Source organism: Amphibalanus amphitrite, unplaced genomic scaffold (assembly GCF_019059575.1).
Source record: "Amphibalanus amphitrite isolate SeventyFive unplaced genomic scaffold, NRLGWU_Aamphi_draft 000199F_arrow, whole genome shotgun sequence".
NCBI classification, from domain to species: domain Eukaryota; kingdom Metazoa; phylum Arthropoda; class Thecostraca; order Balanomorpha; family Balanidae; genus Amphibalanus; species Amphibalanus amphitrite.
In genome coordinates, this window is record NW_024881694.1 from 204,132 (window position 1) to 347,592 (window position 143,461).

Here is a 143,461-nt window from a genome sequence, read left to right on the forward strand (position 1 = left end):
TCACCACGTCACATTGGATCGGCCTGTACCACACTTCTACTAATTCTACTCATACCACTACTCCTACCACTACCCCTACCACTACCCCTACCACTACCCCTACCCCTACCCCTACCAATACCCCTACCACTACTCCTACCACTACCCCTACCACTACCTCTACCACTACCCCTACCACTACCGGCACTACCCCTACCACTACCCCTACTACTACCCCTACCACTACCCCTACGACTACCCCTACTACTACCCCTAACACTACCCCTACCACTACCCTTAATACTACCACTACCCCTAACGCTACTCCTACCAATACTACTACCACTTCACTACCACCACTACCACTGGGTCATGTGAGGTCACAGATTATCATTTAAACTGATGAACTAAAAAAAGAGTTCCTTACCGTGCTCCTGCTCGTGTAATTCCATTATTCTTAATCATATTTGGTGGAAATAGCGCCTTGTGACGAATGTGGCGCGTTGCGACAAACGTGGCGCATTTGTACCTGTTATTTTGCCATGCATCCTTCCACCGCATTGCACCTTTATCGGACCATATTTGACAAAGTTGTGCGATTTGCGGCAAAAATAGCGCATGTGGACAAATGTGGCTCACTACGGCAAACGCGGTGCATTTGTGTAAGCGCATTGAAAACTGTCTTTCTTTTCCGAAAATCAACACCTTCATTCGCCTCTGTTTAGCAAAATAAATAACTTGGCCAATCTGCAAATGAGAGGCACCCGCCGCCGATCGTCATGCATTTTATTGTCAAAGGCGAATGAACCCGGCTGCCGATGCCTTGAAGCAAGCTTGAGAGCCGAGCAAAATTTGGAGAAAATGCACCTTTTTCCAGCGCGTGCCACGTGCGAACCATCCACCCCCGGGGACTCGAACCTCGACACTGCACGTGCCCGTGACGTCATCAACACCGTGCGAAAATTTCAGCCCCATCGAACGCACCGTTTGACCTGTGCACGGCGTCAAAGCACACCTCTGCACGGTGCAAACCAAGGCCCTAAAACATAAGGTTGGACGAAGTTTCCTACCAACAAGGTACTATAATTTGTCGTGATATTTCGTCCTTGCAGTTGTTTCTTTACAAATATAGAGCAAACAAGCATGTTTTCTAATAGTATGAAAATTTGAAAGGAAATAATAAGTCACTTTACATTTGATTCACAAAAAGCCATTTCGAAATCAAATTCAGTGTAGTTTTGACCAAACTCTAGTCGACTTATCCAGTATCTACTTAATTTTCCAGATGCGTGGTTCAGACAAACACGTTGCTATGGGCGGTTGCTAAGGACGCTATTCCGTATTTGCAGATAGTTTTGTTGTTATGAAATAGGGTAAAACAAGTTCTTTGGATATTTTCCTGTATTTCGAGGCTCATCTAATTTACCTATCTAGCTTTGGCATAATATTTTTACTTTATCATATCATGGTTCCAGACACAGGTGGTTAATTTCAGCGCGTAAAGAAATAAGAATAAAGACTTATTATGTTATACAGAATGCAAGTCGCCAGTCCCTGGTGGTAAAGTGAATGATACACAGAGATATCTGTTTTATCCCGGTAGAAGCATCCTTGTGATCTAAGTGTGATCGATCATAAATTGTCTGAGAATCAGAAGTTTAGCTATAAGTCAAGAACCACGAAACAACCAGCTTATAGCTGGTGGAAGAGCCGCCACTCAGAAGCTTTCAGAAAACCGTGAACGGTTGAGACAGCCGACAGGTTGAGAACTCAAGAGACCTGAGGCGCCAGAGAACCAGAGAATGCTTGGGAACTTTAAGGAACCGCTGGCTACCAGATCTTGACTAGAAACCAGAAGCCATGAAATGACCATTTCACGATCTAAGATGCAGATTCTGGTGCCTGAAAATCGTGTGAACACACTTGACATTCCAACAGCAGCTCATTTCGGTACCGTTATAAGTCCAGGGCTGCGCAGTCGATGGATTTTCGGTGACTCTGACTCCGACTCCGACTCCGGCTGCCAAAAACCAACTTCGACTCCGACTGCGGGCATACATTACCTATCGACTCCAGCCGACTCTATTTCCGACTTCGACTCCGCAACCCTGCCAGGTCTGCGGAGTCGATTGATTTTCGGTGACTCCGACTGACTCCGGCTCTGGTTTCCAAAATCGACTCCGACTCCGACCCCGGTCAGAACTGTGGTTATAAATAACATGTCTGTGAATAAAAGCAGTTTCGGGTGCAGCCACCCCCTTTTGCTTTTCACACTCAAAAGCTCGTCCAAAACAGGAAGATGAACAGGAACTCAGCTTAAACATCGGTCTTGGAAAGGTCACCGAACGTAATATTTTTCCGCAAACAGACGAAGACCACGAATTTGAGCAATGACATGTCGATTAAGACTCTGAATCCGGGCAAAACTGTCGACACCGATCGACTCCGACTCCGACTCCGCAGACCTAAACTTTATTCAACGGATTTCCATGAGACTTTACGCCGGCAAAATGCAGATAAACGTGCTCCTCTCGTCAATACGCGTCAAATAAACTTTGAATTGACCACAAAAAGTCATTTCGACAATTTTACCTCATTTCCAGGTCATGTCCTGACCGGAAAATGCCGTAATGCATATTAGTCGATCTGTATCGTTGGGCTGAACACATCTAATGTATGTATTTTTGTTGCTGTTTAATCAAGAATCATATCTTTGTCAAAGGTTACGGTAAAACAGAAAACTGCTGGAGACCATTCTTGACCTGAAATGACCTTAGGGACATAAAGAGGGGTCACGGGTGCAAATTGCAATGCTGCGCCTCTTGGGACACCATATGCGATGAGATCGATGCGTGGCGACTGGCGTACACCTCGCTGTTTCTGCCTTTGAACAATTTTTGTCTGCTTTATCTGCTGAAAACACAATAAACACATTATCGAGCGTAGAAGCATGACTCTTTTGTTACGTACAAGCTTTGTTCAGTTTGTCTGTAAGCACCATCAAATATTGCAAGCTTCAAGGGGTCAATGCCCTGGGGCTGTGACGTCACGCTGGGGATCGTGACGTCAGCCGTGGGGTTGCCAGTCTAGTATGAACTAGACTTCGACCCCCCCTGGTGCAAACACACACACAGAAAGACAGAGTTACATTCAACAAATAGTATAGTAGATTTATAATTGAGATACCTTCTTCGCATAAATCTGATTAAGTGTTGCGGCGCGGAAAACAGAGCGCAACTACTCCTTGCTCACTTATGGATGTGTTTTACTTACGCAATTCGCGGTTGTGAGGTAGAAAAACCCTCACCTTGGATCGTTTTATTAGCTTCTATCACTGGCTAAGACAGGTCTGACGAGAGTGAGTCAGCCTCGGCCGCTCTGTGATGGTCACGCCTGGTGTCCACCATGAGCAGAAATCGTGCAAAAGTACATGCATCTAAGGTGCCGAGTCCAGGAATTTCGCCACCCCAACTTGGAAAATACTACTTAGCTTCAAGAGAAAATATGATGCGCTGTGTGACTTTCCAACTGGTTTTAAGGACTAGTTGATGATATCTTATGACAAGAAGGTGAATTAATGATTTGCCGGTTATTTTACTCATGCATATAAATAATAAGAAAAGGAGGATGAATCAGAGACACTCTACTCGTAGGTACATTAAAAAATAATATTACGCCTTCGTCAGAAGCCCACGATGGCATTTTCTTTTTTCATGAACCTGAAAGAACGGGGGTAAACACATGTTGCAGCGCTAGCCCCGTTTTTCGTCCGCCAGATATGGTCACGGGTATATGGATTGTCCGGTGTGATATATCCGTGAAACTGCCGTCACCGCGCGCCCAGTCCATGCTGCCCACATGACCAGTGCTTTGACATCATCAGCATCAGTTTGCAAAATCATCTCTTCCCAGCTACATGTTTAACTAATGACTTTGCGTAGTCGCAAGCAGGTGATTGTCCTAAAGAGTCGACCATAAGTTTCATGCAAATTTAACAGGGCATCAAAGCTGTCTATTCAGGGTTCCATTCAACGCCTTTCGTCGGTTTCCCTCGTAACTCAAACTACTTACTGGGCAAGCTTCTCATTGTCATGTAAGTGGGCATTAAGAAGTAATTAAGCAATTTCGACATATAAACACCTGAAATATTTTTTTTTTATGGAGAAGACCTGACCGAAAGGCTACAGAGACAGACGCACCATAGGAATGTTTTGTGCAGGAAAAAGCTGACTGCAGATTACCAGTTTATACCTTGCAGCTACCCGTTCAAAGTGCCTCTGCCGCATCAATTGCTTGGCTTTGGGATCCAGGCAAGCACTATATAGTACATACCTATGTGTTTCATTTTTGCATAGACGCTGCTCATTTTCACAACCAGGTTTTTTTTAACCACAACGTGTTGTCAAAACGTAATAACCACTCTAGAAAGTTCTTCACCTGCACGCTATGAAGATGCTATGATCGGTCAAATATCAAGTTTTTTTTGCGCATATTTCTTTGTTTGCGCGTAACGGATACCATGTCACTCTTTGAGTCTACGGAGATCACGTTTTGTTGGTAATTTGCGCCACCTGCGCATCCGTTCACCAAACAGCTCAAGTCGCCGTCCATCAGTGATCAGTGATCACTCTCAGTCCCCGTTCTGTCTCAGTCCCTCCCTCTCCCTCTCCCCTCCTGGCGGGTCGTCCTCATTTTGTCGTCGACGCTCCCCTCCCCACCCTGCCACCGCCCCTCCCCAGTAGCTCTGGCCCTCCCCAGCCAGCCTGACAGGGGTCACGGTCTCCCCCCGCACCGGGCCCCTCCCGGCCCATCCGGTCCAAGTCAGGAATGTTCGCGGAGGCCACGTGACTCTGGGAGACGTTTTGGCCGCCGGCAGGCCGGATTCCGTCATTCTTTTCGGCGCACCGTCCTCCCAGACAGGAAGTTGTGACCTATGACACCTCAGCCGGCCAGCGGTCTGCACAGAACCAAATATTTACACACGTCTCTTTTCCATTAGGGCTTTGCTCATTCCTGGTTCATGCGTACGGAGAAAAGGTTATTTTAAGTGCAGCTCCATTTCTCCAGATTAATTTTAATTTATCACAAGGGTATGTAAAATACCATCCTGCGCAGACCCCCGTATTGCGGGCAGTCTTTAATGTTTTTAAGGCTGCGGTCCAGTAATACGAGTGGGTCGCCCCTTCTCCAGACACCCCATCGCTGGACGGGGAGGGGTGTAGCACACTCAGAACTGACACAAACACCGCGGTACCTTGACCCTCCCTCTGTCCCCTCCCGTTTGTGCGACAGGGGCAGTGACAGAGGGGACGGACCCCTCGGCAGCACTGATTTGTAAAGAGTCGAGTAAATATACTGACAACAAATGACCCAACAAGGCTCGCTCTCCTTTGATGAGAGCGACAGCAACGTTTTAAAGGAACTATCCCACCTTCCAAAATGTTGTTAAAACCAGTTAAATTGTGCCCGACTTTATAGATTGGATGACCAGGAACACGGTTCTGGCATTTATTTTTCATTAAACATCTTAGGCTTCCCATATTCCAAACACAAACTTTCAAATATGTGACGTCACAGCCCAAAATTACCTCCTTCCCCAGGCCACATTACTGTCATAAAGCTGATTCCTTTTACTCTGCAGGCGCCACAACAAAGTTCAGACCAAGTTTTAAGCGATTTTTCAACGAACAAACCCATTTAAATCAGAATGACTAAACGAGGTGACGTCACACTAACGGTCGCTCCATGTTGAAGATAGGGCCTTGCGCAAGGCCCATTTTCAAATGAAGGGAACGAATTTCTTCAACACCAAGAGGCCGCGGGGGTTGCAACCTAGATAGATAGTGGTTTCTGAACCTCGCCGCAAACTTGGCTATCTCAACTCAAACCCCACGTTAAAGGTGGGATAGTCCCTTTAATGGCAATGGTTTGTTTGCAAATAAACACAATAACTAATTTGAAAAAAATATTTAATGTTACAATAACTGTTGTTGCATAAATAACGGATGTAAGATTGTCAGTTTGCCTATGCTATGTTTTTTAGCTACTGAGTAATCCAGAAGGCACAGCATTGCTCCTCTTCTAACGAACTACAAAAGCGCACAGCTTATCGAGCCATAATCCGGCAAGCCAAAACATCCGCTTGAAATAACTTCTCGAAAGCAGCAGAAATCGGGTGCGGGGACTGAACAGACGGTGTTAGGCTCGCTGGTTCACCCCTTGATCCGCACAAATTGGTGGAGCAAAAACGCTTATGACGCAAATGGCTAGCCGGTCAATAAGCGTACCGTGACATTGCCCGGACGACCTGTCAGCCTAACCCAGCGGTAGGTTTTCACGCATCTGCGCTCCCTCGTTCACATTTCTCCGGCAGCTGCTGGTCCGCAATCGACAGGCACTGACCCGTGATACACGCCGACAGCCTGTGCGTCCCACCTTCTGCGATCGTGACGCCGTCGTATGCGACCGCGCGTAGGTGCTGCTGCGCCACATATGTCTCAGAAGCGCCGGGTTCTCCGAGGCACCCATGTTAGGAATTGGCGGCGGCACACAGCGCCGGCCGCCGCGAATGCCGCTCAACATTGACCGGCCGGTCAATAAGGCGGCACCTTCCGCGGTGTTGACCTGCGTCACACCTGCGTCACTGCGGGCGCCGGGCGCGTCACGCGTCGGTAACATGAGTCGCGTTCGACGCGGCGCCATGGACGGCCGTGGGCGAGGTCGGCGCATCGCCCCGGGCGACCGTGACGTCACGGCACACAGCGCCTCGGGCGTCATCTGGAGCCGTGTTCGATACTCGGCGGGCCGCGGTCACTGTGCGCCAACTTGCGCCAGGACAGCACGGGCGCGAGAACGGTAATGAGGTGACCCGAAAAACTGTTACAAAGTGACTGGGTTTGTAATAAAAAGACACAAGCTGGGCCTAAAAGGGTTTATGGAGTCTTAATGCATTAAAGTGACGTTATATAAGTGCTTCAGTGTCACTCAAGAAATGGCGGAAGCCGGAAAGACTGATTGCTTGATATGCAAGAGCACACGTAAATTTTGGTGTAGGTACTATTATTGGTGAATTGCACCTCCGTTGCATTGCAAATATGCACAACTAAGTGTCGTTTCTAACAGATGATAGATCAATAATGGCTACAGATCCGGGAGTATAACTTTGTTACAGTGAACGTTCAACTTTGTAGACGACGTGATAGTTGACATTCGTTCGTGGGTAAGGTCAACGACGATAAATCATTCAGCACCATGAAACGGGGAAACCTTTCAAAATGTCACGCCCAAGCGTCAATCAGACGTATATTTGGATCACTGCAACATCTCCCCAGCACCGGATGTAATAAGACCTTTACCAAAATATTCCGTCAGTTTGCGAGTGAAGAAACACCTGCCGCTTAGACTGTGCCGCAATACGCGAAAACCCGGCGGACAGCCTACCCGTCAGTGAAATCTAATTTGACGCATTGCCGCCGAACAGTAGTGCTTTATTTTCATTTAAATTTGTTGCAAAGGCCTGGTCAGACGTTCTTGTACCCATGCATCCCATGCACATGACGATAGGGCTGTAACACTCATTAGCTCGAGCCATTTGCGGCAGGCATCACCGTCTAGTGATTCCATCTCGCTGCTCCATTCGTTTCCGTCATTGCCACCAAACGGCCACAATACAACCCTCCTCACCACAGCGCTCGACAGCTCAGCCACGGCAGCTGTCCGGCGACAACACCCGACCCGACGAGGGCTTCACGGGTGGCTGCGACAGCTAGGCGCCGCGACCTTGACGAGCTGCCGACCCGGGGCCGGACCGAGCTCGGCGAAACGCTCCGGCGATCAGAGGCGGGGAAGGGGTTCGGCAGAGGGCCCCAATAGCCACAACACGCGGCTGTGCTGCGGGTATTGAGGCTGGCGGGGAGACGTGCCGTTTGCCCAGCGTGTTCACTGGTATTGGAGTTTCCAGCCGCGTGCTCTACCCGCTCGCGTGTCATTTTTGTTTGGGTAAATGGGTGCAGTTTCATGCATGAGGTATGTCATGAAAAGGGCGCGGGGCGACTGGGCAATAGTTGCGTAGTTTTCTTTTCTTTTTATAACCTTGGACGTCCTTGGCTTGTCTAGCACGTTACGTTTTTGCCCTGTTATGTGTAATGCACGAAAAATGGCCAATTACAGGAGATTTGGTGTATACTGCATAACGTATCGTGCTTATGCAACTGCGACTACCCCAAATTACGAGTAAGTAGTTCGGGCAGGGTCTCGGCAAGTGTAGTTCACTTGCTGTGGGTTCATTCCGCTGTCCCTCCGCGGGAAGCTACGGGGTGTCCGTCCCACCAGAGATACCCTGCCGGAGTCACGACCGAGCGAGGTATTACCGCAGTCGCGCATATCGCGTCTCGGGGTTTCCAGGTGCTAATGGACCAAAGTGTTTACCGCTGTGAAGATGCAGCGGTTCGATGTTTATCAGCGTGCTGCATACGCAATGAAACATGATGCAGCCGGATGTTGAGATGTTCGTTGCTTTTAAGGCATGAATACCATTACCAACATTTTCTCGCATTTTAATATCAATATTGAACATATCGATACCTCTTGATAAAACAATATACAACACTTAATAATAAAAAGACTTAATTGTTCAGCAATCGTCCGTTTTGCCTTCCTTGATTCGTTTTTCTGAAAATTGGTATCCAGTTCTATAAGGCGTGCTCTTTCTTGCATCTGGACATTTTTAAACACTAGAGGGACAGCATTACCCGCAGCGTAAAGAGGGACAGCATTACGCGCAGCGTAATAAATCAAGTTTCAATAAAATCGGCCCAGTAGCGGCCGAGTTATGGCCAGAATAAATTTGGCGTCTCCTCCTGGCCGGCGGTGCTCTGTTCCGGTATTCATTGCCAAAGGTCAGTGACCTTCCGGCTCTGATTTCCCTCAGTTTTGAAAGCGAAGAAACTGAGCCTAAGGCGCGTGCCGTCTGCTCGGCGCCGGCCGCGGCCCAAAATGCTGCAAAGATGCGCCCGCCACGTGCAAACCGGCGAGCGCACCCCCACCAAAATTTAATACGACAAACAGATGCACGCGTCCGACTTGAGCCCAAAATTCCACCCCCGTAGCCCGCACCGTTCCGGAGCAATAGCCCGCCAAGCGTGACTGACGCGTTACATACATACATACGGACATTTTGATTTTTATATATGTAACTAGAGGGACAGCATTACGCGCAGCGTAATAAATCAATTTTCATTAAAATCGGCCCAGTGGCGGCCGAGTTATTGCCAGAATAAATTTGGCGTCTCCTCCTGGCCGGCGGTGCTCTGTTCCGGTATTCATTGCCAAAGGTCAGTGACCTGCCGGCTCTGATTTCCCTCAGTTTTGCAGCGAAGAAACTGAGCCTAAGGCGCGTGCTCTCTGATCGGCGCCGGCCGCGGCCCGAAATGCTGCAAAGATGCGCCCGCCACGTGCAAACCGGCGAGCGCATCCCCTCCAAAATTTAATACAACAAACAGATGCACGCGTCCGACTTACGTCGAAAATTTCACCCCCGTAGCCCGCACCGTTCCAGAGCAATAGCCCGCCAAGCGTGACTGACGCGTCACATACAGGGTGATTTTTTTTACTTGTTAAAAAGTAATGAGGTCTAGTGAGGTTAAAATGCAAATATATCTTGCAAAATTATATGCCAGGGGCCGTATTCACGTTGATCATTTTCGTAAGAATTTCCTTAAGTTTGACCTACTTCTTAAGTTAATTTTTTTATTCACGTGAACTCCGTCGATAAAAACTTAAGAAGTGTCGACGTGAATACCAAATTATACTTACGAAAGAAAATCGACTTACGAAGTCGACGTGAATACGGCCCCAGGATGACGAGCATTCTGGGACATTTTGATTTCATGCAGACACGATGTGAAGCAACGTCCATCGTGTATTTTACTTGTGCTTGAAGTTACCCCCTCTCTCACCGACACGAATCAGTCCGCCTGAGCACGTGTTAAACAGCACCATGGACTCCCATACTCATTAGGAGGACTGAAAAGGCTCCTATCGCCCATTTTAAGCTCTGCCAGATATTTCCACTGTTTTCTTGTTATATCTGCCATAGCTGGGTCCAAAAACTAGAAGTCTAGGGAGGGCAGGTCGAGGATTTTGATACTGGTGGTGTCTGATTCGCTGTTTTTCTTTCTCCCTGAAGACTGATTCTTCAAAAGCTGCACATACGCCAGATGGACCGTTTAAGGCCGGAACACAGCTTTTCAGCTCGCAAATCGCGTCTCGCTTCTCCCATTGCAATGCATGGCATATTTTCAGCTCCCAACACGCAGGTCGTCTCGCTTTTACGCCTCGAAATCACGCCGGATCCCGCTCGGAAAACGCGAGCGAAACGCGAGCGAAACGCAAGCAAAATCAGTCCGGCGCGAGTTGCAAGCTGAAAAGTTGAATCTGTTTCAACTTTTCAGCTTCTCTGCTCGCGAAATACAAGCGTAATAGCGTCAGTAACCATGGAAACCAAATAAAGCACCTTGGCTTACGGCAATTTTAACTAAATACCGGCGTGGCCTCCTGCTTCCAGCACATCGGTATTCATTTGATTGACAATTTGATACGTACAACGTATTAAATTGTTTAGTTTTTATATTTCGATGTTTAAAGAAATCTTAACACGTAGGTATCTTGTACTGCGGTCAACATAAAATGAGGAATCCGTGGAATTTTTTTTCTTCAAAAATCTCCCCTTCGTAATTTCCTTCAAAATCAGTAAAACATACCTAAATTTGATTTGAAAATGGTAACTCTTACTTCCGTTCGAAAAATTATATGCCTGGCATGTAGAATTCGGGCTGTAGACAAATTTTCACATTGTGGTCCCATTGCTTAGGATGTTCAGCGTTTCAAAGAGTAATTTCATGTATTTCCGTAAAACCATAACGACTTTGTAGACAAAACTTTTCAGAGTGGCAATGCGGGGTAATTTTGCCGGTGCTAGTGGAGCAGCTTTGACGGTGCTCTCAGGATCGCTAAGCTGGAACGGCCGACTTGGTAAGCAGTAGCGGCGAAACACCTTCAATTAAGGGGGGGGGGGCACTGCCCATTCTTTCCATGCAACACCCATAGGGCTAATGTTAAAATGGCAAAATCAAGGGGGGCACGGTGCCCCGGTGCTCCCCCCGTTCCCGGTTCCGACACATATGTAATGATAAGGTCGTCGTACCGAGCTGGTTGAGTTTATAGCCGTTGGCGGTGGCATTGCGGCACAGTCTGTCTCCTAGGGGCTCATCAAGACACTGCGCAAAGCAGCACGACGAAGGTGCTAGGGCTCTGCTCAAACCAAACTGATAGTCACATCTCCAGCTAGTAAACACTATTAACAACTCGTTTGCAGACATCGGAGACCTATGAGATGTGAGGATTTGAGACTGAGTGGAGTTATTTCTTTGATTGCTAAGAATTTTTTAATTGAAAATAGTCGATTATTTCCTTACTAGAATAAACAGTTAACGTTTTTCTCACCACAAATAAAATGCATATGTTTGATTTAGCAGTGTATGCTAAGGAAGCACATTTTCAGTTGTGCAGGAAAATGCTGAAATAAGACCTGAGTCAAAATCATTCGAAGATAAGTCCGACATCGAGTCAGCCTAAAAATGCGCAAAAGACACATGCCATTGCCTGGCGCTGAAGCTGCCTTGCCCGTAGCATAAAACCCAGGCCTCAAATTAACACCGGCCAAATTGCTCTACCCCAACGGCCAAATAACCCTGCTAGAGTTCTCTATATACCGTGAGCGGGGCAATTTAGCTGCTTTGCAGACCTTTGTAGAACGACAAAATTCAGCCATAAGTAGTTGCTCTATCATTTTCAGCTTGCTGTATAAGAAAGTAAAATGAATGCTACACCTGCCAGCCTTGAGAGAGTGCAGAAGTACGAGTATGTCGCCAGTTTCGAGCTACAGCGCTTCCTAAAAAAGCGGCCAAATTACCCCATCCTCCCCTACCAAAAAAACGAACCCGCTTCTTGGGCCACTTGACCTGCCTCAGAGGTCACCGGTTGTCTTGGGACCTTGAAATCGGGTACCAATCGCTGCGTCTCGTAATGGCGCACACGCTCGTTTTAGCAAAGATACTCTTGCGTTAACTTGACTTGGGGCCAGCCTTGTTTCGTAGGCTGAACCACAAATAGGGGCGTGGTAAGCTTCAAAAATATGTCAAGGCATTTTGGAAATAAGCTTTAAAAGACCCATAGCCAACGCAAGATATTGCAGGGTATTGGTCATTTGGGTCATGACATGACCTGAAGAACAATGTCATTTATCCGAAACCAAAAACCACAGAAACTTGCAATTTTAATTAGACGCTGAGAAAGGATAAAGCAGCAGCTAATCGAAAAAAAGCGAAAAATCAGGGTTCCAGCTTTTAAAATATTTAGTTCAGAGCAGTAAAAACTACCTGGGGGTGGTAACCACCGCCATGTGCGGGCGAGGGCTAAGTGGTTTCGTAGAAAACCGAGAGGAATTTCATCCAACTTCCAAATTATGCCGTGATTTAGCTACAATTCAATCCTGTTGTTGAATCTCCCACTTAATTTTTTATTGGCTGTAGGCATTAAACACTTTGCGTTTGTAAATTTATAGGCTGTTCTCCATTTTTGACAAAATAATGAAAATATCATGAGCAACACGTTTAGGTACTCGAAAACAAGACTGCAATGCCATGTTAACCCTCGCACACAAAAGGGGGGGGGAGGAGGTGGTTGCCACCCTCCCCTCCCCCCAGGTAGTTTTTCTGCTCTGCACTCAACATTTTTAGAGCTAAAAGCCTGATTTCGTATAGCTGCTCCTCTATCCTTTCCTGATGTCCACTGAAAAGTTTTAAGTTCCTGTAGTTTTTTGTTTCGGAGATATGACCTTGTTCTTCAGGTCATGTCATGACCCAAATGACAAATACTTAACCCGCGACCGCCTGAGGGGGTCGGATCCGACCCCCCTCCGTTTTTCTTGAATAACTCATGAACCGCTTGCGTTATCAACTTGAAACTTGGCATACCTTCTCCCTCATCAATTTGACGTCTCCTGTGCCATGTTTAAGAAAAAAATTTCAAATTTTTTGAGATATATCGAATTTAGTAATGTAACTACATGGCGTTTTCGGTCAAAAAGTGGTAAATGTTTAAAAAATCGCCAAAAATCGAGGTTTTAAGCAAATTGCAAATTAAGGACATGAAATGACACAGCTCAACGAGTTCTTTAAAACGGATATCTCGCATTTTCCAAAAATTGCGTTTTTCACTCCTAAAAATTCAAAAAACTATATTTTTTGGAAAACAGCTAATAAAATCCAAAATTTTGAGAATTTCCATTTTAAAAAACGGAATATATGTTATAGACCTCTATTAGAACATTAGATGTCCCAAATTTCAACTTTCTATCTCGATTTTTGACCCCCAAATTGTAAAAAATAGCTACAACATGCATAGGGCATGGTGACGTCATAAGCATTTTCGCGAATTAGAGGCACTTCTGAACATCGCATGTTAAAACAAATGGCGCCACTAGATTCCTGGGACAAAGCTCGTCTAGAAAAGTGCATTTTTATGTCAAAAATAAAAAGTTGAAAAATTGACTTTTTTCTTAGCCCTCGTTTAGTTATGTATGGTACAAACGATTTTTTTTTGCTTTCAATGCACACTTATCACCAGCACAGTGACTTGGGGTCACATATAACCATTACCATCGGATTTGGCGTGAAAAATAAGCCATAAAACATGTGTCGCAGTTCGCACGCCCATGTAGCAGAAAGTGAAAACCGTGACCTTTCGTGACCTGACCTGACCTTGACCCGTACTTAGTATGACCCCTATACGCACATGGTACCTTCACTAGGTCTTTGAGGTCATTTGTGGTGAGTTTCGAGCAGCAGCTATCGATTCCGCTGTCCGTAAGCCTAATCATGCAAAACCCCAGAATTTGACTTTTGACCTGACCTTGACCCGAAAGTTGACCTCAATCTTAAAATCTTAAGAGTGCTTTGGGATTTGGGAAGGTCTCGTAGAGACCTTTGGAACGCCGCCTCGCGGGGCTCGATACGACCATTGGTTCTCGAGATTACAAGGGGGGGAGGTCGGATCCGACCCCCCCCCCCCCCAGGCTGTCGTGGGTACGGAAATAGCCCAGGCGGTGCCGGGTTAATATCTTGCGTTGGCTATGGGTCATGTGAGCTTTGACACCTTGATTTTTGCCTGTTTTGCCAGTCTTACCTTCCACCTATCATGGAACATGTTGTTCGACGATGTACAGATGTCAAGGTCAGGGTCAAGGTCAACCTACGTCATTTAAAATCATTGCGATATAGGCAAGCTGAATTTACTTTTCGTGAAGTTTCTTTGACTGTATTTTTGGTAAAACCTTCTTATTTCATGATCTCATTTAATATGGACACATAAACAATCGGTGCACACATCATTATACACACATACACTCACAGACATACAAACACCTATCATTGACCTTGACCTAACTTGACCTGAAAGGACCTCAGCAGCAAAAACCTGGTCGGATAGTGTGACAAAGAGGTTCTAACTGGCTTGGCACCACAAAACGGCATCGTCATCGGTACCTATATGATGAGCAGCGCACTTGATATCCAACGGTGACCCAAAACAGCAACATTTTTTAGTTTGACCTGACCTGGAAGGTCAATGACTGACCTGAGAAGGTAAAACTGGTTATCATTGGATTTGTCTCTTCCCAAAGAATCTTTTTGTCCCTACCACGAAGCTCTATCTCCAACAGGAACGAAATGGCGCGGGAGGATGCCCCCCTCCATGTGCGTTCTAGGATGGGAAAATGGCATGTGCGGGCGAGGGTTAAGTATATCCTGTGATTTGCATAACGCAAAAGGAGAAACATGTACATAGTTTACTTACGGATGGTAATCGTTGGATTATTAGATTGAATGAATTGCTAGATTAGATTGAACGATAACAGTTGTTAGATTTGCAAGAGCGGTGTTGTATTCGTTTGAAAAACTTCTGAACAACCGATTGTGACCATGATACGTGGCAAACAAATACTGACTAAAATACAAAAATTGACTGAACAAATTATAGTTAAAGAAAATAGTTCACTTTCACGAAATTATTTTCCAATGTGGCATGATGAACTACCTGTGTGGCATGGCATCAACTGTTTTTAAGGAATTTCCTACAAAAGAAAGTAACTTTTAACCTGTGCTGATTTTAATCAATGATCGAGGAGAAGGTCATTTAAAATATCAAAGCTAAAAAATTTTCATCGAAAGAACGCCGCACAAAATTTTGTCATGAAACAGACGCATTGATATGCTAAGATGTCACGTGCAAAGGTCAAGTGCAATCAATAAATCAACGCGTTTCAGCCGCGATTTGGGAGCGCAGAGCGTTTTCCAAGCGGGACGCGTTTTCGACGCGGGTTGTGAGCTGAATTGCAAGTGAAAACACGGCGGACGAAGCGATTTCCGCGCTTGACGCGAGTTCGACGCGATTTGCAAGCGAGTGCTGTGTTCCGGCCTTTAAAGGTTATTTATGACTACAAGCTTGTTCATGCGTTATTTAACGTCTTTCTGAGGTATCCCCTTGATCATCGTATGCTTCGAACTGCCTCAATGCTTCAAAATCATCGTTTTGTGTCGTTCCTTACTGAACGGCGGTGGACCATGCGTGCCCGATTGGTGGGACATTTTCAGGCTCCATTGGGGCCGAGGCCGTCGGTTAAAAGGGACAAATGATGACACCATACAAAATGTCCCAGATTTATCTATCACGTGAATTGCTTTTTTGCACGCGATTTTTCGATTTAGGGACCACCATTGACGTTTACTTTTTAACAGTTAAAAAAAAATCACCCTGTACATACGTACATACATACATGCATACATACATACGGACGTTTTGATTTTTATATATGTGAACTAGAGGGACAGCATTACGCGCAGCGTAAAGAGGGACAGCATTACGCGCAGCGTAACAAATCAATTTGGATTAAAATCGGCCCAGTAGCGGCCGAGTTATGGCCAGAATAAATGTTGCGTCTCCTCTTGGCCGGCGGTGCCCTGTTCCGGTATTCATTGCCAAAGGTCAGTGACCTTCCGGCTCTGATTTCACCCAGTTTTGCAGCGAAGAAACTGAGCCTACGGCGCGTGCCGTCTGCTCGGCGCCGGCCGCGGCCCAAAATCCCGCAAAGATGCGCCCGCCACGTGCACACCGCTGAACCCACCCCCTCCAAAATTTAATACGACAAACAGATGCACGCGTCCGACTTAAGTCCAAAATTTCACCCCCGTAGCCCGCACCGTTCCGGAGCAATAGCCCGCCAAGCGTGACTGACGCGTTACGTACAGACGTTTTGATTTTTATATATGTAAATGTCCGATTTACCTCGAGTTATTTCTGATTATGAGCATATTTTTAATTGACCGAATCCTCAATGTAATCTGAATAAAATGACAAATAGCAAAAATTCGGGTATATTCGATCACAGATCTTTGTCAACCGATACCAGCAGGCGCCACAATTGTAGATGTCAAAATACTTTTTGTTCAGTACACATGCACAACAGTAGATATGTCCTCAGGGAAAAGATTTATGGTTGGTACTTCTAAAAGTCGCAGCAGTCAAACATAATATGTACAGGGAAAGCAGTCAAACATAATATGTACAGGGAAAAACCTATACACAAGATTAAAGTGCGTGTGTGCCTAAGCATATACGAATTTAAGATGAAACAATACTTGCGGATCAATTAAATTGGGCAGCAAGTTACACTCTTACCCTGGACAAAGTTAGGGCACATATAACATTTACACTGTGCGAAACAATTAAATGAGCATATTATACATAAATGAACATTATATACGTAAATGAGCATACATGAGCGTATTATCATACTATGACTACTCATACCCTGGACAAAGTTAGGGCGCATACAGCATCTATGAAAACGATCTACACAATCACTTTTTAACGTGGTGAGCTCTTGAAAATGCTACCCTACTTTGGAAGTAGCTGCCAGGAGGTGCTGTTATCGTTAAGAGCTGGCATCCTATCGCGGATGGTGATGGATTCAGCAATCCTCCTGTCAGCTTCATCCTTACATTTGCGTACGATGCGTGCTATCAGAGTCGTGTCCGTTGGGGTCAGGTCTGGGTGCTCGTGCGCGAAATGTTCACCCATTGGTGTGCCTAGTTTCTTGTTGGTGCCATCTCGTAAGTGTTCGTTATATCGCAGTCGTATTGGCCTACCGCTTTCTCCTACGTAAGTTTTGTTGCACAGACTACATTTCAATTCGTACACTACGTTTTTCGTGTGACACTTTCCCCGCAGCCCAGCTTGACATGCGTGGCAGTGCTGTCTGCCTGAAGGACACGGTGGGTCTTTGAGAGCTGACCGCACTAGCTGTCTTTTGAGTGTGTTTTGATTTGTCCATGCTGCAAGGATCGGAAACCCTGATGTTTTCAGCACTTTTTGGACCTTGGAGGCCACTTCATCATTTATGAATGGTAGTTTGACGTAAACTGTTCCCCTGCGCTTCCTTTTGTCCCTCTGCACCCTAGCTACCCCCCTGTTTGCACGAGAGCATTCCCGTAGCATGACACTTTTGATGAGCTTAGCTGGATAACCGTTCAGCTTAAATAGGGACGTGATCACCTCTAGGCTCTTGTCCCTACTTGGGATGTCGGAACTTATCCGAATGGCTCTTTTTACATGTCCTGTTAAGACTGCCTTTTTGGTCGTGAAAGGATGGGCCGATTGAAAGTGAAGGACAAGTTTTGCGGCATTGGGCTTAATGTACAGTTGTGTAGTGTACGTGCCGTTGTCCTTTACTGTAATCAGTACATCAAGGAAAGGGATTTGGAAAGGGATCAAGGAATTTGGACTAGACACCAGTGACATCAGAACGCTGCTACAACACTGTCTCCAGAACAACTATCTTAGGTTTGGGGACTCGTACTTCAAGCAGACCCAGGGCCTGGCTATGGGATCCCGTATCGCTCCAACCCTAGCAGTTGTGTTCATGGGCTCACTCGAGAAACAGTTCTGGAATCACCCTAGGGGTTTGAAGCCGAATACCTACATGCGCTACATAGATGATGTGTTTGCGGTATGGACACACGGGGCAGAAAGCTTATCCGAGTACCTAGACTTTCTAAACTCGAAACATGAAACGATCAAGTTCACGATGGAGCGATCTGATGCAAACGGATCTCTCCCTTTCCTTGATGTACTGATTACAGTAAAGGACAACGGCACGTACACTACACAACTGTACATTAAGCCCAATGCCGCAAAACTTGTCCTTCACTTTCAATCGGCCCATCCTTTCACGACCAAAAAGGCAGTCTTAACAGGACATGTAAAAAGAGCCATTCGGATAAGTTCCGACATCCCAAGTAGGGACAAGAGCCTAGAGGTGATCACGTCCCTATTTAAGCTGAACGGTTATCCAGCTAAGCTCATCAAAAGTGTCATGCTACGGGAATGCTCTCGTGCAAACAGGGGGGTAGCTAGGGTGCAGAGGGACAAAAGGAAGCGCAGGGGAACAGTTTACGTCAAACTACCATTCATAAATGATGAAGTGGCCTCCAAGGTCCAAAAAGTGCTGAAAACATCAGGGTTTCCGATCCTTGCAGCATGGACAAATCAAAACACACTCAAAAGACAGCTAGTGCGGTCAGCTCTCAAAGACCCACCGTGTCCTTCAGGCAGACAGCACTGCCACGCATGTCAAGCTGGGCTGCGGGGAAAGTGTCACACGAAAAACGTAGTGTACGAATTGAAATGTAGTCTGTGCAACAAAACTTACGTAGGAGAAAGCGGTAGGCCAATACGACTGCGATATAACGAACACTTACGAGATGGCACCAACAAGAAACTAGGCACACCAATGGGTGAACATTTCGCGCACGAGCACCCAGACCTGACCCCAACGGACACGACTCTGATAGCACGCATCGTACGCAAATGTAAGGATGAAGCTGACAGGAGGATTGCTGAATCCATCACCATCCGCGATAGGATGCCAGCTCTTAACGATAACAGCACCTCCTGGCAGCTACTTCCAAAGTAGGGTAGCATTTTCAAGAGCTCACCACGTTAAAAAGTGATTGTGTAGATCGTTTTCATAGATGCTGTATGCGCCCTAACTTTGTCCAGGGTATGAGTAGTCATAGTATGATAATACGCTCATGTATGCTCATTTACGTATATAATGTTCATTTATGTATAATATGCTCATTTAATTGTTTCGCACAGTGTAAATGTTATATGTGCCCTAACTTTGTCCAGGGTAAGAGTGTAACTTGCTGCCCAATTTAATTGATCCGCAAGTATTGTTTCATCTTAAATTCGTATATGCTTAGGCACACACGCACTTTAATCTTGTGTATAGGTTTTTCCCTGTACATATTATGTTTGACTGCTTTCCCTGTACATATTATGTTTGACTGCTGCGACTTTTAGAAGTACCAACCATAAATCTTTTCCCTGAGGACATATCTACTGTTGTGCATGTGTACTGAACAAAAAGTATTTTGACATCTACAATTGTGGCGCCTGCTGGTATCGGTTGACAAAGATCTGTGATCGAATATACCCGAATTTTTGCTATTTGTCATTTTATTCAGATTACATTGAGGATTCGGTCAATTAAAAATATGCTCATAATCATCAATATGATTTTCCTCACTACGCTAAACTCTCTTCGAGTTATTTCTGTTGAATGTTGACTTTGACTTTGACACTTTGACTTTCACAGGTAAATAACACATTCACCATAAATGTTACCAGTTGTTTTAATTCCCTGCTTCATAGTCAATTGAAATAAAGTTGCAAAAAGTCAGTAAACATTCCTTAGGCATTTCCAAAGACTGACCTGATAGAAACAATATACAACAATATAATAGTTAGGACAATGTACCGTTCTATAAAGTTAAAGGAGGAGCAAAAGTTATGTTTGTCATCACTGATGGCATCCCCCGGTTAACATTAACCCCGGTTAATGTGGAATAACAAAGGAAATACCGTGATACCTACATTTCAAAGCTCACCACAATTCACCAGCGTTTCCGAAAAAAGTACTGAACGGATAAGCGTGATGTCCGTCTTAGCACGTGTTCTTTCCAGTCCTCCTTAATACCTGGATCAGCTCAAACGTAACCTCGTTTGCTCACACCTCGAGTGGCGCTCCACGAAAGGCACCAGGTAAATGCTTTGTTAAGCCCGGGACGTTACCAACGCCATTCCTTGCTCTTGCGAATCATAGAAAAAGTGGACCATTTCACAGTACCTTTCTCCAGTACTGCCGGCCTGGACAGTGGGCAGTAAACCTGAACAGTGACCCGAAGTAACAAATGGCGCACAAACGCCAGCAATTTTTTCCTAGCCGTTCGTGTCTGTGGCTTCTCCTTAAACAGTCAGCGAGACGTCGACACGGGAATACCGGCCTGAGTAACTCAGAAGTCAGGTGGCTTCCAGGCGGCGCGCGGCGCTGTGCAGCTTTCTTCCACTGCACCGTCCATGTCAGGGAATGTGACGTGACGAGCCGGCCCGTCACCGGCGCTGGCGCGACACAAAAGCACCGGTCCTTGGAGCGGCCGATATCGCAAGGACGTCAGGGTGGGGGCACGCTGCCGCGGCGTTGCACGGTGCGCCGGCGGTGGCCGGTTTTTCCTGGCGGTCCAATGAGGAGCGGGTCGTGTCGCCACGCTGCAGGACAATGGCAGCTACCTGTCGCGGCTCGGCCGGCCAGTGCGCCTGTCCACCCAGCTCTATAACCGGCCGAGGGCCCTCGTATTAGGCAATGGAATGATGGAAGAACGGATGGCAATGGGTTTCAACAGCTGAACAATACAGTTTCGTCAAATAACTTCATAATTAACGGTTCGGTCTCTTAATTCTTATGGCGCACATTCATGCATTCAATTACATTCCACAAACTTCAGTTTCCTCCCTTATTCACTCTATTCCTATCCATTTCTTCTCCCTTTTTCCTGATGCTTCGGAAAAACGAATTTTGCCGATCATTAATCAATGAAGATAATTCTAAAAAAATTATTGTAATTGTAGAACGCAATGCACAAGTTAATTGGCTGGCCTATAGTGTCTATAAAGATGCCAATATATTTACCCGTCATAAAACCTGCTTCGCTCAATTTTTCGAGACTGATGAGCATTGATCAGTGTCGGGGGGGGGGGGGGAGGTTGATTATTAGGTTTATGCACCTTTTAGAATAAACTATTTGTTTCGAAATAGAAGCAGCCTTTGAATACTTTTCTGTAGCAGACGCGTTTGACCGTCCAAGTCTATCCCCCTCATTTCTCCTTCCTGTCTCCGCTTCTGCAGCCCTCCTGCCACCGCCTCTGCACCCCAGCTACTTCTGGGCTCTCCCATCCGGCTATTCAATCTGCCCTCATCTGACTACCATGCTGCTCCGCGCTCTCCCAGTCTCCCTCCCTCCCTACTCTCTCTCTCTCTCTCTCTCTCTCTCTCTCTCTCTCTCTCTCTCTCTCTCTCCCCATCCCCTCCCAGGTCCCACACCTGAGCGCGAGCACCCGTCCTCCCCTCTCGTCCCGTCTCGGCGGCGGCGCGGCGGTAGGCGCACCTGTCCCCCCGAGCGGCCGGCGCTGGCGGCGCCCCTGCGCGCAGCGGAAGTGGCCGCGAGGGTCGCGCGGCGCTGAAGACGGCCGCCGCGGCGGCCGGCCAGTCGCGCGCGGCAGGCCTGACAGGCACGTGGACGGGGCATCGGCAGCCGCCACACGAGCACGGAGCGGCCGCAGCACACACACACGGACACTGAGACAGAGCGCCAGTGAACGCCGGCAGACGGACGGGGACCCGAGAGCAGATACGCAGCGGCCCACAGGCGACACGAAAGGTCAGTCACCCTATCGGGTTGCGGGGAACAGTGTTCGGCGGTGAAGCGGCTGTGATTGAGTGCGAAAGGCTTGGTGGTAAATGTGGTCAGTGGCTCGTCGGCTTTATTTGCTCTTGGGTATGGTTCGACCACACCTTAGATCGGGTTTAACGGCCCCCGAGCTGTCACCAAATTGAAATCGTGAAACGATCCTCCACCGTGGAGCTGTTGGAGGTTGGGCTCTGTGTTGGCCTCGGCGGACCATGGACTAGTGAGACACTGTGACCAGTCCTTCTTGGTATTGCCGTCGAACAATTTAGCGACAAAAGCGATGGACGACTATCACCCTCGTAGGTAGCCGGCCCTGAACATAGCGATTTATGGGAAACAGCCGTGGTGGCCGCGCAACGCCTTACGCCATGACTTCAGATTTTAGCCGGAATCTGCAGCGCGATTCAAATCTCGATTTTGTGAATGAAAGTAACTTTTTTAATGCTCCGAATGCCGAGTACTGATTTGATTCATTGGAAAAACACACTTTTTTCGCAAATAGCTTATTTTAGATATAATCCTAATATTTTTGGAACTCTGAGACATGTTTGAAGACACGAACCGATAATTGATCTAAAAAGCAATGTGTTCAGATATGCCTAGCTTTTCCATCCGCCCTTGTCATGCATTGACGTATCTGACTTTTGATGTTGAACGGAAATGTTCTCGTGAAATTATAGATTGCCCTTCTCAGTAAATATTTTATGGTTAGCTCAAGGGTCTTTATTTTATTTTATTTTATTTTATTTTATTTTATTTTATTTTATTTTATTTTATTTTATTTTATTTTATTTTATGCCTAGAACGTCTCCGATAATAACTTACACAACAAAAAATATTCACTTCCTAAACGTAGGTACTTATGCCGTTCCTCATGGGAAATACCGATAGTTGTATAACACATTTACCGCTTATAAATGAACCGGTCTGCAATTTTTCACCATTGTTCAAACGCCACAATGCGGGTCTGTACGACAAACGGCGCCTCCTTGGCCTGTGACGGTTTCCTGTGTCTTTGTGACACATTGTTCTGATCCGGTCCGTCCGCTGTCACCGGTGCTGGACACGCCGCCAATTGACCCATAGCCGGACGTCCGGCGGACTTCCGGTTTGCACGCGGTGCAAGTGCACAGTGCACAATCGGGTAATGACACAACCGGCTGTGCACGGCGCGGTGCAAGGCTACCGGACGCCGTTCAAGGGTACAATGGTTAGCGGCCGGCTGCTCGGCCCGGAGACGGAGGGTGAACCCGCGCCCCGGCCGGGAAGGCGCAGGGAGTGTGTTTGAACGGTCCATGTCGGCCGTTTGATGTAAGATGCTGGTGGTGGCGCCGTGGCGTTGGCGAGGAGTGCCTGGTTGACTCTCCGTGTTTGGTTTGACGTGAGCTGGCGAAGCCATTGCACGGTATGTGTGCATAGTGGTGTCTGGCCGAAACTGCTAATGCCGCATGTCTGTAGTGTGATTTGCTTGATTTCTGTACTGAGCTGACTGTGTTTTCCTCGCGTTTGGTTTCCAACTGATGCTTTTTTAGTCACCGTGACGTTATTTTGAATGACGCGAAGGCTGCGAAGGACATTTGCCATGACAGTCCCTCACCAGATCCACTACTGAGATTGCTACCATTTTTGTCAGCATTTCAGTCCAGGAATTTACCTCTTGTTTTTTTTTAAATTTGGTTGTAGATAGGTAAGCATCTGTCATTGCAGACACGGCACAAAAACTCCCGAGTGTCCTTCGGCACTGCCACTGGACTTCGAATAATGAGAACGTCACCAAAAGTCACTCGGCCATCACATGCAAGATCTGACGGTCGAGCCACAACTCGCGCACAAGTATGGCGTTCCGTGGAAACTCAACTTTCCACCGTTCCGAGAGGACCCGAAGCGTGACAAACTCCCACCGAGCAGCTCCAATCCCGAGACGGGTGGCTGGCTCCGGGACCCTCCCATCCGCCGCTCCTCGCCCCTCCGCGCGTCTCCCCTTTCTCAGCGCCCCGTGATGCGGGTCCGCGGCGATTTCGGCCCCTCCCCTCTGCACGCTTCACTGCGCGCCGGCCGCCCCCGGCCGGGTGCCCACAAAAACGCAGCCGGCGCCGCCCGCTCCCCCTGGAAATCCGCGCTTTGTCGGTACCCCAAGACGCCGGCGGCTGCCGCGCGCGCACCTGCCGCCGCCCGGACACCGCGATTTCGGGGCCGTTTTTGCACGCGGCCGTGACGGGCAACAAGTGGCCGCGGGCCGGGCGAGGGGCGCGCCGGCGGACAAGAAGGGCGCCGTCGGCGGGCAGGTGGCCGGTGGCGCGGCCTTCGGCGGAGCGCCGGCGCTGATTGCTGCCACTGCTGCTCCTGCGGCGCCGCCCGGCCGGCGGAAGTGTGCGCTGGGACGTGACGGCTCGGTGGGAAGCCGGCCGACGCCTCGGCCGTGACGCCCAGATCCTGGTCAGTTGGTTAATGTGCGCGCCGTCACGGCCGCGACGCGCTGTGACGTGACGGCTGGCGCTCGCGGTGACGGCGGGTGCCTCCCGCCGCGGCCAGCAGCCACTGCGGAGAAGGGGTGTCGCCACCGGCCGCTGCGCGCTCAGCCACCGTCCAGACGCCGAGCCGCGCTCCCCTCAGTCCCCACCACCGGGCTGCAAACATCCGCTGCGTCGGCTGCCCGGCGGCGCCCTCCCCGCCGTCTCGGCAGGAGGCCACCCTCGGTCCCTCGGTCCGCCCCGCCCGCCGGACCGGACCGGAAGCGCTCCAATCAGCCGGGGTCTTACCTGGCCGGCCGAGACCGGCCCCGAGCCCGGCATTTCCGCTGGCAGCCGGCGAGGGAGGGCAGTCGGCCTTTTTGTGTCCATTAGCGGCTTCCCTTCCCGACGCCGAGCCCGGATCCGGCGGCCCTCGGGCCTCTTTCAAACCACCTGCCCTCAACGGCCGCTCCCGCCGCCGCCGCGGAGGCACAGGCGACGCCAGTGACTTTAAAGGACACTGAGACAGAGTTTTTGCTCCGCTGGAAGGGGCTTCTGCGCCACTGGAAGCTGGCTGGCTGGGAAATCCCGGTGCCGCTGCTGGCCGGTGCGCAGCTGGACGGAATCTGACTACGCTTCTGTTTACACCGGCCACCGCTCAGTGTAGTCGCCCCTCCGTGTTTTGCCCCGTGTCACTGACAACTCCCCTCCCCTGTCCCGGGCACTGCCCTCCGTCGGACGGCACGGCGCTGTCCGACCCTGGTGTTTGGGTCCGCCCCCGGCGTCGCGATCGGCGGGGCCGGCGGCGACGGCGGTCGTCGGCGCGTCGCCACTGATTGGCGCCCTCGGGCCGGTCGAGGTCAGAGGCCGTCCGTTTACGACTCTGTGTCACGTACTGGAGGCGCTGAGCGGTGTTTTTCTCCGGAGCCATCGCCGGACACGCCACTTCCTCGAGTTACCCGCCCCGAGGCTGCGCCGCAGCCAATTACGCTGCAATCAGCCGATTACGCGATACAAAATTCATTAGGGGCCATGAGACAGGGAAGGAGGAAGACTGCGCAGGAGACCAACAGTATATAGTTCGAGTCAAAATGGATGCGATGATGACCAAACGAGCTGCGTCCACTGCTCTGCTTCATCATGCTGGCGTGACTCAACCCTTTCGTCGATTAGACGCGCCTCCAATCTCAAGCTCGCTGGAGCCGCCGCTGGCTACTGCCGGCCGGTCGGGAGAGGAAGATATTTGCCCGGCGGGCGGGCCGCATCCGTTCTACCTGCCGCCAGATAGCGCCGGGCAATTAGCGGCGTCCGCCGGCGGCCGGCGAGGGCGCCCGCGGCGGCCGGGGAGACGCGCTGCCGCCGCCGCCGATGAACCCAGCTAATGACCCCACTTAACAGCGGCTGGCAGTGACGCAGACCGTCACGGCGGCAGCGAGTGGCTGATGACGCCGGGCGGGGTGCCGTGAGTCGGAGAGAGACGGTGCCTCTGAGCGCGCCTGCAGCGCCCAGGCGCCGGCCGGCTGGGTCGAGTGTTTGTGGATGGACTTACCATTGACGTCTCGGCCGAGTGCCGGCCACCGGGCTGGTGGAGGGGGGGGGGGGCAGAGGGGGAGGATGTCTGGGTGGCACCATGACGTCATGGCGCGGCTGTGGAGCGTCAGGCCTCCTCTGATGGTGGACGGGCGGCCGCGCTGAGCCGCGGCGCGGCGGAGCGCGTGGTCGCTAATCTGACGGTGGCGCCAGGTAGCAGGGAGGCTCACAGCCTCGGCGGCGGTGGGGCCGGAAATCCCTGTCAGCGCCCTATCTGGGCCGCTATCGGCGAGATGCACCGCCAGCCCGCCGCTCCCTCGTCCCCCCTGCCGAGCGCCGGCCACGGGCGGCGTCAGGCGCGACTATCGGGAGGGTATCACGCGCCGAGACAGCCTCAAGTGGCCGGCGTTACTCATTGTGGCGTTGGAGTGCTAAAACCACGTGGGTAACAGATAAGCTCGAGTGCTGATGGGTTGATAGGAGTCAATAGGATGGACTGAACGACCAATAAAACGAGGCATGATGAAAACGCCGCATCCGGTTGTCGAGAGGCACGTTTTTGTTCTCATTGATAGCGACCTCTGCTTGATAACGGCCTCCGCTGTCTTGAAACAGATGCTTTTTCACATGCCGTGCAATAAGAAGATAACACGTAATAAAGAATGAAATCGTACCTGCACAAAGAAGGCTTTTTCGAAGCTGAAACAGTATTTGAATCATTCGTTTAAGAGAAAGAGCTCCTCACACGATCAAAAACTAGAGTAGGGTCTATAGGACCCGCCATAGTGTTCCGTTTCCCCACCCACCCGTGCCAGATGCTCGGGGAGGCCGTGCGCGCCCCCCCCCCCCCCCACCGAGCGGCGGGCTCAGCGGGGGGGGGGGGGCGGTGCCGGCGGCGAGCGGGCCGCGCGCGCTGCGCCGCTCTCTTCCGGGTCCCAGCGGCCGCCCTTCCTTCCGGGTTGTGTAAGGTTTCGGTCACCGCCGGCGCGCTGCGATGAGTGGCTGCGTGTGCCTGTCGGCACCAGCAGCAGCAGCGCTCGGCTTCCGCGTCCGTGCCGTCGAGCGCTGGGAGCCGCCATCCTTTGGTAACCCGGACTGCCCCGGGCGCGCGCTCACCATTGTCCGAAGGCGCCGCCGGCAGCAGCCAGCGTGACCTGCGGCTCGCGCGCGTTGGGCAATGCGCGACCGCCGGTTGCAGCGCGCCGTAACGCCACCAACGCCGTTGAAAGGGCGGAAGAGGCCGATTGTCTCATCCGTGGTGCCGGTCACAGCCGGTCGCGCTGGTTGCCCCAAGGTCAGATTATGAGCTCAGAGACCCGCCGCCGGCCGGTTGGTCGGCTTAGGGCGACTTGTCAGCCGACCGAGCGACCGCCGACGGCAGCAGGAAACCCGCAGAGCGGAGACGATCCGACAGGTCGCGCCGAGCCGAGCTGGCGATGGAGCGGTGAGCGGTGCCGTCGACGCGGGAACGGCACACCGTTGTCGCCGAGACGCTGGCGGCGCGGCGCGGCGCGGCAGCTGACGTACCGACGGTGACCGCGCGCGACGCGGACCGTTCGTCGACGCGCCGGGAAATAGGCCAGTGAGGCGCTGCGCTCCGGCAGTTCCGGCTCGCGGGATCCGGAACACATCTGGCGCCCGGCACGCGTGACGTCAGCGCGCGCTGCCGCAGCCGCGCCGCCGCCGCCGCCGCCGCCGCACGTAAAAAGGAGGCGCGGAGGCTGGCCGTGACGCGCCGTTCCGCCGTCGGCCAAGAGGGTCGCGGCGGCGCGCCGAGCCGTGCGGCCGTGTCACTCGTTCTCACGGGAGGCACCGCGCGCCAGTTCCGGCCCGGAAATGAAACCGGCCGGAGAAACGTCGCTCGGGAGGCGGCCGCCGCGGGAGAGCGGGGAGATGTGGCCCGCTTTCTTCGATTGCCGGTGCGCCCGGCGACACGTCAGTTCCGGCTCTGCTCAGCGTGCCCGCCGGCGGTCACAGAGGCGACGCCAGGGCAGCAAAAAGGGCGACAGCTGGGTGACATTTTTAAGCACACCTGGGCCATGTTTCTTTCATAAGAAGAAGAAAAACCTTGTATTACCTTGGCATAAAAACTGGTCTCTTTTGTGAGTGGTTAGGTTAGTGGTTACTGAAATGTAATACCGCCTTGAGAAATGTTAGGCAAGCTGCTGGCGGATTCTCATGTTGCACGCCGTCTGGCGTTGCGCCACGTCACCCCCTGCCCCCCCCCCCCGGCCCCCGGGGGCGCTCAGCCGGCGGCCCAGCTCTGGCGGAAGTGAGCGGGCCGGGCCGTGCCAGCCGGTCTCGGGTCCCCACCTGTTGCACCGCTCTGCCGCCGCCGCTGCTCACCACCAGTCGCTGCACCAGCACAATAGACTTCCGCTTACGAAAACCTTGAGACGGCGCCGTGGTTGGAACTGCGCCCCGCCCGGCGGTTGGAGGGCACGGCTGTGCGTGCCACGAGCGGCATGTGACAGGCGCGACATTTCCGGGGAGGATCTGGCGTGTCAGGCCGGCTCTGGTGGGCGGTGATAAACACACCAACTGCGGCGTGACGGCGCGCTTCTGCCCGCCGCCGGCGACCGGTCAGAGGTCACGTGACCCGCACCGGCGGCAGGGGGTGACTATCATCGGCTGCAGTCGCCGCCGGCGCCAGCCAGCGGCCGGCCTCAGCATTCCAAGAGCAAAGGTCACCGGTCGCGATCGGGCTACTTCCGCTGTCGTCAGCCGCCCCGCCCCATGCCACCCTGCCCCCGCCCGGCGGCCACGCGTGGGGTCGCCGCCGTGCGACCGCCCGGGGGAAGGCTCTGTCGGTGAGCCACTACTCACGACACACGGCAGGGTGTCTGGGGCGTGCCACAGACCACCTCTAGCGGCTCGGGTTGCGTGTTCTGGCCGACAGCTCAGTCGCGCCGGCCGCAGTCTCTGCCTGGCCGGCGGCGCCGCGCCTGTTTACACTATGGTGGCCGCACCCGGGCCGGCCAGAACATCCGGCCGACAGCCGCTCCCCGCGACTGGTCACCGACCGACCCTGGCGACCGGCCACCACGTGACCGATCCACGGTCCGTCGGACGACACCACGTGACCCAGCTGAGTCCGCCGGCTGACTGGGTACACTGAGAGGCGGCTCACTCAGCCAACAGAGCGGCGGGGACTGCTCGCTCACAGCTCGGCGGTCTGTACTTAGCCAAATAAAACCGAATTCAGTAGTTGTGCAGCCTTACTTCAACAAAAGCATTTCTCTCCTTGAAGATAAACTTTCGAATCATTAACAGATATACTTCTGGGAAGTGGTCAGTGTCCACACCCTACATCCCTCCCTGCATATTTCTCGGCCGATCTGTTCTGGTCCGTCTCGGTCTGTCGGCCGGCCGGCCCCGTCGGCCTGCTGCCGCGCGCGCTGACGTCACGGCCGGCCCATACGCCTGCTGCTGACGTCAGCGGCCGTCGGCGGCGTCGCTGCCGGCGCCGCCGAGCGCCTCAGTCGGTGACGACGCTGGCTGGGCAGCGCTCTGTGCCGTGTGTGAGCGAGCTGGCGGCGACACGGGACGACCGCCAGAGACGGAAGCTGGACGGTGGGTGGCCGGCGGCGAGAGGCGGGACAGGGCGGCCGGCCGGGCTGCGTCTGTTTGGTGTGTGTGTGGGGGGGGGGGGGCTGGGTCCTGCTTCTGTTCCGCCCCGTGCCACGTGTCTCAGCGGCCGGCCCATTCAGCAGACCCGCTGGTTGGCGGTCCGCTATCGCTCGGACCGGTCTCGGCGGGCCGGCCGACCGGTCCTCAAGGAGCGATGATTGCCTATTCATGGCGGTTTGAACAGCGTCACTAGGGTGCGGCCCGCAGCGGCGATGGACGCCGATCCGACTGACTCGGGTGTCCGCCCATGTCCAATCCGTGAGGCCGTGTCCGATGTCCTCCTGTGAGGCCATGTCCGTCACTGAGACCGTGTCCTTCCGTGTCCGCCCGTGGAGCCACAGGTCCTTCCGTGTCCGCCCACTGCACGTGCCCGATGCTTGCCGTGTCTCTCGTTCGACCTGTGTCTTTCCATTTGTCTTAATCTCTGCCGTATTCTTCTGCAGTATTCGATGTTCTGTTCGCGTCTAATCATACACGCCCGCTACATTCTCACTCTTCAATCGAACCCGCTGACGGGTGGTGAAACCAGTAGGGCAATCAGAGCAGAATTAATGACGAGTACCGGCGCGAATGAGTCGACCAGCGTTGACTTGCAGATTGCAATCAACGCACCTTATTCAGGCAGCGTGCCATGTGAGACCTACGTATCGTGACTGTCTCTACACTCTTCAGTCACGGGGATCGCTTCACCGCTCACTTGTTGCGCAATACGCCCCACATGGAGGCTGGCAGCGTTCCGAGCAGTAGAGACTGCGTCGGACCAACTTCCGGGGCGGCGCGGGGTCTCACGAACTGACGGCAGCTGTTGTATTCTCTCGGCCGGCCGCCGATTCAATCTGCAGAAACTCGCGACTCAGGGGTGAGGCTCGCGAATCAGGGGGCGAGATTCCCGACTCATGGGCGAGGCTCGCGTTATCGGGGCCCGGGCCGTCCTCCGCGCGGCTCTCACGTCCTGTCCGTCACGTCACGTGATGTCATGTTTCATCACGTGATGTCATGTTTCATCACGTCTTGTCACGAGCTCACGTCACGTCTGCGGGACACGTCACGCATTCGTGACAGCGGAGGCGTGCGGAGGCAGGTCCGATGACGGAGCTCGAGAGGTGCATCTGCTCTGACCGATCGGTGGGCGGCCGTATCGGCCCAATCGGCCGCACCCCTCGCCCCCGTCCCGCCCCCGGGGCAGAGGTGTGGTGATACCGTGTCGCACCGGCCGGACTGGCGATTGGACGAGCTCAGTACGCGGCGCGGAATGGCGCGAGGGCTGCTAAACGGTGCGATTGTGGTGTTTAATCTGATGAAATCGGGCAGATACTTTGGAGTGCCTGAAGGCGGCGAAGGTGCAGTGTGTGCTTGTTGGCTTTATTGTCTGCTGCTCTTTCGCATAAAAAAGATGAGTCGTACTGTTCCACAAAGCTGCCAAAATACTGAGCCTACTTGCCAGAGGTATGTATAGGCCTCGGATAACTAAGATTGTAATCCCTTGTTTGTCACCTGAAGTGGTAAAAAAAAAAAATCTGGACGGCTAGGGTTTCAGGCCCAGATCGCCACCCTGGCCCGCGGTATGTATAACGAGCAGCCGGATGACCACCCCTCCGCCAGACACCCAGTGCATGTTTACCGTCCACCGATAGTTGTGGCAGCAGTGCGGCCGGCCCCGGGAACCGGCCAGTCCCTCTGAGCTCAGCGCGACCCCGTGAGCTCCGGGTCACCGGGGACGGGTCACAGAGCACCCGGCCCGCACGGCAACAGGGTACAGGTGACGTGATCGCCCTCCCGCCCCTCGGCTTCCTCCCGGCGGCCTCCATTTCGACCTGCGGGCCGCCCAACGATCGACACACCGTTGATCATCGAGTTCGATGGCCATCGGCCCAAAATGTGGCGCTCGTCAGTCAGCTGGTGCTCGTTGGTAGAGTGGTGTCACGGGGCTTACCCGGCGCTAAATTCACCCCTGGCCTGATGGTAGGCCTCCTGCCTCCCCTTCCTGACAGACGGGGTACAGAGGCCAGTCGTGGCTGGTACGGGACGGGTCGAGATGAGGCCCAGCCTCTCTGCAGATACAGGAAGTCGGTTCAACCCATGACCATGAAGAGAGGGAGGAAGGGGATCATCTCCCAGTCATTTTGGCGCTCTGGCGGTCATGCGCGCGGCACGAATGTGGCGCCAAGCGGTTGCCAATCGGCGCGCCCACTTGTGGCCGCTCGGCCAGCCATCGACCAGTGCTGACGTCACTCTGACGTCAGCAGCGCGGCCGGAACCGGCGGCGGCAGCCCTCGCCGAGAGCTGCAGCAGCTCTCGGGGCGCGGAGGCGGAGCGAAGAGCACCGTCCGTCTATAAGCGTCCCAGCTCGCGTCCGCCGGGGTCGGGTCGGGCTCAGTTCGGAGGGAGCCACGCCGCTCTTCGGAGCCGCTAAAAGGGCCGGGGATACCGGTGAGCTCCTCACAGGGGCTGGTGTCAGCTGAGTGATAGTGATGGAGACAAAGATAATATACTTTTGAGTACGTAGAAGGATAGTCTTCGAAAGTTCACAACCTTAAAGAATCGGCGGAATATTTCGCTGCCTGTGAAAAGGGACAGAGCAATATTTGTGTTCACTGCTGAGTGCTGACGCCGCTCGACTGTCCACCGGAAAGGCTTACAGCCGATGGCAGCGGAGCTCTGACTGCCGATGGCGCCGCCGCGGCTCCTTCCGGCGGGTTTCCGCTCGCTGAGCTGCTGCGCATCGGACAGACGGCCGAGAGAGATGTCACCGCCGAGCTCTACGACCAGCCGACGACGACCGATGACCTCTGGGTCAGATCCCAGAGCAGAGGGCTCGTTCGGGGATTTGTGGACCAGCTCGGGGATAAGGCTGATGTAGCAGGGAGGCAGGAGCAGCCAGTCTCCGGGCAGTGTATTATAGCTTGTTGTAGGTATTGCCGTTGTTCTGGCTCCAATTGGTCCTCAGTACAGCATTGTCGTTCTGCCGAGGATTGTCGCTTGTTTGGTGCATTTGAAACATAAGCCAATGACGACCATTTAGGTCGTGCAGAAGGGAGGAGATCGATGCCACAGCTCTTCTCCGTCAATCGAATATTCTCTGCTTACCCAAATCAGCTGAGGCGGTGACTTGCACCTTTCCCGCTGACCATTCGACTGCACGGCCGATCGCTGCATTGATCCGGATGTCCCCTCCATTGCCGTCGCACGTCAGCACTGGAATAGGGATCAGACGGACATTTGCATTGTCGTCACATTCGCTGAAATCAGATGATTTCAGGGTCACGGCGGCCCATGATAATGCCGCGCGTCCCGCTGCCGCTGTGTCGCGCGGGGGGCGACCGGTCCAGCCGGTCCAGCACCGCCAATGGCAGAGCTCAGCCGCCGGACGGACGGCCAAACCGGCCCGAGATGGGTGCGCAGCGCGCTCCGCAGAGCCGCCCGGCCGACCTTCCGCTCTGATCTGCTCTCGAGAAGCGCGATATAGCTCCGTGGAGGGGCGCCGCTCCGGCTTCGGTGGCCCTGACGCTCGCTCCGGTCCGAATCCGTACAGCGCTGTGTTCGGCGGCGGCCGGGCGCCTTTTTTGGTGGTGCTCGGAAGTTGGCGGCGGCGGCGGCCGCCTGCGTCACTATCCAGGGATCGTGACGGCGCGACAGCACCGGCGGTGTCATGAAAATAGCCACCCGCTGCCAGGCAACCGGCGGCCCGGGCCGCGACCTGCCCGGAAAATAGCCCCGGCCCAGCCCCAAATTAGCCCATCGAGCTGGACGGTAAAAATAATCTCGGTGCGCGCCTGTCTGTGAAGAGAGCTCGCGACTGACGTCAAGACGATTCTGAGGGAGTGAATCATTTGAGGGGCGGGGGCGCCGGCGGCCGGGCGCGCGGTGCCTCCCGCCGCCGCCGACGGTCGATCGCCGCCGACGACATTCACCTTGCCGCTCTGACGTCAAGCGAGCCGCAAATAGCAACAGCCGCCGACGTTTCCGACCAGCGCCGCTTCCGGTTCGTCGGTGCGTCGGCGCCGTCGGTGGCGGCGGCCGACGGCGGGTCAGAGGGCCGCGCGCCGCCGCCGAGCCGGGGGCCGCCCGGGCGGGAGCGGCGGCCAGAGGGATGGCGGCAGATGGACCGCCGGGCCATGGGTGCCATTATCAGCAGGTCGGGTTCAGTTATGCACCGGTCCGCCGCCACTGTCGGCGTCCGCTTCTGTTGGAAATTGTCGCTACATTCCATCTGGGCGGCGGAACGGTCGGCGTTACGGCTTACACACGCACTGGGGAACCTATTATCCGTGCGCTGTGTGTCCAAATGTGTCCTAATGACCTGCCTTTTGTGCGGCGTGCTTGAGGAGGCCATTCCGCCGCGCCGGACCGCGCTGGCCAACGGGAGGAGAGCGTCCATATGGCGTGCCTCTCGGCTCGCTCGGCGGCGAGCGTCTTTGTTCGCGGCGTCACGGTTCCGTGCGGAACGGGCGCGGAATTCGCGCCGCGCCCACGGCGGGATGACTCCGCTTCCGGAGAGTCACGCGCTGAGCCATTCTTGGCGAGTGTCTCAGCGCCGCCGCCAGAGGAGGAGGCGGCGGACGTCTGTTCGCTGGCCGGCCGCCCGCCGCCGGAGACGACGCGACCGCTCTGTCGCGCGGGGCGTGGAACTCTGAGCGGACGGGAAGTTTGTCAAGTAGCGCCTAAGTGGTTTTCTATTGGCGCTCCTCCTGCTCCGGGACACAGGGCGGGCTCTCTGTCTGCAGTGAGCGGCCGTGCGTTTTTGTCCTCTGTTAACTTTGAACCATGATCCCGGATTGGCCGGGGTCAGGTCGATGGCCAGGAGCTTATTTTGGGGAAATACCAGGCTGTAAATCCCTCTCAGCCACTTATCGTTCGATAGAGATCAGTGGACTAGTTATTGCGCGTCGAGCACATACTGAGTGCAGCTCATCGCATCTTTCGCAACATCTCAGGGTTTGCGGATTGACGTAACCAAAATGAGTCATCGCAGGCCACCAAATGTCGTGCAGTGTTATCCAGGTGTCTTTTCCTGCCTCCGGTCAACACTCAAGGCTGAGTGTTACGGTCGGTGGACAGGAGGCACCGAGCCACAGTACCGCAGTTCCTCGGAGGGGCCGGGGTGCGACGCGATACACCGGGCCACCGCGCGGCCCCTGTCATGAAGTGTGACGCACTGGGCCGCTGGGCGGCGGCTCTTGGACCAATCAATACCCGTTCCGGTGGTCGTGTGACGTCAGAGCGGCGCTTCCCCGGCCGCGCGGCGACCCGAGGTCAGCGCGCAGGGCGCCTCAGACGGGCCGCGGGAGATGGTATCGGGACAGACAGGTGGCGGCCGCGACACCGGCACCGTCTGCCCTGGGAACACCTGCCTGTTGAGCGGAAACGGCCGACATCTGTGCACCGCGCCGGCCTTGGACCGTCTCCTGCGCCGCAACTCGCCGCGTCCGCCGTCGCGGAGCGCCAGATTCGCCGCGTCCGGCGCCGCTGCCGCTGCAATATCCGTCGCGGCGGCGCCGCCGTGGCGACGACCAATTAACATCCGGCCAATGGGCCGCCGGTGTCCTGTTAATACTGGATGCTGGCCGACGGCGCTGACGTCACATCTGCGTCATAGCATCGAGCTTCCGGCGGGCGGCGCGTCGGTGCCGACGGCTGGCCGCGTTCGCCCGACCTCCGTCGGCATGTCGGAATTGGCCGACGGTGGACTGTGGGACGGCCGAACTGTCCGCCGGCGGGTCTCACGCGGCTGGGACACGGAAGGTCGACGACGTCGCACTGCCGTCCGGCCGGTGACCTGTTTGACCCGTCGGGTCGGCGCGCCGTGGTCATTTCCGGCGGCGTGACCTCTGACCCTGCGGGACCGGATGTGGGCGCTGGGACTGGCCAGGGGCGCTGCGGCACCTGTTTGCCCACCTCAGCCGCCGGCCGACGATTACTCCCTTGTTTGCCGTGAGGACCCTGCCGGCCGGACGAAGGGTCGGGCGGAGGTCGACAACGGTCAGCGCGCTGGGAACGGGCGCCGGGCCCGCGGCTGGACGTGGTCAGCCGAGCGAGACGACAGAGTCAGGCGAGGGCAGAATGTCAGCCTTTGCGACTGTCGCGTCCAGCCGTCACATGACCGTCGACACCGCCGAACTGCTAGCATGCTGCAGGCTGGGAATCCCGCGGCCATCACGCCCGCATAAATTCAACCCGTAAATTATTGACGCCTTCATCGGCGTGGTACTTGACAGCTTCTAGAGCGCAAGGCAATCTGTCGGTTTACCCCCCGGTTCAGTCGGGGTTCAGCCCCGGTTAATTCCGCAGTGATGCTCAGCAAGGGCCTGTTCAGGTCGCTCGAGTCGACATGGCCTCTGCTGCGCAGCCCTGCTGCGGAACGGGTGGAGAGCGCGCTGTCCTTGAGCCGAGCCCGTTCCGGCAGACAGGAGCGTATGTCTCGGTCCGCCTCCCGCCGGGGAGGGGAGCGCCTTCCGCAGCCTCGGAGCTGTTCCATTCGGCCTCACCCTCCCTCCCCTCACGGCGCGCCGCTCCTGCCCCCGATATTTCACAAAAGTTTTGTGTTTCGCAACCACCACGGGAAACGCCACAGTATTTAACCGCACGGTTTTTGAATGAAATCGAATGAATGGGGATGATTTTATGCAAAACCGCAGTCGGCCCGGTGCATTATCGCCGGATTAGAGGCGCCGGCTGGGATATTCTAGTGTCGTCACCGCACGAGGGTGCGGCTGTGTGGCCGTCCGGGGCCTCTCCGTGCTGACCGGTTTTCTGTGTGCTGTTTCAGAGCTGGGGATGCGCGTCCCTCCGCTGAACCTGCAGGGTAACGGCGGCGGCGGGGGCGGCGGGGGCGGCATGGACCGGCTGCCGCTGCCGCTCTCGTTCTCACCCGACATGCTGTGGCGGTACCCGGTGCCGTTCAGTCCGGCCGCCATACCCTCCAGCCCGGCACCATACGACTTCAAGACCCAGATGCCCAACCAACTGCGTGAGTAGAACGAGTTATTGCGTTTTCGGGGTTCGTTCATGTTTAGGCCTTGTTACTGTGTCACGTAGTCAACACTACTGGAGCAGCCAACACTCCAGTCCAAATCAGCTGTGGAATGAATTCCAGTATGACGCAATTCATCCCGGCTCCCACTTCATGATCCGGCCGCGCTGTCATGTTCACGCCCTGTCCTGACAGCTGATGCCGTCTGGACTCTGGGCCCTGTCCTGTCCGACACAGGCTCGGACGCGGTCTGTTTGGCTCTCGGATGTTGCACTTTCCACGACAGATAAACGGAGACAGGGCGGACAGGCGCCGTCCAGTTCCGGGTGAGGCCGCACCGCGCGACCTTCGCTCCGACCGTCTCTTCCGGGGTGATGAACCGCGCGCTTCCCTCTTCCACACTAACTACCTGGGTGACACCCGCACCCATCCCGACGCGCGCATGCACAACGGGGTGACCAGCTGTTCATCAACCATCAAACCTGCATCGACCCCGGTGCAAGAGTGAAGGGCGGCACATGCCACCGAAACAGAGCCGTCGCTCATGCGGGCCCCGGAATCTCCGCCATGACTTCACACCACGTACAGGTGGTCGGAATGTCCCGAAACCCCACCCGACCATTGTTTGCATGTCAACGAACATCACCCTGGTCGACACAATCGGCGACACTTAATCATAATCCCCGTACACCACCTGGTTGGGCCACCGTCCGCGGTTCCACGCCGCTACTGGCTAGCCCAGCCATAAGGTGCGGAGGTCGCCATTGCGGCCGGTGCTGCAGCCGGTGCTGTACTGTGCAGTGTGCAGCTATACGGGTGTGGCAGAGACATCCGGCTCACGGGCGGCCGCGGGCCTTGAACGCCCATCCGATCACGGGCGGAGGCAGAGGCGCAGCAAAATCTGGACAATGTCCGTGGCGAGCCACGTGTCACGTGTGCCACGCGCCATGGGCCGGGGAGGTACGTGTAACACGCCACGGTGGCTGTTTATATGGGAAGGGATTGTGTTTATGATTGTCCAGAGCACTCGTGGTTGGCGCCTAAGCTTCTCTGACGCACTGAGTCGTCTCAACGTCCGCCCACGCCGCACATCCACTCGTAAAACCCCAGTCGGACAGTAACAACTTCTGCTGATGTGTGGTAACTATTTCAGAGAAGCCCGATGTCTGAATGGGTACTTGGTATTCACTGTGTTTGCGACAGGCCTGTTTGCAAACTCCTGTGACCTGCCATGACCTGACCTGAACCCTCCTTTGTTCACAGCGCCCGACCCGCGGCACTGGAGCCGGGAGGACGTCAGCCAGTTTCTGCAGTGGTGCGAGCGCGAGTTCGAGCTGCCGCCCATCGAGCTGGACCGGTTTAGAATGAACGGTAAGAGCTCCCTCGTCGCTCCACCTCTCTCCACCTACCGGGCACCGCTCGGTCCCGGCGGCCAGCCCGGCCTTCAGGCGCCGGCGATGCCGAAACTAATCTAACCGGTTCGACGGAGGCCGCCCGCGCCCGCTGCTCAGCATGCTTTTGAGTCACGTCCCATGCATCGAAAGTGACCCGACCGGGCGGTCAGGTCGGCACCCGTTCTCAAACGCAATCTAATCCGGGCCGGCGCGCCGCTTTGAAACGGAAACAGCGTTGCACCAAATCGGGATTGGCTGGGCGGGATTAGGCGGCACGCTCTCCCGGGGTGCCGTGGAGGCCGCTCCCGAAGCGCACGCGGTCCGTGTTTTGACAGTTGATCTCTGTCCATTCCAGGCAAGGCGCTATGTATGCTCAACAAGGCCGACCTGTCTGAGCGGGCGCCCGGCGCCGGCGACATCGTACACAACGCGCTTCAGATGCTGCTGCGGGACGCGATGGCGCGGCTGCCGGCCTCGCCGCTGACGCCGCACTCTCTGTCGGCGCCGACATCGGCCTCGCCGAGCTGGACGCAGCTGTCGGCCGGCGGCGACTCTGCCGGCGCGCCGCACGGCTTCCCGGCGGCGCTGCACACCTCCACCTCGGTGACGCTGTCGCCGGCCTCCAGCCTCGACTCGCAGTGCGCCAGTCCGAAGCGGCCCGAGCACCGGCAGCTGCTGTTCCCGGGGCCGCTGTCGGCCGGCAGCAGCAAGCAGACGACGCCCTCCGACTCTGAGGACAGCCGCGACTCCGAGTCGCCGCAGCGCAGCCCCGTCAACCCGCCGCTGTCGCCCGGATACCAGGCGGCGCTCCAGTCAGCCTGGGCCAAACAGCAGGCGCAGCAGCAGGCTCAGCAGCAGCAGCAGCAGCAACAACAACAGCAGCAACAGCAGCAGCAGGCCCAGCAGCAGCAGCAGCTGGCGCGCGACCCGGTCCCGCCGCCCAGCCCCAACGAGCCGTCCGAGTCTGGCTCCGGCGGCCGACTTCTCTGGGACTTCCTCCAGCAGCTACTCAACGACCCCCTCCAGCGCTTCAACAACCTCATCGCGTGGAAGAACGCGCAGACGGGCGTCTTCAAGATCGTGGACCCGCAGGGCCTGGCGCGCCTCTGGGGCGTCCAGAAGAACCATCTCTCGATGAACTACGACAAGATGTCGCGTGCGCTGCGGTACTATTACCGCGTCAACATCCTGCGCAAGGTGCAGGGAGAGCGCCACTGCTACCAGTGAGTACATGGCAGTAGCCGCCCGTAGAGTCCCTGCCCACACCGGCTCGCAACTTTCGCTCGAGTGTTGCAAGCACAAAGCTGAATGAATTCGCGTAATTTTCGATGACGAGATTTCAGGTTTTGATGTTGCATGATGTGATTTGTTTTCCAGCTTAAACGCGAACATTGTTAGCTGTCATGCAACGTCAGCAGCTTATCAGTGACTATACAAGGCGTTAATGTTAAGCTCATACGTCTGAGATCATTACAACTACATTGTTTCATGCCGTATCTCGGGATCAGTTTAATTGAAATGCGGCACGTGTGGCTGACGTCTGGCTTTCTTTCCTCCTCAGGTTCCTTCGCAACCCCAACGAGCTGAAGAGCGTCAAGAACATCTCGATGCTGCGCGGCACGGCGCCCAAGTCGGCGCCCCGTTCTCCGTCCTCGCCCCACCGGCTGCACCCGGCCGCGCAGGGCGCCGAGGCCATCCAGGCGCTGCCGCAGGGCACGGAGGTCATTCACGTCGAGCACAAGACGTACGACCTGCCGGCGTCCGTGGTGGCGGCCGCGGCGGCAGCGTCCGCCGCTGCTGCCTCGGCTTCAACCACTCCACACTCGATGGACGAGGACGAAGGGCCGCACGACCTGAGCATACCGCAGGACCTGACCACGGAGCGGCGTGCGCCGGCGCCGGCCCCCGCCCGCGACCCGCTGGCCATGGAGACCGAGCAGGCGCTCGTGCCGCCGCTGATGCAGATCAAGGTGGAGCAGGACGAGGCGGCCGCATAGGGCGCGGGCCGGAGGGACAGGGGTGCGGGGAGGAGGGAGGCCGCACTGTGATACCAGCCGCCGGCCGGCGCGCCGTCTGTACATACCTGGCCGGCGGCCGGCGGCGCGCGGCCGCCCGCTCACATGTCTACCTGGGGAACGCGTGCAACATTGCCGCAACGAAGTTCTGTTGTCAGTACAACTGTAGAAGCGTGTGGGACCGGGAGGGTGACGCTAGACTATTTTTGATCGGCGAGAGGCAGCTGCGTGAAGCAGCCAACGGTGTATGTTTGTGTGTACTGGCGGCGGGGAGCCGCCTCGCCGGGCGGGACTGATATTGGAACGATATTGTGTGAGGCGGCTAATCAGCTGTGAAAGAGGTGTCGTGTCGACGTCACATAGAAGCGATGTGATCTCTTTTGTACCGTCATTGGGTGAAATCCTCGTTTAATCGTCGTCGCGTGCCAGTTTTATGGGGCGCGTCTGGGAAATTCCCGGTTAATGTACCACCGCGCCACACTGTTACACTGTCTAGCCGATAAGGAAGAGAGAAGCGCTATTTTTGTTGGCCAACGCAACATCTTGCTGTTTGAACACTGACCATACGTTTCTGTCGGATGGCGACGGGCGCGCCCCTGGCGGGAGGACCCTGAACTATGTGTTAAGTGTTTTGTCGCCAGATACCAGAGGCGTCGCGGTGTGCCGGCTCGGTCGCCGGCCGCGCTGGCTGTCGCTCTGAATGTTGACCTCGGCCGAGGTCGGCTCGTGTCTGTTGGGTGCGCTGTCACGCGGGCATTGACGGGAGCCGGGCTCCCGGTGCCGGAGCGGGCGGGAGCCGGCCGGCCGCGCTCTCAGCTGTTACGTGGTGTGTGCTGTCCGGTGCCGCGGTACGTGCGACACTGCCGCCACGCACATGCTATTCAGGTTCGCTAGATACACCGTATACTGTATATTTTTCTGACAATACATGCGTAGGCAGCGCGACTGCTAATTCTATGTTTTACTGTTGGGACATCGGACACTGGAGGGGACTGGATGACGTGCAGCGCGAGGCATGAAGGACATTCTTCGCTTATTATCAAGTAGCTAGAACGTTTGATGCACGAGCCAAACAGCACCGCCGAATTCGCCACCGAAGTCAATCATACCACATGCCAATATTACAATCCGTTCGCATCTCTGACGTCACGATAGCTGGCCATGACGTCAAAAGGACTTAATAAACTCACCTGGGGGTGTATGGTCTGTGTCGGATACCGGACTCTACGCCGCAATGCCAAGTTATTCAGCTGGGCGTCCGGCCCGCTTTCCAAGCAGACGACCTTCGGCGTTCGGTTGAATTGCTCCAGCGCCGCCCGCGGCACGCGTGGGCGAGCCTCAGCTGACGTAACGCCGCCGCTATGACGTCAGCGGGAGGTGCGTGCCTTCCGCGCTCCTGCAGCGGAGGTGGACGGCGAAGGTCGAATAATTTAACAATGCTGATTTACTTAATAGTTAATACAAGAAGGTGCAGCGTAAAATGCAGACGGAGGAGGAGCAATGACGAAGGGTTTGGGCGATAAACGGCATCGTCTGAGGTTAGCAGGTCAACAGTTTTGCATTATGATGAAAGAAGAGTTAAAATTTGTTTCGGGAAGGGGCATCCGCATTTATTTACAAGAAGAAGAACCCAGCGTTTATAATTTCGAGACTTGACACGATGTCGAAAATGGCGCCCCGGCGGATGCAGGAACATTGGTAATGCAGGCGTAGGTGCACAGCCCACATTAATTTACAATCCTTACAGCTGAAGGGCCCGTAGGTCACCAATGCTTCAAGTTTCCGTCAGCCTGTTGCACATATGTCCCGCTGTACTCCTCGCTTTATAACGTCAAAGGCCGAGGAGTTGCTTCATTCATCGGACAGTCTCCGGGCTGATCCCGATCAGGAGGCTGCTGGATCAGCCGAACAATCCCCGTAGGTACAGGGACGTGCATATAAGGATGTGGCTCGTGTAGGTATATATAATATAGGTAGGCACCATAGGGTTCAAGCATCTACAGTTTAAAGCGCCATCAATAAATAGGTCTAACAAATAAAGATATCTTATCAAACTGCAGTTTACACTTTACACCTATAATTCACATGCACGCATTAAATGATTGGTAAATGGTAGGCAGGGACTAGGTAGTAATAGTACATACCTCCCGGCTGCAGCTGTCTGCCTCTGCCACCCACCCCGTGAACCGAGCCACATACGTCAGTCGAATCCATTAGCTAGTCAACTTACCGAACTATTACTGCCAACGAAATGTGAGGGCTAAAAGCAAAACGGCATAGACCACACAACGAGTGAATGCTGCGGGGGTGGGAGCTTCGGTGCCCGCCAGCCCTGCAAAACAACTGTCAGAAGTGTCCCAGCATAATAAAGGGCTCAGAAACAGAAAGAACGAAAACTTTATGTGATACAACTGAGACCGAAGCTGCTATCAATCGTAAGTTCATTGTAGGTATATACTATACAGCCCTCGCCTCACTGTTAGTTTGGTGAGTGACGAATCATTACGTGATTTGATGCATTCGAGCGAACTTTTGTCATCTTCGCTCGAACGCATCATACGGTTAGTCTCACAGGCATCTACCAGTGACTAGCACTGTTGTATTTTTCTAGGGTATGGTGAACGATCACATTTTGAAATCCCTTGTCGATATTTGCATATGATTTTTTACACTATATCGTACCCAACATAACCGAAAAACGGCATTAGGACATCAGCTGAATGTGCCGCACGTTTTTGGACCATCGAATGCGAGATGATCGCCGAACGCCAAAGCGGCCGTTACTGACATCCCGCAGACACCCTTCCCGGGAGCTCCAGTCAGCACTCAGCATCAGATACTCAATTTCACAAAACCAGGCCTAAAAGCACCCGCCGATCTTCAGCTAGTCAGGTTGAATATCCGATTCACCACATTGGCTGGCGGACACCGGCCCAGTAACGTCGGCCGCACTAGCATGTCCCAGCTAAATAAATTGAAATGTCTGGGGAATCCCAGATCCTGAAAGTGCAGCTGACAGGCATCGGCTGTTTGTGAAACACAGAGATAGCAGCGGTAATGGCCGCATGAATCTCGTGGCACCCGTTAGGTCTGTCGAGGAACATTAGATGAGATGGCCTTGATTAGATGGGTAACTTACGTATACACCGGGATACGATGCAAAATGCACGGCAGCCAGTGACATCATCACTTCATTCGTTAGTTCTTCAATGAGCGCAGCAGTTCTTTATTACCCCCTACCCCGAAACAATCCATTGGAAAATTTTGGCGGCAATAGTGACGATCATTTTTTCCACATTTATTATTGCTCGCTAAAACACGTGCAAAATCGGGAAAGGAGCTTTGAATTTCTTCCTGAAGTTACAAAGGACGAGAGGGGTGAACAACGAGAGGTGGATGAGCAAAATTGGATTGCCTTTACCTAACCCAAGACTGCTTATTGATTGTGGTCGCCTTGATTATCACACCAAACTGCCCAAAACACATATTCGCCACCTCTGACCCTGCCCTTGCCTATTAGCGAAGGGACAGACACGTCGTTCTGTATGATCTGCCCCAGCCCTGTAGACACATCTGTCATCTGTCCCCTCACGGCTGTCGCATACTAGGATGATCACCTTGACCTCGTGTCTGATGCTCGGGAGTGGCTGAAAGCTAACATCACGCAACCAGGCAGACACAGACTGACATGCACTCTGGTTCGGAACAAACCACTGCCTGCTAACTTACCAGTCGGACGAAAGCAGTAGTCAGAACAAAAGCAGCAATTCTGTAATAACCTGACACGAGACTTCATCTATCGGAATCAGACACTTGTGTAGTTGTCTTGTCAACTTCAATATTCAATAGCGCTCATAGTGTACGATAGATGGCAGCATGTGTCGAGAGAATCGAACTCTTGGCTAGGTGGCGCTGGCTGCTGTCACGCCACTGCGGTGGCGCTAGCATGAAGTAAAGGTCAGCTACAAGGCTTCGGCCATAGATGGCAATACCTGTCAAATATCCGTTGCACTTTGACATCAAGAAAAGGCAAACAGTGTGTATTATGACAAAGCATAATTTGTGAACAAATAAATTCAATTAAAAACCAAATTCATTATTTTTTCGCTTCACATCTGTCGGTAAATTTCATATTCGCTATGTTGAACAGTGTACTTGCTCGTCAGCCAGTGACGTCATGTCAGAGCCCGGTGTTCATTGGTGAACAAAATTTGAACTCTGTTGTCAACAAACGCTACTGAGAGCTCGTCGCGTTGGGTTGCGTTTCGGCCGGTCGTGTGTGATTCGGCTACACATCTTTTCAAATTGAAATCACAGTGTTTTATTATAAGAAAATCTATATCGATGGAGTGGAAGTGATTTACTGACTTTTTAGATCCCTGTTATCGATGTTTTAACCCGGGTGAGCTGAGAAGCGATCATCCTTGTTCAACATCTTCATTTTGGGTGCTGAATATTTAACGTTTTATTGGTTTTATGCCGTTTTTACAAGCATCATACATAAATCATTGCTTTAAGTACCATTGTAAGCCTTAAAGTAATTTTTGAATTGGAGTTGCCTTGCTTGGACGGTGTCAAGCAGGCGAGAGCGGCAAGCGAATCATGAAGATTGAAGATAATGACATCCTTGTGTGTGCATCAGAATACATCCCAGGTAAATTGTGTGAATAATGGCCATAATATTTTATAATGCTTATGGTTATATTTATAAATTTGAAAGGTTGCTTCTGCTCAATGCTCATTGCTCATGGATTGTTTCATTTCAATTTCGTTCCCTTTTGCATTATTGACTGGTGATCTGATGATCAAAGGCACTGGCAGATTCAGGTTTGTAGAATTTGTTTCATCCACCGTCAGTTCAGCAGCATTCGAAATAGAAAAAGTGTGTCCCCTTGTAAAGCAAAAGCTATATGCTCCTTACAAGAGTTTGTTTGAAATGATAAAAAGATAAAATTGGACAGCTCAAGGTGTGTCAGTGCAAGTTTATTGATGTGTACTACAGGGTGTCTCAAAAGTTCGCTTACACATTTCCCATGTCAATAAAGCATATAAGAACCGGCCAAAAATCTAAGGTTTTGGTGTCCGTGTGTACACTAGACAAATATGCATGCTTTGACAACTGATTCGGAAGGTTGGAAACCAAACCCTTTGCTGTATCTCCAAAAATATTTGCCCATACCGATTTTCGTCACTCCGTCAGCTGCCGGAGGCTGATAAAAGGTTACCAGCTTTCAAGCTCTTGTAGGGGAATCCCCCGCAGTTTCTGCGTCGGATTTAGGTTTGACGAGCTCCCCGGCAACATCCGCTTCTCCCTGAAAGCCGATAGCTTGCATCGACACCATCCGTGAGTATTTTGTAGGTCTTCTCTGGCGCTAACTCCTTCATGAATGACTGGCGCCGACCTCCCAAGCACCATTTTCCTTTTCAAAACAACCCCATTCCTGAACAAATGGGAAGTGCCAGGGGCAAATTTTTCGCAGCATATCGTAGCGGAATGTGTCGGCCATCTGTTTCTTAGACACATTTTGCAAAATTTGCAAATCCCGAACGCTCGTCATTCCCAATGCCAAGACCTTCGCTGGGTTCCGGAGTGTTTTCCTCAGGAGAGGTTCTGCTTTGTAAACGGCCAAAACCTGTCCATCGTGCGGTTTTGTCCGGATTTTGTGTGTAAAAGAAAGCTATTTGCTCCAGATCTGCCTCTTGAAACTTCGTTAGATAAAACTTTACATTAATTGACACTTTTGGAGGGTCACTTGTCCTCGGCATTGACGATTTTCGCATTATTTTCCCTCAAAATTTAGCGTTATAGATATTATAAACAATTTTAAATGATATTTTGTCTTTATTTTGTGATGACCTGCAATTTTTGAAACTGGGTAACCTCTGTCTGTTAGCTTCTAGTCAGTTTTCAATAGTTAGGACTGCATTTTCAGCTGCATTCCGGAGCACGAGTCTGCTGCGGTACAAGGGTCGTTCAAAGCGCTGTTAGTCTCGTATGGTTTTGTCCTTCAAAAATTTTAGCCACCGTTTTTATTTGATGACCATCATGTTGTACTCATCCTCGCCGACACCTTGCCATGTGTCATTTCCGACCTAACCATTCCCATTACTCGTGAAGCAGAGAGTTTCTCAGCCGACCCGAGTATGCGACCTCCATTTTCATGCCTGATCCATGGTCAGAGGTGAACCCTTTTTGTGTGCTCATGAAGGGTCGAATGCGCTTGAAAACAATGAAGCTGCTTGAGGAAGGTTGTTACCAATGTCTATGCAAAATTTCGACTGCTAATTTCATGTTGATTCAGAATTATTGACAAAAAAGCATGGCTGGTACCTGTAAGCGAACTTTTGAGACACCCTGTAGATGTAACAAAAGCTGGAGTTGAAAAATAGTTGTGGGAACTTTTCTGGAGGAGTACCTCACCCACCAGCATTGAAAATCACCTTTCTGTATTTTCAATGGTCCAAATCAAAATGATCATGGAAGACAACATTGTCACTTGCAGTGCCATTCAGCTTAAAATATCACCACTAAAAAGAAACAATTGCTGGAATGATTAAATGATTCCAGTACCAATTGCATCTCTCAGCCTCTGCCAGTTCACTGAGTTGTAGATTGGATAAGTTACTGCAGTGGCATTCATGTCACATGAACAACTGATTAGGTACCTACTGACTGCATATTGAAATCAATAATGAAGTTGAAGTAGGTACTTTGCCAGAAAACATTTTCAGGCCTATGTGCCTGTGGGCCGGGTTCTGATCTGTTCAAGCTCCTGTCCTCAGGCTCAATGAATATTGGTTCTTTTAAAGTGATGGTAAGATAAGTGATGGTTTGTCAAATTCATCCATAATCCAATCCATTCCTATTACTTGACCTGACATTTGCCCTCAGTTTACATAACATGTACCACCTGAATACTTGTGATGCTATAATGGTGACTGCTTTCACGGTGACTGCCCTCTTCAGGTTGGCCATCATCAGTTGCAAATGATGAAAAACCTAGTTTTGTTCCAACTGCAAGTGCTTGTAGTTATGGCTTTGATTCCTCTGTCATTTGTATTATTATTGTTGTTTGTTACCTAGTGCTGAAATCATTTGCAGTAGAATCGACAAAAAACTAGTGGTCTTAGAGCAATGACAGTCCTTGCATGCCATTTGCAGATCAACATTTACCCCAGACCAATCAAATAGGTATTAAAATAGAATAGTTATTAACTCATTAACTGAACGCATCTATGTAGGTCCAACTGAACGAATCCCGTACCTACCTACCTGTTTGTGTGCTTTGATAATTATCAATGAAAAATCCAATCTCGGAAGTATCGTATTCCGCACGGGAAGGGCCTTCGATACGCATCTATCGCCACTATCGTTCGCAGAACTATCACCCACTTGAATCAACGATCAAGGTTCAGACTTTAGGGTGCATCATCACCCAACTCCTGCCAAAGCTTCCGTTTTACCGAACTCACGCTACACAGTACACCCAGCCCGTGCATTGCTAGTTGCCCAGCCAGCGCCCAGTCACCGTGTCACCCGCTCTGTATCCCCCAGATGACAGGTTATCGGCCGTCTGTCGGCTACCGCGCCGTCCCCGACCGGGTCGCGGCCGTGGGCCGGCACTGTCTGGCCCGGTTGGCACCCTCTCAGCCGCCGTCGCCATTGAATTATCGCCCGTCGCGCCGACCGCGCGCCGCGCCGCGCCACGCATCGCCGCGAGTTGGGCGAGCGGCGAGTCTGGCGCTTCAGGGCGGGCTGCGGCGCGCACGGCTCGGCGTTACGACGTGACGCGGCTGGGCGTCACGCAGTACGGCGAGCCGTGACGCGGCGCAAACTGCCCAGAGCAGGCGTAATGTAGGGTGACGCCCTAAAGCCCGACTGGGTGCTCCGAGAGCCGACTGTGTCCGTGTAGGGCAGCGGGCATGATAGCGGCACGTCCCGCACCGACTATACCGCCCCTGTGTACCCGAGTGGCACAGCCGGATTGGCTGCTGTGGAAAGCTGTTCTGATGCGGGGGTTAGCAGGGATGACTGTCTCTCACGGTAGGCCATCACAGCTGTTGCTGTGATCAGCAGAACCCGGGCTTCTGGAGTCGTATTTCTAGCGATCCCGATGCAGTAAACGCTGCCATCTTTTCTGACACGACATACTCTCTTCTCCCCGCCCCTAGTGACCGACACGGTCCTCAGAGGTCAGGTCGCCCGGTCGGTCGGTCGGCTGGCCAGGAGACGGTCACGGTACGTCGGTGCGGCCGGTTTTTCCTGTCCGGCTCAGCTGGGGCGCACGGGCTCGGCCGGACCGCGGAGCCGGCCGTGACCGGGCCGCGGCGGTGTCACGGTTCGCTGGAGGCGGCCTGAGCCTCTGCCGCCCCTGGCTGAGAGCCGTGAGGTAGTCGGCTGGTCTGTCGGTGAATGCCGATGGCTGCTGGCTTTAGATGGATTCTGTTTGCTGCTGATTTTGGCTGACTGGTGAACTGTTGAATGCTGATCCCATGGGACTGCGCTGATGCGTTAGGCTATGATGGAAGTGGATAGTTCGGACGGCCCATGACCTTCCGTGCTGCAGAGATGAAGCGGGTTGACAGGTTCCACGGCAGCAATGGAGCTTGTACGGCTGCTGTCCCGCCCTGTTGGAGCCCCGCTGTTTGACCTCGGGCCGACAGATGCCGTCGTCGAACTGCGCGTCGGCTCGGTGCAGTCAGACCCTTCTCTACACAGACAACGATATGCCTCCGATACAACCGTCGCTGATGTTATGACCTCCCGCTTGTCCTTGATCTGGCCGGAGGCGCGGTGGCTTGTTGGGCTGAAATCCACAGCGGTTGAGGCGGCGGGGGAGGGCTGAAAGCTGGCGATTAAAGTTGTTTGGATCAAACTGATCACGCGATCGATGCATTGGCTGGCTCCTGACTGGCCTTCGCAGCGGCAATTCCCGTCCAAAGGTGCTGTAGCGGCGTTGGGTGGGCGTGAACTTGCGCGAGAAGAAGGCGAGAGGCTGAAGAGAACCACCAACTCGCTGGTGGAGCACGGCGCCGGCAGCCACGTCGCACCGCCGCGCTTCTTCGAGGAGGACCCCGTGATCTGGCTCGTCCAGCTCGACCTCTTCTTCTCTCAGGCAGCTGTGGACGATGAGCTCAGCCGCTTCCGGATCGCCGCTACTCTCCTTCCTGGCCACCTCCTGCGCGACTTCACCGACATCCTCCGCAACCCTCCTCTAGACCGACCTTACAGCATCCTTTCCGACGCCATCCGTCAGCGGTTCGGCAAATCAGTCGAACAGCGTCTTCGCTGCCTGCTCTCTGGCCAACAACTCGGCGACAGGCGTCCTTCCCAATTCCTCCGGCATCTCCTGGACCTTGCTGAAGCTGAAGGCTCACAAGATTCCCCGCTCATCCGCCAGATCTTCCTCAATGCTCTTCCGCCTCGGACTCAGCCCTTCCTCCAGTGCCTGCCGCCTGGGACGGACCTTGCGACCATCGCTAGCACTGCCGACCGACTCCTGGAGCTTCCGCAGCAGTCGGACGTCGCTGCACCTACCTCAGGTCTTCTCGCCGCGGTATCGACTTCTGCGCCTGCTGCAGCCTCACCTGCTGCTCCTGCAGGACCCTTCCACCTCCAAGACCTGATGAGCCAGCTGCTGACTGGTATCACGGCCCTCACAACATCAGTCGCCACACTGGTGGACGAGACGCGCCGCCGAGAGAGGTCTGCATCCCGTGCCCCCGGCCGCGCTCGCCACCGTCCACCACGCGACCTGTCTGCTGCTGCCCGGTCACCCAGCCCTGCAACCAACACGTCTACCGGCGCTGGTGCTTCTTACTGCTGGTACCACCACAAGTTCGGTACCAACGCGCGCTCATGTCAGTCACCGTGCTCGTGGTCTGCAACAGCAACTCAGACCTCGGGAAACCAGCAGTAGGACAGGTGACACAGACGTCTGCACCTGCCCTGCTCAACCCTGACGTCCCTCCAGCCAGCGGCCTTCTGAGACTCAAGGACAACAACACTGGCATCACCTTCCTCATCGACACTGGAGCCGAGTACAGTGTTCTTCCAGCGACACCCACCGATCGTGCTCGCGGAACCAACGGTCTGGATCTGCAAGCAGCCAACAACAGCAGCATCCAGACCTATGGTCAGCGCATGGGCGGCAGCGGCAGCAGCAGCAGCAGCAGCGGCATGCGAGGCGGCGGCGGCGGCTGCACCGGCGCCGGCGGCTGCACCGGCTCCGGCGGCTGCACCGGCGCCGGCAGGCTGGGTCTTCTGGTCCATGGCTGCCGAGAGCAATGGTCGGGAAGATCGGTGGCGGCGACGGCGACACGGCGATCGGCAGGTGCTGCGGTGCAGCTGCAGAGGTAGCCGGACGGTAAGGTGAGCCGATGATGTAGCTGGATCGTAGTGCAGCAGTAGTAGTCGGCGTTATCCAGTTACACTCAGCACAAAAGAAGGATCCTCGTGAAGACACACCATCCGCCACTTCCTTCCTACACAAAGAGAGCTGGAGGAGATAGCTCAGGGTGCAGGCCAGTGTCGGTGTGCCAGGGAACACGAGGGGATAGCGATCCCTTAGTGCGCAGAACGCGGGGTCACCAATCTGGCTGGTGTAGCCAGTAGAAACACTGTAACATACAGATATCTCTTGTATTTCGCCACAAAATCGAGACATATATAGTTTTACATACGAACTTAGTTATCTAGTATTGCACACATGTTGGCGAGAACATCGAATGTAATAAACGAATACATATGGTTTTTAATATACACATAGCCAATGCAGTTGTCCAAACAATACAGCAGTTTAAGCGAACGGAACGTTAAAAAGGGGGGCGCACAACTTAATCGAAGGCTTTAGCAATTTAGAGACTGGTAAAAGCGACACCTATTAACAAAACTGTAACTCGCGGTTCGCAGCATCTAGCGGCGACCGGCAGAAGTACATGGCTACACGCTCCCCGGGTATGATGCCATTGTTTGAGCCATGCGGCCCGTGTTTGGGGTGCGTTAATCATGGCGCCTCCCACAGCTGGGCCGTGCCTCGGTCGGTACCGGCCCAACCCGGACCCCTGCTGTGCAGTCTCCGCGCTCACCCGCCTCCTGCGACCTCCAGTCGGCGCCGCTCCTACATCCTCCTACCGGACCCGGCCCGGCGGCCGCCCGACCTCACGGCGCGCCGGGTATGACGCCTCCGCTCCGCGCCGCGCCGCCGTGACCGGACGGTTAACTGTACCGCGGCCGGTCAGCGGAGGGTCATGGTCGCGTGGGCAGTCCCCGCTCGGGCTGTCTGATCCACCCACCACTGCCGGCTCGTAAGTCTAAGTTGTCCCTTACTGCTCGGCTCGACTTGGTAACGAGGCTGTCGGTCGCCGCTCAGTGTTGATGCTGTCGTCAGAGACTGAGCACAGCGCTGACAGGGCGACGACTGACCGGAGTCGGACCAATCGCTCCCCGGGTCAGAGGCTGTCGGTGGCTCACATCGGTCCGCCGAACGGCAGAGTTCACACGGTGCCGACACAGGGGGTCATCTGGTACAGAGCTAGTGGGTCTTTTAGTCCTGGTCCACTGGTCCAACATGTCTGCCAATTGTCACCGGCAAGTCTAACTAATACAGAACTGGCAGGTCTGTTTGTCCGGATCCTTTGCTCTTCTGCCCGGGTCTGTCAGTTTGACCCCAGCGAATATGCTCACCGTCTCACACCGGAATGCAGCTCTGGCTCCGGCTGTGTAAATTACCGCCCGGCTTGCTTATGCTGTCCGGCTGTTGGCGGGCTCGTTTGTCGTTCCCTCTGCCCGGGTCTTTGGTCGGCGCCGCCGCTGTCTCAGCGCTGCTGCACCTGTCGTTGGCGTCTCAATCCCTGTGTCTGCGTCCGTGTATCTATGTCTTTGTCTCTGTCTGTTTCGGTCACTTGGCCGGTATCTGTGCCTGGTGAGCGATGGGATGTGTCGCGTTGGCTGTTTGTCCTGCAGACCACTGCGGAGGCTGCTGCTCGAGCCTCAAAGACTAGTCCAGAAGTGATGGCTTGCGTCACATTTCGATCTAATTTCGTGCAGTGGGGCAGGCTCAATAATAAGCATGGTAGCCCGAGCCCTGTGCAGCTGGAACTCATGTGCAGTCACGCCTGTGTGTGAAGTGTGTCGAGATCCCGACCATAGCTGTCTGCTGATGCAGTCTCGTGCTGCGGCTGACTTACTGGGGGTTCCCCTGATGACGTATTGAGCTCAGCACGTCTTGGTGCTTCCCTCACCCTCCTCCTGCATCTGCCTCTCTCTCGCCCCGCAGGCGGCCGCCGGGTTCCAATGTAGCTGACATCACGCCTGATTTACAGCTGACGGCTGAACCAACAGACCCCGCGGGCGCGCCATTGACCGGGGATCATTCGTCACCGCTAGGCTTCTCTGACACCGGGCGGATGCTAAATTCCCGCGGCTCAGCCGCCCGCCTTCCCGGGTTTGACCCGACCGACGGCAGGCGGTGGGATCTATCCGGGATGCCGCCACTGGGTGGCGATCATTAGGGCGGCGTGAGACAGCTCTGTCCTACGCACCAGCTGCTGCCCGGGACCTGCCTTCGGCCGTCGGCCAGCTGCCGCCGCCGTCTGTCGGTCTCATCTCCAACGTCTGACGTGTCCTCTCGCCTCCATCTCTCCCCAGACCGGCTCTACTTCGTGACGCTCCGCTCCCACCTGCGACCGAAGTCGACCGCCAACACGCACTACTTCTGCGTAGATGAAGAGCTCGTCTATGAGAACTTCTACTGCGACTTCGGGCCACTCAACCTGGCCATGCTCTACCGCTACTGCCACAAGCTCAACAGGAAGCTTAGGGTGAGTACAGAGTACCGCGCGAGTAATGCGTATTGAATACCTCACGAGAACCAAGTACTGATGGCTGATCACTGAATGAGTGCAGCGCAATTACCGAGTGATAAAACTTGGGTCCGCACCAGAATTGCTTCACTTTATCGCCCAAAGTTACTCAAAGCTCAACCGTCTTAACAAAAACAATTTTGGTGCACTAGGAAGCTGCAATCTCCACCGCAGCAAAATATCTCAAGAGCTGGCTGGCTAGTTAGGTTGTTGGTTTCTGAAGTACCAACAGATAGGGGGAGTTCCATCGGTATCTGCTCCCACTCGTATTTCGCACTGTGCCGATACAATCGGAGTAGGAAGTCGGGCGCGACGAGTGGAGGCGCGCGCACCTGTTCCTCCCTCCCTCTGCCCGCCCACCTGCGGCCGGCCATGTCCGGCTGGCGTGCCGGCCTCCCCCGCTCTCTCTCTCTCTCTCTCTCTCTCTCTCTCTCTCTCTCTCTCTCTCTCTCTCTCTCTCTCTCTCTCTCTCTCTCTCTCTCTCTCTCTCTCTCTCTCTCTCTCTCTCTCTCTCTCTCTCTCTCTCTCTCTCTCTCTCTCTCTCTCTCTCTCTCTCTCTCTCTCTCTCTCTCTCTCTCTCTCTCTCTCTCTCTCTCTCTCTCTCTCTCTCTCTTCACCGTCCGACCAAGGCACCGGGCGATGACCCTCCCAAGCACCACCCGCCTATCTTCCTTGCGGTGCTGACTAGCTGTGCCTCACCTCCCTAGGCTAGTGCAGTGAGTTGGCCATCCATCCGCCCACGCCGTTCGCTCATCATGTCTCGCTGTGCCTCGCCATGGCTCTCTATGCCTCCCTGGTTCTCGCTTTGCCTCGCAGACCAGCCGCTCCCCTGTGCCTATCCGTCTCCTCATGGAGTGACGCGGCGCCGAGCAGCCCGACCGTGCAGCTCGACCGGGCTGTGCTGGGCTTGGTTGGGCTGGGTGGGTCTCTGCCGGCGCCGTGCTTGCCGACCGGCTGGGCTGGGCTGGGCGGGTGGGTCTCTGCCAGCGCCGTCTGCCCACCTGCCGGCCATATACGGCGCCTATCGCGCACCGTGGGAGTTAATGGTGCCCGAGAGAGTCTAGCGGGACACTCCCTGCACCGTGCACATGACACAGACTGGCTTCAGAGTGCTGTGCTGCTCCCGCTTGGCACTTACTACCTTAGCCTTTCTCCGGTTTCTTGGCTCTTGCTCACTCCAGTGGCATCTTGTCCGTCGCTGCGCTTCTGCTTTATTGCACTTTGTTTCATGCAGATGTTTCCGCGTTGTCTTCCGGATAGTTTTATTTTCAGTTAAAGTTTTCCTGCTCCCTTTTGTGTTATTGTCTAACCAGCTTTTCATTTCCGTTCATTTTTCCTCTTTTCTGTACCCATATGTTGTGTGGCCGCTGTGTGCCCGCCTTCTCTACCCAGTTCCACCGATGCATCTGCGTCTCTCCGGCACCTTATCCACCCTTTCACCCTATCGCTGTGCCTTTTCCTGCTCTCCTGTCTCCGGGGCGGAGTCGGCACCTCCTCTGGACCGGCTCGGCCGCCGCGTCAGCAGCCGCTCCCTGCCAGCTGTCAGCCGGACGCAATCGGCGCCCCGGGATGCCGAGCGCGCCGACCGGCGGAAATTTGTAGCGCCGATACGGCGACGGGTCCGGTCCCGCTCCGCCGGCCACAGGTCCTGACCCGGCCGCTCATTAGCGACCCGCGGAGGCGGTGCCGAGGGGACGCGGTACGGTGGCGAGGTGGCGCCCGGACGAGGCGAGAAGTCGGCCGACAACCTGACAGCCGGCCATCGCTGCTGGTCCGGGGTGGCGTCAGACGACAGAAAACACCGGAGAATTGGCGTCGAAGGCGCGAGAAAGAGGCGGCCGAAAACGAGGCGTTGCCACCCAGCGGAGACGGACTCTCAGCCACTGCCATGCTGGCCTATTTGATACGCCCGGCATGAGTTCGGTCCGCGGAACTTTGAGGATGGATGACGGGGATGGTGGTCGGGATAATGGCACTAACTCAGCGTCAGCGGCTTCGTACAGCCCCCAGGCTTAGAAGATAATTAAATCTAGTCCAGGTCATTAGGGAACTCATTAGGATTCTCCGTCGGCTAGTCTAAATGTCGGAATCCACTAAGCGAAGGACGGTGTTTAGATTCACAAATCATTTCCCGCCGCGTATTTCAGACATGCATCAGGATTTAGTGGCGTATTTTTGAAACGCCTGCTAATCATAACCTCCCGCACAGCCGCTAATATACTGTCGTGTTGACGCCAATCTGCGTTCTGCTGAGCTCAGCCGCCCTGGGAACGCAGTTTCTCTTCGCCCCCCACCGCCGTTGCTGATGCGAAACGTTTTACTCGTGTCACGTCAGCAGCAGCAACAAGACTGCTTAGCCGGCCTCACTGACCCAGCTGCAATCTGACCGTGCTGACTGCGGCCCGAAGCAATGCCAGCTTCGGCAGACGGCAGACGCCGTCTACTGTGGACGACCCACAACAGTGTCCATCTGAAGACCCGACTGGCCTTCACCGACGGGTCGGTCTCTGCCCCGGCTGGTGAGCCGTCTGTGCTCCCGCCGTCACAAGTGGCTGACATCAGCCCCTTGGCGGGCAGCGGCCCGCGGCCACGCCTGGTCTGGGCGCGCTCAGATGTGCCTTGGACGTGCCTCGGACGTCCCGTTAACGTGCCTGAGACGTGCCGAGACCGGCCCCTTTCTCGTCGCCACGCGCCGGCGATGCGGCTGGCGTGTTCTGCCTCTTTGTGTCGCTCTATGTTCCCATGGCCGCTGCAATTGTGCACGTCACGAAATGAGCGTTTTCTGGCAGAATGGGAACGCTGCGAGTGCCAGTCTGGTTGGCTGGTAACATTCATTATCTCTGTGCTCTACTTTGCCGCGAGTGCCAGGGGCAAGTGCGCATGAGTTTGAACTCGGGAAAAACTGGCATGACAGTGCGAAAGGATGTGTTGTGGTGATTTGCTCGGCTGTTTTGAAGCCGCGGTAAACAATGGTTCCGGCGAGTCATGGCGGTGCTGTGTGGGTGCGACAGCGGCCGTCGGAAGCCGTCGGGCGCGCTGCTGCCGGGGCCAGACGCCGTGTGGAGAGGGCTCGCGCGTCAGTCTGTCTGTCGTGCCCCTCCCGTGGCGGCGGCGGAACCCCCTGCTGACCCGAGTGTACCCGGCGGCGAGTGGCGGCTGGCCATCGGCCAAACATCGACGCCGTCCATCTAATAATATCACGTCAGCTGTGAAATGATGACCGCGCTCTGGAGCGTCGATAAACATGTGGGCGATTGGAGCACAGGTCGTGAATGATTGTAGATGACGGCGTTCGGCTCATTTGCGCTGTCGTGTCTGTCGTGGGGTGGAGTTAACCCTAGTCAGTCAGGAAGATTTATAGACTTTGCCAATTATCGGTCGGACAGGAACGCCAATTTCTTCCTCAAATTCCTGTTATATTCCCACTGCTTTGTAGTTAAATGCCAGATTTGGCGTTCGACCACGATTTCATTTCAAGCAGACTGCTGAACAAGTAACTGTTTTTACTTTTCTCCTACCACACGACGCTATCTCCGCTGTTTCGTGTCCGTGGCCGCCAGTTTTGACCACGCTGCCAGCCTCCGATTCCCGTGACGGTGTCTCAGTCCGCATCATTAGTCGTTGTCTGCCAGTCTGGCTAATCCTCCGAGCTGAGTGCAAAACAGCCGTCAGCGTCAAACAACCGCGCACTTCTGCCGGTGTCGGATCGCTTCGGCGGATTGTTCGGATTGTTCGCCGGCTCTGTTGGACACGAGCCGCCCATCTCTGTGTGCTCGACACGCCCCCGCCACACCTCGCCTGCCTGGTGTGTTGTGTAGCATACCGGCTCCTCCTATTGAGCACGACTGGCGCTCCGCGCGGCGCGGTGCCTGGCCGCGGAGAGGCACACCGCCTGCCGCACCCTCCTCTGATGGAGCACGCTGCAGCCGCCGGCGGGTGTCGGGTACCGGCGCCGGCCCGGATGTGGGGTTACTGCGCGTCGCTCGGTGGAGGTGCGCTGTTGTGTCTATCGGTCGAGAGCGGCTAAAACTCCGCCGATAGCTGCGGAAGTTAGGGTGGCGACTGCCGCATCCACAGCTCAGCGTCTGCTATTGCGGCGGTGGGTGCAGCTAAGCTCCGGGGGCGGTGGTTAATGGATGTTTGTGCGTTGCTTGCAAGTGAACAAATGCATGTTTTCGTGGCTGTATGCAGCGCAAAGAAGGTATAGGGCTGCTTTTACGTGCTTTTATGGCAACTTTTATGAATGAACCTTCGCCCGAGACACTCCGAGTCCTTGATTGTTGGTTATGACATTACCGAGACGAATGTTGCATGATTTTTCCATGTGTTCTATCCTTGTTTCTCCCTGCCATATTTCACCAGACATCCTCGTCTTTATCGTTCCTAAATCAACTCTAATTCCTACATAGCCTTCTGCAGCATACAGTTGGCTAGGCATAAAAGTATCACGTCTCGCAGGGAAGCCCGCTGTTCAGCCAGGTTTATAGCCCGCCGACCTCTCTGGGACCCCACTCCTTCCCCGGTGACCGCGCTGGCGGGGGACCGCACACTGGGCCGTCGCCGGTGTCATAGGAGTCAAGGAGACCTCGCACATCAGCCGGTGTGACGCGGTGTAGCCCGGAGGGGGCTCGGTGGCCCATCTGCCCACAGTGCGGCCGGCAGGCGGGTGATGTATCACCGACCGGCGGCGGACGGCGCCGCGCCCTTGGCCGAGCCGCGGGGCGTGAAGGTCGGGTCGTCTGACGAGCGAGTGACGCTGATCCGCAGAGAGGTGTCCTATTTGTCCGGTGGGGAGGGGGAGGGGGGTCTGAATTTGGTCGGTTATGAATAATCTGACAAGCGTGGAGGCGATGCGGCATGGAGAGCAGTGCCTGGTTGCAAAAGTGTACTTGCCTCAAAGCGGCGATGATTTTTGTTTGCCATTATGTTCGTATGCAGTGCACGGTCGTAAAGCGCGGGGAGATAGAAGCGACTGGTGAAGCGAAGTTGCATCATGAAGCGTGTCTCGTGTCCGTCAGATACGCCAAGGTCTGGCTGGAAAAGCTGGATGGGTTTCCCGGCAGGCCCGCTGCTGACAGCGGGATTCTGGAGATGCCTTGTTGTCCAGCAGGGGGTCTGCGGAGGCCCGGGGCCGGCTCGCGTCTGACAGTGGGATTGCACGATGACAAGGGTGGGCATGTGGCCGGCATTCTCTTGTCGGTTATGGTGCTCGGAAAATACACAACGAATGTTTGACTTGGTGGACCGCCTCCAAAAATCGGCCACGGGTGATGCAATCGGTCGGTTTGGCTTGTGGATTGTTTTGAAGACGCCATCCGTTCATTGTCTACCCTGACTTATGCCTCATTTTTAACGCATCGTTTAGTGTCTTGCGGATATTATAACCTGTTATCTGTCACATTTTATCGTAGAGCAGCTCAGCTTATAACGTATAACCAGTATTTGCATAACTCGGCACAGCTCACTTTACACCATTTACCCTCCGAACGGTGCTACCCGTTCTCGAGTCGCGACCATAGTTCACATATTTGGCGGAGAGACGGCGTTCCGACGACGGTCATCATCGTGCCGCCGACGGCTGGACGTGCTGATCTCAACATCACTGCTGATCTCAGCACCGCTGCTGGTCGTCTGACTGTCCGGCGGGACGGTTGGGGTCGCTGATTGTCCCCGGGGTGTCACTTGGTCCGGAGAGGACGTCATGCGAGTCGACGGAGCGGCAGTGATGGCGGGCCGCACTGGCAGCTCGTTACCGACTCCGGAAATGGGACGGTGGATGGTCCGGCGCCCGGCGGAGGAGGTTAGTGGTCGGAATCAGTAGATGGACGCCGGCGGAGGCGGTGGATAGACCCCACGGGAAAGAGAAGGCGACAGGTGATTGACGTTGGATAAAGATGGTGAGTTGCTGGATGAATCGAAATGTCCAAATGACCATGTCAATGCAGATTGCTGATATCTCCATTAGCATGTGGTGAATGACACGGAAGGCGTACAAAAGAATCCATCCAGCCTTTCAGCAAGATAGGCGCGGCGTCGTTGAAAGGCCACGACGAGTCAGCCCGACGATGATCATGCGATTGCATGGAAAGGGTGAAGTGCTCTCTTCGTGGTGTAGGCGCTGCCAGTGAACGCTGAGGTAATCTTCCCCAAATAAGTGTTGGCCAAGAGAAAAGTATGACGTTCGGAGACATTTATTTGCCATTGGATGCCTCCTGCTCGCCAGCTAGCATGCAACGATGTCAGGGCCAGGCTATCCGGCAATCACGGTAATATATCACGATTTCTGAGAATGTGATAATCTCCACCCCACTTTATCATTTTCCTCTTTGTTGCCACCGCAGCTGCTGTTTTCTCGGCTTCGTCAGCGGCAATGGCCGACGTTCTGGCCACCTCGTCGCTAACGACGCTTTGTCAGCGGCTCTCGGTCTCTTGGTAACCGCAGACTATTGTGTCGCTAGCCCGGCCACGACACACCCTTCACTGTCCGCCGGCGACCGCCCGCTGCCCCGACCCGCCCACCGCCCGCCGTCCGCGACCCGTCGTCCACTCGGCCAGAGTCGCCGGCTCGCTGACGGATCGGTACGTCCGACGGCAAAGGTGGGCTTCACTCACGTCCACGCGGCTTTTTGTCGAGTTACGGGCGGTCGGGGGTCGATGCTCGGTAGTCGCGTTGGCCACTGTTGTGGTGGTCGTCTACCGTCGTAAAGAAGGCGACGTGCGAGCGTAGAGGTCGGCGGTGGCTGGGTTATACCGCCGCTATCAGTCAGTTTGATGGAGCGATCGTCAGAGTGCGATGCTGACAGATCGTCGCGATGTCTCGCCGTATGCGCCGCTGTGGGTGGAGGCTTTGGGGGCCATTATGCCATACATGGCGTGCGGCGCTATCGATGTGCGCGTGGGCCGCGAACCCTGTTTGTCGGCCGCTTTGTGCGCGATTCAAAGGCGCCCAGCGAGCGTGACGGTAAGCGTCGTCTGCGTGATGTGACGTGACGCGTCGTGGCGCAACAGAGTGACGCGTCGTCACGGAGTACGCTCCCTAAGGCTCGGCGTAGTCCGCGGGACCATTCGTTCGCAGGTGGGCGGGCGACCGTGTGATTTAGGATGTCCGTGTTTCGAACAGCTGCCTGACGCGATGTATGGCTGCAGGAGGACCGTATGGACGGCCAGCGATTTATGGGCGACGTATGTAACAAGGCGATGGAACGGCCTGATGTATGGCCAATGCTCGAAGGGAGCTCGCGTCCGGCGCTGATCTGTATAAGATGGATGAAGGTAGTTCTGGTGATAATATGTACTCTACGGGTTAATATCGTCAACGTCATAAAACGTTTTTTTTTTCCACTGCGTCCTTTGTTGTCTCGGCGTTCACGTAGGGCGAAAGAGAACCTTCAGTAAAATTATCCTTGATGACCGTTGGCCAGGTGCCCGATACCTTTAGACACATCTTGCGAAAAGTGCGGGAATCATGATTCTTATCTGATCCTACATTCATCGTGTTCTTATTCCTATGAGTGAGACTGCTGCATTGCTAAACAATTCTTCGTGTGGACGTTGAATACCTAGGCGTAGGTGATGGGCAATGGCTTGAAGCATCGTATGTATATGCTGGAAAACCGTATAAGGCAGCGTTCCGTGGTGCCGACCATTGACCCCAGCAGACCCCGCGTCTGTCCCGTGTCAGCGCAACAGTTCCCGCCTACTGACTCACCGTGGCGTCACGGCCTCATCCCACATTGGTCAAGATGTCAACTTTACCTCGTGTCTCTGTGGTTCTCCGTACCTCGGTCAGTCTGGTGACCTCAGTCGCTCTTCTTCGCCGTTATTGCTGCTAACGGGAACAGGCTGATGCAATGAGTCTCCCCCGGGAAACCAGTGTTGCCCGTTCGGGACTGTTTGAGCCATCAGCGGTCAACCCATCCCAAGGGACACTCGCCTCGCAGTGCTGTGTATGAATTAGAGATGCACCAAATTTGCAATTTCATTACCCGCCCCGCCCCGCAGCTACCCCTTGCCCAACCACAACTACCCGCAAGCTGATTTTGGCTGAGCCGAACCCGCAAAAAAACCCGCGATTTTAAAAACCTGCCTTTGCAAGGAAAAATACAGCTGGGTCAATGCTAGAGCTATATAAACCTTACTTGCTTCATTGTTGTGCAGAAAAAGACAGCCAAACAAATAGTAAGGACTTGAAATTGCTATGCTAAGTCCTCAGGAAGTGCACACTGGATAATGGAAAACGAATAATGCATCAATACATTTGAAATTCCTTTCTGAAAAGAATTCAGTAAAATCTTTCTCTCACCTTACCCTTCAGCATTGGCTGAGGATCAAAATTTCGCTCTGGTTCCTCTCAATGTTAGGCTTCTGGAATGATACTGTTATCAAAATGAATGTTGATATAAAAAGATATGCGATTTCCAGTTAAAAATGAATAGTGACACGGTGAATAATGCGTATCCAGTCGATCTACACATAAAACAAATCATGCAAAAGCCCAGCAAAAACCAACTAACCAATGAACCACGCATTTTTGGAAACATGCGTCAGAAGCGTCACCAACAGCTGATTGCAAGGAATGTTACAGCGACTAAATTATTGCAGCCGTAGTTAGTGCGAACTTGTTGCGAAAACACCGTTGTATAATGCATATTAATGTGCCATTCTGATATTATTTTACACAACAGCTAACGTTTTACAATTCAGAGGTTAATCACCGGTTAGGAAATAAAGAGACAGTAAATACTAAATAAAATGTAATAATTTTATAGTTGGTCTTGGTAATGCTCTCCGGCTGGTCTTCTCTCGGCAATCGGCATACAAATGATAAGGACGTAAAAAGATAAAAGAAATAAATGCGACCAGCTACGTGGTTTTGTAACATGTATAACTGCTATTTTGAGGTATTAAAAAACCAAGACAGAAAAATTGATTGTAAAATTATTACTGCGTCATCAATGACAGCTTTCCTTCGCCTCAGAGACCAAAATTGACGCAGTCAAATGCCAATCCTTGTCAGAATGTCGAAAGTGCGCCAGTATTGTATTGCGTTTGGGCCGCATGCCAGTCAGTATTTTTTTTTTTTTTTTTGTAAGGGTAATTGCAGGTAATTGGTGTGTTATTTTCGTAATATAGGGTGGTACAGAACATAGAGTGGGATAGGTAATCAATGAATTTGCATCAAATTTTGTTTAGCTCTTTTTTATGCCGACCAGACGCAAATAAAGTAACATGTGGCATTTGCTCTGATTTTCAACATCAACATCTCATTTTAGTCTGGGTTCTTCCATAATGTATATCTAGTGCACACTGCACATAGACTTCAGTTCAGCTTCCTATAAGTTTGCTTTCAGGTTCTTTTATGTTTTATGGAATGCTTTCATCAGCATTTATTTATGCTTTGTAGTTTGTTGTTTGTACCCTGGTTTGGTCATTGTTAGACTGTGGTTGCTATTGCTGGTTGTTTTCAGTTTTGCATTTGAAATGTGCTTCCTTGATATATTTTTATATTTGGTTCTGTTTTAAAAGTTGTTTTGATGAATATTGTATTGTTAACCTGAGCAAATGCACTTGGCATTGTGTTTTGCATCTAAAAAAAAAAAATATAGGTTCTAAAGTCTGACCGCCAAATACCCGCCACACGACAAGTTTTGCTTCTTGAACCCGCCAAAAACCCTGCGGGTTTTGAAAACCCGCAGAAAGCGGGTTTGCGGGTTCAAAAAGGGCATCTCTAGTATGAATGGATCTGACGTTTGTGAAATATCTCGCGGGCGTTTGCCGGACCGGATATTGGATTGCCTGTCGATCAGAACTGGCTACTGAGTGGGCTGCAGTCGGCGGCTCTGGCGGTCAGTGGTGTGACGATCGTTTCTCTCTCACGGTCTCGTTCCCCGACTGTCACGTCACTGCCCAGTGCGTCTCACTGCCTTAGTAGGCCGTCCGTTACTCTTATGTGTTACATCCGTGAGTTATCCCCACACACGTCGAGGACTCGATTCGACGGCCAATGGCAATCCCCTTGCCTTTTAAACTTGCCCCTGCTAAGGTCACGTTTTATTGCTGCCCGGCGGGCGGCGACACTCCTGTGGCCTCGCTGGGCTCGTCCTGACGCCCCAACATCCCGAAGGCGGCGGCTCGGCACCTGGCGTGGGAGTAGGACTGCGGGCGGCGGCCGCACCTCAGTCGACGGTCCCTGGGTCCTCCCAGTGCCGTGGGTGGCCGACCCCAGGCGACGAGGCGAGTGGTTTGACGGGCGGATGGCGAGAAAAGAATGTGTCGTTTGCTGGTTCTTTGGTTTTGATGTGCTAAGGCATCCACTGTTAAATGACTGTCGCGCTTGAGGAAGGGTGAATGGGTCATGGGTTTAATGGGTGCTTGGCACATTGTTCTTGTTTGGTTGTGCCGCTTCCTGTTGTGATAAACGACAGGATGCAAGCACGTCGTTCAGCCTTTGTTTGGTTTTTGGGCTGATTCAGTACTTCTTTGATCATCCATTGTGCGTTGTTTCGCCGCAACTGCCTACCAGGAGCGGCGCTGTAACTGCCTCTTCCAGCAGCCATCGATCCATGCTGTAATGAAGAGCTAGTAAATCTCTCAACACGAGGCAGTCTGGGTCTATTCTGAGCACCCTATTTCCGCCACATCCCATACATGACCCGTCTGCGTCGTTGGCCCGCGCTCCTGCGCAGCGTACGTCGCCGCCACACCGCCTCCACCACTTTGCGCTGTGCCTGCCTTGTTCCTGCCCCGGCACTTATCCATCGATTGATCCTCCCCGCCTGGTACTGCCGGCTCCCCTTCCACTGGTAAACGACCGCGAGTGGGGTGGGCCGTGGCGGAAAGCCTTTGGATGGCCGCCACGTAGTCACGTAGTCCAGATGCGAGTCAGGTTACGCGATGCGACAGGTGCTCGAGGAACTTGCTCAGCACCTGAGATACGACGGTGGCGACGGCGTTGGCGAGGTAGGTCGACTATGTTTAGGATCTGTCCTTCCGACTGACGATTGAATTCTGCGTTCTGGCCAGCGTATTTGGAGCAGAGGAATCGCTGGAACGCCGTCCCACGATAGCTCACGCACGAGCGAGTCTGTGCGCCCCCACAAATGTGATTGGAATGCGATTGATTTCAGTGTTTGGCGCGATCTGCGGCCGTTTTCGACATGGGCAGCTAGTCGGCGCTGAAAGAATGCTGGTTCGTGAATGCATGGTATGTGGTCGATTGCGGTTCACTCATGCCACTGAGTTGTGATGGCTCAGGTTAGGTGGCGTGACAATGTCGGTCTGATGAGTGTAATGTGAGCGAATAGAGCTACGAGATAGCACGGCATTCGCTTCAACGTTTTGAATGATTGAACGACTCCATGAAGCTTTCCTCCGTGACCGTTGAGGACTTTTTGCTATTGGGGCTGCTACTAACCATATGGAATGCTCATTTGATGTGACCTTATACCGGGGAGACAAAAATTTGTGACCAGATAACACCAGTGAGTAGGATATCATTCGAACCGACAGCCATCATTTATATGCATGGTGTTTATCATTTTTCAATTAGTGTTATCCTGATGGGGAATTAGCGTGCTTCCCTCCGTGACGTTTCTGTCAGCTCTGCTGATCCTCACCTCAATACGTGGGCTCGCTGCTGTTTTGGGAGCCTCTGCGCTGATGAGTTTCGGCAGTGGGCAGGGGAGAGGGGCGTGCCGCTGCTCAGCCGCCCCGGTCGGGCCCCGGACCGCCCGCCTCTCGTTCTTTGTGTGGCCAGGAATCGATACTGACGCCGGCGGAAGCTGACCGAGACACTGGCAGAGAGCGAGGGAGGCGAGCAAAGTGGTGGGAGGGGTGCAGGGATTCGCTGGTTGTGGAGTGTGGTCGTCAGGATATGAAGCTTAATGACAGTATGCTGACGCGTCGTCTTCAGCATTTCTACTGGAAGATTGTTAGCTTCGTCTTTAAAACTCAATTTGACAAATTTCAACTCGCTGATGTGCTAGACACGGGACGGCGAAGTCTTCAAATGAAAATCCGTTCGCTGGCTAACTTCATTAACTTCTTCTGAACACTTTAGAAAGTCTGAGACTGCTGTCTCATAAAGAGTGAGCGGCTGGTCTGCTCCGACTGCTCCTTTTATTTGAACTCTACATTTTGTGCCAGTGTCTGCTGGCGAATATTTGCTGTTCTATCCCGAGTCGCCTGATCCTGAAGCAGCCTCTTTGTGCAGTTTCTGTGGCACGTTGGGGCGAGACTGAGCCGAGCCCGGGCGGGCCGGACCGGCTGCACCCACGCCGTGCGCCGCCATGACATAAGCGTCCCCTGCATACTGAGCGGCAGTCCGGTTCGGCTGTGGGCAGACCGACTCCACAGCCGCCGCACCAGCAGCAGCCGCCGCACCCGGTGATTTGTGTGGCCAGCATGCACCGACCGGCTGCGTGGCGCCATGTGCGACCGGCCGCTGAGAAACGGTTCTCTGTTGCTAACTGGACTGGGTCCGCGAGATAAAGGGCACCGCGGCGTTGTCAAGCTGGTGCAGCGCTGGTCCCCATGGACGCTGTAGGTGCAGACCGCGGCGGGAGTGGAAAATAGGTCGTCTCTGTTAGAGTGGGGCCAGCAAATCCCGAGGGGGGAACGAGTCGCGGTTCTTCGAGAGACAGGCTTTTCTGGACGCCGGCTGAAAGTTTGCTTGGTGTCATAGATGTTGATGGTTTCTGGACAACAAACGGCAGTGGTTTGGGAGCGCGGAGGCATAGTATTGGATACGACTGGAGACAGGCCGGTGAGAAGAATTCGGCGCTGTTGCCGGGCGCGTGTTTGTGCCGATATTGTTTGCGCCGGAGCACAGCTGTGATGATGAGAGATGCGGCAGCCGTGCCCAGATACTGGGCGCACGTCCAAACAGTCACAGTCGCTGCTACGGCCTCTGGCTATGTCGTGTCAACAATCAGCACGCCTGGATACATGCTGAACAGCCAGTTAGCACTAGCGGTGCCGATGTTGAAAAATAATTGTTCAGTGTCCGCCCAAAGTTCCAAGTTGAAAATAGCTGTATGTCTAAAAGCCATCTGATCACATTTGTTTTACATGTTTTTCGAATAGAAATGTTACTTCTTACATTACCCTACACTTAATGATTAAAAAATATTCGCCCTTGTTCTGTGCTTGTCTTTACTATACCTGCATTGCGATTGTCTGGAGTTATCGCAAATGCTTAAGTAGAAGTAGTAACAAAGCAGGAGGCATAATATCCGATTTGCTACGATTAGCCCCCTAGTTGGCACCGCTGAAAATAGGCTTGGGTCGAACGTTCCTCATTTGATGAAAATTAACTGACAAATGTTTCAACCGAATGACATTTAGCGAGTTGATGAGCTATTAATGGATTTTAAACAGGACACTGCAAATCGAGACGCTATGATTGGTGAATTGGTGCGTGGTGTGTGGTGCTAATAAAAAGTATAAATGATAATGGTCTGTGGTTTTAGGTCTTGTAAGAACTGGTTCTGCCTTCACAGAGCCCATCATTTTGTCGTTAGCGGCAGATGGGTGGAACTCCGCTGCTTAGAGGTTCTTATTTTGGAACTTCGACCGACTTATGCAATATGCATTAAGCTCTGCAGTAACTGTGCTCACTGCATGCGAAATTCAATAGTTGCGTTTCACATTTATTCATTTTGTTACTGTGATTACAGCATATTTTTTCCATGCTCGACCGCACAGTGCGCTAATAGACTTGCATAGAGGCACATCGGTATGGGGCTCCTTTCCAGCCGGCTGCGCAGTATTTATATACCTCATCGCATCAATAGTTGGCCGGTGCTAATATAGCCAGGGACTGGCCGCGCAGCTTGTAACCAAGCTCTGCAAATGGTCTGTGCAAACAGGGAACGCCATCACTCTGCCAGAGGCATAGCCATAATGGCGGCGGCATCCAATGCGGGATGGTCCCTGCAGTCGCCCTGCCTTGTGGCTCGGTCTTGTGCGCCTTGCGGATGGATCATTTGTGTTTGGTGTTTGAAGCTCACACTGTCGACTTTGGTTAGTGTTTGACAGATGTTTCTTCCTATTTCAGTCGGTGGCTCACGCGAAGAAGAAGATCGTGCACTACACCACGATGGACAACAAGAAGAGGGCCAACGCCGCCTTCCTCATCTCGGCGTACGCGGTGAGTCCCCTCTCCGGGGTCCCCTTTCAGCGAACGATGCGGAGTGACGGAAACGGCGCAGAAGTGACAAATGGTGACAGCTTCGTCGTCATACATCAATCTGTCCCCGCTCTAGTTGTCGGCTCAAGGCCCGTCCAAGTGTCAAAGCGCCCTCAGAAACGAGGCCGTTTTGAGTTATTTAACCACACTTCGCGGTATTTTTAGTATGCTTGTTGATATGGAACAGCAGTTTGTTCCAAGAAGCTAACGGAGCTCGCTGCAAGCGTGTTAGTTGAGCGCACCCGACGGGATTTTTTCTCGCGAATGTTCTCCAGACGCACTTGTCATCGTTGGTCCTGCAGTCGATCTTGTTATCTCTACATAGAGCAGTGACGTTTGCAGATTGCTGTAGCGCTGCTGGGACACATTTTTAGACGCCTTGCCGTCTTGAGTCATCTGGACACTGATACAAGGAATCCCAGTTTTGCGCAATGCATGTTGAGAACACTAAAATAGTCGCATTAGAGTGCGCAGAACAGTTGAATTGTGGTTGACCACTAACACCACTGACGGCGGAGGGCAGAACTCACTAACGTTTCCTCACACCGCGGACTGTGACGTGCCGGCGCAACGTCACCCGCCCCGGTCTCCCGCCGTCTGCGCCGATCCCATTCCGTGGCGGCTACGCGCCGATCTCGGCCTGTTATGCACGCGCCGGTGACAGTGGCCGCCGGCCCGGTCCCAATTTGAGCGCCGAACGGGCCGACGGCCACCCGCCGTGTCCGTCGCCGTGACGTCGTCTGACATCGGCTCGTCGAGTTCGACGGGCGTCGTCGTCGTGTCAGCGTGTTCGTCGGTCTCTTCTGGGAAATCCGGCGACACGACCGTCGTCGGTGGGCGCGGCCGGATGGTGGGCTGATTGGTGTACGGTATGGACGGGATACCGAGCGAATGACGCAGTGTGTAGGCCAGCTGCCTAGCTTGTCGTCAAACGGCCAGCCTCCTTTCGTGCCAATCAATGGGTGAACAGCTGATGCTCCTTTGTCGGTCCTCTAAGCAGGTGGGATGGCATGAGGACAGGTGTTATGGTGGCCATTTAACGCGGCGGTTCCTTCCGCCTGACACCGGGCACGGTGTGGGAACGGCCACCGGTCCTGCACGAGCGTCGATAACCGGTCCCAATGGGAACGGTCCGGTGGTTACAGCGGTGGCGGTCGCGCACGGTGCGACGGCGGCGACAGTCATGGCGTGCCTGAGCAGTGCTCCGGAGACAAACAATGGCGGCGAACCTGACCTGGAGGCGGCGCGGTGCGCGTGGGTCGCACTCGCGCCTGGTGGACCTGTGGCGGGCCCGCCCGCCGCGAGTCACATTACCGGCTACACTCGGCCGCACCGCCCTGTCGCCCCCATCGCCGCACCCCGCCAGTTCGCCGCACGGCCCCACACCCAGCCCCGTCCGCCACCCGCGTGTCCACCCGCCTGTCCCCAGCGCGTCGTCCAGCCAATGCCGGTTCGCAACATCACCCGGCAACGTGCCGCGAGGAAAGTGTGTCCGCTGCGGCGGCGGTATCGCTGCAGTTTTTATCTGCTGACAAATCCGCGGCCCGGCCACGTCTGCTGCTCTGCTGTGGTAGCGGTCCGACACGGGCAGGCTCCGGCGTTCGGTCGCTCGTTGCCGCCGCCACCGCCAGCGGCTGGTCTTGGCAGGTATTGATTTTACGAGAAACCTGTTTTGAGCTGGGCGCTATTTAGAGCCGCCGCTCGCTCGGGAGTTAGGCCGCCACTGCGGCGCTGATGTGCCACTTGGGTCGGTGGTTGTGTGTGTGTTCTGGTGCTGAGTTGGCACCGCGGTGGCGTGATGACAACACACCGGCTTGTTGTGCCACGGCTGCCTCGCCTCTGAGATATGCGCCGATGTCAGCCAGGCACTAGACTGGCTGGCGGTGGGTAGCTCGGGCGCGTTCTCGGAAAACCGGTCGCTCCTTCGTAGCCCGGCAAACTTGACGGCTTATTAGGGCCCGTCGGTTCGGCTCGGGGATGATGGTCAGTTTGTCAGGCTGTCGTTTAGTAGGCTTATGCATCAAACCGGTAGCTGCTCCCTAATGCGTTTTCGTTGATATGACGAAAAACAGCAGACTGTTGCCAGTGGGATGGTGTAGGCTTCGCTGTGTAGTTGTGTGGCTGTTGAGTTAATTGGGGCAATGGAGTTAAACGCCTCAATGAACAAATGTGGCCCAAATAGCGGCTCAGGGCTAACTGTAGGTCGCTGCAAGGTTACTAAGTCTTGGTGATACATTGCATGTCTGCATTGCAACTAATAATGTCCGGGTATGCAGGTCAGTTCAGGGATCTTCCCCGGCTCCCTTTCAGTCGGTGCTATTTGGACACGATCATCACACTCTGTCCTTGCCACACGCATCTGGAGTCCGCCCTGATCGAGTGGTTAACATGATTCACCAGTTATCCTGATGCATTACTTCCGGCTCGCATGGCAATCACGCGATCATGTGTTAAAACCCATCTCTGTTTAAAGGGTCAACGACCTGAGCTGGCGACCCAGCCCAGTTGTATGTGGGAGCTTTGGGCGCGGTCGGCCTTTGGAAGTCACCGTCTCGTCTCCTCTGCACTCGGCACTCCCAGCCTCTGAGATCAGCTGTGGGCGAACCGGACGCTGTGGGTGCTGATAGTCTAGCGTCTGGGGGTGAGGGAAGGAAATGACAGGTAACAAAGTGGCAGACCTGTGGTGGTGGAATTGGTCAGCGCAAACGGTTGTAAATGTGACCCCCGGATGCGGTTGGATCCCTGAGGAGGAGCTGATGTATGGGGCCATTTGATGCCAGATAACTCTAAATTGAGGTGAATCTGAAGGTGAATCTCTTAGGACTCTGGTTTAAGTTTTCAAACTTCAGAAAATGGACTGCGATTCCTACGAGAAAAGTTGGCATCTATGCAGTGAAATCCAAGGGTTTAGAGCGGATCTGTGTAGGAGACATTGCCAGACCTTTAGACATAATGATCCAGGGATTGTGCGACGGGACAACAACACTTGGCGTGGGGTCACGGTGTCTGCCATCGGCGGTCACGTGAGGAACGCCGCACGAGGCCAAGATCATCGCCATCATCATCATCATCACGGCCGGCGTGAACCCATCTGTCGCCGGTGTGTCAGGCGGGCGGGCCCAGCGCGAGACACTCGTTTGGCCGTCACGTGACGCCGCCGAATGGCGACACGGGGTGACGCCGGACGGCTGCACGCACATCGAAATAGCGGACTGCTTTTTGACGTCGGGGTGACAAAGTAACCTCGGGGTGCCTGGAGGCGATGTGCCTTGCTTCTACAGGATACTAGACGTAGGTAAGGTGGAATGCTGTTGATTGCGAACTTCAAATTCAGGAAGTTCTGAAGTGTGAAGTTGTAGATGCTTTTAAATAATGTAGCAGGCATTCTGCGGACTTGTTCCGACGAAGACTGCATAATCGCAGCTCCGCGGCATCCTCGGCGCCGCCATCCTCGTTTGGTGCGACTCGAGACAAACAGGTCTGCCGCCGGCTGTAATCGGCTCAGAGAAAGCCGCTGGATGACGCTGAATTCCTTCAGCAGTCGCCGCAGTCCAAAATAGTCGGGGTTTTGGCGAAAAATACCAACTGGAGGTACTGGAAGGTACAGCTAACTTTTCTGATGTTTTGTCAAGCTTCTATGCGCACTAGCGGTTACCTCATTTGTTACCCGAAATAAATCTTTTTCAAAGAGTAATTGCTCAAAATCTTGTTTCCACTCAACTTTCTAATCGTAAACTCATCCGCTACCCCTGTTTCCAATGACCTAGCTCATCAAGTAAATTCGTTCATCTTCATTGATGAGTCAATGAGCAACTCAAAGGGGAAAAATTAACATGAGGTTTTATGGCCCTCACCGATGTTACGTCAATAGACAGATCAGTATTCGCTATTTTTACATTCTTGTTGAGCATGTTGCTTCACTAATTGGCTGCTAAGCATTAGCCACCGATGAGCAGATCAAAGTCGGTTAAGTATTCCACAATTCCAGCCACCGTAAAATTCACCAGTTTGTAGCCGGTTGCACAAATATTTCCCCAACTGGCTTTGAATGTTGATAACCGCAGTGGTTTGTTGATAACGATGGAAGCTCATAATAATGGCTTCGGCGGCTGGTTGAACTCGCCGCATCATCAGACCACTTGGTCCATTAGTTTCCCTGCTGTTGTGTGAGGCGATACGCTCGGTCTGTGTGTCAGACCGCAGCTTTCCGCCATTATCGGAGGCTCCAGCCTCATCCGTCGGCCCACCCCGCGGCTCGGGGAGTCTGATGCGGCGGCTTTACATTAGCATAAGTCCATGAATAACTTCCCGATGCCACCCGGCCTTCTCCGCCGCCTCCAGTACGACCTCCAGCGCTGCCGCTGTCTCAGCGCGAAACTCCAGCTCTCTCAGCGCGAACCTCGGATGGTGAAACGGACCCGTCGGGGGAGATCGTCTCCCCTGCCGACATATTTCAGTCTGCCGATGATGTAGTGGACTGGTGCGCGCTGGTGCCAGCGGCGCCGCGTCCTGGCGGATTTGACACGACGCCGCGGTCTCTGGGGACACGCGGTGTTTGATCGCCGCAGGCTGCGGCGACTCGCGCCCGATTGGCTCCGAGGCGGTATGCGTTCCGGAAATGAGCTGTTGGCGCTCGCCTTGAAGTGTCGAACTTCAGCGATGGAAAACAGGAGTGGCTCTTTGGCGAGAATGCGCGCGTGGGCGGAGCTGTGTTTTCGATCGTGTTGTCGATCACCTTCAGTGGTCGTTACATTTTGACGTGACGCCTTGTAGTCATGACCGAGCATTTATTATTTCATGACGTGAGGTCTGGTAGGCCGGGCTGGCTGGGCTGGGCAGACCGGTGTTTGATATTCACCGTGGTGCCTGTCTGAGCGATGAGCTCGTCCGATGCTCGCCTTTCGCGTCCCACTCGAATGCGTCGAGTGTGTTTAGGCCGTGTTTATCTGGGCGGGCCCGGCTTAATTATGCCGCCGCCGCCCCGGTGAATCAAATTATACAGGTGAATGGTTGGCTGAATGGCTGACTGGTGCGGTGTTATCTGGCGCGCACGAGGCGGCTCGCCCCGGATTAGGGTACGCCTCCATCCCGCGCCCTCCTTTTGATCGCTGTCTGCGGTCGACCGTGGCCGTGACTGTTTTTACGACTCCGAGGCACTCACTGCACTGTCTGAGATGCGGCTCCCGTCTCAGTAGTGTGTGAGAGATGCGACTCCCGTTTCAGTGGTGTGAGAGATGCGGCTCGTCTCTGTGAGGATCAGGCGCCGGCCAGTGCCGGGGCTCGAGCAGCGGTGCGTGGGCCGGAGGTCGGAGGGCAAGCCGCCTCTGCTGGCCATCCATCTCCCGGAGGACGCCGGCGGGGGCGGCGCCGTGCGGCCGGTCAATGGCGCTGTGTACAGACCCCCGCAGCTCGGTCGGCGGGCGCCTGTTCTGGCTGTGTCCGCGGGTGTAACCCCGGTCGGACCCCGGCGGCGGGTGTGGGCGGAGCGACTGCCGGCGCCGAGGGGGGTCGGTCGAGCCGCAGACGAGCCGGCCCGGTCAGCTGGCGGTGAATGCCGCGATGGTCCCGGCAGAGTCACCAGACAGACTCAAAACAAAGCAGATGAACGCGGGCTCGGAGCAGACGCTGACAGCGGTGACAGTCAACTGTCAGCCAACTGTCGACGGCAGCTGGACTGTCATCTGTAAGCGGACGCGCTCCGGACTCTTCTGGCTTCCTGGCTTCGGGTGTCTGCCGAATTCTGTTGGTTTAGGAGTCAGGCATCTGCTGCGCGATTGGTGTGAGGATCGGACATCTGCTTGGGTTGTTTCAGCGAATCTTTGTGATAGATTTACGCAATGGAGTTGCGCTATTTTGCATTTGAAGCTGAAGTGGTTGCAGGGAAGCTCATGTAAATTTGGGGCAAGGCCGCCGACACATTGATTTCACCCGTGTCGTGCCACTGGATGCAAAACACTTAGACCGTCGTCTGTTTAATTATTTACTTTTGCTTGCCTTGGGCCAGGAGAAATGAGTCGCTGCAAGGGGCTGTTTACGTCAGTTTAGCCGGTTCCCTGCTTTCCGGTTTAAAAAGGATCTAACCAGATAGCGACCACAAAGCAAGCCGGCTTTCTGCGAAATGGGTGTGGATGTTGACTGCTGTCGCATGGCCAGTCCACCGCGAACTGACGATCACGACTTGGCTCAGCTTTTAATCACCGCAGCTGTACGCTTTTATGCTCTATCTCCGTGCCATTCGCTCCATGTCGTTTAGCCTCGCCCGTACACATCTGGCGCTCGACATCTCCTTTGACGTAGCGCGCTTCCCGGCTCGTAACTTCGCTGGCCGTTTGGCGGTATCGACGCTCTGAGTGGGTCGATGTATCAACGTCTGCAGCGCTCTCCTGCGCCGGCTGGACGGCGCGGTGTGACCCCGTAACTCAGCTCCGGCCGTCCGACCGGGACGGCGCGGGGAGGGAGGCGTAATTTTAGTGGCCGGCTAATGCTGGACGCCACAAGGTGACCTCGACACACCGGGGTCGGGGTGCTGCGCGGTGGGAGGGGAGACTGGGGTCGGTCTAATGGGGTTCGGCAAACAAAGGTGGGTGAACTTCTTGGGAGGTGAACATCAACTGGTTATGTTTCGCATCGAAGTAAGTAACGCTACATAATCTCCAAAGTCCCAGAATAGTAGTGCCGTTTTACGAAAGCTCTTCTGTGAAGATATCAGCTTACATTGTTGCAGGTTCTTGGTAATTTAGATAGATCTACCATCTCCAGTTGTTTGGAAAATATTTTACGGTTCGCGCCACATCAGAAAGGCGTCAGCGCGGCTGATAGCTGTGCTGCTTGAATGAGACCTTTGACATAGGCATCTGTTGTTCTGGGTCACAAACTCCAACAGCTTTTCTCCTTTGATGAAAGCGTTTCATTAGTCGCTTGGATGAGAAGCGCGCTGCCATTGAAGCCAGTCGACCTCGCCTCCTGATATCGTGGCGTTGTCGATCGGCGGCCTTATCCGATTAATCAGGCGTGCCTCGCTGGTCTGCCCCTTTGATATCGATGCGTTTCCCGGACGGGACCGCGTTGCTAGCGAGGTCTGTGTGTTTTGACCGAAACTGATCGCATGTTTTGACCGGAAACGGCGGCGCTCGAGGGCGGCAGGATTGCGTGAATTTCTGAACGGCAAATTACCTCGCCGACCGGCTGTGGCGGTGGAGCACCGCGCGCTGAACAGTCAGTGTGGCTCGCACGAGTGGCGGGGCTAAGTGCCGGCGAGGGAGCGATGTCTGGCCGCGGTGCCTGGCCACCGTGGGAGGCAGCTGCTCGCACACCATTGTCCACCTCTGGCCGCTGTGGCTGACGGTGTTCGCACCTTGCAGCCTGCTATCGCTCCATCGCTCCTATACCTCCGCTTCCCACCCCGCCCGCTCTGTTACCACCCCGCCGTACCGGTTTGGCCACCGCCCTCCAGCACCGCCGCCGCCGCCGCCGCCGCCGCCCACACCACCGCCGCCGCGGGGGCCATATGCGTGCGGCGGCAGCGCGCGCGCAACGCATTTACACTCGGCCGTGCCCTTGGAGCGGCGTGTCAATGTCACGGAGCACGTCGGCCCGCTTCCGGCCTGTCCCGGGGACGGCGGCGGCGTGGGGCGTAGGCGGATCGATGGAGAGCGGGTGAGAACGCCCTCCAATCGCCGGAGGGCCGGAACGGCACCGACGCACAGGCGCGCTGGAGGGAAGTAATTGGGACATTTTTAAGGACGCGCCGCGCACCGTGTGTGGCAGGATGTGTGGCGCAACTGCGCGTTAATAACGAGCGCGCGCTGATAACATCCTGGTGCAGAGCGCTCGCGAGCCGCCGTGGCTCTATGCTCGACTGCGCCGCGCCTGTGGCGCTGGTGCGTTTGATGGATGTCTGGGAGATGCCTGCGGACTCTCAGTCAGCAGTTAGCTCGCGCCTGAACAGCCTCAGATAAGATGTAACGGTCCGACCGGCTGACCGATGGACGGTGGAGCCAGCCGGCTGTCTAAGTGCGGGCTGCTCGGGTGGTCGCACCCAGGGCCGCTGCTTGGGCCGCCACCGGGCGATGCACGGTTATCTGTTGGAAGCTATCACGTTCGCAGCTTCCGATTGGTGGCGGCCGTCGCGCCGGCGCCGGTTCGTAGCGATGTTTACGTCATTATTAGCATCTCGTAGGGCCAGTGGCTGCCGTCGGTGCAAATGTACCCAACTGGGGCTTCAGAGGGATTGCGGCGGTTTTGAATACATTAGCGAGGCTAGCTTGGGGAGCCTGGAGGGTCGTCGGACAGCGTCGTTGCCAGTCGAGATGCCACTCACTCTGTGCTTGGCCACCGCCGTGTCATGCAGAGATGATGGACGGTGATTTATGAGTGACGTCACGGCCGAGCCGCTCAGGTGTCGTCTGAGAAATGGAACTGTGACATTGGCGAGGACACGTGAGCCCGCGCTGATCTCCCGAGTTTGTTTGAACGCCGTCAGGGCGGACAGAACTCGGAATGCTAAACGATGGTCACAATTTGTCAGTATTTCTCCCACGTTCGCGTCCGTGTAGCGACGCCCTCGTGTCAAGGGCAGCGGATCTGAGTGGTGGGAGGCAAGCTCGGGGACCTTGGGAATTCAATATTAACCCCACTCCCCTTTTGTGGGCTTTGATGTGGTATTGTATGGTAATCTGTTAAAGGTTTAGGACTCAGGGTCTTTCACGTTTTCGCTATTTATCAAGCATTCCATCACCGGTCCACCTACTCTTTTTTACTGGCGAACCACAAGTGCTTCGTTTTTTTATTCTAGTACCGGCACTCGAGAGTTGTCATTAAGTCAACAATAATATGTTCAGAATGATTTCACAAGTTGGTAATGGTGATAAACCAACCTATAGCAATGAACTGAGCGACGGTTGCCATTCATGTATGATTTTTTTTTTGGGGGGGGGGATAATGCATGTCTGAATAGCGGCAGTGCATTCATGTTGGATAGAGTAAGATTGATTTAATCCGGGATCATTATCAGAGTGACCACAGAGCGCAATGCACTAACTGCGTTGGTTAGTCCAATGCTGTCAGTGGCCATACTAAAGCACGACATAAACACCATTGTGATCGTGGCCGATCTGCGATGCCGGTGGTCGTGGCGCAGTTTTCGGAGAACTGGGCCGACGTCTGGCCGGCGCGGTGGGGTCGTCGGTGGGCCTACCGGCGCCGTCCAGCTGATAAGAGCCACTCGTGAGGGGCCGTGCGACTCTCAGCTGGGACGAGGTGCGGTGTCAGAGGCTTGGCACTCTGCAATTGCGACTTAGATCAGGAAAGAATTGTGCATGCTGAACTGAATATGATGGGTACTGAAAATGCTGAGAAAAGGTCGCTCTTCTGGAATATCCGCTTCCAGCTAGCTTAGTCGTTTCACAAAATGTTCCCGTTGCAAAAGCAAATCTGGCTTAGTGGATCGCTTAATCGCCAAATGTTAAATGCCATTTCCTGGGTCACTTAAGCTCTCACTTTACTCACTCAGTGGCAGCGACCGCCTAAAATCGCAGTTAGGTGAAGTCCATTTAACTTCCCACATAAACTTTTGGCTCAGTGTTTATTCGATCTGGGCCCCGTTTTCCAAAGTTCGCCGACAATCACTCATCTGTGTTTGATGTGGCTATCACAGTCGGTATCCAGCGGTGACCTTTCATTCCCAGTGGTCGGCCACGCCCCTTAGGTCCGTACCTCACGATTGGGGGGTGACACCCCGTGTCCTTGCTAGCCGCTGCTGTTGCGTCAGCGTCAGTGCAGACTGCAGAGCCGATCGGGTGGGCGGCGATCCGCCACTGGTCAGTCGCGTTCGAACCTGTGATTCTGGGTCGGACTCGGCTACACAGATCGATCAGCCAGGCTGTGGCCGCTGTCGGTGACATGTAAACACAACCCGTTACGATTTCGGCGAGCTTTTGATGAACCAGATAGTTGATCGCTGTCGTGGGACCTTCACCTATGCGATGGTTCCATCGGAAAATCGATTATGCTCGTCGTGCATATCAAAACACTGCAACTGAAACAATGCAATCAGCGATACGATATCAACTCCACCTCATTAGACGGCTGAAATGATGTACGAACTGCGAAATTCTACCGTCGCCGCATCGCACCACAGCACTCTAACCTGGCGCGTCCACGTGGCGCGCTGCGTTGTTCTGTGTCGCGTACGTGTTGCACGGCTCTGCACACCGGGCGCAAAACGTGCGGAGTGCCGGCGTTGGTCAGTCGTCATGTGTTACTGGACCGCCGTAGACGAACTAAACTGACTAGCCGTGGGGGAGGCGAGGGCGTCAAACACCCTTTCTCCGAGCCTAGTTGAGTTAGAATGCCGTTCATGCAGCGCACGGCGCCGCTATGAGGTCCGCACGCTGACCTCACCGCCGAGCTGAGGTCGGTCGGACGTCTGACGCCACGGGTCTGCTGGCACCGGGCTGAATGGTCTCCCGCCGGGCGCTGCGCGAGTGCACGGGTCATGAATAGTGGACGCCGTCTGCGGCATACAAGCACCCAGTGCGGCCTCCAGAGCGCGTTGCACCGCTGCCCGGTGCGACGTCAGCGGGGTATGATCTACGCCACGACATTGGAGCGACGCTGTGATCGTGGTGAGCCACTGTTTGATGCGGGCGGTGCGCCGAGCCGCGCTCGTCGCGTGCACTGAATGACGCTGTTGTTGCCGGGTTATGTCGAGTGCTATTGAAGCCAGGTGCGGTCTGACATGCGCCCGCCCGCGAGGCCCGCCGTGTCGCGGCCCGCAAGGTCACAACCTGATTGGACGGGAAGCCGACTGAACAGCGTGAGGCTCCGCTCAACGGGAGGCCGGTGTTGGTGGGAGGCAGCGCTGGCTTATCGGCCTTCCGATCCCCCTCATATCCTAAACGTTTATGGCCCATCTGAGGAAAGCGGTTGATCATACGCTACAAGGTCATCGCACGTAAGGGTCTGCTGATGAATGATGAAGGACCCAACCCGTCTCCAATGAAATATGGTGTATATTTCGGCTCCTATCGACCTTTGTGTAAAGGGCCCAGCTTTGCTTCAGGTACTTATTGCTGACGAACCCCACCCATCGAGCAAGACTGCCGGTGTTCTTGCTCATTAGCGGCTTGTTTGGCAAAATTGTCACTGCTTTGCCAAAGCAGAGGCTTGAACAATGGCTTGTTGCAAAACAGCTGTCTCGTCAATTTATTCCGGTCAACGCGTCCATTCACATCTCACAACGACGTTTAATTAAATACCGGCCATATATGTCCCCATTCAGTGTCAGTCAATGTGACTGACTACCAGTCAACGGCGACTGATACTGCCGTTGATATCAGTGCAGAGGACCCCGCCAATGTTGCCGATTGGCCCCCAGCAGTTCTATCTATGGGCACGGTGTCCATGTCCTGGGCTCCTCTCTGTGGTCTGCCATTGTTCGCAGCGCCGCTCGGTCCGTCTCCGCCCCCCGCCTGGCTCCCGTACCCTGGGGCACCGTCAGCGGCGGCGGCGGCCAGTGAAAGTGCCGACGTCGGGGCGCCCGGCCGCCGACCCCGGCACTATCTGGGTCAGGACGTTGAACTTGTAAAAAGCCGCCAGCCTTGAGAATGCCACCTTCGACGGCGCCTGTGAAGTCCCAGCCTCGGACCAGACGACCCCTCTGCTCCGGCGTCCAATCCCTGACGACAGCTTGTGGAGAAGGGAGCCTAGCTGGACTGCCTGACATCAGCACTGCCCCCGGCGCCGCCGCCCACATTGGTGGAGCACCGCCCAGAGAAACCGGTCCCACGGAACGGGCATAGCCGCCCCCTCCTCGCCAGTTGTGCCGTTCCGTTTTCACGCGGTGATTTTCGGCGAAAGCGCTCGGTTTGGGTGGTCGCCGCTGGGCCACGTCGTGACTGACCGGACCGCCACCGCTCCGCTACTGGCCATAGAGGGGCGGCGACATGGACCGTGCGCCAGCGGTTCATGGGTCTGCACCGGAGGCCGGCAGTTGGTCGGGCAGAGCGCCGGAGGCTGGGGGTATGAGCTGTTGGGGAAAGGAGAGGCGGCGGGATGGTTGTGCTGCCTCTGACGACATGGGTCCTTCACGGGTGACGGGTCGCGCTCATTCAGTCCACTCGTGGCTGGATGTCGAAACAGAACAGTGGCGGGCCAGGCACAGATTGCGTTAGTTCCGCAATGCTGATGCATGCATTTTGAATTTACAAAGTTGATTGACCCGTGGAGCCTTCTAATCCCATGTTACGTAGTTCAGGCACACTTCTCGAGAAGGAGGTGTGTGTGTGTTGTGAAGATTTTCTTGTGTCGAAGGCCCTTCTTCGTGCAGTGCTGATAACAAGGGTGTCATCGGTTGATCGTTTAACAAGCTACGTCGTTGTTGCAATGTAGTTTTTCCTGCCAGCGTCCGTGTTATCTACACATGGGTTTGAGAAGGCATCTCATTAAATGTTCTTGCACCCTGAATGTGGCGAACTGCGTTCTAGATGCTCGTCTCTGTGCTCCGGAACTCTAAGCTCAGTCGGGGTCCCGCCGGACGCTCTGGGCCGGCTAATTTCGGGGTCACTTGGCAGCGGGCGGAGCGGCCTCGGCCGCCGCCGCTCTGTTGATGCCGGTTTATCAACAGCCTGTTCCTCTGACCGACCGGTGGCGGCAGAGGTGGTGGTGGTGCGCCGCTCCGTCCCGCCGGCCGGTCGGCCTGCGCGCGGTGCCATGTGCAGGTCACATGAGCACATGGTCAGCCTACAGACAGGAATGTACGGCCGGCGCTCATGTAATATGGATTTGGCATGACTCATGTCTTGATGACCTTTTGCGGCCGCAGGGGTGGTCACCGTCGCGTTCGGGGAATTCGGCTGCATTCTGTTTGTGGCAGTGGCTTGTGTTTTCCGTCATGTTTGGCGTAAAAATCGGGGAAACACGTGTATTGATGCGGGGTCGTCACGGCCATCCTTTGCGGCTTTGTAGCTGCAAGCTTAGGGGCTTGGAGGCTCTGTGCAATGCATATCAGGCGGCAATGTTTGTCGTTTTCCTACACCGTATCAGTTCCACTCAACTGAGACATACTTCACCCAGTCATGGGTGACGATCATGCAAGGTCGGATGAATCATTGCCAGGGGCACATCAGGGTCTCGATGGTTGTTGAAGTCGAATGGTGTCAATCTGGAAATCGCAGCTGGATGCTGGCGCTTTGACTCTATCTTACCACTGTCGGCTGCTGCGGAGCGGCTGTCGTTGGCTGTCAGTGGCTGTCAGCGACAGCTGAGGGTGCGCTGCTCGCTCCAGTGCCCCTGTCCGTCCAGTGAGGGGCGCCCAGAGAGCACCCATTGTGCGGAGCGGACGTGCAGAGACGGTGACGTCGACAGGCGTCACCTGTAGCTGCCAGCGCTCGTGTTAAACGCGTCATCGCGAGTCGCGCACCGAGCCAACGAAAAGATCGCGCGTGTCGACGGCGTCGTCGCCCGAACCTGAAGCCGAGACCGCTCTATCACGGCTTGACACGTCTCGCACGGCTCCTGGCGCGTCGTCTGGCTGATCTAACGCGGTAGAAGTTTGACACAAACGCGCCTGTTTTTGAGACGACGAAGTTTTTGGTGGATGTTAGATGCATAAAGAAGCCTTATTTGATGTTTGTTGAGAAGTTTTTCTTTGTAAATTTGCTGTTTGGAAAAGTACATTGAAGTGTTTGCCGATAACCTTGATTCGAAAAAGAGGAAGGAGAGGCCACCCATAAGCAGAGGACACACATAAGTGCGTGTTTGTAAGTTTGTAAAAGGTCAGTTTCATAACACGACGTGCCAGGGTAACACGACACAACGTCACACCGTATGGCCGAGCACACCGTGGCGACGTGACCCAGGTCACCGGCTGACTTCCAGTTACCGGCTGGCTGGTGGCCAAGCGGACGTCCCCGGGCGACCTGCTGCGGCTCTGTGCAGCCTGGACTGACGTCACCTCCGGTACCCCGCGCCCACCGGTCACGGCCCGGCCTCTACTGCGGCTCTCCACCGCTGGGGGCACATCAGCCGCCCACTAATGTCGGTTCCAATCACCGCTCATCTGCGGGGATGTTCTCAGCGTGTTGTGGAAGTTGATCGGGACGAATGGAACAGCCCGCAGAAGAGAGCATTGATGTAGGAACGAGAAACGGTACACGCAGCGTCTGCTCGTTATCTGTTTGTGCGTGCCCGTGTTTGGACGAAACGGTCTCAGCCTTGGTGCCACCTGTGTGATGTGATCATGTCCGTCGCGATTGTGGGAGCCATTCCATTCAGTCGTTCATCAAAGTGCTTCGGACGCCACACCGCGCACCGTTACCATCGGCGTCATGCAGTTACCGCTACCGTTACCAATGCCTGAGCGCGGCCGCTGGGCGTTTTTGTTCAGTGTCTGGACGCGGCTCGGTTCCGCGTGACTGGTATCTCGTCTGCGGCGGACAGGGCGGCGTTGGGCGCTGAACGGAATGCGGGGCTGGCCGGGCCGACCTTGACGAGTAAATACGCACCGATGCTGGCCGCCATGGTACAGACGCGGGTCTGAACGGAGTTGGCGCTGGATACATCAGTGAAATAAGCATCTGTGTGTTGAGATTGATGATGGCTTTTGTGATGGGTTTTGCTGATTGAGGTTGATTGGTGACGCAATGTTGGTCGAGTTGCTGTTGAGTTGGAGATGTGAGTGATGCTTCCGAGCCAGCTGTTCAAGCCTGGATGGGCTCCTACATCGTAGGTGTGCTAGGGAATCGCTGTCGAACGATGAGCTGTCGATTCACTAGCTGGCGTGGGTGTGTGACAAGTGAAAACACAAGGTCTCTGAATTGGCAGCTGGTCGTTTAGATCTCTGATGGATGTTCCGTGTCTGCGAGGGTGGATGGGTGAAGCGGCGGACAATGGATGTGTTCGGCAGCATGTCTGAGCCGACCCGAGGACGGCGACGTCCCGGCCTTGGCACCGGCAGCTATTCCGCAGGATCACGGCACGACGCCCGAAGGTCCGCAGCCACGTGATTTAACGATCTCGTGACTCGTTGAGACGTTTAGTAGCGTCCAGTTACGTTCCGGTCCGCCCCTGTCAGTTTCCCTGCTCCTCAATCGACATAGTTTGTCATGCTTCCGCCCACGTTCTCCTCCGTCTCGTCCAGCTATATCATTCTCGATATTATTCCTTGCCTCATGCAGCTCTCTGCCCTGCGCTTGTGTTATTTGTCATCCTGCCTGGCTTTCGCAAAGCAGCTTTGTCATTTCTCCACAGGATGGACGTAGAGGGATTGTCTTGTGGCTTCGGTAATCGGCTCCCCTCTGGTGACGGGTCGGCTGTGTTGATGAGGTCAGACATGTGGCGGGAGGCACTGGCTTCTTCCTGGAAGGTGACTGTTGCGGGGGCGCTCGGGCGCTCCAGTGTCTAGAGATGGCAGGGATGAGGATCCTGCAGAGAAGTATGCACGGTATAATGAATCGGAAGAAATTGGAGACGTGGTAGAACACAGGATCAAGAAACACGACAGTCACTGGCTTTCCATACAATGTCCTCGTTAACTATGCGTGCCTACGATAGAGTACTCGCGTGAGTCGTTGAATATGCATCAGCAGCTGTGTATTGATTGACGTTACGATAGGCCTCGGAGTCACGTTTTGCATAGAAGGCTCGCAGGCTATTCAAATCTTACGCACTCCCAGAATCATCGGCTTATATTTCCATCCCGTACGCAGACAGTGACCACTTTGTGAATGACAGAACCACGACACGGCTGCTGTAAAACGTCACCGATTCTTAGAAGTTCGCTCCCAAACGTTTGAGCAAGACAAATTTTCTTTGATGTAGGGTGTCGCTCGTTGTACAAAGTAGTCCCTCACTTCTTACATTTACGTGATGGTCTGCAATAAAGCTCTGCATTTAAATGTCACTGTTCCGTTAGCGCCGTAATGTGAAACGACCGTTCGGACAGTAACAGATGATACCGCTTTCGCTTTCTGGCCGGGTGTGGTGCAGTAGACACTGCCGAGGTCCCCAGTGGTGTGCGGTCTGGCTTGAACGACGCTGGCTTCCGGTCGCCTCAGCACTGGTCGTACCGGATGGCAGCGTTTGCTGGCCGTGGCACAGGTGGCACCTGACTGCACGCGACAGGTGTCTGCCGTATTGCCGACTTCGCTCGTGCCCTTGGGTCCTCGAGTGCGGCTCTTTTCCCTCCTGGGACGCTGTCCGTGGGCGGAGTGGCTCCTTCCGCACTCCACCAAACGCCGACTCGTGTCATTCGGTCAATGGAAGGCGAGGCCACTTTCGCGCCATACGATGTTTCCCTTTGAGGTGGTGGTGGTGGTTTTCTCTGTTGACTCGGCAAATATTGGTCCTGAGCCGGCGTATTGTTTTTGTCCGGAATTGGTTGGCGTCGAGCCGCGCATGAGTCAATGGCGGCCTCTCGTTCATGGAAATGGCGATACTGTCGTGCTGTGAGCCTGGTCTTGCATCCTGTCACCTGTGGCTCTGCGACATGGGCGTGCTTCCGGAAAGATGACGTGAGCTCCATTGTTTTTGGCAGACATTTTTCATCGCTTGCGTGATGAGAATTTGTCGGTACCAGGCCAGCGTTTTATGCGGGTGCCATTTTCTCGAGTGAGGTGTTCCATGAGTGTGATGAATTGTAGCGGTTCCGATTGCATTAGCCTAACGCGGAGAGCTGGATACCATTGGCTTTCTCTTCACGGAAAGCTGCGGACTTCTGGGACGATCCATAGGAGTTGTAACATTATTTACATCAAACAACCGAGGTCCAGGGCCGCCGGCGCCGTCTTCCTTGGCTGTCTAGTGGAATGTCTGCAGAGGTGGCTGATAAATGATGCATGCGCCAAACACCCTCGGAGGTCGTCCCTTGGGGGGCCTTGGTGCAGGTGCGTCCCAGCGGGCCCGGAGGCGTCAGTTCGGGCCGCTGACACGCCGTCAGCCGGCGCCAACACGGCTCTGACAATCAATCGGTCACGGAGCGACACGCCCGCAGGCGACCTGTTCGTGAGTCAAGTGAGGGTCGGATGGACCACGGTAGCTGGGGGTGAGGTGGACGGTTCGAGGTCATGAGGTGCTGGCATCGAGTTGGTGGCGCTCGGGCGGTGACACTCTGAAGGAAGGTGATTTTCTCTACAGATCTGATATTTGATTGAATTCATTTAATGACTGATAGTCTCATCACTGTGGGCGTGCTGTTTCCGCTGGGATAGGCAACTCTCCATCGCCTGGTGCGAGACTTTGACACAGAGACTGGAGAGAAACGTCTCATATCTTAGGACACCTTCTTTCACGAGGAGAATGTATCGGTCTGTCGCTCGGGTGGAAATCGGCTCCCGGCCGGCCCAGGAGGTCGTCGCCCTCGTGTGAGCGGTTTCATCACCACACCAGCCGGCCCAACTCTCGGTTTCACCGCTGCGAGTTGCGGTGTGCTCGTGCGGTGGTGTCTGGGGTGGAGGGGAACTCGCTTTGACGTACGTTTCTCGTCGGAAGTGCCGCCGCTGGTTACGTCGGCACCGGGTGTTTCGTGTCGACGGACGGTAATGCGACGTGCAGCTGGCCGGCAGGCATCCACCTGGTGTTAGTCTTTCCTCCGTGCGGGCGATATCCTGCGCTCCACCTCCCTCCCTCCCTCACTTCCCCTCTCTCTTTGTTTCTCTCGCTATCTCGCTTTCCTCTCTAGAAACCTGCCGATACACGACTAAAAATTATCCGTCCCTGACGAATATGAGCTCTGTTTGGAGTCGTCTCCGTTCATTTTGCCACCGTCACGGCAGCGCCGCTCACGCAGCTCTCCGGGTGGCCACAGTGAGCTCTGCCTGCGCGTGACACAATACAACCCACACACGGGACCCGTTTCCGGTGGCCCCGTGACGGTATCGGGGTCAGGCCGGCCGGCGGGCCGTGAGATCAGAGCGGTGTGATGACGGGTTCGGCTCGGACCACGCGTCGCACCGCGCGGCCGATCGATGGTTAGTGGTCAGCTGCCGTCGACGGTAACGGTGATTGGGTGGGATCGACCCCGATGGGGGTGTGGCCCAGGTCACCAGGCGATGACAGGGTCAGTGAGGTGCTGTGGGGCTTGTGACGGGATGGACCGAATTGAATTATGACAGTGGTGTGGTGGCTTTCGTTTGCACAGCTGCGCAGAGGAATGTAGGCTGTTTTAGCTAGCTACTCTACAGTAAAGAGTCCGAAACCCGTCAATAAACGTTGCCTGTCACCCGTCTGTCACAAGCGTCTGTCAGCCGTCACCGCGTCTGTCACACGGTCACCGCCAGGCCCAATCGGTTTGCAACTCTCCCGCCCCCACGGCCCACCTAGGGTGTTTCACTTTTCACTTTTTTTCTCAGATTGTCTCTCCTCGATCGGATTCCCATTATTTCATCTTTTTAATAAAATTTGGTGGCAATTATTCGATTTTCAACTCGATTCTAAACGTCGCGATAATTCGCCAAAGTTTTCAATTTTTGTGCCGTTCGGCGTTGAAGTCACCCATGTTAGAGCAATTGCAAGTAGGGCACTAACACCAAGAAAATACGGCCGTGCAAGAGGTGGTATTAGCCGGTATTTTATGACACTGTGAAGGTTGAATATGGTACCTACGCTTCCATAAAAGTGTCGTCGCATATTCTGGTGCTCAGATTAACATACACAGACATAACTCATTATTCAGGACACGACAACTTAACAGTAAGCAAAACACTGGTACGTCAGTGACGGCAAAACATGTATTTCGGTACCGGGCCTCAACACCGTTTCTCATCGAACCCAGTCACAGGGTAGCCAGGGCTGCCTTTGTCATGTGTGGCACTGCACGCCTGTGCCTCTCCACAGCCTGCAGAAGCCACTGGAATTGGTCCTGCCCCTTCACATGCTGAGCGAATGTTTTCAGAAGAGCGATGCCCCTCTCCGCGGTGTCGTTCACGACTTTCACTGTTTTCACGAATTCCTTGCATAGGATGTACGCCTCGTGACCTTCCCACTCCCCAGGAGGCTTCGTCATCCACTCGTGGTCGACTCCCATCAGGTCAAACATCAGCCACGACGACGTGGTCACCAATTCTGACAGGCTGGTGGACTCATCCAGTGCGACCGATGGTGTCTGATCAGGCGCCGCGGAGCACGAGTTTGCGAGCAGGTTGACACATATGGCCTCCTTCTCCTCTTCTGTGACACGGCTGCTAAAGAGGCTGAATACTACAACTGATGGGATGGCTGCAGATACCACAAATGGCGCCGCATCACAGCGAGAGCAGCGTTCGCCACTGGTTGGTCCAACTGCCTATACCGCACCAGGCTACGGTACAGGTTGAGGTCGTTAGCGGGGGCGTCCTCTGCAACAGGGGCCCGCAGCCACGCGACGACATAGAAGAGGAGCAGGAACTGAGCCATCCGCTGCACCTTCTCCTGCATTGGCTCATCGTACTCCAGCTGGTCCGCGAACAAGAACATCTTGTAGTGTACAGTGTACAGCATCAAGATGTTCTTGTTCGCGGACCAGCTGGAGTACGATGAGCCAATGCAGGAGAAGGTGCAGCGGATGGCTCAGTTCCTGCTCCTCTTCTATGTCGTCGCGTGGCTGCGGGCCCCTGTTGCAGAGGACGCCCCTTTTTTTTTTAACGTTTATTATACACACCAATGATCACACGAACACACAGGCACTCTCTAAATGATTTAAAGTTATGACAAACATACAAATAAAAGAAAAAAACAGCATATTTCCTATTCGCCGCCCGGCCCGCCCGGGCAGGTCGGGCGGTGCACCCGCCACTACCGCGCCGACCCCGGGGAGAGCTGAGGGTTTTCTCCCCGGCCGGGGAGGGCTGCGTGATGCCTCCCCGGTGCCTCGGGCGGGCCGTCGCCCCCATCCCGCACCGCCCCCGCCTCACCAGCCAGTGACAGCAGCGCGATAGAGTGCCGAGTTATCCGCAATAGCCACGTTTCCTCTTTCATCCAATATTAAACCCCACTTTTCACAATATTCGGCAATTTTGTTTTTCTTTTTTGCTACAATTTTTTCCACTTTTGCTTCCCTATTTATAATTTCCGTGACGCACGCGATTTTCGGCGTTCGCAATCTATCACCATTGCCCAGTTTACAATTGACTATGTACTGTTTCGTTAATAGTAGAATCAGGTTCACAAGTGGTGGTGCCGCGGGATTCCCAAGAATAACTGACTGATAGGTGTTAAAATTTCTAGGTAAGCGACATTTACTTCTCAGTTGAGAAATTACTTTTTCCCATATTATTTTTACGTCGGTACATCCATAAAAGAAGTGCTCAAAATCATCAACTTCAAAACATTTTAGGCACCGTGGACTACCGACCACTCCTCTTGCACATAGATACTTTCTCGTTGGAATGTACCTGTTAATTATCCGAAAATGTAGAGATTGAAGCCGCGTAGATTTTGTGCATTTATACGGTATTTCGAAGACTTTTCGCCAGGACTCCGGACACACTCCATAGTGCTCCCATCTGCTTACGGCGGCTGGCTTAGATATTCTATATTCTATGCTTTTATAGAAATGATTGCATTTGCATGTTTCGAGTTCGCAGTACTGTTCTTTTACCATTACAGACAACTTTTTTGGATCTGTCTTATTCCTTCCTTCATCTCTTTGACGTAGAATCCTTTTCCATGATCCAGGTATAGCACATGTTACACTCTGAATTGTAAATAAGTTTGACTTAACATTAGGATGTACTCTTTTGATTTCATCAAATGACAATATATTTCCGCTAGAATCAACTATATCGTCTACTAGTTTGATTCCTGCATCATACATGTCTTTAACAAACACCGGCCTCCTATCTACCGTTATCTCGTCATTGTGCCATAAACACTGGGAACGAACTTCTGTCGCATATATGATCGGGTTTTGCTGGTGAATGTTTTGAAAGTCTGATAAAATATCCTTGTAAAAGTCCGGAATTTTCAACCGTTGCAAAAACACATTACATTTTCTGATTCTGAGCACATCTTGGATATCGAACTGACCTACTCTGGATTGCAAAAGAACACGCCATGCCGATTCCCTACATTTCACTATTCGAGTAATCCACGTTAGCCTTAAGGCCGTATAAAACCGAGCAACATTTATTGCACCCAGTCCGCCGTCTTTAATATCCTGACACAAGACGCTTTGTGATACTTTGGGAGGTCTACCGCGCCAAACGAACTTCATAATTAAACTTTGAATTTCTCTTAAGTCTACTTGTGCAATTGAACTGCATGTTGCCACATACACCATTTGCGACGCTAATAATGCTTTGGTGACAACTATTCTGCCTTTTATCGTCAGGTTACGCTGCGACCATGAATTGACTGTATTTCTTATCCTTTTTACTACCGGGGCGACATTATCCTCGTTGCATGGCTCTGTTGCGCTAAACCAGACGCCTAAAATTTTTACTTTTGTCTGCGCCTCGATTCCACAAATGGAGTCTCTCCTAATACGCGTCGGGCCCAACCACATAATATTGCACTTCTGCACGTTTATCTCCAGACCAGAAACGTTCTTAAAGTCAGACAGTACTTTCATCACTCTGTTAACCGAAGCTGGGTCTCTGAGGAACAGCGTGGTGTCATCGGCGTATTGAGATATTTTTATTTCGTTTCCGTTTATCTTGACGCCCACAATGTGTTCTGAGTCCCTGATTTTAATTGCGAGAGTTTCAACTACCAGATTAAATAGCAGACCACTTAATGGCGAACCCTGGAACGTTCCGCGCGAACATGAAAACCAATCGGACGTTAATCCATTATTCTTTACCGTAAGCAATGCATTACTGTATAGTAATCGGACCCACGCTATAAAGTCTGGCCCGAAGTTAAACATTTTGAGGACATATACAATAAAGTCATGTTCAACGGAGTCAAACGCGTTTCGATAATCTATTGCCAAAAGAATACCTTCCGTGTTGTCCATTTGACAGTATTCTATTACATCTGAAATCAGTCTAATGTTTTCACCTATAAATCTTCCTTTAATAAATCCTGTTTGACTGTGATGCACTAATTTATCGATCACATTGCTTAGCCTACTGGCAATCACTTTAGCTATTATTTTATATACTACGTCTAATAAACAGATCGGTCTTTTATTTTTAAGCTGCATCTGATTGCCCTTTTTCGGGATCAAGGTTAGAATTCCTCTCCTATGAGAGATAAATAATTCTCCCTCCTCTTTTGCGAGATTAAAGTACTCTACCATCATTTTACCCATGTCCTGCCAAAAGAATGCAAAGAACTCTGCCGTAAATCCCGATATCCCTGCCGCTTTATTCCTTGCCATTTTATCTAACGCGTCTTTGCATTCATCCAAGGTTATCGGCCCCTCGCATGCCGTCATTTCATCTTCAGACAACCGGGGAACGTTTTCCTCATCTATAAAGTCATGCAAGACACGGTCTTTGTGAAGTTTTGATTTATACAGTCTGCTAAAGTGTGTAACACAAGCATCTAATATTGGCTGATTTCCCCTAATAAGTTTTCCGTCGTCCGTAATGACAGTAGTAATGTTTGTTTGTGCTTGTTGCCTCTTGCATAAGCGTAAGAAATACTTATTCGATTTCTCTCCTTCTTCTATCCACCTAGCTTGCGAATGTAATATAGCCGATTTTCCTCTTTTTTCCTTTAACTCATCTAGCATCATTTTCAGATTTTCATATTCTGCCCGCTGCTCATCAGTGGGCATAATTGCAACGATTGATTCTAATTCATTTGCTCGGTTGTAAAGTTCACTTTCCTGTTTCCGATTCTCTCTGGCTAACTTCTTGCTATGCCTGATGGTACGGACTCTAATGTTGCTTAACAGCATTTCTATTTTTAATCCTATGCTTGTAACCTCGATATATGCTCCACGATTACGTTTTGCCTTTTCAATTTCTACTCGGATATCGTTCACGTGATCCAAGTCATCCAGAAGTGCATTATTATAACGCCAAATCCCAGGGCCACGACGCTCATTATTAATCTGAATATCAAGAAACACAAAGCTATGGTCACTCAATATGCCAGTATCTATCCTCGCTTCTGTCACGTTATTTGCTATAAGGTTTCGGCTCGTGAAAACGTAGTCAATACGTGACTGCTGTACTGGGTTAGTCCTACGCCAAGTGTACCTACGCACTGTCGGATGATGGTACCGCCATACATCTTCTAGCTCGAATTCACTGAGGATATCTTGTAATTTTCTGCTGGCTCTCGTACCATGGTATGTGTCGCTGTCAGTATCCAATCCGCTCATTCTAATATTAAAATCCCCTGCTAGACAGATATCATGCGTTTCATAGCAAAGCAATAACTCTCGCACTTGATCTAAAAAATTACATTTTTCGCGCTGGTTATCAACCGATGGACCATATACCCCAATGATATAGCTCGGCTCTTGGTCCGTGGCACTGTTAAGTTTTGCGCAGATAATCCGGCCTTCACAATCAAACGTCTTACTGGGAGAGCCTGCAAAATTTACTGGAAATAGCATCGCCACTCCACCCTGACCTGATTCCACACTATGAGAGAAAAAAATAGAACCTGACCATTCGCTCTTCCAAATAAATTCGTCATTCTGAGTTGAGTGGGTTTCTTGTAACACTATTATGCTATTTTGATAGTTGATTCTAACGTGCCTGAAAATTGAACGGCGCTTAATACGATTTCGAAGACCGCGTGCGTTAAAAGTTACAATAGATAGTCGCTGCATTTTGTTAACTTCTTCTGTCATTCTCAAGGTGACTGTTAACTGTGGGCGCGAACTGCCTCGGCACTCCGCCGCGGAACCCCATCCCCACCGGAACCTCTGGGACCCACTGTGACGTGGGTATCATGTGACATTCCCCTCCATCCCACTCACATCCCCTCCCCCCATCACCAGAACCTCTCATCAACTGCCCGCTATCACCTGCTCCACGCAACAGAGCCCCGGGCGACGCAGCCACCTGGTCAGAGGTGAGAACACAACCCGGACGGTGACCTATCACCGGCCAGACACGCGCTCTAATCTCAGCTTTAATCTCACTCAATCTCATAAGAGGCGCAAGCTCCAAAACGTCCGGCAACCCAGCCGGCCACCGACCACGCCCGGCAGCCCGGCCGGTCGCCCCAGACCGGGGCGGCCGCCGCCGGTACGGACGGGCAGATCACCCGTCTCAGCTGCCCTCCTCCACCACGTGTGACGTCACACTCACCGGGCAGCCACACGCTACGGCTACACGGCGACCCTACCCAGCACCGTCCGCAGCCGCAACACCCGACTATCCCCCAATGTAACGGTCAGACTTATACATAAACGGACGGATACGAATCCTGTCTTAAGGCGCAGAATACCAAAATGAAAAGAAAAACAACTCGCTGAGCGCCGATTTGCAAAAACTGCCTACTGAACTTCAACTGGCAATAGGATCGGAATACATAATCGAAAGCACCATTTCTTCGGTAATTACTACTCACATCACCATATTCACTGGCGTTATCAGTCGCTAACATTTACAGTTTTTTTTCTGTCTACTTTCACTGAAAAAGTGACGTTTCATCAGAACGTACCGTGCGGAGAGTCTCGCTCACTCCGTTAAAGTCCACACTCACGTGCCCAGGGACAGACGAGACGCCGCCCGCCCCGCCGAACCCGACCGCTAGGCCGGGGCCGAGCTAGAGCCGGCCACCCCGCCCGCCGACGGCAGACCCGGCGGAGCCGTCGCACCCGAATCCGCCACAGATGCGGTCTCTCTCGGCTCCGCAGCAGTACCACGAGACCCAGCGGCCCCGGAGTCCCCGGGAGGTCCCGGAAGAGCATCCGCGGCCGCCCGGCGCGGAGGAGGCCGCCCGTCGAAGGAGTCCGAATCAGGGGGCCGCCGCGCGGCAGGCGACGTCCGGGGCAGCGCCCCTCGCCCGGAGACGCGCTGCTGCACCGGGAAACGCCTGCCGCCCAGAATCCTGCGCAGGTCCGCCTCGTCCCGGACCCGGAGATTGGCGCCGCCCCTCTCCGTGCGGCACCAGACGACTCCCCGCCGGCTGAAGACGGAGGCGATCAGCCCGCCGCTCTCCGGCCGCTTCGCTCGTAGGAGCTCGTCGTAAAGAAGTCGGTTTCTGGGCGTCAGCGACTCGGAGATGTAGAGCGGCGCCAGCTGACGCCCGTCACGGCCGGTGTTACCTTCACGGAATCGCACCATGTCGAAGCGTGACTCGTACACCGCGTCTCTCACCTGCCGCTTCGTGAACTTGCAGAACACTTTAGAGTCATTTTGGAGCTTGTGCGCCGCCTGCAGGTCGGCAGTCGTCACGGAGAGGCCCGGCACTCTCTGATTGAGCACAGTCACGACCAGCTGCTCAACACTTGCACTTCGCGGGTGTGCCTTAAATGCATCACACGCGAGAATGAGTGACGACAGCCGACCGTTCATATCAAGCTCCTCCAGTCTGGAATCCAGCTCCTCGTTCGCTCTCACCTGCTGGTCCAGCTGTTTCGAGAGCTGTTGGATCTTACAGTCTTTCTCCATGCACTCTCCTTCCAGCATATTCAGCCTCCTTTCCACGCTTTCCAACTTTGCCTCTAACGCCCTGATGACGTTGGCGTTGCTCTGGTCGATCAGCTGTTTGATCTCTGCCAGAGCGGCCGCGCTCAGCTGCACCGGCTCCGAGGCCGGCCCGGCGCCGGCTCTACCCGCCGCAGGCGCCGGCGGGTCGCCCGGCGACCCCGACCCCCGCCCGGCCGCCTGGCGTTTGGCGCGTTTCCCATCAGCACTGCGGACCATATCGTGTAAGAAAAGCTGTCTTTTCCGACCACCAAACGTTCCGCTGGCACTCTCGGACCCAGATGCTTGGCAGTCCGTGAATGTCGGGTCGTCGCCACTATCCGAGTCCATCGCGAAATTGCCACTGTCACTTGAGCGGAAAGTCTGCACAGAGGCACTCACTTTAGCTGTGATTTCCAGTCACCTCATGTGTCACGTTACGCGAATGCCACAGCAACCTCTGTCGCGTCCATACTGGGCCACAACGTCCACTCGCACAGCCCACTGCGCCGCCCGTGCGCTCCGCGCGCCCCGCTCACTCAGCCATGCCGCCGCACGGAGCCCGCGGCTGAGCGTCCGGCCCGGTCAAGGCCACACGCCCGACTGCGAGAGGACGCCCCCTTAACGACCTCAACCTGTACCGTAGCCTGGTGCGGTATAGGCAGTTGGACCAACCAGTGGCGAACGCTGCTCTCGTTGTGATGCGGCGCCATTTGTGGTATCTGCAGCCATCCCATCAGTTGTAGTATTCAGCCTCTTTAGCAGCCGTGTCACAGAAGAGGAGAAGGAGGCCATATGTGTCAACCTGCTCGCAAACTCGTGCTCCGCGGCGCCTGATCAGACACCATCGGTCGCACTGGATGAGTCCACCAGCCTGTCAGAATTGGTGACCACGTCGTCGTGGCTGATGTTTGACCTGATGGGAGTCGACCACGAGTGGATGACGAAGCCTCCTGGGGAGTGGGAAGGTCACGAGGCGTACATCCTATGCAAGGAATTCATGAAAACAGTGAAAGTCGTGAACGACACCGCGGAGAGGGGCATCGCTCTTCTGAAAACATTCGCTCAGCATGTGAAGGGGCAGGACCAATTCCAGTGGCTTCTGCAGGCTGTGGAGAGGCACAGGCGTGCAGTGCCACACATGACAAAGGCAGCCCTGGCTACCCTGTGACTGGGTTCGATGAGAAACGGTGTTGAGGCCCGGTACCGAAATACATGTTTTGCCGTCACTGACGTACCAGTGTTTTGCTTACTGTTAAGTTGTCGTGTCCTGAATAATGAATTATGTCTGTGTATGTTAATCTGAGCACCAGAATATGCGACGACACTTTTATGGAAGCGCAGGTACCATATTCAACCTTCACAGTGTCATAAAATACCGGTTAATACCACCTCTTGCACGGCCGTATTTTCTTGGTGTTAGTGCCCTACATGCAATTGCTCTAACATGGGTGACTTCAACGCCGAACGGCACAAAAATTGAAAACTTTGGCGAATTATCGCGACGTTTAGAATCGAGTTTAAAATCGAATAATTGCCACCAAATTTTATTAAAAAGATGAAATAATGGGAATCCGATCGAGGAGAGACAATCTGAGAAAAAAAGTGAAAAGTGAAACACCCTAGGGCCCCACACTCCCCAACTACCTGTCTTCGACAGCCCAGACGATCTGTCACTCCCTGCCGTACTCGATACGTCTGGCCGTGCTCAGCACGCCCACCCGTATGGGTGCACGCCGACGTGCTCCCGCGTTGATTGGGGGCTGATGGATGCCATGGCAGACCGCCTCTTCACTGTTGTCTCGAGGCCAGACAGACAGGTGTCCTGCATTCTGCCCCGCTGCTGGCTGTCTCGGCGGTATCCCAGCCAGTCCCGATGCCGGTGCGAGTCACCGTCCGTCTGCGCATATGGGCGGTGCGTGCGTACTGGATTCTACGTGACCTTGCATGGGTAATGGGCGACGCCTGTTGGGGCAGCGTCATGTTCCAGTGGTGGAGCCTGTTGCCATGGTTGTTCAGCGGTACCGCGGTGCGCAGGGCTATGCTACCATGCTGGCCGACTGCCCTGGCTCGGTCACGTGCTGACGGGCTGTTAGGTCAGAATGGGGTCAGTCCTTGCTCCCCAAGGAGTACACACGGAGCAATGTATTTGGTTGATGCTGGACGTAATATGGCCCCATTCGTAGATGTTGTGGGCAGTGAACCGTGTGTTTACTACTTTTCCTAATCGCCAACAGTTTTTTTTTTTTTTTGGCGATGGCTGTTCACTAGACACCGCAGGTCCTACATCGTTCTTCGATCGTTTGCGGGACCTGCATGTTCCCTCGATGCTACCCGACGGGCCGCCGTACGGCCATCCGCCGTCCACTGATTACCGTTCGTGGTGAGCCGTCCCGGGGCGTTCGTGACCGGTCCGGGGAGCTCCTTGATCCGGCCCTCCGCAGCCTGATGAACGACCGGCTGCTCACAGCGCCCCGCTGGCCGTCCCGCCCCCTCCCCGTCCGGGAAACATTGATCCGCCGTCCGGCGGTGGGCACTGGGCAGGAACCACACACGGACAGGGAGGGAGGGCGACCAGCGACGGACGCGACGGCGACGCGCATCGTCGGTCTCGACAGAATCTGGAGCGGAAATCGCCATCAGCTGTTGATGCTGTGTTTACTGGCGGGTCGCGGGTCGCCGGGCGCGCGACGCCCGGTTTACCTTGACGAGAGGAGCTCTCGGTTTAGTGGTCGTATCCGCGGCCGGCGGAACATAAACGGGAAGCACGGCTGGGCGCCCGGCGCCCCTGGCCGTGGCGACCTAACTGCCATCTGGTGACGTGAGGCAGTACTGGGAAGTGGGCGGCCGTTGGGTACGGTCTCTGACATTGGGTCCGTTTGTTGATGGTGGGAACGCGATGGGGGCGGGGCGGAGTGGGAAGAGACAGCTGTTTCGGGGCTGTTTGCTGTTGCTCGCTATTCTGTGATGTGGGTTGTTGATGCTGTCGCGTGGCCGAGACACTGCCTGGATAATTGAGGGTCTCCTTTGATGTTGCTTTTGGATATATCACGGCTGTCGTGACGTGATTCCCGCTCACGGGTCCCTTACCAAACACGCAACATCCATGCTTACTCGTACGGAAGCTGATCGGATATCACGCAACTGTGTTTACTTATTCACTCGGCCGTGTGTGGAATGTCTATTGACCCCGCTCGGAATGCCTCCAGAATTGATGCGGTATGACGTGATTGGCTCGTGTATCGTGACGTCATTGGCCCGTATTTTGACGTGTGTTTTCTGTTGTGTGATTACAGGTGATCTATCTGAACCGGACTCCGGAGGACGCGTACCGGCCACTGGTGGGCGGCACCAACCCTCCGCTGCTCGCCTTCAGGTATGACTGTACATAAATGGAGCGTCAGGCAGGTGATCGGTACCGTACCGGGCATTGGACGGGTACCGCTCCGGGGCATGGTCCGGTACTCCGGAGGCTGATCCGGCTCCGGTCAGCTGAGGACAACATGTCACCCCGTGTGACCACCCTACGCGGTCGGTGGTTCTCCGGAACCGGCGGGACCCTCCCAGCCGTCCGTCTGTCCGTCTGTCCGGCCGCCAGCAGCTGTGGGAACCCAACAGACCGGCCGGTCTGTGGCCTGTGTCCGTCCGCGCCCGCACACCACGCATGGCCGGCGGCGTATAAACGGCCGACTGTTGACGATAAAACGCGCCCGACGCGGCTGGACTGGCCGTGAGCGCTCAAAACACTCCCGGCGGCCGTTGCGTCATGGGCACCGAGCTTGTTTTTGTTTCCCGGGGCGTTTACAGCGCGAAGCGGATGGTTAGTTCTTGGAGTCGACGCAGGCGGCTCGTGTGCCGCGTCGGTCCGGATTGTGGCGTGGAGATGTAAGCAGCTCCGATAATCAGAGCCAAGCTCAAGGGCAAGATCTCAACAATTTTGCACAACCACGCATTGTCCAGAAAACATTCAGCACAGTAGCTTACTCTCTGGATAAACGATCATCCTCTGCTAAAAATAGAAGGAATCGCCAATGCTAAGCCTGTCCTCCCACCTGCTGTTTTACATCTGCATCATCAGGCTGACGTATCTTCGGGCTTGCATTTCCCTTCTGTTTGGTCTCGCCTGTCAGATGGGTATTGTTTAGGTATATCATTATCCGGTCTGACCAGCTTGGCAACACAGCACATCCAACGGCAGAATGGGTGCCAGATTCAAACTCAACCCGGCTGATACCAACCGCGATAAGATGCGGGTCCGGTCGGACAGGCGGATGAACAGCGGCCACAACTGCCGCTCAGAGCGTGTAACTGGAAAAGATGACGGTGTTGCCATCCATCAACAGCACTCAGTATGTCACCGGCAGACCAGTATCGCACGCTGCGGTCACGCGCTCGGCGTTTTGAGACTCAGCCCCGCCGCCCCCGCTGCCGCGGGCGGCGCACCTGTTGCGCTCGCCAGGTGCAGGGGCACAGAGCCGGTCGGCGATATATTGCCGCTGACACGGCGGGGGCGGCGGCTGATCCTATCGGGCCGAATCGGGTCAAATTCGGCCGGTCGCGTACCGGTCGTCACAGAAACGCCCAGCGGAACGGGCCGACAGTTCATGGCTGAGCCGGCGGTGCGGACGGGTCAGCTGATATCGCGAAATGGCCGTCCTTCGCATCGTCATGGCTTCCATTTACGGGATAGTGAAGGTTTTTTTGTAGCTCAAGGGATCCTGTTTATTTGTGATAAATAGGTTAACCCTGGGTTGATATTTGTTTTCTCCTCACGGTTTCTCTGTTACCCTTATGATCTTCATCGTGTCTCATCTTTGCATTTCGCCTCAGCTATTTTTTCTCTGACGGTACTATCTTGCTGCCCATCAGACCCATTCCATTTCGTGGGTTTCATTTCGCGCTATCTGAACAGCTGTCACAATCTTTGGCCCAGTCGGCAGCCATCCTCCAATCGTCACCTGATTTGCCTAAATCGCTTAGTATCGCTCTCCTGTCACCGGTTTTGGCTAATGTCTTCCTCGTTTGGCGCTGTGTCGTTACGCCTGTCATCTACGATAGTGTGATGAACCCTTAGATAAAGCTGCGTGTCATCTTACCGCTCCTATCTCAAGTGGGAATAGAACCCTGTCAGCTGCACTACCGCTCAGGACCGTATCGTGTCGCCCATATGGGCCGAGTCGCACATGAGGTCGTGACAAATTTAGCGGCCGGATAGGTCAAGTGGGTGTAAGTGGCTGCCAATGACCTGATAACGTGATCGATACGCGACCGTGTCCAGCGTATCGTGCGCTATTAAACCCATTCCATCGACAGCTAAATCGACTGTAGAACTCTGCATCGCATTCTGACTGGTTTTGCAGGATATTAGCATGAGATGGGATGCGTGATATGTTACGTTATATCTGCTCAATCTTCTGCATACATACGCAGTCTCGATCATTTCTTAAGTTGGTTGGTACGCTAAAGTGACATCTTTATCGTCTTTGTGGATAGAAGTCCAGCGATGTTATCGAGACTACCGTACACACGTATGTTTTGTCTCCGACTTTGGCTCGTGTTCCGTGTTGGTCGTTTATCCGATAGGCCTGTATCGTGTCTATCTGTTTGGGTTCGTCTGCCCCCGGTGCGCTGTTGTGCTTACGCTATTTCTGGTGAAGATAGCCAGGATACCACGCAGACTGGGCGTCATTCGCTGCCGATATAAACCACATGAGGGATAGTGACAGGAGAGGGCACAGTGCGGTCGTCCTCTTACTCGTATACTGGGATATCCACAGTCCACACACAGGCGCTGATTCTTCATGCCGTGCAGGCCCATCAGGCTAAACTAGTCTGATGGCGGCTAGTTAAAGAGAACGGGAGTCGCCTAACGCGAATTTGGTGCAGCTGATATCTTCAAGTGGTTTATACCGAAATTGAATGCACTTCATACTTTCTGAGTGGATGTTCTTTCAACATTTGGTCGTTTTCGGCCAGTTGTTGATTTATGCACGCTAGGATTTCATTCCTGTGAATGATCTGAGCGTACTTGACGCGTAATTCGTCTGCCTATGAGCGAACTTGTGGGTAACTCGTCAGTCTTCGTTAGATCGTGAATAGCGTCGGTATTTTATTTCACCCCTGTTTACCATCAAGTGTTTGGTGTAGCCGCCTGACTGCTGCTGTGACTGCGATGATGACTTAACGTGTGACCTCTGTCGGCAGGGACGCCGCCTTCGGGCCCTCCACCTTCAATCTGACCCTGCTCGACTGCCTGCACGGCATCCACAAGGCCATCAAGTTCAACTTCTTCAACTTCGACGACTTCGACGTGGACGAATACGAACATTATGAGGTGAGTGGTCCACTCCATCAAGGAAGTTTCAATGGCCATTTCGTATTGTTCCGACTTCAACAGTCCAACTTAAAGTGTTTCGGTTGGTGTCCAATATGGTCTGAGCTTGCAGTGTGCAGAAATAAATAATGTCTATGTTTACCGGTTTCATCATCGTATAGTTCGTAACAACATTCATACACAGCTTTAGTTACATAACGATCAGCTTGTTTTCCTGTTCATTCCCTGTTTCGCCGGTGCTGGCGTGCTCTCTCCCCCGCAGTTCAGTCCCCGATATGCCACTGATTTCTGTCGGACCCTCCCCTGTCCATATCGGTGTCCGCCCTCGGTGATGTGTTTTCCGCTGGTTCACCCGTGTCCCCTACACCCGCCCTTCTCACTAGAACATGTGGGGGCCAGTGCTGGTGCATGTCACGTGCAGGGTTGGCAAATTTATGCCAGCAGCCGGTTTAAACCGGTTTAATCCATGGATTAAACCGGCTGGCATAAACTATTTTAAGCCACCCCGGTTTAAACCAGTGTGCACCAACATAATAAATGCCACTTACGTTAACTTGTCGTAACATCATTTAGATTAAACTGCTTCTTCTCTTCACATTTTCTATACACACCTTTCAATTTTACATGCTAACTTGTAATGGTTTTTCCTGGGGGTTAACTTTATGTCATTCATTATTGATCTGTATCATCCTGTATCAAATGGTTATTTTGATTTGCAGTGTTTTACACAACTAGCTGTTTACATGGGTGGTTCATGGAATGAAAAGTCTTGGAGACAGCTTCAATAAAGAAACCAATTTCGATTCTATGAGAAGCTGTAGCAAACATGACCTTATGCCAAATGCATGGTGCAAGGATCAGTGAATGGTAAGGCCTAAGAACTATCATACAGAACATTGCCTATTTACTAGGGAACTGTCTATTGCTTAAGCAGTCAGTGACACTAAACAAATGAATTGACAGCACGGCCACCATTATAGGCTCCAAAGTTCATGTAAAAAAACAATAATAAGTGTGATTAGTTAGGGACACTGTTATACCAAGAAAACAACATGCACTACCAGAACAAACGCAAGCCATAGGAACATTCCAGAAGATTTATAAATGATGAGTTGTTACAATTAGGTATTTCCTGTGCCATTAAAAAAATCACCGAATGGGTGATACCATGATAATTTTTTTCTAGTGTTACTGGCCCAGTCCCCAGACGCTTGGTCAGAATACATTTTACATGTAAAATAAAGTGAGACTTTCAACTGGTAAACCGAATGTTAAGATTAGAATGTGCTTTTGCCTTATACCTACTTTGTTTCTTAGCTTAGTTACCTGCTGACCAGATTGACAACATAATACCATGCCAAAATGTTGACATAATACCAAATGACACGGTATTGACTTCCTGCACTCTGCACCGTCACCAACGAGTACAATGACCCACAAGATAAGTTATAGTAGATGATTTGACTGAAGGTGGTTTTTCTTAATTTAAGCCGGTTTAAACCGGTTTAAACCGGTTAAAACCACTGGCTGGCATAAATTCAATTTAAGCCGGCTTTTATCCAACCCTGGTCACGTGATGGTAATCCTCGTCTCTGTCTGTTGGCTCTGTACGAGTATGTCCGCCACCAGGGTGGTTGGTTACGTCACCCAATTTGACTCAGGGGGAGTGCCGGGAGTCGATGTAGGTTGTCTCGTCCCTCGCCCACGTCTCCTGATGTTGAGCTGACTGTTGGTAAACCGGTGACGGGATCAGTGTCTGTCTACCTTGTAAAGACAGCGCCGCCCACAGTGAACTGACACTGACGGGCACAACCGCCGCCCCTGCCGCTGTTCTACCGATGGCTGACCGGGTGTTTGTGCTCCTTTTGCAGAAAGTACAAAGCGGTGACCTCAACTGGCTGGTGCCCGACAAGTTCCTGGCGTTCTGCGGCCCCCACTCGCGGGCGCGGGTCGAGAACGGTCAGTGCTCTGAGCGGGGAGGGTCTCCTTATGGCGGCACGGGTACCAAGACAAGTGTTACGGTGGTAGCTTGTCTAGTCTCTGCCTCTGAACCTCGCTGATATAGCCTGAACTCTGAAAATCGAATACCTAATTCTAAAGATGCTAAGGTGTCCTACCATCGATGATATTACAGGAAAATGGAAATAGACCTCGCCGACATCAAGTTACTTCAGGATTCGTTTTTGAATGGCTCTATTCAGGAAAGATAAGCCAATTCGACTTCCATTTCAAGTCCAATAACAGAACTGATCGTTCGATTATGGATCATCACGCTCATTTCAGCTATAATAGCTGCATGATTGGGCTCATATCTCTTGAGCCGCTTATGTGACGCATCAAAGAGGTTTTCTAGCTCTAGCTACCCGGTGAGAGGGAGGTAGAGCGGAGAGTCAGACGGTCAGGGAGTAGTTAGGGGTCTGTGAGGCGTATCGGCGGCGAGAAACTATTTCGATGCGAATCACACGCCAAATCGATATCCATTCGTTGCTTGCCACCGTGGGCGGAAAAGCCGATTGCATATGTCAGCGCTGTTTATGGATTCAATCAAGGGTCCTAACTTGTGCCGCATGTGGGCACGGCTTCCAAGGACGAAAATCGTTTATGCTGATCATGTTATGAAGCGTCTGAGCTCATCCGGCACTTCAGCAATGCCCGCATCCGCTTTGGGAGTTGATGCAAACATTTGCAATAGCTCCCTGTCAACAACAATCGTATCCTGCTTTGACTGGCTTTATTGCTGCCGTTATAATCTCGAGTCATAAAGGCGGACTGCCATTAAAGCCTTCAGATAAGTTTATAGCTATTGTTGATTGGAGTCTCAGCGCGATTACAGATGTGCTCGGGCAGGCCATATATGACGGTTGTTTGTGTAGTGGCAGTGAGTTTGTTCGGCTAATGGTCTGCCCCCGCAGTTGAGCGTATTGGTAGTTCCGCCATATTCGGCATTTCATTCATGCTGCACCCCTGAAAGACAAACAGGGCAGCGCAGCTCTCTCCAGTATTGACCATGCATTCAACTCTGAGCCGTGTTTAACATGCTCGGTCTGTCTCTAACTACACTCGCCATTCACCACTGATCGCTGCTTCTCTGTCATAGTTATCTCTCAGGCAGTGCCTCTGGTGAAAGATAGCATTGTTTCTTCACCATCCCCCTCGCCAACAGTGTCCCACCCCTCGTCCCGCTCTGACCCCTATGTTTCTCCCCACAGGCTACACGCTCCACTCGCCAGAGACCTACTTCCCCTACTTCCAGCGGCACAACGTCTCCACCATCATTCGGCTCAACAAGAAAATCTACGACGCCAGCCGGTTCACGAAGGCCGGCTTCGACCACCGCGACCTGTTCTTCATCGACGGCTCGACGCCCAGCGACCAAATCACCAGAGAGTTTATCGAAATCTGCGAGCAGGCCACCGGGGCCATCGCCGTCCACTGCAAGGGTGAGATGGAGTGGAACGGAGTGGGGTATGGTGGGGCGTATCGGCGTGAAATGTAGCAGTGAAGAGTGGAGTGAAATGGAATGGAATTGAGACTAAAATCGAACTTTGTTCTAGATTGGGGTTAGCAGACAGATGAACCGTTGGACCCATTAGGGGTTATTTGGGTCAGTGTGCTTCGTTTAGTTAATTAGCTCACATGAAGATAATAAGTGGCACGACCCGCATATGCATTCCACATATGAGTGCCTCATAGATTACATCTTAAATAAGCAGCTCGTGCAAGTTGTGACTGGGGTCAACTCATATATCGCTAATTAATTTCGCCTCCTATCTGTGCGGCACGTTAATTAGTGTCACAACGGCCGTGCCCGGCTCTGGCGTTGATGTGCCTTCGTGGTCATTAGTCTGTGTTTCTCCCTCTGGTAATTGTACGGGGGGCTATTTCGGTGCAGCGCGGCCAGAGGGCAAAGTTTTTATTGGCCACACGAGCCGCCCCTGATGTTGGACTGGACGCTGTGTGTCCAGACTGATAAATGACAGTTTTAACGGTGTTCATTGGCGTCCGGCGGGCGTCGCCGGTCTACAGTCGCGCTGTCTGGCCGTGCAGGTTTCGGTTTCTATTCATCGCATAACCCTCGTTTGCAAAATATCCTGAGTTTGACATCTTGTTGTTGTCGATCTCGTTGGCCGCCTGCTTTGATTTCCTCAGCGTCTCCTAACAGATGTGGGGTGGACATTGAACATGTTCCGTACTTACTTTGATTCTTTCTACTTCCTTTCCATGCAACACACCTGACTTCCCTCCCGTTCCACAGCGGGCCTGGGCCGGACGGGCTCGCTGATCGGCTGCTACCTGATGAAACACTACCGCATGACCGCCCCGGAGACGATCGCCTGGCTGCGCATCTGCCGGCCGGGCTCCATCATCGGCCACCAGCAGCACTGGCTGGTGGAGAAGCAGCCGCAGATGTGGCAGCAGGGCGACGCCTACTACAACCAGCACCGCAACTACCAGAGGTTCGCGCGCTGCACACACGGCGTCTACGGCGGGCGGCGCAAGAACGCGCCCGCAGCCACCACCAACGGAAACGCCGCCGTCAAAATCGGTGGGTGGATAGGGAGAGCGAGAGCTTTGGGCAAGGGAAGAGACGTGAAGTGTGGGCTGGATTTAGGTGGGGTGGGGACTGCGCAGACGCATTTGGCTGGCGATAACGTGCGTGTAACATGATCAAGATGATTTTGCTTTTAGTTATGAATAGACATCATGACGTGTATTTAGGTGAAGTCAATGCCATTTCATTAATTGGCCAGACATTGATTATTTTCTTAATCACATCGCAGATGCTCACGACTTTCCGTCCTTTGAGTCCCAATGCGGCTTGAAGACCCGCACTAACCTCTGACCCTTTTTCGACCCCAGCAGGCCGACAGCAGGACATCAGCCGGATCCTCTCCAGCCGGGTGGACCTGATGAGGCTCAACGATGACGACCTCGCCGGAAAGGTCAAGGAAAACCAGCGCAAAGAGGTCAGCTACTCGAGCGGACAGGAGCGTCTTGTGGGCGCTGGGGAGAGGGAATGGATGCTCAACAGTCTACTTTCATCCTTGTTTATCGGTGTTGCTTTTCAGTCATGCACCTAATTTTCGAGTTGGGATATTGTGCAGTTCAATCTATGAGTAGTAGAGTACTGATATGCAAAAGGGAGTAGGACGCGAGAAGGATTAAATGCGGAATCTTTGTTTCTATTTCGCTCGCGAACCAAATGCTTTCAATTTTGCATTGGTCTTGTACTTCAGGTGACTGGGTGGATTTTTACTAGTAGATGGGTAGCAGTATCCTACATCCGAACTAGCTCAGTCATGTGCTTCTAATCCTCCCAGCCCGTAAACTGGCTGCAGCTGTCACCCTCTCTGTCCAGTAACCACCCATCCCTTCCACGTGTGTCCTCTCCCGGACGGTTTTCCCAGCTCCTCTCCCTGGGAAGTCGTCACTCCCGCTACCGGCTATCTGCGCGGCCCCAACGGCAGCGGGACGCCTACGTGTATCCATCCCTGCACCGACTGTCCTTTACCTCACTACCCTGCCCGGCTCGAAGGGTAAGCGCAAATTGAAGCGGACAGCCTGTCTCATCTTGACTTGTTTCCGCACTCTACCTAAATCTGTCTTTCTTCCGTTATATATCCTGCGGCATTCAGAATGCTAGTGTTTAAAATGTATGTATCGTTCAGTCATCATCATATCAGTATCCTATCGCTGTGGTGTTTGTCCATTTACTCTCAGACTCAGTGACGACAGTGATTTGACCGGTCTGGACCAGTGAGCCCTCCGCCGTCCACATCTTACCCCCGCTGCCGTGCGTCTCCTCACCCACCACATGTCTCTACCTCACCACATGTCTCTGTGTCGCAGGACGAGGCCAACCGTAACGTGTCGACCCTGTCGAACGGAGAGCCCACCCAGGGCGACCACCTGACCCGTATCAAGGCGATGCGGCAGCATCCGCGCCACGCCACCACCGGCGCCATCTCGTGAGTGGAACGCGAACTGTAGATTCCTGGGGCCTACCGCGCGGTACTATGTTCATGCGATAATTATGTCAGACATTGGCCTGCTTTTGTTTGAAATTCAGCGGCGCTGGTCTGCATTGATTCACTGTATAATTATCGTAATAGCATGGTCGTCAGATCCGATGCTCATGGCTCACTAGTCACTGCTCAGGTTGGTATTTACTATTTACCCCAATAACCAAAGCGGCATTCGCGAATGGGTTCCGTGCACCACTTTGCGTATTTTTACCAAATACACCATATCAGTTTCCAGTTTCTACTGTCTGTGCTCCCATTTATTCCACCCGATCTGACAGTGCTCTGTCTCGTGTTTCAGCGCCGAGGAGCACGCGGGCCACACGCGCACCAAGTCGTCCCAGGTGTTGCGCGCCGTCTCGGGCGGCAGCAGCTCAGCCCTGTCGCCGCTGAAGTCGGCCAAGGTGTCGGCCAAGAGGACAGAGTCGGCCAGCGGAGCGCGCGCCAGCCGGGCGTCCAGCGCCAGCCGCAGGTGGGTAGAGGAGCGGAGCGGCGGGTAGAGTGCTGGGGGAGGTGGGAGGAGGGGATATCGCACGTGGTGCCGGCTGGGAGTGGCATGGGGTCGGTATGGGGCGTTTGTGATGGAACGGTGATGGTGGCAGCGCCTCTCTACCTAACTCGGCTCGCCAGCAGGCATGTCGATGTGTAGCGATGGCGAGAACTCGATCGGCGTCGGCATGAGGTTAATAGCATCCTGGCTGAGAAGTTATAAGGCCTGTTGACGTGGCGGAGTGTGGACCTGTACTGGTGTGCCCTCAGCCTGACGTACCCTGGCTGCGTCCCATGGGATCAGTATCTGCCTCTCTACAGAGGGTTAACTGCTCTACCTGAGTTGTACTGTGTAGCTCCCTGAGCTCTCTCTAGTGTGACTTTGTGGTATGTGTATGCTGAGCTGCGCTGTGCGGCGGACGGTGTACCCTCGGGATGTCCCCTAGTCTGACGCGGCCTCCCGGTCAGGCGCGCCTGGATTCAGGCCGTGTACGGCTCTGTGGCGGTACCGCCCCCGCCGGCGGCCGCCACCCGGCTGAGGCGCTCGGCGCGCGTACGGCCGGGCGCCGCCGCCGCGGCCCCCGCCACGACCCCGGCGCCGGCTGCGTGAGTGGGCCGGCCGCTGTCTGATCCCTGTGTGTCGCACGTGCTGCCGTTCCCGCTGTGGCATGGACGGTCCCAGCCACCGCCACCCTCGACAGTCCGCGGCTGTGTGCTGACGACAGCCGACACCGAGCACGACGGACACCGGACTGAACTAAAAGGCTGTCGGCATCAGTTTACATTACGATATTTCGGCAATTTGCAGAAAAGGAACAAATTAATCTTGAAAATTGACACTCGAATAAATAATGATGGAGCTGTCGTTGGCTAATGTCGACTGATTTCACTGGACATCCGATGGCCGCGCTATTGTTCTTTTAAACAAAAATATTTTATCCCGGATTTTTTTTTTCAATGTGCACGATTGTCTCCTTTTTTGCTCCGCTGACTTTCACTAGAGCTGCTCGCATGGTTGTGTAATTCATGCTGGCCATTTTTAGGTGTTCAGTTTTCCGTGTTTTTTACTCACTTAGTGCGTCTTTTCATTGATTGCACCTTAGATATTGTATCGTGTCTTGGTTGTGTTTGTTGAATGTAATTTCGCAAAAAAAAAATCTTATACTGCAGTGCCAAAGAAAGCAATCAAGTATGCTGTCTTCATATATTGATATATGTAAACTCGTTCATCGTATTTACAAAAAGTAGCTTGTTGAGTACACATATTGTGGCAGATCTCATGATGATCACTGATGTGCTCCGGCACTGATCTCCACAGAGGTTGTTTTGCCTTGCTCCGAGGAAAATAAGAAACACGTCCCTCATGACCCTGTGAAGGCGGCCCTGTGAGGACGGTCTCTTTAAGTGCCCTTATCAGTAAGCTGATCGACCTTCTCTCGCTGTTTCAGCTCGAGCCGCTCGCCGGTCACGCACCCGGCCAAGACGAAGACGTCGCTCATCAGATGACTATCGGCGCTGCCGTCGGGCCTGTCGTCTCGCTCGGGAGGCGCTGCGCGCACGCGCTCGGCCGGCGCCGGCTCGTGGTCGGCGCTGCTGACGGCCGCCCAGACGGGCGCCGCCGGCCGCACGCGGCGCGCGCGCAACTCCGCATCGCCGGCGCCGCGCGTGCGCCGCGTCAACACGAGCGTGACGATGGTCGGCGGCGGCACCGTAGAGCGCCACTCGCGACAGACGCTGGAGACGAGCGCGGCGCGACGGCGACGGGAGGCCGCGCCGGCGCCGGCGGCGGCGGCGCCGCTCGGCGGACGCCGCTCCACCAACCAGGAGATCACCGAGTATTTCAGGAGTACAAAGCGACGCGAGGCGCGCGCCCAGGCGGCCGCCGCGGACGGTGGTCCGGTGCGCAAGAGCAGCAGGGCGATGGCGGCTGTGGCGGCGGCCAAGTAGGAGTGGAGCGGCGCGGCGCGGCCCGGCTCGACGGCAGGACGGACGGCGCGGCGCGGGATCGAATCCCACCTCAGTCGGCCGCCGTATTTTTGTATGCGTGGTTTTTATTGGGTGCGTGGCGTGCGCAGTCTTCTGGTGGGATGGTGGGTGACGTGACTTTAATATGATCGTGATGTTTTATAGTAATCGGTAGCCGAAGTAGCCACCGGCCGTTACTGGTCGTTTTATTTGGGACGGTTTTAACATGCATTGTGTTTCGATGATTTGGCGTTTGGCCCGGCGCTTCGCGGCGGGGCTGGGGCGGGGTTCGAGCCCGCCACAGCCGAGCTCCCGGCCAGGCGGGGTGGCGAGGCCGGTCCCGTCCTCCCCGCCCAAACACAGGAGCGGCTACCTTCTTTTAGCGCTGTACATTTAGTTGTTATTTTTCACTACTTGTTGATTTATGGGCGCTGCTGTGACGTCTCGCCCCGGCCGTCTGTGCGGATAGGAGCGTACCCTGTCCGGCTGGCGGCCCTACACAGGCACACACACAGAGACATACATATTGCATACACACACCGCTCTCAGCCGCGTAACCATCCTCTGCTGCTTCTACACACACGGCGCTGTACGGTGCGCCCCGAGTTGTCACGCGGAGAAACCTATCCAGAGTGTAACCATATTATTTGTCGGCTAGTGTATTTTTGTGATGCTTTTGGTAGACACTTCACCTCTGTGTATTATGAGCACTTTTGTAAAGACAACATGTAGAGTATTTTCATGGCATTTGGTATTGACATGGTGTAAATTGTGTGGATGAGGGAACACGACTGTATAATTACACACTAACGGCCATGCATGTGTGTTCAGCTGGACGGGAGAAAGGGAAGGAGCTGTAACGAGCGCAGCAGGGAGTAAACCGTCTGTTGTAACAGACTGATCGTTGGCTCTTTAGCACTCAGAGGAACGTACAGTCCACAGCAGAAGTAATCACTGTAATGTGCGGTTTCAGTCATGGGTATGTTCTGCTTCTGAAGCTTAGGAACGATTAACCAGACTACAATGAAGCTTTGAATGTAGCTTATATGTATCGTCACCCTTGCAGCTGCAACTTTAGCTATTGACATCTTCTTTTCGATCACTCCGCATTAAACAATCGCCAGTCAAAGCCAACCGTTGAGATTGGTAAAACCCTACATAACTTTAGCGGTGGGCTGTACGTAACCATGCTTTTATCCAACACGAATCGCGTCCAACCACGGTATGGCTTGGTTCGTATCTTTTGTCGGATTTAGTTCGTAAACGGGCTGCATAATCTCTAGGTGTCATGCAGTGGCATTGCGTCTGGTAGATCCTATATAGTGACGTATCTTTGTGCATGTACCGTACCCAACAGGTACCGTACCATTCCCGTAGCAAAGCAACCGAAATGGTAGGTTAGGTACCTAATCACCGTTTGCATCACAGAGAATGCTCAACAGTTATTAAATACATCAGTATAACGCCTTTTGGGGCGACTAATGGAGCGAGCGAGAGGGTGGGCCTTGCACGTGCGAAATTTCGAGGGGGTACCTCCAACTGACTTGTGCACGGCACCCTACTAACCGGTCTCCAGCGATGTGCCAAATTTGAGCACAATCGGCCTAGCCGTTCTCGAGATCTGGAAGCGGCACCCTGCACGTGCGCACGTGCAAAATGGGTCCCAACTGACTTGTGCACGGCACCCTACTAACTGGTCCCTAACCGTGTACCAAATTTGAGCACAATCGGTCCAGCCGTTCTCGAGATCTGGAAACGACCCCTGCACGTGCGCACGTGCAGCAGCACCCTAACTCTGGCACATGGATATGCATTGCCTAGCGGGTGCCTACCTACATGCCAACTTTCAGCGCAATCGGCCCAGTAGTTACCGAGATATTGCAACTATCACAAAAGTGAGTGTGACACCTCTTCGTTTTGCACGTGGCACGTGCATAAGGGGTCACCCACATGCATCGATAATCATCCAATACTTGGTAGAAGGAATGAAGCTACCCTACAAAAATTACCGCATGTAAATCGGTCAAGTGGTTGCTGAGATATAAGCGTCGCAGAATCGTGACCACGGCCGGCCGGCCGCTCATACTCAGAAATTTCCGTTATTCTACGAAGACTCCGCTCGCTTCGCTCGCTTCGTAACGAAAATGATGAACGTTACTGTATGCCTGGCCTATTCAAATACATTAGCCAGAGGGGTGTGGTAATAACTGGTGTAAGCAAATTGACCACGGTCAAAAATGCATTACCAGAATGCACTTAAGCCAACATTTTGGGATGGTCTCGTTCCTAAGTCGGCTAAGAGCTTCGATCCAGAAAATGAATTTATCGTTGGCATACAGTAAAATACATACCAAACTCGGCCGGTGATAAATTTTCAAGACCTCAGTCCTTACTGATTTTTGAACTCGGCCTTCGGCCTCGTTCAAAAATCCAGTAAGGACCTCGGTCTTGAAAATTTATTTACACCGGCCTCGTTCAGTATTATATATAACCGATAGGAATGGGAAGCGAATGAGAAGCTCTCGATCCCGATTCCCCGTAGTTATGATTTTATTTTATAGTCTGTAACACCGCGAGAGGAACTACGAAGCAAGGCCGTATAAGTTACGAAGGTCTTCACAAAAAGTTACAGACTCGACTCGTAGGATTGGGTAGGGATGAGTAGAATCCAGGGGCGGGCGAAGCTTCGGTCTTGTCGGGTCTCGCGGGAACGCCCTTTTTCAGGCGCGTAACCACCACTGGGGACACTGGGGACCGGTCCCCAGTAACTTTTGGGTTACTGGGGACCGTCCCCAGTAACACCGACGAACTCCTCAATTTGCTTAAATAGCCAAATATTGTCTCTAAAGCGACGTGAATAGTAATATCTATGTAGTCAACGAAAGACAACACTATGGATGTTTTGCTTAGCCAGCGTCCGGGTGGGCCTCTCAGTCAACTTCGCCATGGTGGGTCAACTTTTTGGCCACATCAGATTATCTCGGAAAGTAAGCAAGCTAGAAAGATGCGGTAAAAAGCAACAGATAGCTCGCTACAGTATCTTAAAAAAAATTATCTATGTCATTTTTGATCAGGTCATCGCTGAGGTCACTGGAGGTCACCAAAGGTAAAACTTTCACAAACTTTTGTCCTCAATTTCAACAACTTTTTACAAATCGGCGCATGAGTCAGGAACCAATAGAGATGCAGTGCTGCCTGCGGGAAAGTGCATTCGATAGCTCTTTCAAAGGCCTTTCTGAGTAATGTTCTCAGATTTGACCTGAGGTCAACGGTTTGGCTTCCAGGTTGGCGTTTTTGCGAAAAAGGTTTTTGTATAAAAACTTTTGACTCAAAACTTGTATGACGCTGGTTTGACCGTCATCGCGTTTGTCTCGTCAGTCGTCGAGACGCGTCTATAAGTTGACCTGAAAAGGTCAACTGGAAAATTTGATGCCTAGTCAAGGTCACGGAAAAGGTCATGTTGCATGTCATTCGATTGGTATTGTTGAGCTGAACACATCCATGGTGTTTTCAGCGCCCTAGCATGTTTATACCTAAAGTATGGTAAAAAAACTGTTGGAGATGTTTCTGACCTGAGATGACCTCAGGGGAATTGGGGAATTAAAGGGGTTACTGGTGCAATTTTCCAGTTCAGTGTATCATGTTTACCTGTGTCGCGGTGTTTGAATTTGTTTTCGGCCAAAAGAAGAGCATTTCAATTTTCTCCCAACGACTTACATATAATGGAGAAGTCGCAAAACTGACCTGACATTAGGTCACCGAGGTGAAAACTTAAAGGCATACGAATTGTTCATACTGATTTCCTCATGCAAAAGCTCGAGTTTCAAACTTCTGAGATGTAAACTGTAGGAATGGCAGAGTCACAAAGTTTTTAGAGAGGCATGGTTACTTTACTTGACCTGTTGACCTGACCTTAGGTGACCTGGTGTCCAAATTTTCACACACGATGCGAAAATGAGGTATCATAAGCTATACCAAGTTTCGCGGCGGTGCGCGCCGCGGTTTTCCTTAAAGCGCAAACAACTGGCAGGCGTGGCCAAAAACGTCTCCCACCCTCTCCCCCCCCCCCCCCCAATCGGGCGAAGACTGATCCTGAAACTTAATGTTTGGTCTTCACGGCCCTCCATGTGGTCCCCAGTAACTTCAGACTTGTGGTTACGCGCCTGCCCTTTTTCGCACCAGACAGACAGATTTTGCCTCCGATGAACAATGATTGGTCACCCTTCATTAGTCATCATCTACACGCAACGACTGCAGACTGTCCTCTGAGACTGTGGTTATCCATGACTTGCTCCCCCGGATGCTCGCTAGGTCCGCCCCTGGAAAGTTTCGGGGTCGTGTACTCAGCTCTCGGCGGTGAGCGGCGGCGGAAGTCTGGCGGAAACGCGTGAGCAGTGCGTGCGTGCAGTGCTGACAAAAAAACCGTGGCGTTTATCGAGCGTGATCATTCGTCATCGTGGGATGTGGATGTGCCTCATGGTGGTTGTGTTTACGTGGTGGTACAGTTCGCTTGGTGGGACGTCATCCGTGCCGGTGCTCGTCTGCGGAGTCGGACGAATGGACATGAAATATTCTGATTCTAAAATTGAGTCGATGAGATCGGAGATGAGCCCAGTTCACTGAGTCGTCGCACCGCTTTCTGTTGATCGTACATCCAAGAAGAGCCGAAAGGCAGAATGGATCGCATTGTCAGGTGAGTTCAAGTTGTAAAGCGTCCAGTATCCCGACTGCCTCCAGACTCCAGTGCCTCCGCCCGGGGAAGGGGAGGGTGAGGGGGCGCTATTGACGAGGTTTGAGAAGACATTGCTTTGTGGGACTGGCTCGGTGTCGATATCTTAGCAATATCCAGCATACATATTTCAATTATTAATGGGACGATGCAGTCTGTCAGTTGGAAAGAACCCACGCCTGCCCGTGGTTTAGGCGATGGACAAAGGGAGCATAAAGGATGTTCCCGCCCGGGATCGAACCGGGGACCTTCCGCGTGTGAAGCGGACGTGATAACCACTACACTACGGAAACAACTGAGAACTTTATAATGAGTTTTAATTAAGAATGTATTGCCCAAAGTTCTTTTGGTTTACTTTATTATTTATTGCCCTTATTTTTATTCCTTTTATAATTATTATGTGACTTAGCTATAATTTCTCTACCAAAATTATCAACAGAGCTAAGAACTCGCTGGTTCAGTATCACTCCGCTCATTTACACGACCAGCTGTAGGTGTCGCTGTAAGCGCTGTTATTCCTATGATAGGTGACGCTGTAATAATGAGGCTTCCCTCAGGGCCTCGGCTAACATGTTAACTACTGGGGCAAATGCCCCAGTAGAGTCAAGGAATGCCCCAGTAGTGGTCAGGTTTTGTCCAACCTCTACAAAATGATAATATCTTAATATTAACGTACATTCTTTCACTCGGGAGCGGTTGAAGACGTTTGTAGCAAGAAATCATGGGCGGCGGAAGAGAGGGTGCATGGCCGTGCAGCTGCACCCTCAATTACCATCCAAAAACATAGGCGTGCATTGCCAAACATACCTTTTTGTACCTCCATAATCCATAAGCTACCCTTCGTTCGAAAAAGCGTCAAAAATAATGATGAAACTACTTCGGTCAATTTTTTGGTCAGTCAAAGGTCAGGTCATGGGGGTCATTGAAGGCCAAATTTCGCCGAATTTCAGGTCGAATATCGACAATTTGCAAGATGCCGACGTATGACTCGGGAACCAATAGAGCTACAGCGCTGCGGAAAAGCGCATTTGATAGCCATATTAGCGTTTTTTTCTGAGTATTTCTCTCAGATTTGACCTAACGTCAACGGTTTTGCCTGCAGGGGGCAGAAACTTCCAAAATAGACAAATTTTTCGGGAAGTTTTTTCAATATCGAATTTGACTCAAGCCTTGCACGAGCTTTCTTTTACCGACATCGTGTTCCTCTCGTCAAGACGCATCGAATTATAATTTGATCTTGAAAGGTCAACTTGAAAATTTGACCTCAGGTCAAGGTCTTGATCTGACCGGAAATTGTCATGTTGCATATCAGTGGATCCGTACCGTCGAGCTGAACACGTATAAGGCGTTTTCATCGCTCTAGCATGCCTCTTTCAAAAGTTAGTCGCGAAAAACTGTTAGATACCATTTGTGACCTGAAATGACCTCAGAGGTATAAACACGGTCATGGATGGCATTTTCATGTTCAGTGTGTCAAAATTACTTGTAATTCAGTGTTTGAGAGTGTTTAGAATGACTTTCGTCCAAGAGAGGCGGTTTTAACCCGCGCCCTGGTGGGGTCTGTTTATAACGCGACCTGGTGGGGGGGGGGGCTATTTTTTGCCCCCCCCCCTCGTATCTCCGAAACTACTGGACGGATCCGCAAAATTCAAACGGCGTTCGAAAGGCCTGTCAAATTTGTCGAAAGAAACCAAATTTTATTGACCTCGGGGTCACCGATGACGTCACAGGTCAGGTCAAAGATGAAATGTTTCACCGTTCACGGGTCTTCTAGGGAATGCGCTATAACACCGAGGAAAACGCATTTTGTCGGGAATCAGCGATAGGGTGTCAGTTGCCTAGTAGATATGTTGCTGTTAGAGGTCACTGGTCATACCAGGTCAGGTCACAGGTCAGGTCACCAAAGGTCACCGAGGGTCACCACATGAACCCAACTTTACTAAGGTTGTGCGATGCCTGTTTTATGACCAGTTTTTCATTTCCAACTCAATGGTGTTGGTTATAAGACCATCAGGTACGGTTTAGGTCACTTTCTGGTGGAGGTCAGGTCAAGGTCAGGTCAAAAAAGGTCAAATTTCAAAGTTAATATGTTTGCATAAAATGGGTATTGATTCGATGCAGCTCGTCACGGGGAGTCTAATGGTGGTCTTTGTTTTGCGCTACGAGGTCTAGAATTGCTGAAAATGGAGTTTGAAAATTTGACGTCATCAATTTTGAACAGTTTTTTCGCTATAACTTGGCCAAAAAAAAGAGGTATCGATCTCAAATTTGGTATGTAGATGGAAGACGGTAGGGACTATCACATATATTCCGGTATTTTCGAAATTCAAGAAACTTTTTGGATTTTTTGGTTATTATATTCAAAAAATCTATTTTTTTTATTTTTGGGGGTCAAAATCCAAAAATTTCACAAATCCGAGATAGCAGTTTTGTAGCCCTGTCCATTCTACAGCTTTTATGTCTGTATCATTTTTCTGTATTTGCAAAGCTATAGGCCTGACAGCTCTTCCCGCGAAACCCTTTTTTGGGTCGAAAACGGCAGAACATGACGTCACTCTGACGTCATTTCCGGCCAACCTATCATAGCCTTTGGAAAAAAATTTTGGTCACAATGTGTAAAATTGATGTCCGGGAGGGTACTGAAAGTTTGGTGACGATCGGCGCAGTGGTTCTGGAGATACATCGAAAAGTCTGGAGGGGGGCAAAAAATAGCCCCCCCCCACCAGGGCGCGGGTTAAATTTTCTCCCATTGACTTATAATACCTAGAAGACGCAAAATTGACCTGAGGTCACCGATATGAAAATGCCGATATAAATTTTGTACATACTGTTGCCACTTGCTAGAGCACTTCATGGGCCGGATAGCTCCGTTATCCATGATAAATCCATGGACCGGATAGGATTGGATCCCAAATTTGAAAAAAAATAGATCGGATATGGGAATTGAAGGTTGAAAACGGATAAGAACAGATAAAATTATAGCATTCGATATTCATGTAAAAAATTAACTGAACTTGTCAAACAGCAGCAGAGGTATTTATTGATTTAGCTACATGCGATTTATAAGCATGCCTTTGTGAACCGTGAGTCTGTGAGATATATGGTTATCTGGTCCCTTACAGTGAATTTGTGATAGTCAACAACCAGTTTTGGTGAAACGGATTATTATGGATATTTGGATGGCTGAAATATGCCATGGGCCATGGGCCATGGGCGGGCCGGATTCTGAAACTCAAAGAAAGGCAGATAATGGGCGGACCTGCGTGACTTGCTGAATATAGGCCGGGCTTGATCCTGAAAATCCTATCCATGAAGTGCTCTAACTGTTGTCTTTATCAATCGCTGAAAGTTTCAAAGCGATCGGTCATTCGGTGTAGCTACGGCATACATTGAAACATTTTATGAGGTCACTTGAAGTGACCTGGTGACCTGACCTTGAATGATCTTGGTCTGAACTTATTACAACATGTGTAGATTTGGTGGAGGATAAGGTGTGGCGCTCCGCGCCGCCGTTTTTGAGATATCCGTGGAAAACCGCAGTGGGGGTGGGGGTGGGGGTGGGGGTGTTCAAACACCCCCACCCCCAGCAGGGCGCAGGTTAACACACGTCGACCATTTGCCCCAGTAGTCAAAATTCCTTAGCCGAGGCCCTGGCTTCCCTTGAGCCACGGACAGCTTTGGTTCATGGCTCAAGGGAAGCCTCGTTATTACGTGGTAAGTTGAAGTAAGATTTTATTTATACGTCCGCGCCTTGAGCAATGAGCATGAATGTCACTGCAATAACCCGCGCCCCGTAGGGCTACCGGCGGACCCTACCACCCGTAGGGGGGGGGGGGCGTTTCGGCCCCCCCCCCTAAGATCTCGGAAAGTTACCGGCCGATTTTCAAAATTCAAACGGCGTTCGATAGCCCCACCCGGGAACTACCTTGTGACCAAATTTCATTGACCTAGGTCAAACCGATGACGTCACAGGTCAGGTCAAAGGTCAGATTTTCACCGTTCACAGGCATTTCAAGAAATGTGTTGTGAAATCGAGTTAATTGGTAATTTATTGAAAACCATCGATGGTACATTGTTCGTCAAACACATACTTTGCTATCTGAGGTCACTGATACCAGGTCAGGTCACAGCGAGGTCAGGTCACCGGGGTCACAATATGAAAGTGTCGTGTGATACATGTTTTATGGTCCATTTTACATGACAAATGCGATTATGTGGGTTAGGCAGCCTTTGGGGCCAGCCTAGGTCACGTTTTGGTGAAGGTCAGGTCAAGGTCAGGTCAAATAAGGTCAAATTTCAAAGTTGATATTTTTGCATAAAATGGGTATCGATTCGATGCAGCTCGTCACGGGGAGTCTAATGGTGGTCTTTGTTTTGCTCTACGAGGTCTAGAACTGCCAAAAATTGAGTTTGAAAATTTGACGTCATCAATTTTGAACAGTTTTTTCGCTGTAACTTGGCCAAAAAACGAGGTATCGATCTGAAATTCGGTATGTAGATAGAAGACGGTAGGTACTATCACATACCTATATTCCGTTTTTTTTGAAACTCAAAAAACTTTTTGGATTTTTTGGCTAATATATCCAAAAAAATGTTTTTTTGATTTTTGGGGTTCAAAACTCAAAAATTTCAAAAATCCGAGATAGCAGTTTTGTAGCCCTGTCAATTCTACACCTTTTATGTCTTGATCATTTTTCTGTATCTTCAAAGCTGTAGGCCTGACAGGTCTTCTCGCGAAGGTCTTTTTTCGGTCGAAAATGACAGAACATGACGTCATTCTGACGTCATTTGTGGCCAACCTATCATAGCCTCTGGAAAAATTTTTGGTCACAATGTGTAAAATTGATGCCCGGAGGGGTCCTGAAAGTTTGGTGGCGATATCTGAAGCGGTTTAGGAGATATCGACCGAAAATGACAGGGGGGCCGTTTCGCCCCCCCCCCCCCCTACGGGGCGCGGGTTAAGACCAGAGAACATCATATTTTTTCAGGACCCGTTCCGTCGTTCAAATCCTCAGGATGCTGAAATCCTTCTCCACGCCGCAACCCCCACTGCGGGCTGGACAGGCACCTTTATCTCATGCGGGCTAGCGTGAGAGCGGCACCGCAGCTCCCGAGGGAGCACACCCGTAGCCAGGTGCAGCGAGTTCTTGATGGGGGGGGGGGGGGGCGGGGGCCTTGAGGGCCGGCCTGTCCTTAGGACGGGTTCAGCCCCGGTGACTCACGTGCCTGCCCAGACCAATGTCTCCCCCTAATTCCTAACATCCTTCCTGCTCTGAAATGGTCTTACTCTTGTGAGACCGAAAGGGCCTTACCCAACAAAACAAACAGACAAAAAAAAAAAACATACATCTTTTGTCTCATGTGCAAAGATCGGGCACACATCATCAGCACCTTCCGGTCCGTACACAGTGGACGAAAATATTACTTATTAGCGAGCGAAAAAAAGAAAGAGCCTTTTAAATCGACCCCAATGACCAAGGTAGGCGATAAAGATTGATAGGCCGATCAGTGGCGGCGCCACGAATTTTCGCCAGTGGGGGCAAGCTTCAGGTGACCCGACTGTTGTCTGATAACCCGATCTGCAAAATCCATGAGCTCCTCGCCCCTAGATGTTGCCAATTAGAAATTATCATGGTTTCAGGTTTCATGCATGCGTATTGAGCTTAAGCATTAACCCTCCCGGGCCCGGAACGGGGGGGGGGGGGCGTTTTTCGCCTCCCCTGGCGAATATTTGTGATACCACATGAACGCTTAGGAGTAGACAGTAATCAGTAATCAGTACCTAGTTCTCTTTTTTACCGTAGTGCGAATATATGCGTTTCTCTCACACACTATTGATACCAGAATAAGCTCTATTAGGGCGATCCATATACATTTCCAGATAACCCGGATATACATACCTACCTATCACATTTTGTCATACCTCCCTGAGCTCAGTCTCACGTCTAAGGGTTCCCAAAAGAGGGTGAACTCTTCTCTGGCCGATTTTGACAAGCTGCCTCTCAACCTCCTCGAGGTCAAGCTCGAGGGCAGCCTTCTGGTGAATGAAAATGAGTAGGAAAATGAGTGGGAGTAGGAGATATGCGACAGACGGTCTGAGAACGAACGTTCTGCTGATGCACTTGATACGGGAATCGTCAAAAACAGGCGTACTATTATAACCGCCTATCATGAATATTGCACCGGTCTTCTGTTCCCATTTCAAAATCAGCCAAATTTTGTGGGGGTAAAAACATAGTCTTGCCCCCACGGCCTCCTGCCAGTGGGGGCAGTCTGCCCCCACTGCCCCCACGGTGGCGCCGCCCTTGAGGCCGATAAATTCCGATACTGTTTAGGTACAGTTGGGAAACGCTCCATCTTACCTACCTATATTTTTATATGACAAAGATCAATCTAACAGGACGCATGCTTACCAAGGCCACATGGCACATATCAATTACCGTTCAACCGACAACCGCAAACATAGCCAAGTGCAGGGTGACGTTTCATCATTAAACTGTTAACTGTTCCATATTGCTGGACTTTGACCGGACTCCGGGTTCGGACATCCGGACATGTCACATGTCTGCAAATTGCCATTAAATCACCGAAATCACCGGTAGAAAATCCTCGGTCTACGACCCTGGGGCCGTATTCACGTCGATCATTTTCGTAAGAATTTTCTTAAGTTTGACCTACTTCTTAAGTAAATTTTTTTATTCACGTGAATTCCGTCGATAAAAACTTAAGAAGTGTCGACGTGAATACCAAATTTTACTTACGAAAGAAAATCGACTTACGAAGTCGACGTGAATACGGCCCCAGGTCCACCCGGTTTCGCCTTAGCAATGTAGCCTAGCATCCACACCAAAGGCCATTTTTATGAGCGGTCTCGTGCTGTACTGAAAACGCTTCTCCGTAACGGCCGGCGTTGTTTTTCTCATACTGGGCTGCAGCGATAGCGCTGCCCTGCTCGTAGCCGTAAAAGGCACCGGGCAGTTTTCGGCACGGCGCCGGCCGAGAGGCGGCCAAGTTGGTCCAACTCATCTGAGCTACCAATATGCCGCCGGGGCCCGTCGGGTATTCACGTCTTCGGTGAACTTCTCGCCGGTGACGAGATTCCTCGCCGAGAAAGGCATGGCTGCACTTGCAGCTGGCTTTCGAAGCGACGTAGATGTTTGCTGTTTAGGTGTTTGCCTCGAAGTATGAGAGCGCCAAGTCACCGGATTAAAACGACTTTCGCTGGCTCCAGGCTCACCACAACTAAGAAATGGCAATGGTTTTATACCGATATAATTTGAACACCTAACAAATAAATGCGCTATGTTAATCGTTGTCTTAATGCAGATTGCAGAACCTACTCAAGGTGATATTGCACCAGAATTCCAAGCAGCACGGTACACGTGTGCGAACCCATGGCTGATGTATAGGTACTTTTAATCGGCTGGCATTTAGCAAAACACTTCCACCTCAGAAAGTCCTAAAAATAGGCTCCGAGACAAAAGAATCGAATCCGCCAGAGTGTCTCCCTGCTTAGATGCAATGGGAACGGGCCAACTACGCCTCAAACGGTGGCCGATGTGAAGCCAGGAGTAGGTTTACGGCGGAAATTGCGGTTCCGGCCGATCGCCTTGATCTGAAGTCTCCCTCACCTGTTGCTCAGTCGAGCGGTCAATGGGGACGGGGTGGGAAGAGATGGAGTGGGACGAGGAGGGGATGGGAAGGGACGGGGAATGGAGGGACAGGGTAGGGCAAGAAGGAAGTCGGAACGAGACGGGACTCAACAGGAATGAAGAGACGGGTGGTACAGGATAGGACGAGACAATGCCCAAAACGAAACGGAACGAGAATGGGACGGGAGACGGTGCCGGTCAGTATATGCAGGACACGACAAAACGAGGCAGGACGGGAGGGGACGGAGTAGAATAGAACGGAAAGGGACAGGACCGTGACGAGGATCCCACGACGAGACGGGACACGGAAAGGGGCGGAGCAGGGCACGACACGACTCTGTTTCGACGTCTGTCGGGGTGCCCAGAGCTGAATTGGCTCTTCAGAGGCGGATATTAAGCCCTTTGAAGTCGGCACAGAACAAACCGAGCCAGTGGCTGTTTGGCCGCGAGCTTAATGAGTTGGGTGTCGGGGCTCTTTTGCGTGTCTGCAGGAAAGTTTCTCTGAGTGGGTAGAACGTTGAGGACTCGAAAGGTGATACGGGGCTGAAGTCATGCATTATGTAGAAGTCGTGCGGCTATGCCTGATTTAAACAGTGTCGTGCTGAACATGCTTGACACTTCAGCTCTCATTTTTAGTGATTCAAAAGTGATTTGTCAAGTATATCTTTGCTCTCCTATGCCTAAAGACTCTTCCCTTTTTTGCATGAAACCTTGACACAAAATATTTGTCAGCCATCAAATTAAAGTCCCACTCCTAATCCTGAACATGTTTTGGACCTGCACTCATACCAACTTGGATCAGTGATCAATCCGAAACCTGTGCATAGCAATAGGTGACACACCGGCGCGGAGGCAGCTCCGGTCGGACGATTACTGCTCTCTGACTCACAGATAAAGTCGTTCATAACGTGAGAACCACCTCTGTTGAGACCATGCACCACACCACGACTCTAGGAGCACCGCGGCGTACTCACACTGGTGTTAGTCACACACGCAAACCGCACCTACAGCGTGCAGCGGCCGCTCCCCTCAGCTGCGCGTCGTACCGCACCTCCAAGTGGGGTCGCGCTGCGGTGCCTGTGCTCATTGTAGCGGTGGATTTATCACGTGCCAGTGGTACCGGTGCAAAGGAGGTGCCCCGGTGTAGGAGAAGCGTGCACACAGCGCGACCGGCACCGCGGCATGCCAACGCAAACTCACCGACAAAGGTCTCTATAAGCATGGCGCCGTGCGGTCCCGCCGCTTCGGCGAATACCGGCATGTGATTAAAACGCGCCGGAGAGCAAATTGATTTAGGAGTCGATTTTTCATGGGCGGTGATACTGGCATGTGTGTAATTAAAGCGGCGCTTGCAGGATTCATGGCGCTGCAGGCTCGCGATGAGGAAGGCCTGGGACGACACCAGCAATTAGGGCTGCGTGCTCCAGCGTGCGTGTTTTGTTAGAAACCTCGTATACTTGTCATGGTTTCAATCGGACGGCAGATTTACGCAGCGACGTATGCAATGATTGAAGACTGGTCGGACGACCCGTTCTGCATTGTCGATAGGAATGTATTGCGGATAGTCGGCAGATGCTCACTGGGTTTTGTTGAGAAATGGCTTCATGGCGATTGGGTTATGGCGATATATGGAACGTCTTTCACCGCAGGAAAGCCCCAAATAACCGGGTACAAAGTGTGGTTGGGAGTTCGCCGTAGATTCAATTGTTACTTGTGCGTATACCTATCACGTGCCGGTCCAGTGGTATCGGTCCGGCTGTGGTACCTCGGTGAGCTACACTGATGTTGTCGAACTCGAACCTCAGTTCCAAGATAACCAACTTGCAGGTCATGCCACTGCTCCAGGGTCATCACTCCTCAACCGGCAGGGCAGTCTTCAGCTCCAGGGCTAACGAGCTTTGATCAGTTTCTGGTTCCAAAGAGCCCCAGGCTCAGGCCAGTCCATCTTTCCAGGGTCACTCGCCGCAGGTCAGTCCCTCGTTTTTAGGTCACTTGCCATGGTCAGTCCGCCGTTTTAGGACACTCGTTAGTGTGGTCATTCCTCCGTTTCAGGATCACCGGCTAAGGCTCAGTCCGCGTCTCAGGGTCACCGGCTAAGGCTCAGTCCCCGTTCCAGGTTCACCAGCCAAGGGTCAGTCCCAGGGTCACTCTCTGTGGTCAGTCCCGTTCCAGGGTCACAGGGTCAGTCCCAGGGTCACCCACCGGGTCTGTCGGGCGTCGTGACTGCACCAGTCCTCAACAGAGCCGGCGCCAGCCCAGATGGGCCATAAACGTCGCTGCAACATCGGGCCAGCTGATCGATTGCCATAACTGATTTCAATAACAAGAGGTGCGGCAGCAGAGGCTGCTCGTGCAGAGGGGAAGAGAGACGACGTGCAATTCTGACTGTGGATGAAGGGAATCTCTGCAATTGGTCTGGGATTTTCGTTTTGTCAAGTTAACCAACTTTTGATCTCATCGTTTTTTTTATAGGTTATGCGAATGGAAGTGCACCTACACATGTAGGTACTCCGCTTAGAAGACAACCTGCCCAATGTTTGGATGATGCTACAGACAGAATTTCTCGGAGCATGCATGACAGCTGACACATTTTCTTATGATTTACGAATCCTACTTAATTTGCATGACTTTAACCTGTGGTGTCACAAAATATTGTCATTAATCGCGGTGTTACTATAACAATCTTATGAAATAATACACACCTAACCTAAGGAAGCTCCAATAGATATAATCGAGTCATCAACCTTATCCGTTTTCTTATTGCGGTCAACTGGTCAACTCTACTTGTCTCACGGTGGATGTGTCTGACCTTATCAAGAATCGGGCAGCACAAGCCCACTGTTTGGCGACTCCCGCCTCCGGGTGACGACTGTGCCCATTCGTAGGCGCTCTCTGCCCGACGTAAGTCGTCCGCAGGCGCCTCTTCCAATGTCGAGTAAATTAAGACGGCGCTCTGTATTCGGGCGCACGTCTGGCTCCAGTGCCATTTGCCCAGACACTTGGCTTCAAATCCGGCCGTCGGCCGCATTGAGTCTCGTCGCAAACGGGCCAATCCAACTGGGCCAACTCGTCCGGCAAAATAGACGGCCGCCGCCGCTGGTCGGTGGCGGCGGCGGTGGCGCGTCCGGCCGGCGCTCCGGCGGACCGGGCCGGCCGAGAAGTTGCCGGCTTTATCAGCTGCTGGCGCGCGCCGAGGGCGGCGCTGATTTACTGGCGCGCCGCCGAGTTCAGAAGCCCGTAAATCGGCCGCAGACTCGTCGCCGTCCGATCTCGGTCGTCCTCTTCCCCCGGGGAGGCCTAGGTCGTCTTCCACCGGGAGGGCGAGGTCGTCTACCCCCGGGAGGCTTCGTCATCTTCCCCCGGGAGGACTAGCTCGTCTTCCCCCGGGAGGCTAAGTCGTCTTCCCGTGAGTATTTACTGGTTTACAGCGCGCCCTCGAGACAGTTCAGGGCTTGTTTGTCGACTGCCAAAGCACACACCAGAGTCCAAAGTGGGTAGCTTGTTGACTAGCCCCTCTGTCATTTACTTAAGAGTCCAATGTTCTGCCTTTTTAGCAGATCGGTGGCCTCCACAGTCTACACTGTTCATCACCCTTACACCATATCACCTGTTCCGCTTCGCTCTTTCGCCCACCCCAGGAAGCACCTGATCCGCTCCTATGGGACCGCGGCGACCTCCCTTCCGTCGACCGGCTCCAAAAACACTCGACGCTCTCATGGAACGTTCGGAAATATGCCGTCATATGTCGCCAAGCCGTCGTCACGCTGCGAGCAACGGCCCTAAGCACGCGACCGTCCCGCGTTCATCGTCGTTTGGCCATATCAGCACGTCGTAAACGTTTGTCATCGGATTAGGCCGGGGCGCTCTCCGCCGCCGCGGCCCGGGGAGAGTGGCTCCGTCCCGGCTCCCCGGGGGTGACAGAGGGGATGACCGGGGAGCGGAGCCGTAACTGGGTGGGTGAGGGTGGGGGGCACTTGAGTTGAAGGTGGGGATATGGAATGGGAACGGAGTCGGCAATGGAAATTCACTCATGATTTTTTTTTAGGGGGGGGGGGTGGAGATAACATAAAACATCTACTTGTTTCCTGAGCTGAAGACAAATATGACGCTGTTTTGCCTTGTCAGATGCTCAAAGTTCTCATCGAGGGCCATTAGTGTCACGAAGTAATAGTTGTTCGTCGTAGGAACGAGCAGCGAAGAAGATGTTGCCAAGTTTAATATGATATATTTATTTCTGCTCACGATTGAACCATTTCGGTAACGAATGGTATGATTACGAACCATTGATAGTCTTGTCACGTCGTAACACATTGTTAAAAGGCGTCCAGTAACATGAGTTCATGCAGCACGATTCAGTTAGGGTTTGTTAATGTTCAAGGTCGCACTTTATTTCACTAATCACCCGCCTTAGATGCCTAACAAGACCGGCTCCATATGCTGTGAGTGTTTTGCTCGCAGGAAGACAAGGGCTAGATAGGCGTCGACTCCCTCGAACAAGTCCTCGGTGATTAATGTGCACCACCACGGGTGATTCTACATTCAGCTCCCATTCAGCGGCCATGCCATCAATCTTCATTGTGCAAGATCCATTTCATTGGAGCGGTTCTTTGCGGGGCGTTTGCTGAGTGTCGTGATCTATTAGTTTGCGCCGTACTGGGCCGGCTTTGACCAGCCAGACATCGGTCACGCCATCCCTCCCCACACCTCACCTCCCCTCCTCCCCCCACATCTTCCCTCCCTTCCTCCAAGCCTGCTCCCTCCCCGCGATTGAGTCATAGTGCTCAGTTCAAGGTCACGTGATCACATGCGCTCAGTTTTTCTTCTTTGCCAGCGGGTAAGTCATCAGCGGCTCCGGATAGCATCGGGCACAGAACAACAGTTACCTGTTTAAAAAATTACATCTATATAGTTTTGTATTTGCATTGCAATAAAGAGCGAAATGCAGCTCCGGCAGTCTTGCGCTGCTCGCGTTGTTGAATCTTACGTGCTTCATTTTTTTCTTTTTACTGATTTGTGCTCGATAATGGTTTTACGTTGACGCGGATATAAATGCCAAGGGTATTTTGGTTTGTATCATATCTGCAATTATGTGATTATGATATTGAAATCCCAGACTGGCATTTCCTTCAAATTGTAACGGCCTGAGCTTATGACTTTAAATAACAGCACAGGTGCACACAGTGTGTTTTAGCTCATCGACGTCGTAATTTAGAGCGCATAAACGGCTATAATCTCTCTATCTTAACTGCCTTTATTGTGTGATGCTCATTTAGATCTCACAAAGCCATCATTAATGGAACAATTAATTGTAATGGACTGTCTTAAGGTGCTTGGGTGTCGAAAGCTGGTGTGAACTGATTTGAAATGGGTTGTGAATGTTTTATAGCTTCATTGTGACTGTCCGCTTGTTGAGTTTCTTAATAATCGATGCACGTTTTTAATACTGCTGTAGGTGTTTTTCAGTACTTATCCCGCACCGTAGACAGTGTTTACAATTGCTTCCTGTGCAAAGAGAGAACATTATCAGATGACGTGTAACTGATTTGTTAAACGTCTACATAGTGACGATTAACAAACTGTTAAACGTCTAGTATGTAAACATTTCTGCCATTTGACCGTCGCAAGTTATTTTCACAAGTATTCGGAGTGAAACGCAATGAATGAAACATCACTTTCTGTTTCATTTTTAATTGTTTTAGGGACTTGATCTTCAATGAATCTGTCAATTTCAGACATTACATTGTCTGGCCTGGTTTTCAAAGTTTTATCAGTTTCTGCTTCTCTTTGTCTCCGGTTCTGCTGAAATACGTTGTATTTTTATATAAGATGAATTTTTTACCCTCAAGCGCCCGAAAGATATCGGCGGTACGGGATAATGTATATCAAACCGCGAGTAGGTAGAACAAATCTTTTAAACATCGAGACGATAGACGAGACGGTTAAAAGACTGTTCAACCTACGAGCGGGTTAATGATTTTATCCCGTACCGCCGGTATCTTTTGGGTGCTTAAAGGTAAAAAATATATTTTATGTAAAAAATACGACATATTTCAGACTAGACGAAATGTCTACTAGACGTTTAACAGTTTGCTAAACGTCCAGACGTTTAACAAATCACAGTTAAACGACATCTGATAATTTTCTCTTTTGCACGTGACGCAATTGTAAACACTGTGTACGGTGCGGGATAAAATCATTAAACCGTTCGTTGGTAGAAAAACATTTTAAACGTCTCTCCTATCGGCTCGGCGACGTTTAAAAGATATGTTCTACCTACTCGCGGTTAAATATATAATTCACTTCGTGCATTCTTGCAGTTGTAAACGATGTCATCTGCAGTGGTGAAGTTGGCGAATGTTTTATAATGCAGCGTAATGCAAGTTTTTGGAGCTTTGCCTGTAACATGTATACTAATCAATTACACACATATTTTTGTTAACTGTGAGATATAAATATTCAAACAGCACATATAATATAATTGAATTGATTATTAATATAATTGAACTAAAAGGCAGCCACCCTTATCTTCCAACGAAACAGAGGAGAAACTGAAGAATCTAAAAAAGAGGGTGCTAAACGTCTACAAGAATCATTCGCAGATCGAGCCAAACACTACAGAAGCGGAAAGAAAAGGCATAACTGATCTCATGATGAATGAACAGGTGATTGTCAAACCAAGTGATAAATGCAAGGGCATGGTTATATTGGACAAAGAATCATACGTTAGTAAAGTGCGAGATATTCTAAATGATGAGACTAATTATCAGAAGCTTTCGAGCAATCCCACAGCCAAAAACGAAGCAAAGACGAAACAAATCTTCAAACAAACTTGCAAAGATAAACTTCCAGAGTCACTCATCAAGGACTTGACTTCAACGAACGTGAGAACGCCGGTCGTTTATGGTCTGCCCAAAGACCATAAGCCAGGAGTCCCTCTAAGACCCATCATTTCCAGTTGCGGTGGCCCCACTGAAAAAACGTCTTGGCTACTAGAGCGAATCTTAAACCAACTTCTCGACAAGATACCTGCTCATCTAAGAAACACAGATGAGTATCTTCGCCGACTACGAGAGCAGTATCCAGAGCACCAGCTGCCCCAAGACGCCATACTTTTCAGTATAGATGTGACAAACTTGTACGGCAGCATCCCTCTCAATGACGCTGTATCTGCTGTCGCCGAGCTTCTAGCGGAGCATGAAGACGATATCGACCTGTGCGGTCTATCCACGGAGGACGTCACACGACTTCTGACTCACGTTCTGGAGAACAACACCTTCAGATTCGATGACGACCACTACAAACAGCAAGTGGGGATCGCCATGGGGAACAAAGTGGCCCCTCCTGTGGCCATCATCTTCATGCACCACTTCGAGCAGAGCGCCATCAGAAACGCGTCTCTAAAACCAGATTTCTATGGCAGGTACATTGACGATTGCATAGGAGTGTGGACACACGGTCGCGAGAACCTTCTGAGTTTCATTGACTATCTCAATTCAATTCATCCAACAATCAAATTCACTCTTGAGGACAGCTTCTCTTCTGGTAAAGTAGCCTTTCTGGACACACTAGTAACGATAGATAACAATTTCAAATATTCAACAGAACTGTACATCAAGCCCAATCATTCAGGCATCATCATTCACCAAACCTCATCACATCCAATGGCCACGAAAAAGGCTGTAATACGTTCAGAGTTCCTACGGGCTATGCGAGTGTCCTCTGATACAGCCGCCACCTCCCGCTCCTGTCAAAAAATACAGGACTTATTTGAAGCCAACGGCTACCGGAAACAGCTCGTGCGACGACTACACAGAGAGGTCGCACAAAGCTATAGGGGGGACTCAGATGCAGGAGGGCAACCCTCTCGACGCAAAAAAGAACCCGACTCTCTGGACGGATACTTAACTCTTCCTTACATTGATGAAGCTGTAAACGCCAAAGTGAAATCCATCGTTAAAAAGTCAGGCCTAAACGTACGCGTAGCATGGCGTAACACTAAAACTCTCAAAAGCGCTCTAACTCGTTCAGCTTTCTCTCAGCCACAATGCCCGTCTGGCACACGGATATGTCATGCTTGTGAGTCTGGTCTTAAAGGTAAATGCTTAACTTCTGGGGTAGTCTACAAAATCACCTGTGCGCTGTGCAAAGTAAGGGGGGAGGATATCACATACGTAGGAGAGACAAAAAGACCCATCAGGCTGCGATTTAACGAACACCTTAGAAACGCTAAAAACAAAACACCGGATACGCCCATCGGAGATCATTTTACCGTCACTCATCAGGAGTATCTTGACACTTCAGGGAACACACCTTTATCGGTAGAAATCCTGCAAAAGACAAGTGACCATCCACACAGAAAAATATGTGAATCTATCCAAATTCGCAAACACAGACCGGTTCTCAACCGAAACATATCTTCTTGGCACATTTTGTAGCTGTTATCACTCGCCGCAGACATCATGCCTACGCACATTCATAAGTCAGTAATTCATACCTAAGTATTTTGTGCCAAATGTGTATCATGGAAAGCAAAGTGTTACCTTTATAGTGATAGGATGAGGTTAAGTGTGTTTTTTCATGTTTCCATGCAGATATGTGCGAATGTAACGATTACTTGAGTGTACCCATTACCAAGTGTGAAAGTGCCTGTCATTCTTATCACGCGAAAAGTAGAAAGATAGAAACTGACGATGATTCGACTTGTACCTAATTTGTATTTTGTCTTCCAATATTCTTATATTTGGCATTGATGTGATCATGGCCCGTGGCCGAAAATTCATCTAAAACAAAAATACATGAATGAAAAGTATAATTTTGTAAGGAGGTCATTCAAAAAACAATTAAACGATTACATATAATATAAATATGTAATATTTAGTTGAGTTGCCATGGCAACGGACTTGTTTACATTGGATTTGATTCGCTCCGTTCCCTACAGCGATATTTCCTGGTGCAAGTATCTAATTTAAGTTCATTTCTGATTTAATGAATGCTAAGACCTTACTGGTTACGATGTAAGGCATGAATTGGGTGAAACATTTTTTCCCTTTCTCTCCGAAGCATTTCTTTTGATCGCCACAATGGCGCACGGTGCGCAAGCTTCGTCTTCACGGTCCTACCACAGTGAGCTACTATGTTTTGCTGTGAACAAGCTTGACACGATGCCTTATGACATCTTGGTGAAGACGTGTGCTAATTTTTATAGCCCTGAAAAAATACAAGAGGCCAAAGACCTGTTGTGGGAAACGGTCATGACGGTGTTCCATGGCGACCGTCGCGATTTACGGAACATCAAGAGAAAGAACACGGGAGCCAGCTCAAAAGCAAGAGCAGATACAGAAGACATCGTAAAGGCTCTACAGGTCTGCGATAGAGAAGGTACAGCTCTGCCGACCTTCTATGCTGTTGATTTGAGCAGCATTCCTTTCTCAACCCCTGAGAACTTGGACTTGGCTGTGCTTCTTAGTCAGTTCAGCTTAATGCAGGCGGATATGCAAGAACTCAAATGTGCAATGCAAAATCTGCAAGAAACTGCTCCAAAGAAGACGTACTCTGCCCCTGAGACTCCAAGAAGTTGGGCTAACGTGGCAGCGTCTTCTCTGCAACAGCCCAGCGTCGAGCAGCGGCAGCAACAGTCCTCACGGCCACAGATCAGTGCAAGTGGAGATGCCAGACGGCCTCCAGCTCAGCAGTGTCAAGAAAGGCAGCAGCAGTCTCTGCAGCCGCAGCAGCTCCCTGCCTCCAGTCAGTCTATGCAGCCGTCGGGTGAGTCTGCTCCAGTTCAGCAGCGGCAGCAGCCTGCCGTCGACAGTGATGGCTTCACTCTGGTGACATCAGCGAAGGTAAAGGGCAGTAGAAAAAAGCTTGATGTTAAGGGGACCAGCTCTTCAACTCTGCTGAAAGGCGTAGCTCCTCCGCAAAAGAAGCTTGATCTCTTTGTCGGTAGATTGGACATGTCGACAACTCGTGAGGCGCTGGAGACTCATCTTCACTGGTTAGTTCAGGGTACTGCAACTGTATCTGTGTCAGAGATTCCTCACTGTGCTGAAAAGTATGGCTACAGAGGTTTTAAAGTAAGTGTGCCTGCAGAGGTAGCCAGCAGTGTGCTGCTTCCTGACAAGTGGCCGAGCTATGTGTCAGTCAGAAAGTATTTTCAGCCAAAGGCAAACAAAAATGTGGGTGCAGCGCCTCCTGTCCCAAAAGCTCTGTCACGTAGCACTAGTGTTGGAAATGTGGTGTCTAGTGTGTAGTAGGTACTATGGGTGTCTGTAGCTGATGATCCAGATTTGCACTTACAACTGTAATTCCTTGAAAAATTCGCTTCTTGAAGTACGTAGGCTTTGTGATAGCAATGATATTATTTACTTGCAGGAAACCTGGCTTGCGAAGTTTGAGCTATTTATGTTAAATCAAATTCATGATGACTTCATTGGTCTTGGTGTCTCTGCCTTTGACTCGTCTAGTGCACTATTGTCTGGTAGACCTTATGGAGGAATTGCCATATTGTGGAAGAAGTCATTACAAGGTAGTGTCAAAGCTAAAGTTATAAGTGATCGCATAATGGTGATGGACATTGCAACAAATCTTGGTGTTATTTGTTTGTATAATGTGTATCTTCCAACAGATTACCGTAACACAGACAGTCATGACCAATTCTGCTTGGTACTTGGCCAGTTGTCCTGTTCGGTTGAGCTTTCTTGCATGAGGACAAATTTTGTTGGTATTTTGGGCGATTTTAATGCAAATGCTTATGGCTCACCCTTCTACTTAGAACTTGTTGAATACTGCTCTGAGAATGGCTTTGTGATATCTGATGTCGAGATTCTTGGATCATCTAGCAGTACTTACACCTATATCAGTGCTGCTCATGGCACAACATCGTGGTTAGACCACTGTATATGTAGCTTCAGTTTGCACTCTGCTATACAAAGCGTCTGTATTAATTACGATGGCTACTCCAGCGATCATTTGCCTCTCATTGTTAGCTTTGCCTCACAACCTATGTTGCAAATATTGGAGGAGACGGTCTGTTCCAGCTCTCCTAAGCTATGCTGGACTTCTGCCACCAGGGAGCAGGTTGTTATGTATAACGAGGTTATCCGTGAGAAGATTAGCCTGTTTGAAGAGTCTGTTGTAGATGAAATCAGCACTGAATGCGGTATTGATTGTGTTAATGAGTCGCACATTGATACACTGTCATTTTGTTACAAAGGCTTCATTGAGGCTCTCAGGTTCAGTGGCAACTTATGTTTAGCAGGTCGGTCAAATCGTACAAACAATGCTAAATTCATTAGAGGCTGGAATGAGTCTGTTAAACTTAAGCACGGCGTTGCTCGTCATGCCTTTCTTCTTTGGAAGTCATGTGGTTCTCCAAAGGAGGGCAGAATTGCGATGCAGATGAGACAAACTCGGCTTGCTTTCAAGTATGCTTTGAGAAAGTGTAAAAGAGAGCAGCTTAAACATGAGGCAGGCAGACTGGCTGCCTCGTTGTTTAACAAACAGTATGACCATTTTTGGGTCCTTGTTAAGAGGCGTCTAGGAGCGGGTACTCCTCTCCCTCCCAGCGTTGGAAATGTCTCGGGTAGTGTCAATATTGCTGAAATGTGGGGTGACCACTTTAGGAATATATTGAATGATGACAGTTGTGGGAGTGACAGTGCTCTTCTCTATCAGCTTGCCCATGAACCATCACTTGATGTCCCTCCTATTACCACAGGGGACGTTTGCAGGGTCGTAAAAACCCTTAAAGCTGGTAAAGCGGCTGGATTTGATGATATCTCTGCTGAACATTTAATGTGTTTACAGCCTGATGTGCTGTCTGTAGTAGCAGTTATCTTAAATGCCATTTTAAACCATGCTTCCATCCCTGATGAACTGGTTTTTTCACTTCTGACACCTCTTGTTAAGGATAAGAGCGGGTCGCTTACTGACCCATCAAACTATAGAGCTATAGCTCTGTCTACTACCTTATCAAAAGTCCTGGAACTAATTCTTCTTGAGAGACTGCAGCCTTTTTTGCATACCAGCGATGCCCAGTTTGGATTCAAGGCTGATCACTCTACCACGCATGCAACTTTCATCCTTAAGGAAACAGTTGCGTTGTATAATAGGTTAGGTAGCCCTGTATATGCTTGCTTCTTAGATGCCAGCAAGGCATTTGATAGAGTATGTCATTCCAAACTCTTTCAGATACTCCAGCAGCGTGGCGTCCCCCAACCCTATTTAAAGCTGCTCATACAATGGTATAGATCACAAAAGATGGAAGTAAAGTGGGCTGAGAGCAGATCAAAGTCGTTTGCAGTCACCAATGGAGTCAGGCAGGGTGGTAATCTTTCTCCACTTTTGTTCAATGTTTACATTGATGATTTTCTTGAAAGGTTGCAGCAGCTTCAGATCGGCTGTCATGTTAGAAATCGTCCCATTAATGTTTTGGCATATGCAGATGATCTTGTGCTTTTGTCGCCTTCCCGGGCTGGACTACAAAAGCTAATTAATGAGTGTGAAAGGTTCGCAATTGACAGAAATATTAGTTTTAATACCAAAAAAACTGTGTGCATGGTTTTTAATCCGAAGGAATGTGGTGCTTCTGCACATTTATCCAATTCTCAGGCTCCTAGCATTACCTTAAATGGTACCGGACTATCTCTCGTAACCCAGGTTAAATACCTTGGCCATGTGCTGGAACCTGACCTAAATGACAGTGGTGATATGAGGAGAACCAAGAGGTCGCTGTACTATAATGTCAATATGCTTCGTGCTTTGGTGGGGCAGGCAAGCAGTGAGATTCAGATTAAACTGTTCAAGGCCTATTGTACAAACCTTTATGGCTGTGAACTTTGGGATTCCTCAGGTGCTAAAGTGGCTTATCGTGCATTGTGTGTGGCTTACCACTCGTGTGTGAAAAAACTGGTCGGTGTTCCTAAATCCCATAGAAATCATCCTCTCTGTTACTCATTGAATATTCTTACATGTCCAATGCTTATAGCTAATAGGAAGATTATGTTCTATAAAAGACTGCTGTGCAGCAACAATGCTATAATTAAAGCGGTCCTGTCAAGTGAGATTGGCTGTGGAGGCATCCTGATCAAAGACTACCAGTGTCTACTCCGGCAGTATGGTCTCATGGGCCTCGAGATCAGTTCTGTGAGTCGCTCTGATCTTGTAAATGTGTTTGCGTCACAGTTAAAGCGCATTGTTGAGCGCTGACGTTCCATGTATGGGACTGCTGTGGTGTGGTGTGTGTTCCATGTGTGCTCACATATGTTTCAAGGATGGAACGAAATAAAGGGCATTATTATTATTATTATTATAAATCAAGCATGTTTAACGTGAAACAACTACCACCCACCAACAGTGTTAATAACTGATGATAAACGGGAGATCTTTCTTCAAATTTACATTCTCTGAAGTAAACTCATAAATTAAAATTCCAAAAGTATTGGTCGCCGGCAAGCTCATTTCATCTATGGTGCAATTAACTGGGCCGTTTTCGACACATTTTGTAAATGAATGCAATATTTAGTTGTGTCGCATATTGCAGGGCTCTATATCAAACCAAACATACCGGCACAACTATGACAGTATTGTTGGTATGTGTGCTTATATATGCATAATATCAAAACGGCCAGTCTCTGCTTATCGACATTGACCGGAAAAATTTGTCTGTTATTTCCCGCTACATAGGCATTCAAAAGCAGCTGCTACTGAACATATGACAATGTTTGTCTTCAAGCCGACACTGCGGCCGTTTATCGCTTACTTTTGAACTTTTTTCAACAGCTCGTATGTTTGGCTGCCTCATCGCAGGCAGGCTGCCTAGTACCCTAGCTATTGATTTGAGCCAGCCCATCATCTCCTGCAGTGAAGTTCATCGCGGTAATAAATCCCGTGAAATCGCCCGTGACACCACTGGTAGGCATCTGACGCCCTTCCATCCGATTTACCAAACTCCGCGTGACGAATATCCAGCGCGGCGAACAAAGTCGCGTCGCCGCCTTCCCCGCCGGGGTGTGCGGCGGCGCGACCGGGCCGGAAGCGGGCCCCGGGCGGGGACGGGGGTCGCGCACGGCCCGGAGCCGGCCCTGTGTCGCGCTCACAGACGAGGGCGGCGGTGTCGGCCGACGGCTCACGTCGATCGATGATTGGCAGAGCGGTGTCGTCTCGTCGGTCCCGACGTGTCGTCTCGTCGGTCCCGACGGGCGACGCACGCGGCGATCGGAGCAGCGGTGACAGACTGCGGCCGGGGAACGTCGACGGGGGATGGGGAAACGACAGAGGTGGCCATCAAGGCATGGGCACTTCATGGTGTGTTGAAGTCTGCTGATTATAGACGATTCCACGCGAAGGATGTGTTGATGATGCGATATTGCCGACTTCTAATTGAATGATCTTAATTCTTTTGAGAATGATTTATACTCATTACTCACTTGCTTGATGCATGCACCACCTAGGTACAAGATCTGAGATATGTGTGATCAGCGCTTCTGCTTCCTGTCTGGAAAGCGAACCGAAGCTATCTGTCAGCATCAGATCACTGCTAATTGATTACTTTCAGAGAACTGTCAGTTCCTATGACTGGATCCATCGGTGAAAGATCCATCGACTTCCTGCTCATGTAACGGCGCATGGGTAGTGAGGTCCTCGCCATGCCATTAATTGACATATTTGAAGGGCTTCCGCTCGTAAATTGAGGCGTTCTAAAACTGCAAATCAAGCATTTGCGATGTTGTTTTGCTGCATTTGAGGCAAATTGACATCTATTGATGCGATAATTAGTATGTCATTGGTCTCTGCCTTGTGGAAACACTTATACAGCAGCAGTTGATTAAGTTTAGAAATATCGCCGGCATGGCGTTGCGATTTTTCATATGGGCTGACATGGACATGATTGGTCCAATGTTTGACGAAGCTCTTAAAAATAAAATGTTCTCAAAAGCGTCAAAGATGATGCACTGGTCACCATTGCATCAACCACGGTAAATATTCCCCGGAAAGAATGGAATTCACTATGAAAAATTATGGGCAATGTGCGTTGGCGACTTCAACCTTGATCAAAGAAGGCCACTAATTTGCCATTGCGAGACCCCAAATACAGTCTGCCTCTCGGTGTCATCGAACAGCGCCCCGCCCAATTCGCCCGTGCGGCCAAGGCTGCAGTCTGTCCGGCGATGACGACCGCCCGACGATGACCCGTGTCAGGGGAAGGAGGTGCGACATCCGTGTGCGGTGTGCTGTCTTGAATCGTCCGTTTGTATATAGAGAGAGCGAATGTCCAGCGATTGAATTTGTATGCCTGTGTTTCTTGTCCCCGCATGTTTTTGTTTGTGCCCGACTCAGACTCTGGACTGTAATCGCCACGCCCCGCGTGGATTGTCCATGAAGGTAATACATACATACATACATACATACATCCCCGCACGGACGCCTCTAATAAACATGCGACCGTCTTCCAGCTAGTGGGTACTTTCCTCGGCAACATCACATGTCAGTGATTCTCAGGACCGAATTACAACGGCACGCCTTCAATATCAGGATTCAGGGGCAAGCCAATTACAAGCTGTAATCATCCCTCCAATGCAATGCCCATACGCCGAAATAAGAACGGTGCGACCGAATATTTTCCGACGCGTGCTTTATTGGAACCGCGTGCGGTTGACAATATCTCAGGCTTGAAATGTCACCGAGATCCGGCTGCTAGGAATTACCCTCAACTTTAAGCAACTTGCTAAGCCAAGCGGAATTACTGTGTGCCTTCTTGCCTAGTAGGTGCTATTCCACATCTTTAGCAATAACAGTCTCGCACCTTTGAGGCTTCTTTAGTTGCCAAAATCCAGAAAAGATTGAACCGGTCTCTGTTTCCACCCACCAGACAGGTAATCAACAGCTAATCTACCGTCTGGGGTCTGACCAGCCAACTCAGAGACCCGTCTCAGGTAGATGTAGCATGCCATGCCTGAAGGCCCGTGCAGTGTGCATCTTCGCTATGAATATATGAATACGGATAGGATCTGTTGCTGCTAGATGAAATCAAGATTCATGACGCGGCTCAAGAACAAGGCTATGAGACGTTAGTGGTTACAGGCGGTCGGCACGACCTCAAGTCGCGTCGTCAGGCAAGAAAAGTGAAGGAGAGGTGAGAAGCTAACGGCTATCTATAGGAAACCAGTGATATCACTTTATGGTCATTTACTGTACTACCTGAGCCTATTACCTGTACTACCTGTATCAATTTATGGTTACTGTGTATGAAGAGTTGACGGCAATATTTTTTTTTTTTAAAATAAATTTAGTCCGAACCTTTTGATGGGAAGGATTCACAAGGACAGAGCCACCGCTAAGCGAAGCTTGTTGCGATGACCCTGCCCTCTACCCCCCGATCGCGCAATTCCGATTCTATGGCAGAATCTAGAGTCCAAAGTTTAACGTGCGCACAAAGCCGCGCACGGCCGGTCCCCTCGCTGACTTCGCCTGGCTACGGCCTGCCACCAACCGCAACCATACCTGTCAGGAGGCCCATAAACGTCGAGCGCCCGTCGCGCTTCGAACCCGGACTGTCATAACCGGGAACGCGTGCTCTCACCACGCGGAGTCCAACGCTCTAACCAACTGAGCTACGGGACCGGCAATTTTTTAGTGCTTAATAACAGGCGTCATTTAAGCCATCATCTGAGAGCTTCCGAAACATTGGTTAGCTGACATCTGATGCTCGGATGCACTCTGTGATGCGTGTTTTCAGGTCAGGTTTGCAGATCAGGCTTCTCAACATGAATTATGTTCCGACACGTCGTGCAGTGTTGCGACATGATACACCGTCATCCGCCATTGGCGTTTCGCTCCATACAGAACAACGAATTCACGCTTTGAGCCGGTAACATTGGCTTTTCGTGGTAATATGATTTGCATGTGAAAACAGCAGTCTGTTTCATGACCAAATATTGTTATGTTTTCACAGGTGCGTCGAACCTGACCTGAATATGTTACACCTCTGCATTTTCAGAAACGCGTCCTCCTTGACTAGCTGGTCTTCCCCAATACCAGATTTGATATTCTTGCCATCAAAGATCGGCCGAAGTGTCCGGTTCAATCGCAGCGAGAGCGGGATCGGTGTCAGATGAAGGTGACAGGCGCTGGTGCGAGTGGAACTCGTCGCCTCTTCGGTCACAGGCGGCACAGCTCCTCCCCTTCCCACTTCTGAGAACATTTTACGGCTTTTCCTTCTGACGGAGAAGTGAGCGCTCATCTGACCAAATTGAAGATGAATGGCAATAAGTAAAGTCGACGTTCTTTTTGCTGTCCTGATATCGAACTGTTATATTTATTTGAAAGCGGTACAGCTGCTTTGTTGATGTTTTTTGCCTATTATGTTGTTCATGTTACGCAAGACTGCGGTTATTGGTATAGACGCTTCATCATTTGCGCTATCAATACAGCATTTGGGATTTACTTTCGTTCCCAAATGACGGTGTCCGGCTGCGGCTGAGGTTGACAACTGAATGACGGCAACATCAAAGCCCAGTGAATGCCGTGCCGACTGCGACAGTGCTGAGGTGGCGCTTTCCAGGGAAACCACCCGGGCGCCCGGTTCAGTCAAAGCTCCCCGACCTCCAGGCCACGTGCCAGTTCTCGACGAAAATACTAAATTTCGAGAATGTCCAGGCCAATCAATCTCATAAATGTCCGGACGAGACCCGAACTGCCCGAACTCTGTCTTGAGATGACTGGGAAGATGTTAGCTCGGATGGGTTAGTAGCGTGGCCCCAACATGACGAGTGACATGCGAAATGCCAGCCAGACGGTTTAGTCAAAGCCAAGGCTCGCCACCACTGGCCAACACCAGTCAAATATCAATTTGGACATTGTAATATCTGATTGTGGTTTTTGTCTTGTGAAGCGTAATATTTTCCTCGTGGTCTTAGACAGTCGAAATACATTCTTGTTTGGAACGATATGCGGCTGTATGAATTAGTTATTTGACGTAAATGCATGCTTGTTTAGTGGAATTTGTGGTTGAGTTTCGGATACTCTTGTCCGACACGTGTTTGAGACCGTTGAGTTGCGTGTGCCATGCATGAACTGCAATTACGGAGCGCACATAAAAACCGCATTAAGTCATAAATAAGCCGTTCATTGCGGCTGTAACGTCCCAGGCAATTTAGAGACACTCGTTAAAGTCAGTTTGGTTGTAATACTACGGGATGTATACTTGTGAGCTGACATCTTTTCCCACGACTCACAATATTAGGTGCCAAGCTACTCGGAACAGAAAACAGATGGTCAAGTTCGAGTGAAGCACCAAACTCGGGCATTGCATTGGCGTCAATGCATTCCAAAAGCAAAGTGAAAGATATAAAAGGGTACAGGAAATCAAGATTGATATGGGCCAAATGGTACCGATTGCCTAAATTCTTGTATTCGTGCGTGCACAGATTTTCGTCTGGATGCCTCAAAGACATTGCAATCTTCGATGTAATGGTCTAACTTCTTAGTTACCAGCAACAGAAAATGCGCAACCTCTTAAGAAAAAGGCGAACGTCTGTCATGGGTTGCATTGCATCCAATTTCGAAATATAGCACCCTGTGTTCCAAAGTTACAACTTACAATACATTTGAGCAGTTCTGTTTTAATCATAGCTATGCACATTTTCAGTATTCGACGAGTGCGTCATCAAATAAGTTTACTCTTCAAGGATCGAACTAAAAGATTATTCATTTAGCACTTCAAGCGATTCCCCGATCTATTGCAGGTAAGTAGCTTAGACCGCCTTTGTCTTCTGTGAAAGCAGTTCCCATTTGGCTTTTCCGATGGCAGTTAATGTAAAATGTAGATCGGTTCTGGGGAGGATTGAATGTTCAGTACGCACCACTCACTTTGAGTAGTAACTGGTTTTCCGCTTCCCTGATTTGAAGATGACCACGCATTCATATCACGTCGCTCTGTGGATTGGCTGATTTATTAAGGCGGCTCATCGGGACGGCGAGTTCATCACCGAATCCGCGGCTGGTAAGTGTCGGAGGTCGCACGTCACGTTTTGAGCGTCAAAAACGTGTCCGTTCGGGCGCCTTCAGACAGCTCTCCGTTCTCGTGAAGTGTTGGTGAAGTGTCCTACTTTTGCCGCAGTTCCCGTCACGACGGAGACACTTCTTGAAGATGGATGGTTATTGCTATTCCAAGGCTTAGTGTTGGGTGTCCGGCCGAAGTGCCCTCTGCCAGACGACGAGCGCTGTTAGGGCAAAGCGGGTGGGCTGATGGCGCCCGCAGCTGGGCACAACGTGCAGAGCGAATGGCCGTGACAACCGATTATGGCTACTCATTATTGGAGCGGTTGTTCATGAAGCTGAACTGTAGCATAGCTCTGCAACAGCTGTCAGTCATGCTGGTGTCACCGCAATGGATAGCGAAAGGTCCATCCACGCATATGAGAAAGACACAGTGATTTCAAACCATGGGCGTAACCACCGCGCTGGAACGCTGGAAATTCCAGCCCATTTTTTGGATGCTGAAATGCCGCCCCCGGTAGAGGAAGTCTGCAATGGCGGGACTCGCGGACTTCAAAACCAAGAAAAAAAAAACGGCACTGCTCGGTCCACCATACGCCTGACCTCAACGTGCCGCTCCTCAGGCGCGGATCCAGGGGGGCGACGGGGCGGCCGCCCCCCCCCCCCATCCGAAAAAGGCGCCCATATCCCGCGGCAGAGAGGGCGCCCCGAGCAGAAGACGGGCGGCACAGCAAAGATTCAGCAGAAATAGGGCGCCTCCAGCAGAAGTTGGGCTCACCAAGCAGGAAAGCGACGCCCAACTGCCCATTCCCAGCAGATGAGAGTCGTCCCAGCAGCAGATGGGCGCCTTCAGCAAGAGGGGCGTCTCATTACAAGAATAAAAATACCTTCTGTGCCAGAGGGGCGCCCCGGGCAGCGGAAGGGCACCCCTAGCAGGAGAGGTGTCCCTCTGAAGAGGAGCGTCGCCCCAGCAAAAGGAGAGAGGCGCCCCATTCCGAGAAGAAGAGGGGCGGCCTGACAGCAGATGGGCGCCCCAGCAAAAAAGAGGAGCTCCATAAGAAGAAAATGGGTGCCACTGGCAGAAGAGGGGCGCCCCCGGCAGCAGAAGGGGTCCAGCAGAAAAAAGGGCCTCCAGCGGGACAGGGGCGCCCCCAGCAAAGTCGAGGGGCGCCCCAGCAGAAGAGAGGGGCCTCCAGCAGGAGAGGGGCGCTCCCAGCAGAATAGGGGCGCCCCAGCAGAAGAGGGGCGCCCAGCAGAAGAGAGGCACCACAGCCAATGTTAATCAGAAATAGGGAGCTCCCAGCAGAGGTTGGGCTCGCCAAGCAGGATAGGGGCACCCCATTGACAATATTCGGCAGAAGATAGTTGCCCCGGCAGCAGATGGGCGCCCCAGCAGACATCAGTCGTCGGGTGCCCCCAGTAGAAGAGGGGCGCCCCATTACAAGAAGAAAATGAGTATATTCTACACAAGAGGGGCGCCTCTGACAGCGGAAGGACAACCCCAGCAGAGGGGCGGTGCCCCAGTAAAAGGAGAGGGGTGCCCGCTACGAGAAGAGGGTCGCCCCAACAACAACAACAACAAAAAAGGAGCCCCATAAGAAGAAAAGGGGTGCCTCTGGCAGAAGAGAGACGTCCCCCGTAGTGGAAGGCGGCGGAAGAGCGCCCCCCAGAAGAGTGGCGTCTCCAGCAAAAGAGAAGTGCCCCCTGCAGGAGAGCCGAGAGGGGCACCTCATCAAAAGTTGGGCAGAAGTGGGGCGCCTCCAGCAGAGTTTGGGGTCGCCCGACAGGAGAGGGCCGCCCCATTCACAGTAGAAAAAGGGACTCCCCAGCAGCAAAGGGGTGCCCTAACAGAAAAGGTGCACTGCTAGTAAAAGTGGGACGTATCAGGAAGAAGAGGGGATGTAGCAGAAGATGGGCGTCCCAGATAAGTGGGCCGCCTACAGCGAATTGGTCGTTCTTATAGAATGAAGAAATGAGGCGACTTAAGCAAAGTGGGCCTCCCATGAGGGATTGGGCGATCCAAGCAGAGGTTGGGCGCCCCCGGGAGAAGTGAGGCATACCAGCATAAGTGAAACGCTTGCTCGAGATTGTACAGAATGGCGCTCGTCCAAAAGAGATGCCTTTCGGTTTTCTCCCATAGACTTATTATACCTACCTACCTAATGGAGAGGTCGCAAAGCTGACCTGACCCTAGGTCACAGATATCAAAGTTACAAGATATACATTTCATGAATATTGCTGCTTTCATCAATCGCTGAAAGTTTTAAAGTGATCGTTCAGTCGGTGTAGCAATGGTGAGCATTTGAATTGAACTTTTGTCTGAGGTTAGGTCACTTGGCATGACCTGGTGACCTGACCTTGCATCACCCGGGTCTGACATTTTACAACATGTGCAGAAAAGGTGCATGATAAGGTATGCTGAAAATGGCGGCGCTGCGCGCAGCCGTTTTTCACATATTTGCGAAAAACCGGAGCGGGGAGCGTGATAACGCCCCCAGCACGGAGCGAGTTTTAAACTCTCGATTTTGACGGTTTGGCGCCCCTTCGTATGAAGCGCCCCCGGATTGCCAGGTCGCCCCTATTTCGACTTGCCGCCCCCCTCCCGAAAATTCCTTGATCCGCCCCTGCCGCTCCTCACTAAAATAACTAGGTGCCCTCTACATGCCGCCCCTCCCAGATGTCCTTCCGCCCCTCCGCACCGACTCCCCCGTTCCTCGGAGCTCTCTATGTGCCGCCCCTCACAGAACCCCGCCGCCCTCAATGTGCCGGCCCTCCGCATAATGCTCTATCGCCGTCTGTGCCGCCCTCCCCAGAGTACCTCGGCGCTCTCTATGTGCTGCCCTCGCCACAACTTCCCGCCGCCCTCAATAAGCCCCCCCCCCAATGCTCTACCGCCATATGTGCCCCCCCCCCGAAGTGCCTTGGCGCCCTCTATGTGCCGCCCCTCACCACAAACCCCGCCGCCCCCAATGTGCCGCCCCTCCCCACAACGCTTTACCACCGTCTGTGCCGCCCTCCATAACGCCTTGCCGCCCTCCCCAGAGTATCTTGGCGCCCACTATGTGCCGCCCCTCGCCACAACACCCCGCCGCCCTCAACAAGCCGCCACTCCCCACAATGCTCTATCGCAGTCGGCGCCACCCTCCCAAGGCACCTTGCCGCCGCTACGTGCCGCCCGACCCCAGACGCCTTTCTGCCATTACGCGCCTCCCCTTTCCAGAATGCGTCAAAACGTTTAATGATTCGCCCCTCCCTATAACGCTCCATCGCCGTCTGTGCTGCTCTCGTCAGGCGCTGTGCCACCTCTCCCCCGAATGCTAGCCCTCGCTGGCCCGGGGGGGGGCGTTTTTCGCCCCTAACCCTGGCGAATATTTGCGATAGCTCAGTCAGGGGTGCTTAAATTGCTGCTGTTTACATATAATAACTACGCAATGACTTGGCGAATTGTGCTGAAACGTCTCCGATAGGTGAACAATGAACATCGTGCGGACCGGGGGATTCATAATTCCATGGCAAGGTATCAGAGTTTGGTTGCTACTCTTAACGTGCGCAAATGAAGGACGTGCGCACGTTTTGGCGGGCTCTGTATGCTGCCCAACACAAAGTGTTACATTTTGGGCTCGATAAGTCTAAGGGATTCGCCTATGCGAATTCAGCCCATGAGAGCGTCAGGTGAGACGCTCTGATCGCAAACAACCATCGAAGTCGCGAAATGGCCCTGCGTGATTGCTTGATGTAAACATTCCGAGCCAACGAGTAGTGCCCTGAGCGCGCAGCAAGACTCAAGAGTAAAGCTGAGCACTTGAAAGAGTCCTCGGTCTTCTGTGGGGCCCTTGAGTGGGTGAGGTCTTTGGCTGGATCCCGTCCTGCAGGGTCACGCCTGGAATGGGTCCTCTTTAGGCAGGCTCGAAAGCTTAGGGGCCATCAGAGGCCGGTGTGGGGCTCTGAGAGTTAAGCGTGGCTGCTTAAAAGTTGCGTACTGCTTTCAGAAGGCCTGTGCGTTGGGCACCCAAAGACCAGCGTGGTGCCTTAAAATGCCAGTGTTACGCCCTTAGAGATGCACTGGTCAAGCCCTTTGAGGTTCTCAGAGGCGTCGGCGTGGTGCTCTCACAGGCGGGTGTGTGGTCCGTTGAGGTTTTGGCGTGATACCCTCAGAGGCCGGCGTCGCGTGGTGCTCTTAGAAGCTGGTGGGGGCTTCCAGAGTCTTCAGTGTAGGACCCTCAGAGTCACCGGTGAGGACTCTCAGCATCACCGGTAAGTGGCCGGGCCGTGGGCAATGAGCCGGTATGGGACCCTCAGAGCAGTGGCGCAGCCAGGGGGGGGTCAGAGGGTCAGCTGACCCCCCCGAAATTTCTGTCAGGGGCCCGCTCGAGAGAGAGAGAGAGAGAGAGAGAGAGAGAGAGAGAGAGAGAGAGAGAGAGAGAGAGAGAGAGAGAGAGAGAGAGAGAGAGAGAGACAGAGAGAGAGAGGAGAGAGGCCCTAATCTAATCGGACGAGCCCGCTTCGAGAAATACCTACTGGGACACCACGGGTGAGGGGTCGGCCTGGGGCCCCAGGTGGACGGGGCCCCGTCCCCCGGGAGAACGGGCCCGGCCCCTGGGAGAACGGGCCCGGGCCTCCTGGGTGGATGGGGCCCGGGCCTCCTGGGTGGATGGGGCCCGGGCCCCCCGTTGATGGGTCTGGGCCCCCGGGAGAACGGGCCCCGGGCCCCGGGAGATTGGAGAACGGACCCGGGCCTCCCGGAGAACGGGCCCGGGCCCCCGGGAGAATTGACCCGGGCCTCCTGGGTGGATGGGGCCCGCCCCCCCCCCCG

At 52.6% G+C, this 143,461-nt stretch overlaps 2 protein-coding genes and 1 non-coding gene across 7 annotated transcripts; 2 read left to right on the top strand and 1 right to left on the bottom strand.

Annotated features, from left to right (window-relative positions):
• Positions 1-21,646: 21,646 nt before the first annotated feature.
• LOC122384815 (ets DNA-binding protein pokkuri-like) lies at positions 21,647-40,846 on the top strand. Of its 2 annotated transcripts, none has more exons than XM_043372561.1 (5): positions 21,647-21,875; positions 36,282-36,482; positions 37,749-37,856; positions 38,235-39,102; positions 39,441-40,846. In XM_043372561.1, the coding sequence occupies exons 2-5, from the start codon at positions 36,290-36,292 to the stop codon at positions 39,874-39,876; spliced, it is 1,605 nt and encodes a 534-aa protein (XP_043228496.1). In that variant the 5' UTR covers positions 21,647-21,875; positions 36,282-36,289; the 3' UTR covers positions 39,877-40,846. The 2 variants fall into 2 exon arrangements, with proteins under 2 accessions (XP_043228496.1, XP_043228497.1); XM_043372562.1 differs by lacking the exon at positions 21,647-21,875 and adding an exon at positions 29,372-29,458.
• A 3,247-nt stretch (positions 40,847-44,093) lies between these two features.
• On the top strand, positions 44,094-108,087 carry LOC122384816 (dual specificity protein phosphatase CDC14AB-like). Of its 4 annotated transcripts, none has more exons than XM_043372564.1 (13): positions 44,094-44,548; positions 52,544-52,716; positions 66,815-66,907; positions 95,757-95,836; positions 98,665-98,794; positions 100,666-100,753; positions 102,004-102,234; positions 103,050-103,340; positions 103,655-103,761; positions 104,203-104,331; positions 104,645-104,763; positions 105,119-105,289; positions 106,755-108,087. In XM_043372564.1, the coding sequence occupies exons 1-13, from the start codon at positions 44,497-44,499 to the stop codon at positions 106,810-106,812; spliced, it is 1,722 nt and encodes a 573-aa protein (XP_043228499.1). In that variant the 5' UTR covers positions 44,094-44,496; the 3' UTR covers positions 106,813-108,087. The 4 variants fall into 4 exon arrangements, with proteins under 4 accessions (XP_043228499.1, XP_043228501.1, XP_043228500.1 ...); XM_043372565.1 differs by having other exon boundaries at positions 44,121-44,548; positions 103,658-103,761; XM_043372566.1 differs by lacking the exon at positions 104,203-104,331.
• A 4,133-nt stretch (positions 108,088-112,220) lies between these two features.
• On the bottom strand, positions 112,221-112,293 carry Trnav-cac. Its single transcript has one exon. It is a non-coding gene; the product is annotated as a tRNA-Val (tRNA).
• Between the last annotated feature and the right edge of the window lie 31,168 nt (positions 112,294-143,461).

What these genes read in the sequence shown, in the direction of transcription:
- LOC122384815 (XM_043372561.1), top strand. Translation starts at nt 36,290, where the DNA reads ATGCGCGTCCCTCCGCTGAACCTGCAGGGTAACGGCGGCGGCGGGGGC. An exon ending in GGACCGGTTTAGAATGAACG is followed by an intron (nt 37,857 to 38,234) that starts GTAAGAGCTCCC and finishes TGTCCATTCCAG; the next exon opens with GCAAGGCGCTATGTATGCTC. An exon ending in GGAGAGCGCCACTGCTACCA is followed by an intron (nt 39,103 to 39,440) that starts GTGAGTACATGG and finishes TTTCCTCCTCAG; the next exon opens with GTTCCTTCGCAACCCCAACG.
- LOC122384816 (XM_043372564.1), top strand. Translation starts at nt 44,497, where the DNA reads ATGAAGATTGAAGATAATGACATCCTTGTGTGTGCATCAGAATACATC. An exon ending in TCCTCATCTCGGCGTACGCG is followed by an intron (nt 66,908 to 95,756) that starts GTGAGTCCCCTC and finishes GTGTGATTACAG; the next exon opens with GTGATCTATCTGAACCGGAC. An exon ending in GCGGGCGCGGGTCGAGAACG is followed by an intron (nt 100,754 to 102,003) that starts GTCAGTGCTCTG and finishes TTCTCCCCACAG; the next exon opens with GCTACACGCTCCACTCGCCA.